Source organism: Cuculus canorus, chromosome 1 (assembly GCF_017976375.1).
Source record: "Cuculus canorus isolate bCucCan1 chromosome 1, bCucCan1.pri, whole genome shotgun sequence".
NCBI lineage: Eukaryota > Metazoa > Chordata > Aves > Cuculiformes > Cuculidae > Cuculus > Cuculus canorus.
This window is the reverse complement of record NC_071401.1, coordinates 21,846,940-21,991,118: the sequence shown is the minus strand read 5'-3', so window position 1 is coordinate 21,991,118 and position 144,179 is coordinate 21,846,940. Positions and strand designations below refer to the sequence as shown.

Sequence of the window (144,179 nt, the reverse complement as noted above, 5' to 3'; positions counted from 1 at the left end):
CCACCTAATATCACCAACCCTTTGCTTTCTTCTAGCCAGGGGGCACACAAATCAGGATAGTCACAGCAGGGCACAGGTATCAATTGCCTTATGTGTGTCTTGCATCGCTGCATCTCCAGGGATCCCTATGTTTCACATCATCTTGTGGTGTCCAAAGAGGTCCATTGTTTGCCATGGTCTGCAGGATTGCGCTCTTTGCTCGCCCATGGGATGGAGATAAATGAGCCTGTAGGTGTCCCAGTCCCACAGCTACAAAAAGAGCTGCGGAGACGTGGGAAAAGCAGATGTGACATGTTTGTTTTATGGACAGGACTTGAGGCTGTCCGGAGAGCAGTAAATTCACCAGCTCTGCCTTCACCTTTAGTGCCTGGGGATGTCAAATCTTGATCTCCCCACACCAACCTGAGCCCGTGTGCACACCAGCGTGGAATTTTCCATAGGGATTTCCCGGCAGGGATGACATCTCTGTTCCTGACTCTTCCTGGTGGCCTCTGTTATTTTGGACCTGCTCTGAGACGAAAAACAGTTCCCTCCTCTGTGCGGGCAGGGCCAGACGGCAGCCCAGGGACCCGAGCCCATTCCCCGGGCTCTCAGGGCACGAATCCGGCCGGGCCGTGCGGTGCAGCCCCGCGCGGACGCATCGGCTGCCGCTGCGCACCGGTGAGCGCGTCCCCGTCAGCCCGGGGGAGCACGGAGAGCGTCTCCCTGCCAAACAGAGCGGCGAGGGGAAGCAGGTAGTGCTTGGGCCCCCCGTGCTTAGCACCCCGGGGGCTGCGGGACCTGCCGGCTGCTTTCCCACCGGGGCTCCCTGCGCGTAAAAGCGGGCGCTCCGCTTCCTCGGCGGCAAAGCGATGGCGGAAGGCTGCGGGGCCGGAGCGGGGGTGCCGAGCCCGGTGGCGGTGCAGGCAGGAGCCCCGGCAGGACCGGCACCGGCGGCTTAGCGGGAGCTTAGACGCGTATTTGCATTCAAATACGGCGCCGTATGGATAGGTGTGCGCAAGTAGTGTACCAGCCTTGCGGATGGGAAAAGAGGTGCGATGGGAGGGGAAAGGTGTTCAGCTGAGGCAGGTTCCAGTCCGACTATAATCTTCCCTGGGAGAACCGAGAGAGCCCCCGGGACCAGGATAACCAGCACTTCCAGCTCGGCCAGGAGAAAAGAAGTGTCCCGGAGAGGGTGAGAGGGATAAGAGAGCGACAGTCGCCCGCGGACCCCGAGCGGCTGCCTGCCACGTGAAGGGAGGGAAATAAACCACCAAAGAGATTTTATTGTTATCATTATTATCATCGCCATCGTCGTTTCTCTGCACATAAATAAATAAATAAATATCTCCCTGGGAGGAGGGAACGGAACGATACAACCACAGCTGAGCGCCCGGCAGCGACCAACTCAAAACAAAACCGAGAACAATTTTGGAAAGAAAAAAACCAAAAACAAAACAACAAAGAAAAAAGTTATAACTCAGTCCCCAACCCTCCTCGTCCATCTGCTTCCGGGCACCGCCGGGTTACCGGAGGGAGCCTCGGGACAGCATCTCTCCAGGCTGCCCGCACCGCCCGCCGCCGCGCAGCATCCGCAGCGCGCGGGGAGGGCTGCGAGGAGCCTCCCGGGCCGGGGCTGCGCCTGCGGGGACACAAGTGACACAGCACTACTGGGGGACGCCTGGGGTCCTAGGGAGCGGTTTATTTACAACAGGGTGCACGGACCCACGGGCCGGGGGTCTAGGAAGAGAAAGTCCTTCGTAAATTATACAGATTATACAAAACAGTATAAAATCCTTCAGCTGCGTGTCCGCACTGGAGCAGGCAGGACTCCCCGTCCTGGTCTCGCCACAGTTCCTGGGGAGCCCCGGCGGGCTAGGGGGTGACTGCGAGACCTCTGTCGTCCTTCCCCGAAGAGGATGGAGACATGCGCAAGTCCTCGTCGTCTTCCGAGCACTTGGTGGTGGAAAGGGACGAGCATTTGCAGCTGTGGCCGCCCCCCCCGCCTCGATGGGAGCTCGTTTTGCCTTCTTTCTTGTGCTTGACCCGTCGGTTCTGGAACCAGATCTTCACCTGCTTCTCGGAGAGGTTCAGGTAGGTGGCGATCTCGATTCGCCGCAGCCGGGAGAGGTACATGTTGGAGGCGAACTCCCTCTCCAGCTCCAGGAGCTGCGTGCTGGTGAAGGCGGTGCGCATCCGCTTGCTGCTGGGCAACTGGCTGGACGTGCTGTCTGCGGAGCGGAGCGACCGTCAGGACCTGCCGCACCTGCAGCCACCCGCCCCGCAGCGCCCGCTCTGCGGAGCCGCAACCCTCCCTTCCCCTCGGGGGACGGTGAAACCCCCCGGAGCCCAGGTTCACGGCGTTCCGGGGCCGCCTTCCCCGGTTCCCACCACCTGTCTCGGCGGGCGGCAGGGCATCCCCTGGCACAGCGAGGTGCGGGAAGCCCCGTCCAGCCTGCGGTGCAGGGCAGGGACTCTCCGTGCACCGCGCCGTCGGCAGGGTCCTGCCTCCCCGCCCCGCGATCCCGATCACCTCCCCGCTAGCGTGCGCACCCCCCCCCCCGCCCGCCGCGGCCCCCCTTACCCACGGAGATGCAGTGGAACTGCCGGGGGTCGGGCAGCGGGTAGGCGCCCTGGTAGAGCGCCGGTGCGTGCCCCACGCTGACCGAGTGCTGCTGGCGGGCGAGGGGCGAGTGGCAGTACTGGGAGCCGAACGGGGGAAAGGAAGCCTTGATGAGGGGGATGGCGGGCGGCGGCGGGTGCAGCTGGGAGGCGGTGACACAGAGCGGGCAGACGCAGAGCAGCCCGGCTTTGCGAGCGTGGCAGGCGCCGGCCGGCAGCCCGGGCAGCGGGTGCGAGGGGTGCACGGCGTAAGGGAAGAGCGGCGGCGGCGGGCTGCCCTCCCCTTTCTTCTCGCCCGCCTCCCGCAGCACCAGCGAGTCCACCAGGAAGGAGCGAGGCATGGCCCCACGCAGCGCCCGCGCAGCGACCCGCGCAGCGCCCGCGCAGCAGCCGCGCAGCGCCGCTGGCCAGCCCGAGTGGTGCTGAACGGCGCCCGCCGCCCGCTTTAAATAGCGCCCGCGCCATGTGATGGCGGCGCCGGGGCGCTCAATAGGCTTTCTGTGCCTCTTCTCTTGGCATTCACGCCGCACGCTCCCTCATTATTTCCCTTGTTAACTAAATGAACTGCATAATGTACTCTATTCTTGTCGACCCCACCCACGCCGTAGCAGGCGGCCTCTCCCCTCCTCTCCCTTTGGCGGGGTTATTTTCTCATTCTCTCGCGATTTAATATTCTTTTCTTTCTCTTTATCGCTCTCCTGCGCTTTCAGCCCAGCTTTCAGCCCGCTCCCCCTTGTTTATTTTGCCGGCTGCAGCCGCGGTCCCCACCGGAGCCGGTTTCCCCTGCCAGCTCCTCGGTGCCTTTCCCACCTGTGGCACCAGGTCGCTCCCCAGACCCACCAGCCTCTCTCTCTCTGTCCCCTCGCCGCTTCCCTTCGTCCCCGTTACTGCGCTTTCGGCTGTCCCTAGCCCCGCGTCTTTGTTCCCAGTCCGGTTCTGGGACCTGCCGCTTATCTCTGCCGTCGGGGGAGACCCCCGGCGACCAGCGGGGACATCCGCATGAGTGCGGGCACGGAACGCGGCCACGGAGAGCCACAGCCCGTGTAGAAGCCCCGGCACGCAGGTGCTGCTCCCACGCGGAGGGAGGAGATGCGCTCGGCACCCCCCGCACCTCCTTATCCCTTCCCCCCCTGCCCCGTTTTAGAGGCAACGTCACCCCCTGATGCCCCCGGGGCTGCGGGGACCGACGGGGAAAAGGCTTATTTCTCCCGTACGGTGAAAATTAGCGTCGTCGCACCGATGGTTGTCCGGATTCCTTAGCGAGGGGATCTGCAAAACTTCCAGCGGGATCTAAAGCTAATTTCTGGGAGATCATCTGAGCCGAGGTGCAGCGGCGCTTCCCCGCGCAGCAGCTCCCGGCGCTGGGCTCCCTGCAGCTCCCTGATTTTGTAGGTGAAGAAGGAATGCTAACAAATAAGAAAAAAACCCGTGCATGGCGATAAATTTTCTTCCCCCATCTTCCTGTTTAATATACGTGAAAAAAGAGAAAACGCACGAGCCGACTCCTGTCGAAATGTGAGAAGATTTCTCCCTGCAGTAACCTGCCCGCTTCAAAAACAATTGATTTTTTTTTTTCAAATTAAGGGACGGAAAAGCTTTGGAAGCAGTGTTTTCCCGTGTCTCTGGCTTCTATATAGGTTGTTCTTGCCTGCAGCCGCATTGGTCCCTAAAATCTATGAGAGTTTTGCCGCGATACTGTTGATTCCCGAGCCCAGAAATAGATGTTTGTGCATAAATAAATGGTGAAAAATACAGAACGAACAAAACCCGAATGCTAGTAAAAAATCAGTCCCGCAGTGATTTAGAAAATATTTCTAAGTGTCCTTTCCCTGAAAGCGTTAATGGGGTTTGGATTTTTTGTTTGTTTGTTTTGTTTCGTTTTTAAGGAACTGTTAATTTGAAACATTTTCAGCCGGAGCTGGCGCCCGGGAAGGGGCAGCTCTCCCCGCTGAGAAGTGGCCAGCCAGCGAGGTGGGGGGGTGATTTAGCCTCAGTCCGAGGGATTCCTGCTGCCCAGGGGCTGAACCCCGGGGCTCCGAGCCGCAGGGAGGCAAAGGGTTAACAGCTCCTGAATGCACACCAAGCCCAAAGCTACTGGGAAAGAATATCCAAAAAAATAACCAGTTTTTTTTTTTTTTTCCAGCCGCTGGACCTTATTGAATGTCATTGAAGAAAGTTTTGAATGCCAGATAAAGAGAGGCGAATTAAAGTGTGTGACAGCAGAGGATAAGCAAACACAAAGAGAACTCTGTCACACTTTGGGCAAAATCCGTGGGCTTTTTACCAAGCCTCTTCGCTATGATTGAATTAAGTAATAGGAAAACATTTTCTTTCAGTTTAGAGCCATTAGACAAAAACTTCAAAGCGAATAACACTTTTTAATGTGCAGCCCAACAATGGAATCTGTTTTGTGCTGAAATGTTTAAATGGTTTGTTGTGCAACTGTGGGCTGAAATAACCCAGACTGCAGCAAAATAGCATCCTTCAGGCCGTTTTATGAGCGCCTGAAACTAGCACAGACCTTTAATCCCAGCGCTTTAAACTGGCCTCCCCTGTCTTTTTCCCCTTCCCCTCCCCTTTTCTTTTTAGAATAGTGGAAATTCTCCTGGTATATTTGCTATCTCGAAGCCACCGCCGCTAAACGAAAACGGCCCCGGAGCGGCGGCCGCCGGGGGGACGCGCTGCCGGCGGCTCGGGGGGATACGGGGGGACACGAGGACACGGGGGACCCCCTCCCTGGGGCTGCCGGTGCCCCCCCAGGACCAGCTTCTGCCGGGACAAGGTCCCCGGGGCCACCGGGAAGGTGGGCTCGGGAGGGAGAGCGGTGCCGGGTGGGAAATGCTAGCCCAGTCCCCTGCGCCGCTGTCACCCCCTCCCCGGAGAAGGAGGCGGGGAGAGGGGGGCAGGAGGGCGCTCATCAGCTGAGGGGACCCTCAGGAAAGGGGAGGTCGGGTGTCGTTGATGAGATGAAGGAGAGAGAGGGCAAAAGCACCGCCGAGCGTGCCTTAACCCCTGGGGGCTGGCGTTTTTGCCACCTCTGCCTGCGAGGGGAGAAGGTGTCGCACTGCCCCTGCATGAGGGCGGCTGTGTGGACACGGGCTGCAAAGAGGTCCCTCACCATTTTGAGGGACCAACCGCCGCCTTTTGTGTCGAGGCCCTCGATCTCGGGGTAGCTGCCGGTAATATCTGAGAGCGTGAGGAGACACACTATCAATCCCCAAAGAGAGCATAGAGAGGTGCATTAGTTCAGGGACTGGAGAGAGGTGAGGATGGGATCCTTTTGATGTGGGACAGAGTCACTATTCCAAGGACACCATGTCCATTGTAGCTCAGAAGGGCTCATGATTTGTAGGGGACAGTAATGTTCCTCAGCCTAGCTTGACAAATAATTTTCTAACGACAAATAACAAAACATAAATCAAAGCCGATACTGAACACCAAGCCACACACTGTGTGGTGGATTGTGCAAAGAATGTGCCTTTCTATGTTGGACAAAAACACCCAGGAGCAAGCTTGTAAGATACCTGGGCACTCCTTTGATGAAGTTACCCACAGAATGAATTTGAGTTTACTTGAGTTACCAGAAATATGTTTTTTTTAGAAAAATTACTGTTTTGTTAGCAAAATTTTTTTTTGTAGTTGCTGTAATTTCTTCATTGGCCTCTCTCATCATTGACCAGGACCAACTGCATGAACAGATATCCAAAGCTTGTTACTTCTGGATTCTGACTCAAACTGTACTTTGCACAAGCTGAACGTTTCCTCATGGGCTTTACTGCACACTGACACAACAGTGCCTGCATCACCAGCCTTTTTGTCAGTGTTCATTTCCGTAGCATCTCAGAGAAGGGGTAGAGCGAGCTCTGTTCTGCTGATGGACAACCAAAGTGAAGTGGTGAGGGTTGGTGCCTATCTGGGATCAGCAGAACACTATTCTTGTGGAGTTCTTGTGTGAAATTCAGTGTCTGAAAAATGCAGTGTTTGTTTTGCGCATTAACGTCAGTCAACTACTGGAAGTATTTTGCACTCTCAAAGCCAGGGCTCAGATAAAGGAAGCAGTCAGTGAGACAGTAAGAAGAACACAGGTATTGAGTATCTGCAGAAAAAAATACCACTTTCAGTCATTTGCTCTGTAATCTACTTTACACTGTCTGTGGATGCAGTCAGAGAAGCAGAAATAAAAAACAGCTAAACACAGACCACATCACGTTGGACCAGAAGCCCATCTACAAACATGACTGATCTGCAGCAATGGCTGTAGGGGAAATCTAAGGAAGTCTATGAGAAAAGGACAGGTGCATGGTGATTCTTCTTCGGTTTATACCTGTCCTCCAGTGAACCATAATGCAAGGGCTTCGAGAAGCATAGGTTATACGTTTGTGTTTAATTCTAGTTCTTCCAAAATGAAGACAAACCCACAGCTTTCTTTGTCATGAAACTGCCCTATGTTTTCCTTCAGCTCTTGTCTTATCTATCAGTTCTTTTCAAATTTATCATTCTATATATTTGGCAGCCATGGTCTTCACCATGCGACTCTGCTACATTTCCCTTGTGGTTCATCCATTTTTTTCTAGTTTCCATCACAAATTATCAAGGCAATATCTAATACATGCCAGTAAAACCTGTGTCACAGGAGGACCAAATCAAAGCTGCTTGTTTCCAGAACTTGTATTTTTTTCCTTTGATCACTTTCAACAGGAGATATCTAGGGTAGATACTTGCCATTTAGCTTTCCTTCAGGCCCATTGCTTGCTGACAGGGTGGGTCTGTAAGCGAACCCTATAATCACTTTCCAAAAAGACTGTTTGCTGCTCTGTTTCCCTTCTATGGTTTGACCTTTCACTCAGGCGAATGTGTCAAAGAAGTAGTTGGACAAAACCCAGGAAAAAGTACCAGGAAAAAGTAGAAACGTAAAATACACAACTTTAAAAATAGACACTTGCTTTTATAGAGAGGCCATATTTCAAACTGCTAGTGACTTTGTAAGACAAAAGAACACACAGGATGGAGAAGTCCCCAAGAGTAATGGAGATGAGGAGTTGCAAAAAGGAGCTGGATACGAGTTTTGCAAATGTGGTTAAATTATTAAATCATTAGAGATATGGTCCTTCAATGTTGGAATCCACCCTGTTTCTCAGGCGTTTTTTACTGTAATCTTCTCCTTTCTCCAAATTTCTCATCTTTTTGTATGGTGAGCCTCTTATAAACGGAAAGTTTTTGAGGTTGTCAGTCTGCTCTTTGAGAATATCCAAGGGGAAATTTTATCATCTTGTACAGTAAGCAACCATATCAAATCTGTTATTTCTATGATACATTTAAACAATTTGCCGCAGCCTGATGAACTTCTTTGCGTATTTTAATCATATTTGTGTGGCAAGTACTCAACAAGCCATATTGGTCTGTAAAATGTACTTGCAGTTCTGGGTACACTGGCTTCAGTGTTGGCTTCTCATCCACTTCCTGGCAGATTTGGAGGGTTCTGCAATGACTGTGGTTATTGCTGAATGAAACACCTGGTCAGGGCATTCTGAGGTGGAAAAGAGATAAATTAAAGAAAAAAATTAAATAAATATAAATAAATTATATTTAAATAAATAACATTTATCTCTTTTAAAATAAATAATAAATATTAGAATCAGTGTTAAATATATTTCTTCAACTTCTGCTATGAGAAGCTGCAGGGGAAGCTGGTAGGAAAAGACGGAATTTCCCTGAGTCATTTCAAAAAAAAACAGCAAGGAGCTGAAGATGTTGGAGTCATTTAAGGCACTCAAGATTAAACTCCTTGCCTGAAAAAAAATCTCAGGACTTTGCCTTCACAGACAGAGCATTTCCAACACACAGAAGACATTTCCTATAGAGTTCTGCAATGCTGCTATACAGCCACGTGCAGAAATACACCGTGAGTGTTGCCAAAGGAGGAATATGGCAAGTGGGGCAGGGTGTTTTTCTTTGGATCAATGACAGGTAGGTTAACCACGGTGAACGGCCAGTGCTGTGAGAAAAGAGGGAGGCTTGCTTGCCTGCAGCAGCTTTCTGACCATTGCCGATGGTGTAGAGACAGACCCTGGAAGTTGCAGATGAGAACTGTGTAGCTTAGTTCAGTCTTTGATGTTGGCAAATGCATATTCCCCAAGTGTTTATCACACATGAATGTGAAATGACTATCTTAGGTATCTATTCAGCTTGTGTAAAGCAGATCTCACCAAGATATGTTAATTCCTTTAATTTGCCAGTCTTGGCAGTAGACTGAGAAGAGGAACACTCTGAACTGATGATATAATTTTCTTCTTTTTATTACATTTTGAAGACTTAAAAAACTTTTGAATTCACAAGACTATTTAGAATGTATTAGGTTACATGTGTTAGAGCCTGCACATCTGGATAAGAACTTGTATATTGTATTATTAAACATATCAAATTGATATATCAAGGGTATAGGATGGGAGTGTGCAGCCATACACAACCATATCGTAGCAGTTTGATAATTTCCTGGATGGTGAGAACAGTAATTTGTTTACCTCCTTGTATTTCCTATATACAGAAATCTTACAGTATACAAAATAATATTTTGAGAGAGACAGAACAAGCATTAGTTAACAAAACCACCAATATGGATATCCAAGTCTGTGTATGACAAACATATGTGATAGCACTGCTTTTTTTTGTGTATTTCAAATGCAGGTAAAACCTGCGAACCTCATCCTTTCACTTCCTTGCTTTTGTAAGTATAATGATCTCACACATATAAAGTTTGTATTTGTCATTGTTATAGTCTGTCCTGGGCTAATAAAAGACCTAGGAATAGTCTTACTCAAAATGTGAACTTCACAAATCTGACTTGTGCTTCGCACTCTTTTGCTCTTAATTTTTCATCTTCCACATTTGGAGAGTGGTGTCAAAGACTCACCTGTCCTGTGTACCTGGTGTGCAGCTTCACAGTTGAGCTACTGTGGGGGATGTGCATGAACAAGAAGGCTCAAAGTTTCTCTTGAAAGAGCTCACTTCTTGGCTTTAGTCTGAGGCCCCAGTCCCTCCCATCATGAGCTAAGGTGGTTCCTTCCCTTGTGCTTCAGAGATACAATCCACAACATGATCCCAAGAAGAGCGCCTTATGTCTTAACCCAAAGCTGTGTGCTCTGATAGTTCTATGAAAGACTTTATACCAATAAAGCCTATGGCCTCATGCCAATGAAGTTCGATGGCAATACAGCATACCCCAAAATGCAAGTTGGAAATCATGGGCTTCTGGAATTCCACAGAGCTTGTCAGACCCTTGAACTTCAACTCTCACAGTTTGTATGAAATACTTACCTATGAAAGGACAAGTTTATGAAATGTTTAGCATTTCCTAAAGAACAGTTTATTTCTTTAATGTCTGAAGTACACCTATAGTAGCCAATGCCCTCTGGCATTGCATGGAGGATGAGATATACTAATTTCTTTCTGTATGTGAGGTGACGGATTTGTGACAGCCGTTCAAAATTTATTGGCAGCCATTCAAAATATTCTTTATTCCCCTGTAAGAAATGGAATAAACTTCATCAAACTATATTCTCCATATAGTGCTACTGTGGGTATGTAAACACCTCTTGGTGTGTTACCTTCCACTGTACCTATTACAGACATATAGGAAAATGTGCTGTTTCAAGAGGAGGAAGGCTACACAAGAACTGGCCATCCCTCGCTCCCTTTGTAATCTGTTGGGAAGAACAGGTTATTTCAGGGAGGGATTCATCTGGCTTAGTTAACAAGTCCTTAAAATGAAATAAATCCCATCAGGAATGCCTGCCTGGTGCTACAGAGAATTCCTAAATACTGAACCTGGAGGCACATGTCCAGGTGAAGCTCACTCATGCTGCCTCTCTACACTGCTCTCTCTCTGCTGTTGCCTTTTCTCATGGATGGAGGCTGCAGCTTTGGAGCATGGACTCCCCAGAAGCGATAGGATGCACAGCATGGCAGCCAGCAGCAGGCTGTGTGGAGCCCCTTTACTCCATGACTTCTCTGATTTTGACATCTATGTTTGAATTATTGCTCTGCCTTTGACAGCTCGTATGGGTAAGGTCAGAGCCCTTTGACTCCACTCCTGTCCTAGGGAATGGAAATTAATTAGAACCCTGTGGGTTAAAAAATGTGTCCTGGGAGATTAAAGTCATCCATTAGATTTCAGTCAGCTCTTTCTCCTTATTTTCTAACTTCTCCCTCCAGTTTTCCACCTTCACTCCTTCTTTGGTTGTTCTCCTTACTTTTCCTCCTCTTCTTCACAGTGTCTGTCACTTTCTCCATCACCATCTTCGCTTGCTGTCTTTGTTTTCTTGTTTTCAGCTAGATTACTATCTCAGTAAATGAAGCAATTCTTCTAATAGCTTTTCATCCAGAAGTATGATAGAAGAGGTCTGAGTCTCGATGAACGAAGTCTTCCAGTTATCCCTGCCAAAAAGATCAAACTAGGAGGGAGAACAAATAGGACGGATAGTATCTTCTCCACATTTATCACATTGCCCAGACACAAGGCTAAGGAAAAAAAAAAAAAAAGAATATGCCATAAAAGGACAGCATTTTTTCTGCTGCAGATTAGGAGACTCTACTGTCTTGGTCACCAGGACATAAAATTAAATAATAAATTAATCTCATTATAAAGACCAAGCTGGGGGAAAAATCAATGTTGCAATCAAGTAAGACGAGAAGAGAAATTTCAGAAATTTCTACAAATATCAAGAGACCAATTGTGCCCAGAGACAAATAAATACTTAGATTCAGTCTTCAGCACAAACCAAAAAAAAATCGGCAATTGCATAATCCATCCCTTTTTCTTCTTGAGAGATTTTAACCAAACTTTCACTTGTTCTTTTTTCCATGACCAAGCTTAGATCAAATATTGGAATAATTTCCTTCATCATTAAAAACAGCTGGAAATGGATTGGAAGTGGGGAACATGTCAGAACTCTCCAGACCCAGGCTGGGTTTTGGTGTGTTCATCAATCACTTAATGTACACACGACAGTGCCTAGGAGACCTTCTTTGCTAGGTATAAGAGTATCCTGGCCAGGTTGCTTAAGGAAAAGACAGGGGACTCTCTGCAGGCAGAACATTGTTATTATGGCAATGTCTGAAGGGTGAAACTGTGGCCAATACGTGTCTCCCAGCTGTTTTGTCATTAAAATAGCCACAGATTTGGTCTGACCAATCAGAGAAAGCAGGGTCACATAAAGGAGCTTAACCATCCCAGCAAATGCTTACCAGTATTGTCATCACATAGAGACCTCTCCCTCAGGCCACCTCTGGTCTTGGCAGAAGATATGAGGTGCAAAGGCCCCTCTGCAGGCTTTCTGCTACCCATGGAAACATAGAGAAGCAGCACTAAAGCTCCTAACTACATTTTTGGTTTTACCCTCTTTAACGGGTAAGCAAGAAAAATAGATTGTAGTGTGTCTGCTGTGAATTTGTCTCTCATTCTTCCTCTCTGTGTTTCATTTAATCAAATCTCTTCCTTTCCAGCATTGTAATCAACCTCTTGTCTGGAAAGATCCTCCTTCCTTCAGAAGGGATGGGAGGTTTTTTACCACTGATGGCCGCAAAGCTTGACCTATTTTGGAGACAAAGCAATGAAGAAAGGCTGCTGAGCCCCGTTTGCTCTGCTATTGTGGGTAAAGGAAGCACCTTGCTCTTAAAGCAAAGGGAGCAGCACTTCAGAGGAGACTGCGACCAGCCTGGACGCTTTTGTGCTTCTCTTTCTGGTACTGCAGTCATTTTTGTATCCATACCTCACAAGTTTTGGCCTTACCATGGTCCTCTTCATGAAGCTGCTGTGCCCCCTCTTCCCTTTGTCCAGGGTACTTGCCTGAGCTGCTCTGTTTTAGGGCACAACCTTTTTCATCAGCTGGTCCATCTGCACTTTGGCCAGTGGGCTATTTTAGGCCCAGGGAAGCTTGGCTTCTGTAATAAACAAGTAGTTCACAACCCTGAGCATTTCCACAGGGAGAGAGCAATCCTACAGCTCTCTTTTTTCAGACATTTTGAGGCAGTTATTTTTAGGCATCATTACAAATAATTTCACTTGCACATACCTTTTGTCTTTACTATGCTACCTCAATGTGAGAAGTTACTTCAACGTACAGGATTGGCAGAACTTCCATGAGGCACATCTGTTCAGCATCCCATTAGGTAGAGTTCACAGCATTTATCATTTTTCATACACAGGCACATATACAGAGGCAGACGGTGACTGCAAATATGTATCTCTCTAAGTGCGGCAAAGCTGTAGGGCTATTTTCTCACAGACTTTATGGCTTGGGCTCTGCTCACCAGATGTGTCAGTACTGGAGAGGACCTGCAGGTGGATCCAGCTGCAAATGCAGGTTGGTACTACTCTGGCCAGGGGACGTGGCCTCCTGGGACTCTGGAGCTGGTGTGTTGTCCCTGCCCCAGGGCCATCACATCTGCTCCTGCATAGCCCGGGGTGGCTGGGTTAACCACTTTTTTTTGCAAGATCATAGAAGCTGGGCTTTAAAAGTAAGTGGAAGTGTCTGACTGGTTTACCCTATGTTATTTAAGCAGCAAATTTAGCAGAGCACAGATGTGGTTCTTAGAGGAAATGAGAAAGGATTAGGAAGGAAAGGGAAATCATTATCACATAAGTGTAAGACTTCTGTTGTCTCGTGCCATGCTGTTGCATGGGAGTGTGTATCTGTGTGTTGGTTGTTTGCTCCTCTGGTGTGGTGGGTGACCCAGCAGAAACTTTTCTGGGGGATTTGACTGTTGAATTTTTGGAAGCCTGAGTTTTCAGTAAGGGTTTCTGGCCGTGGCCGGTGGGGAGGGCAATGTGCAGCACAGCAGGTCCATCCCAGGGGTCATCGTGGTCACTGTGCAGCAGAGGGGCCCCATCCCAGCCTGGGGTCCCTGGAGTGGAACAGCCCCATGGCCAGCCCTCCTCCCACCAGTCACCCTACTGTACAGCCAGCCAGGACTCTAAGGGCAGTAAAAGAGGCTCTCTGGGAGTCCCCACCACACATTCCCAAGCTGTTCCTGGAGGGATGAGCAGCCTTGGAGCCAAGGCTGGGGCCAGGGTCATTTGTTTATTCCCAGAAATTTTGTGAAGAAGAAGCAGCATGCGTGGTGTTCCCCTGGCCCCACGCTCGGCTGGAGGGTGCAGCACTCCCGTTCCCCCTCGGCCTCTCTTGATGACCTTTTCTCCGACACCATTTACTCTCACACAGGGGATGTTTGTGTGTGTCTATGAAAGGGGGCCTCCTGTTTGTCCTGAGTCATCGCCATGCAGCATGTGCCAAAATAAGCTGTAGCAGGGTGGGTATTGCTCCAGGACAACCTCCAAATTGTCAGACCTGTTTTTTTTTTTGCAGTGCTTGCTGGCTGCGTTCTGGCAGCTTGAGGTGCTGGACATAGCCAGGAGTCTTCAAGTTTGGTGTCTGTGGTGGTAATGCTCTACAAGTTCTGTGTTGCCTTATATTTCAGGAAGGCTTCTCTGCCTCTTCATAGAGTAACATGACTTAGATCAACTTTACTTTATCAAAATTTTACTTTATCAAAAGTAAAATCTCCCTTTGAAGAGAGGAGACCTTCTAAGTGAATTATAGTATTGGTTGCACATGATAGGGAAACAGAGCATGGAAGTACATGTGTATAATACCTGTCTATTCAGAACTGTACCAAGCTTGTCTGGAAACGAAGTGCTCCTTTGAGACAGGTGTTTGCAATCCAAATTACATGCCAATACTTTGCAAACATGACAGCTAATCCAACATAAAGCATGCTCAGAAGCAGACTGAATGCCTGGTGAAGGCTGCTAATACAGAGTCAAAGTCATAACAAATGTTTCCCTCTCTTTGAAAAAAACAAAGCCAAAGAAATACCAAAGATGCCAGTAAAACATTAACAAAAATTTCAGAACACAAAGACACAAACAAAGATACAACGCTTGAGGCTGAAAATCACTGTTGTGGCCCCATGAAGCATACCAGCATGCAGAATATGATTCAGCTGATTTGAAATTATCTCAGATTATTTGCCAGGGATGAACATAACACTTGAGTGCTTTTCAAAGACCAACTCATCCTGCCGACCCTTGGTCACTCCAGAAGCTATTCTCAGTGGGCTTTTTGCTTGGGAAGCATCACAGGTGCTGTCCCGCCTCTGTTGCAATTTGTCATTTAACACTCCTGGCTCCTTATATGTTAATAGGATTGTGAAATGAATCTTCTCCAGCCTGCATTTGCAACACTGATCCTTATGTACAGTGATCTGAATTTTCCCAGATTTTCATTTTCACTGATGCATGTTCAAGAAAAAAATTAGGTTCAGTGTTTCAGAAAGATGCTCAAATAGTAGCTGATATCTGTATCAGCTGACAAAGCTATTTCATCAGAAAAGTCAGCATGGAAATTTTGCTTGGGATTTTAAGAAGAGTTTCTTGTTTTCTGTATTTCTTTTACCTTCAGATCTTACTTTTCCTGGTTATATGGGTTGTTCAACATAGGTAATGCAAGCAAAGCCGCACAAATTGAACACCCTTCCCACATGGCCCTTCAGTGTCCCTTCCAGCTCTGCTCACAAGTAAGAAACAAGGGAAAGTTACCCTTGCTGCAACTCCCTTAAGAGGGAGGAAGCCAGTAAAGAAGTGAGCGTGGAAAAAGGAAGAGCTCTGCTACAGCAAAGCACGTGTGAAACTGGATGGGGAAGGGAAAATAAGGAAAGACAAACCCTAACTACCTTCCATCCCCTTGGTGCCCAGGTGAATCTGTGCTGCATAAGTCCTCACTAACCACCCACTACGCTGTGGGGTTATACACAGCTGTTGTCCCATCTGCCTCCTCTACATACACATTCCTCCCCAGTGCCAGCTGCTTTCTAGCAATTTCCTCAGCTCTGCATTTATAGAAAGTAATTTTTGGAGGGTAATGTGCATCTCTGCTGAAAAGAAACTCAGATTTGTGCTGAATATCATGAGGAACAGCATGGGGTACTCTAGTGGGGCACCTCTCTAGGTTTAAAAGCATAAAAAACACAGCTATCTATTCCTCAACTAACATGTACCAGGAGGCTAAAGTGTTGAGCATCCCAGTGCCAGTGAAACTTGGTCTAGGGTAGCACAGCATGGTGGGGTTCAGACACGTACCAGCAGCAACAGCGCTCTGCAGACTGTTGCTGTGCTGGTTTCACTCAGCCAAGCCACATATTGTCCTGCTTGGAATAAAGGGACATGGAATAAACCCCCTTCAGGAAACAGTGGTGTTGGGTGTGTGGGTTTGAGTTGATTTTTCTGCTGTTTCACTGTTGACTTGGGCATCTGGGAAGCCACATCTGAGGACAAGGCTGAGTCTGCACCTCCCTCCTGCACAGAGCTCACTCACTGAGTGAGTTGCTGGAGCAGTAAATGAAAAGGAAGTGAAAGTCACCTTCATAGTATTGCTGTCTGGATGGTGAGAAGCATGTGCATTTAATTTCACTCAAATTAAATGTGAAAATTGTTTCCCAGTCTTTACTTAAAGTTTCACCTCTCCTTATACAGGCAGAGCTTGGACACAGAAAAAGGCCAAAATAGCACCGGCAAATGAGTGCTTGTGAGAAGGGCTTGGGACAACCGAACATGTATGTGTGTGTATGTGCGTGCACGTGTGCACAGTTGTGTATGTTTACAGGTGTTTTGGCGCCATGACAATGCCAATTTACACTTTGTCCTGAAGTTGTGAAGTTATGAAAAACTGGTGGGAGACATAAATAAAGCCCTCAGTATAAATTTTTCTATTATTTAAGCCCCTGAACTACGTAAACAAAAAAATCACTGATAAAGTTATGACTTTTCTCAGAGCATTTGATTCTTTATGTGTGATTTCACCATAGTAGCAGCCCAGTGCACATTTTTGTCCAAAATGCATAGGTGTAATTTTGCAACATTTTGAAATGCAACCCACCTACATGTACACTGCCCTTTAGTTTGTCTTTTGATGTCTATCCTCTGGCTCTTCCTTAGGCACCTCAGGGCAGAAGCCGCCTTCTGACTGGGTGTTTGTACAGCACCAGGCTCCCCCAGGATCAGCCCCGAAAGCCTTCTTTTTCCACATGGGAGCCCAAGCTGGCAGTCACACTTCATCACAGCATTTGGCAGCTCTTCTCTCAGGTTCAGTGATCCAGGAGCATCTCAGATATCAAGTGCAAATCAAATTGGAGTCAATTTTACTTTTCTCCAGCCCAGAGGAAGGGAGGAGTTAGGTCCTTCCTGAAATGCCATTCAAAAAAAGTAATTTTTTTTCAAGGAAGCATCCTTCTTCTGTGCAGATTGGAGAGAAGGGTCCAAGAGTGCAAGGGTCCAGGGGTGCGTTATTTTGTGCACTTTCTCTTAATTCAGCATGCAAGCCCATACAGATAAGCTTTTAACACTGAATGCCTGTAGCAATATTTTAAATGCTAACACAAATAATTTCTTGGGAGCTTGTTCAGGGCTACTTATCTGGTATGTTATGATCTCACATCTTTTAATACACACTCACTTGGAAATAAACTTATGGTAGAGATCTAAAATGCAGCAAATTAGAAGGAAGTGAAAGCCACAGAAAGGTGTTCTGGTTAGCATTCAAAAAAGTTATAAAATAGTGAATGGTGAAGAGGATGGAGGACTCTAAAACATACAGAGTAACTCTTACCGTGGGATATTTATGGCAATGCAGCTCCACTCAACACAGCATCTTGCTAAAAGCACCATGGCATGAGAGCTGGAAGACTACAGTCCAAGCAAGACATTAGAAAATTAGTCTAAATTACTGTAGTTTCACCTCAATGATGGGGGTCTATATCCCAGTACCCCTCCAGACAGCATCAAAGCCAGTCTCTGCAGTGAAGCAGTCCTAGGTGGGGCAGTCCCCTGTAAATGTGATATTTATGGTGGAAAGATACTTGATATTGCAGTAAAACTGTTAGAGGACAAGAAAAACAACTGGAAGAAAAGGTAGGAACATCTAGTGTTTGCCAGCATAACAGTGAACATATCCTTGTTAATGCCAGAGACAGGACAGAAATGATTGGTGGCTAAATATTTTGTGTATCAACAAATATCTCATTAGTCTTCCCCTCAGGGCCATGAAGAGGAGAAGGAAAAAGCAACCTCACCGCCCCTCTGCAAAGGACAAGCAAAGACACTGTCTAAATGAGAATAGAAGGAATGGGTGAGCAATGCCATACCCAGAGGTGTCCCTATCTGCCTGCCTTAGCACAACATCTTCCCACTGAACCACCTGTGTGATGGGCTGAGGTCCCAAGTGGTGGCTTTCTCAACTCTTTAAATAAAAGAGAGCTTGAGAGTCTACCAATTCACTTCACAGCAACATTTTGCGAAGTCAGCAGGTGAACCTGTATAGGTTAAGGTCTTAGCCCATAAAGATTGAGTTCTAGCAAAATCAAGAGAGAAGTACTATGAATGAAAATGCAACATGGATGTCAAATACTATATATTTGTGAGGCTTCCCTCATGATTTTTCATCGCTTCAAGTTGGCAGTGTTAGACAGCTTCAAAATTAGAAAGGAAAACTGCCAAAGGTGTTTTCATGTCTTGAAATTTCTTTTTCAGCATAGCTTCACAGTATCACACCACCCAAAAAAACCCCACAACCTCCTCCAACCAACACAAACCTCCTTTTTCAGGCTGGTTGTTTCTTACCACAGTTCTCCATGTGCCCATCATCACTTTCAAATGAAAACTGTCACAGCTGTGAGTTGAACAGAGTGAGAAAAGAGCAACAGCCATTTTTTTCCAATAGGAAATTATGGATTATGTTTTCTTATAGAAAAAAACCCCAACCTATTCCCCACAGTTTCAACAAATGCTATTTTTACTATGTGAAATTTTGTAGTAAAAATGAGGTAATAATCAAAAGTAATTCTTCCTTAGTCATGGAAAAATACTTGCAGCAGATTGTCACAGAATGACTCAGGAGACAGTGGCACCTCTCTCATTAGAGTTAAAAACTAACCAAAGACACAGTGAACACTGAAACATGAGAAACATCAAATAAAAAAAATATCATTCATTTGATCTTCTATAAAAATGATGGATCTGGAAAATAACACCAGTTTTTCATAAAAATGTTGCTGCTCACAGTGCATATCCTGATACTTGTTTTTTTTTTTCGTTTTATCAGACAAACATATTGTACCTGCTCTGTGACTTCTCCTTTCTTCTGCTTCACATCAGCCTCTGGGCAGTCAGGTATGGTGGATGGCTCCTGGTGGTTATCCACCTCTCAGTAACCAAACAGGATCATTGCTGACAGACTAGGTCCTTGCAATGGGAAGGAGTGCTACATCTCTGCTTCCTTGCCTCAAATTAAACTTTATTTTTAAATATTAATACATCTTCAGCTTGCTGGTCAAATGTGCTTTGAAGTCAGTGGAAGAGCTGCTATTCCTTCCAATAGCTTTTGAATACCTATCACCTTGCAATGCTTTCCAGCATTGTTTTGTTGTCTACTCCTCAATGGATCTGTTTTATGCTGTTCCCTACATCAATATGAGGGATAAAGTTCAGATGTGTCTGATGCTCCTCCCCCTCATGGTTTATCTTTACAAAGCTTTATTTCTCATCTAACACTGGGGGCTGCGGGCCCTGAAACACAGTCCAGCCATCCTCCCTGTGCCCTGAAAGGGGCCAAAAGAAACAGCAGCAGCTGCTGTGCTCTTTAGGGGAACCACAGACAAGGGGAAGTCTCGTGTGACTAAACTCAAAGTAGAAGCTCACATCAGGCAATGCATCATGCTTAGGCTGTGTTTACGTTAGTGTTTTGTAAGGAGAAATAGCCTGATTTTGAAGCAACCCCCAACCATGTCCTCGTATCGCACTTGGGACTGGTTGGCAGAATGATCTGGTTGTGCACGAACCAGGCACCTTCTGGAGAAAAGAAAAGTGGGAAGCTCTGCCCAAGGAGCAAATTAAGTGGACTTCAACCCATAAATGTAGACATTAGGGTCCACACTACTTTCTGAACCCTTGAGAAGAAACAAAACAGAACACAGTGGAGGCATTTGATCCAAGGGACCAGTCCAAAGCTTGTTCAGAAGATAATCCTTTGTCTGAAAATGAATGTAGAAGAAGAGGTTGCAGAACTTGGCTTCAGGCTACACACCTGCTATTACTATCCTATCCTACTGCTGGGGTTGGTCCAGCCCTAGAAGGCAAAGGGCACCCACCTATGGGCACAAGTGTGTCCTCTCCCTAGCCAGGCCATCCAAAGTCACCATGCTGAATCTGTGAGCTTGCTTCCAAGTTACTGAGTGGATGGAAAGCTGAGCTACAACAGAAAAACAATACATCCAAAACCTAAATACTGTTTTTTCTATTCCTAATAAGGAGTTTTGACCGTTTTGCTGAAGAAATATAGTAACAAAGTTTTGGGGCCTTAACCGTGGCTTTCTCCTTCTGGGAAATCACAACCATGAGCGTGACTCACAACTTACACACCAGTCCTGGAGCAGAGGAAGCCACAATTAGTAGATGGCCTGTCCCCCTCTATCTGCACATCTGTGGCTATTGCTCAGAAGGCCACTTTTCTCACAATTCGCTTCCTAAAAACAAACATGGAACAGAGTATGCACTTGCTGCTGTTCGCCACGGCTTCTCCTAGCGGACATTTGACCAGCAAGCTGTGCATGATACAGTGCTTCTTCCAGCACAGGAGGCTAAATCCCAAAGAGAGAGTTATGAGGAGCCTGAGTCACGTTCACTGCCTATTCACCCGTGAGAGAGCAGTGCATCCAGAAGTAGGAAACCACCAATGAACAAGGATGTTAGAGCACAGAAACAACTGAAGTCCCATTTCCCCCCGTTAAGTCCAGTACAATACATCCACCTTACTATACAGACTTGGTAAAATCAATTATATTTTTATCTTTGATGACTTTAAGAGAAGGAGAAGGATCAGAATTCACTGATTTTACATTGGCTGACAGTTTACAGGTTTTGCTTGTTAGTTTTATTATTGGAATAGAATGAACAGCTTTGTGAGAAATAAGGACATAAGTGCCATGCAATTAATTAATGCGATTAATAAAAGGAAGGACACTCATCTTTCTATAGTGCAAAAAGAAATCCAGACACAAATGTATTCTTGAGCTTTTTTTTCTGTATGAAACTATCTCAAAGCTTCCTTTGTCCACTCTCTAGGTTGCTCATAGAAATGCCTTTCTCAAAAAGTGATTATTCATGGTTTCACAATGGACATGGAGGTCACAGTAGAATCAAAAAATTAAATTCTTCAATTTTTTCTTTTACCATTAACTTCAAATATGGAACAAAAAAAGTCTTTATTTCCATCAATAATAGATAAGGGTCAAGGGCTACACATTAAAATCCCCTCCATTAGGCACAGTCTATTGAATATCGAAGTTTGGTTTTCTCTTCTGGAGACTTGGTTGGGAACTAAATGTAAGAAGAAGTCACATTTCCTGGAAAAAAAAAAAAAAAAGCCTGAGGACAAAGGGACCTGCTGATGAGTGTTCACACGACTCTGGGCTGTGACAGCAATACGGACCAGGTTCTGTCTCCTAGCTCTAATGAGGCAGTGATGGATGATATCCCAGTGTGAAGGCTGAGCAGTGATAAACGAGGCAGCCACGCTGAGCACACTCAGGGTAGCGTGGTAGTTTTACAACACATCATAAAACAACACTGGCTGCTGCTTTGATGGACAAAACTCATGGAGACTGGAGAGGAAATACCATCTGTCTGTGATAAAGCATTGGGAAGGTCTGGCTGGTGACCAAACGCAAGTAAGAGCACCTTTGTTGGTGCTTCTGCTGGAAGAGCAAAGATGGCCATTTGGTAAAGACAGTTCATGCTCTTGCTCTGTGGATGGCTGTTGAGTGGCTGTGGGTAAAGAATGCTGACCAACATGGGACAGAAATCTTCTGAGGTATTTCAAGCCTTGGTCTCAGACACACAGGTATGGTGGCACATTTCGGACCTTGCTTCTGGACTTTGGAGAGACAGATGCCAACCTGGTTGGGATAAAATTCAGAAAGATTAACTGAGTCAGAGTTCATTTTTGCATTGGTCCTTTGAGTGTATTTTCCATGTTGAAGTTATGGCGCCTCAAGCCAGTGGCCAGCTGGCACAGCCCTGGTTACAGGGATTCACCTCTGCAACCTGCAGCTCTGCAAAAGCAAGTAGCGGTGGAGCTGGGTCTGACTGAGACTGGTGTGGGCAGTGGGAGGCAGGAGGGAAAAAAGCATTGAAGAGAATAGAAGTGAAATCAAAGTAACAGCCCTTTGCCAATCTCGATTCCATTGGTGAGGCTGTTGGCCACAAATGGCACAGAGGGACGTGCTAGGTAAGAGTCTCAGTGCAGTGAAAGCACCTCAGTGAGTGGGAGTTCAAGGCACTGAAGCACAGGCTCAGCAGAACAAGAACCACCTAGGTTTGTGGTGGAATATAGCACCAAGCACATAGAATCATAGAATAGAATGATAGAATCATAGAATAGTTTGGGTTGGAAGGGACCTTAAAGATCATCTAGTTCCAAACCCCCTGCCATGGGCAGGGACACCTCCCACTAGATCAGGCTGCTCAAGGCCCCATCCAACCTGGCCTTGAACACCTCCAGGGATGTGTCATCCACAACTTCCCTGGGCAACCTGTTCCAGTGTCTCACTACTCTCATGGTAAAGAAATTCTTCCTTATGTGTAGTCTAAATCTGCACGTCTCCAGTTTATACCCATTGCCCCTATCACTACAAGCCTCTCTAAACATTCCCTCCCCAGCTTTCCTGTAGGCCCTCTTCAGGTACTGGAATGTTGCTATAAGATCTCCTCAAAGCCTTCTCTTCTCCAGACTGAGCAGCCCCAACTCTCTCAGCCTGTCCTTGTATGGAAGGTGGTCCAGACCTCTGATCATCTTTGTAGTCCTCCTCTGGACCCATTCCAACAGTCGCATATCCTTCTCATGTTGAGGAGTCCAGAACTGGACACAGTATTCCAGGTGAGGTCTCACAAGAGAGGAATAGAGGAGCAGAATCCCCTCCCTTGCCCTGCTCGCCACGCTTCTTTTGATGCAGCCCAGGATACGGTTGGCCTTCTGGGCCGCAAGCACACATTGCCGGCTCATGTCGAGCTTCTCATCGACCAGCACCCCAGGTCCTTCTCTGCAGGGCTGCTCTCAATCACATCATCCCCCATCGTGTACTGAAAACAGGGATTGCCCCGACCCAGGTGTAGGACCTTGCACTTGGCCTTGTTGAACCTCATGAGGTGCTCAGAGGCCCACTTCTCCAGCCTGTCCAGGTCCTTCTGGATGGCATCCTTTCCTTCTGGTGTAGCAACTGCACCACTCAGCTTGGTGTCATCTGCAAACCTCCTGAGGGTGCACTCAATCTCACTGTCCGTATCATTGATGAAGATATTAAACAGCACCGGTCCAGATATGGACCCTTGAGGGACAGCACTTGTCACGGATCTCCATCTGTACTTTGAGCCATTGCCCACAAATCTTTGAATACCACCATCCAACCATTTTCTTATCCACCGTACTGTCCACCCATCAAATCCATATCTCTCCAGTTTAGAGAGAAGGATGTTGCGGGGGACCATGTCAAAGTTTTTACAGAAGCCTAGATAGATCACATCCATTGGTTTTCCCGTGTCCAGTGCTGTGGTCACCCCATCATAGAAAGCCACTAAGTTGGTCATACAGGATTTGCCCCTGGTGAAGCCATGCTGGCTGCCGTTAATCGCCTACTTGTCCTCCATGTGTTTTAGCATCGCTTCTAGGAGGATCTGTTTCATGATCTTCCCAGGCACAGATGTGAGGCTGACAGGTCGGTAGTTCCCAGGGTAATCTTTTTCTACCCTTTTTAAAAATCGGCACAATGTTACCCTTCTTCCAGTCACCAGGGACTTCTGATTGCCATGACTTTCCAAATATGGAGAATGGCTTGGCAACCACATCTGCCAGTTCCCTCAGGACTCTGGGATACACCTCATCATGTCCCCCGGACTTATATATGTTCAGGTGCCTCAGGTGGTCACAAACTGTATCCTCCTCTACTACTGGAGGGTGTTTACCCCCCTGGTCACCATCTTGCTGTCCCATGACCCAGGAGGAGTGAGGAGAGCGGTTATCAGCGAAGACCGAGGTGAAAAAGTTAAGTACCTCAGCCTTCTCCCTGTTTGTTGATACAAGATCACCATTTCCAGCCATCAGTGGGGGTACGTTCTCTTTAACCTTCCTCTTCTGATTGACATACCTGTAGAAACCCTTCTTGTTAGTCTTTATTTCCCTTGCAAAGTTCCACTCCAGCTGTGCCTTGACCTTCCTGACCTCATTGCTACACAACCGAGCAGCACCCCTATACACATCCCAGGTTAATCTCTGACATGCAGAGGGTGGAAAGGGGAAGCAGGAACCAGCAGTAGATACCTTTTGGAGGTGGCTCCAGCCATTCCTTGGAAGTACAGGAGCATTCCCCTCTGCATGGCTGTTACCTAAACATAGGGGTTACCAAACCTCCTTCACGGACCTCCAAAAACACCTGGCACGCTCATGGAATGTGTAAGGGTGGAAGCCATCACATCCAGCCTCAGCTGCTCAGAATGTTGGAGTCAAGTGGAAGTGAGTCAGCTGGGGTCCTGCAGTGGCTTGTGGAGGGGGGTAGACATCTCTACCTGGCAATTAATCCCCTGGGAGGGCAACCTTATTTCCCTAGGGCACCACCCTAAAACTCAACCACACGTGTTGTCTGTCAGAGTCACACTCCAGCTCTGAGTAATCACTACAACCACATTGCAGTTACATTACCCAAGGCTGCAAACTCTTCTGCACATGCCTAGTTTTCCTCATGTCAGCATGTGGTAACTTCCAGATGAAGTTTAGAACGTGCATCAGTCATTGCATTATCAATGACTAAATGAACGATCCCAAATTGCTAATGAAGATCCTATAAAAACGATTAAAATAAACAGGTTCATGCAGTATTAAGGTCATACGCTGAGCACTATAATGATCCTGAGCTGATTAGTTTTCATATTAACTTTATTTTTTTGTTAGTTTCGATACATGTGACAATCTGCATACACTGCTCAATCCAACAGATAGATCATACACCATTTTCAGATTCTGGTTGAATGGGTGGATCACAGAATATGCTAAATTTGGAGGAGGAGAGAAAAATCCTTATTTGTATATAATTTTTTTTGTTCACTTTATTTGATCCAGAATTGCCAATTCAGCAGCAGTTCTCAGAGGGAAGACTGAAGACAGAGAGCCTTTAAGACTGTTCCTTTTGCCCTCCAGGAAGTCAGAGCACCTTTAAAAAAGACTCATCGTCTATTCAATTGAGTGATTGAGTCAATTTACCTTATCAGATTAAATTTATCCTGTGTAATGGACTAGATCTATGACCTAGCGCTTCCCTGGAATATTGGCCTTTTTTTTTAATCTCTATCTTCCTTGATTCTGTAAATGTATGTATCATTGCGTCCAGGTCAAGCCTGAAAACAGCAAAAAAGTGAACAAGATCTTCACCAAAAGAAAAACAGAGACAAGAAGCAATGCAGCAGTGAATATCACATGAGGAATGAGAGCACCTGGGGTGTATTTCAATGCAGAATGTGTCTGGTTTATGACTGAGGCTGAAGCTAAGCTTTAAAATAGGGAGGATCAAAGTAAATGTCGAGTTTAGGAATGAGAGGAGTTTCTCTGCAGGCTCCACAGGCTGTATTAAGTACAACTGCAGTCACAGCAAAAGCCACAGGACACTGAGTTTGGGAGGATATACCTACACAGAGGTATCTGACCCTCCTGCCCAGTCCCACCCAGCCACCTACAGAAGTGTCATCCTATGAAATGTAGGCAAAGATTCAAAAGTCACACCCCAAAGGGGAAATACCACAATGATGGAATGTATCACAAAACCAACAAATTGGAAGTGTGCTGTCCTGTGCACGGTCTATTGTGCCTGCTAGCAGGGAGGTTGACCAGCAGCCATGTCTATCTGCTTGTCACCTCTCCTTTAAAGAACCACTGGTCCTACCTCTTGTCAACCCCGAAGTTTGTACTACCCTGCCCAAGAGTTCCTTGCACAACACACAGCTAAATTACAGCAAATTGGACATTTCTAAGTAAAATGCATTTTTCTGCCAGTGTTTGAATCAATGTTCTTATTCACTGTGAAGCTGTACCATGTGCATTGGAGAAGGGTCTGCAGATTTGCCCCAGACAAAGGGGTGTTATTATGCCTTTGCTCTTCCTACTAGCCATCACCTCATTTTTCCCCAGGCTCTTTTGGACATGCTCAGTAGCTGAATAACTCTTACCTACTGAACTTAATCCATCTCAGGGCCAGACAGGGCCATCCTGGGGTAGAAGTTCAAAGAGACTCAGTTATGTCTGTGGACTCGCTCTGTGATTGTATCCAAGCAGGACTAAGTGGAGAATAGATGGTGTAAGAGCTGGACAGGAGGGCACAGCTGTGAGAATTACTCTGAGCCAGTGATGCTGTGTAGGCAGGACTGAATGTATGGTAGAGATGAGAGGATTGTGAACTGGTACAAGGGATAGCCTGGACAGCTACAGATTCTGGATGAAAGAGTCCAGGACTTAGCCAGCAAGGCTGGACAAGAGGCTCCAGCAGAAACAGGCCAGTGTCAATGACTGACAAGGGTGCAGGCCTGAAAAGACACAAAATGGGTAAAAATGGCCAAAATATGAGGCAGGATGGTAAGGAGAAATGGGATGCGGAGGATGGTCAGCAGGGGTCAGACAAGGGCAGAAGAGCTGTAACACAACAGAAGGGAATTTTTGCTCCTTCACTGTGCCTAAGGCACACATAGAAGGGTAAAGCTGCCATGAACTCTGAGCATGGCTTGTCACCCTAGGCAGTCGTGTATGCACTGCAGAGCACTCTCTGGCAAAGCAAGGAAAAAGGAAGCACACTTCACACCCATGAAGTGCTAAACTGCAATCCATTGTAAACATTGCCCTGGCGCTGCTGAAGTTGGATGCAGAGGAATAAGAAAATTGGATACAGCCTTAGGCAGTGTATCTTTGGTTTGATGCAAACAAACATATTTGCATTGATCTGGACCTCAAAAACACACCAGGAGATAAAAACAATCCCCAAACTCAAGGACATTAGCCACTCTAATTCAAGACCGAGATGTAGGAAATGCCGTTGAGGCATTTATAGCAACAGCTTTGCAAGGCCATGCGACTTGAGAGTTACTGTTTTTGTCTATTGCCTGCACCACATTCTGCACCCATCCCGTGGTAGGTTTCTTGACCTGCTTCTGCTGCTCCTCTGTACAGCCCAGCAGTACAGAGGAGCACCAAGCTCCATCAAGCTGTGGGTTTTCCCAAGAATACTCAAGGACTGGCTTTGTAGTTTTCCTTTCTTTTTTCCTTGCATTTTGAGAACTTCTGTTTTGTGTTTCCTTTTGATCAGTGTCATAGAGTTGAAGTATATACCTGCAAACTCCCTTTTTGTATTCTGGGGAGTTTGTTCAGGTTTCCTGGCCAGACAGTGTCCTTGCTGGTTCAAGATGCTCTTTTAGGTTCAGAATGAGGGTTGACATCACTGCTGCATCTCATCTCCAAGATGAACAATACAGAGACTCCAGACTCTGGCGAATAACACATCCAGCTCCCAGAAATTATGCCTGCAATAACAAATCTGAGTTTGTCGTTTTCCTTTTGGGTGTGTTTTAGCCAATAGCAGCCACCTTTTCAAATTCTCCTCTACAAATAGGACACCATGCAAAAAGTTGCGGTTATTTCTTAGCCCAAGCTGAGAACATCATATTACTCAGTACTGTAGTAACTGGAATTTAGAAAAAGTAGAACTTGAGAGACACTCATGAGGTCTCCCAAACTTGGAATATTATCAAGGTCATTGCTTTTTGCTGCTGCTGTCACACCAGCCTGTCCCCTTTGCTGTGCAGAAAGTACCCCAGATGAGGTTCTTCTGCCCCTTTGCAGACTCCTTGCATAGGCTCTTTCCCTGACCCTCTCTGAGTCTTTTCCTTCTCTGCTCCTTTTCATTTGGTCCCTCCTTTCTGTTAGCTTGGACCCAAGGATTGTTGTTATAGTTGCTCTAGTTCTCACCTACAGGACAAGTCCAGCTCCGATCATCTTTCAACCTCTGAATGAAGCTTATTTTTTTCTACGCTTTTCTTTCTTTACTGTTTTTCTTGAGGTTTCTGGTCAATGGCAAGTTGAAAGTGTGCCCTGGCAGCTGAGGCCCAACTGTGTCCTGGGGTGCATCAACCATAGCATTGCTAGCCAGTCAGGGGAGGTGAATGTCCCTCTATACTCTGCACTCAAGGTGGGGTGCAGCCCCACCTTGAGTACTGTGTGCAGTTTTGGTGCCACAGTATAAGAAGGATATAAAACTACTGGAGAGTGTCCAGAGGAGGGACACAAAGTTGAAGTGTTTAGAGGGGAAGTCATATGAGGACTGGCTAAAGTCACTTGGTCTGTTGAGCCTGAAGAAGAAGAGACTGAAGGGAGACTTCATCACAGTTTACAGCTTCCTTGCAAGGGAAGGAGGAAGAGCAGGGGCTGATCTCTCCTCTCTGGTGACCAACGATAGGACCTGAAAGAACAGCAGGAGTGCCGAGGAGGTTAGGTTTGAATACTAGGAAAAGGTTCTTCACACAGAGGGTATGGAGCACTGGAACAGGCTCTCTAGGGAAGTAGTCATGGCATCAAGTGTGACAATGTTCAACAAGCATCGGATAACACCCTCAGACACACGGTATAAGTTTTGGGGTTGTCCTACGTGGGGATAGGAGTTGGACTAGATGATCCTTGTGGGTTCCTTCCAACTTGGGTCATTCTATGATTCTGTTATTCTGTGATTCTTTCTTTTTCCTGCTGTGCTCTAAAAAGTAGTATTTGGCTGTTGTTTCATAGAGAAATAATCTATCACATGAAAGAAAAACACAGTGATCATTTCTTCCACCTTTCCAAGAGAGACAACCCCCGAATTCCCGTATTCTGTCAAATGGATAACAGTAACAACTGAACCTGGATGAAAATTCCTAGTGACAACTTTCTATCATATAAAGAACTTTGTCAAAATCAAAATATATCCAAGGAAGATATCAAGCCTGAAAAATTTTCAGTTAGAAGAAGTTGCAGTCATTTGTCCTGACTTGATTATGGCGTGGTAATAATATTGTAAAATATTCCATTTTGATAAATTCAAAATATAATTGTTTGATATTTTTATTCCAGTACTGGTGTTATCACAGCGCATATATATTATCATTACCTAACATTTTATTAAAATATTTTAACTTTATTGAAATTAAATTAATTGTAAAATGAAAACACTTAGAATTACCAAAGAAAGTCTTCGAACTATTCTAAATCACACTATTTTTTTTAATTCATGTGTGCATTTGACAGGAAGCTTAAAGTGCTGGCTTGCATTTAGGTATAGTTCAATACAAAATGCCAACCAATAAGATGTATTCACAGCATTCTTCTTCCTTGCACCGGTGTTCTCAGGAGGGAGCACTTGGCTTCCTGCTGCTCTGAGTGTGTTCCCACATGTCATGGGACTCTTTATACAGGTAGCAGTTATCCTAACTCGTTATTTAAAATCACACCTCATAAGCTGCCGGTAACATCATAGATGGCTTTAAAGTTGATGTGGCTGATAACAAAACACATCAAGCACAAACCGTGCTAGAGCTACTGATGGGAAAATCACTGGTTTGTTTGCAGGAGATTTTAACTGCTATAAAACAATATCAGTTCAAATGAAAACCCAGAAGTAAATTAAGTTCACATTTGTGCAGAGCGGATAAAAAGTAGTTCTCTTCTCTTTTTCAATTTCTTTTTACTTCTGAAAAGCAGAATTTCATGAAACTAGACTAATAAAACACTGAAGAGTTTGAACTCTTCTACTTGTAACAGAACAGTGAGCACTGAAGACACTCACTACAGCTTAAGCTTTTTGGTATTGATTTAATGACAGTAATTCCTCGCTGACTTCAGTTAAAATGGGAAATGCATTTAAAACAAACAAGTATGTTCACAAGGTCTTTCCACTAGTTTGAATAAACCAGCTCAATGTTGTGATCTCAGGCAAGCCTTAGCCTTGTGCTGTCACTGATGAGGCTGAACTAATATATAGAAGGGAGATGTCTCCAAGAGCCAGCAAAGCTGAAACACCAGTGGTCAAAATACATCATCCTTCCACTACTCTGGTCTATGTTAGCCTTCTTGACTTCCATGGAGAAATTTTTATATTCAAACCCTTGTTTTTATGCCCCTGACATATTAAACAACATACTTCGGAGTGACGATATGTTTGAGTGGTTTTCATCTATTCTGCAAACACTTGTCTGTAAAAACAGGAAAGCCAAGCACTGACATGTTTGTTCAGTTGGTGTCTTTCACTTGGTGTGCAGTTGTAATAATTAACCAAACCAAACTATCAAAGGATATCATAAAAACCCTATGGAAATTAACAGAATATCTCAAACTTCAATAGGATTATGAGAATGATCCAAAATATTAATTTAATATTCATAATAGCTCATGAATCATGGTACTTTAAGGTACCATGAACTTTAAAAAATGAAATTTTCTGCTCAAGCATTATGTATCTTTTCTCTGATCAAGATAAAGTTTGTCCAAGTCTGTACATTCGAAGAAAAGTGGAACTCAGCTAGTGAGAGCCATGGGCAAATTGCAGTAGAATTTCTCCTTCATGGAATAACTGAACAGAGATCACCTTCAATATTCTCTGCTCCATCTTACTTTTTAATAGAGCAGACATTGTGTAATATTTTTCCTTTTATTCTCACAGTCTGTGATGCCAGTCTGTGTTATGCACTGACTTCTCCTTTTAGCCCTGCACAGGTATAAATCACTTTGATGAGAAGTTCACAGCTCTGAAACTGCTTCTGGCAACCTCATCCAAAAAGTTAGTCTCTGCAGACACCCCTACATGTGCTTACCTATATTTTCTTGGCACACTGAAACATGCTGTTTTCGATAACAAAACAAAACAAAACAAAACAAAAAAACCCCACATCCTTTCCTTCCAAATTAAATCTTAAAATATCTTCTAAAAGACTCGGCAATGGTTCACTGAAAACTCCCCTGTCCTCTCTTTCCAGTCCAGCTATCATGAGTAGGAACAGGGCTGTACCTTCAGAGCTGCATCGGTGTAAGGACTGGACCACCCTTGACTCTTGTTTGTAGTCTGGGAAATCCATAAGAGAGCAGTTAGCTTTTACTATGCACACCCTGCAGAGTAAGGTAGGGAAAGCATGAGCATTGGGCTTTTCCTTTCAAAATACTGTAGTAGCTGCTATTCGTTTCCATACCTTCTGGAAACAGTCTGTATACCTTGGTTTCCACCTGGCCTTCAATATTACAGGGAAAACATGTTGCCCACCAGACCAGGTCACCCTAGAACTTTAACAGCAGTATCTTATCTATGCAGCTGTTGTCATCCAGCTATGATGCCAGCCATGGTGCTCAAAAGAAAGGTGAAAAGATCATAATCATTATTATGCCCATTTCCACCAGGCTTTGGTTCCACAATATTTCCCTTTCTTTAATGTAGAGTTGTGACAAGACATGAAATAGTGGCCAGCTGTAAGGTGTATTTCTCTCCGTTGTCCAGCTGTGACTCTCAGAGCACTATAAATTGCTGAAGATGTTGCCTTCTTGAATCTCATATCCTTCTTCTTGCTGATGGATGTGAGGATAAGTATAATACCCCGTTGTCTGCAGTCCTGCATGATACAGGCACTCACTCGTTACTGTACTTTGTCTGGGTTGTCTCTTCACATGTGGCAGTTCAGTATACACACTGTCATCATCAGAATGAAACTTGTCTATAAGCTTAACATTTCAGACTACAAAGTTGTTGAAATGTTTGGGGTTTAAGTCTTTTTTAATGCAACTAAACTTGTGAATCTAACATTTTTGGAAAAAGCTCAGATTGTTAAGGAATCAGCAGGACACATCACCAAGCTACAATAGGTTCACTTTCATGTGGATGCTGTAGCAGGCAAGCCTTCATGGAAAAACTCTGAATGTGAATTTAGCTAGTTTTGGATAAAGACGCCTTTCAGCGTCAATAAACACCATGAATGCAGCCACGGTAGAGTTACAACTTAATGAGATGAGGGGAAGTGCACAGGGTCAGGCCTCATCTCCCAGCCTCTGTCATGCTAATCAGCTGGGCAGCCTGCAGCTGAAAAACTGCTGGAATTTTTATTTGCATTTCATTTAGTTGGAAGGAAATTGACCCAGATGGTCCACAAAGGCAATAGAGGGCTGGCAAGCAGTCTAGTGCTGCACACTTTTCCAAGGGGCTGCACTTGTCCGCCCGTCCCTCTTGGAGCCCAAAACATAAAAGATTAAAACAGCGTAAGGGAATTGATTTCATGATTTTTAGATAATTTCCCTAAGATTTCAGAAAGGACCTAAACCCCCTAATTTAATCAGCCAGGAGCTCAATAGTAATTAAAGGGAAGAAAAGCTGAGATAATGAAAGAGGTGGTGGGGATTTTTGCTGTTGCTGGTGGGAACCTTTCTTAATTAGAAAAAGTCTAAAATCTAAATGATGTTAATGACGACAAGCATGAACATTTGTTGCAAAGACTCAGTATCCTTGGTCAACTTGGATGATTGATTGCCAAATCTAATAAACTTTCTTAGAAAAAGCTAGAAGGACTTGCTGTGCATTTGTCCAAGTCCATTTTTTTCCATGCGTTTGCTCAAATGCACAATATTAGTTTCATAATTACTTGTTTGGACAAAGCTTAGATATTTGTGCAGGCAATGTGTGATTCCACACCATCTGCTCATGGTTTCACCTATTTTGCTTTGAAAGCTTAGTTAAAACTCTAATAAAAATACGGACACTTCAGACTCCACCTACTTTTGCATTGTAGTCTGAGAGATTAACATCTTAGAGCAAGTGCTGTAACCTCATGGAGGGCCAGGTGGTGGCATGTCTGCTTAACTGGAAAGTATAAAACATAACTGTAATGACATTGCATTAAGCAATTTCATAATGACAAACTTTCAACCGTAAGTTGCCATGATACCCCAGAAATGCATGGAGCTGGAGTAAATGGCTGAGGATCCCATATCTTCCAGTTACACCGGTGGAGGTGCTGTCGTTTACCTCCATCCTGCCCCGAAAGGGTGGAGCCAACCAGTCTTTTGTTTCTCCCAGTGCTACTCCAGTCAGGGTGAAGCTTCACGTCCTTGTGCAAGCTGTCTTTGTAGATGGTCATGTTGCCTCAAGCAGCATTGAGCTAGTCCATCTGGGCTGGATAGTTACTGAACATGTGCAAAGGAGTCTTCAAAGTGCAGATTCCTTGGGAATCAAACCCAGGAACTTCAATGACGTTGCTTCTGATTTCCACTTGTTTAAAAGTGGACTAACACCCTTCGACCACTGGGCCCACATGAGCTTTTGTTTTCATGACCAAAATGCTGTCTTTGGGGAAATGTGATAAAAAGAGCTGAGGGTAGCCACAAAATAACACAGTGGTGTGAGCACTCTGACAGCTCATGCTAGAACAGAAAGATCTGGAATTTTTCTGCTCTTTCTGGTTCTCTGAGGAGTTGCAGTTGGTTCAACTTGTGGCTGCTCAGTTGCTAAGTAACTGCATGAGTAAAACACCAAGGTGATCCAAGCATACCACCTGGTCCTTCCTACAGGCCAGAGACCTGGTCTTTGTCTTCGAAGGCATCAGTGACTCATCTATGGGTTATAACTAGACTGGGTTCCTTCTGATGATTATGACAGTCACACTTGAGCTTTGATTTTATAGGGCTTACATAAAGCACTTGTCCACAGTCCTCTGTACAAAGCAGATAGGGATAATTTACATTTCCAGCACAGTCACAAGTCTTAAACTGCTCTTAACGTCCCTGTTAGCAGCTCAGTAACTAAGAAAGGGTGGAAGGATAGGAGGTCATTAGCTCCATTTCTTGATCTGGCAGTGGCCTCTTTAGTAAACCAGGGCAATTTATAGAACAAATATTTATAAGAAAGCTGAAATTTATGCGGTTCTGAAGACCAAATACTCAAGATATAACACCTTAAAATCATACCTGAGAAGCATAAGACACCATTCATAGCCTCTGTCCACACTGAAGGTAGCTGAAAGACCTTCTGGCAATGACACTCACTTGGAAATAGCAGTGGGCTCAGCAATGGTGTAGAGTGAAGGACTTAGAAAGATCTGGACGGACATTCAACATTGCTTGGACAAACTTACATGTAGATATGGGTGTTTCTGTCTCCGTTGGAGTCTTGTTACTGCACATACAATCCAACTTTGCAATTGAATAGAGGTTTAGTGCTGGAACTGAGTGTGGCAGGTCCTGGTGCCGTGGAAGCACTTAAGCTACATTTTGTGTGGTGCATAAAATCCAAAAGTAAAATCAAAATTGCCTCCTCTTTGTATCGAGAAGGTAGAATGAAAAAATGTTAGGTAAACTTCTAGCTTCTTAGTTGCAGCTGTACCACCACTGACCCAGTGCTGTTCCATCTGGAGTGTGGGCGAGATGCTCACCACTAAGTTGCCCAGTTCATGTTTCAGTTTTGCATGAAATCACCTTGTTTTTGCCACCCTCTGCCTCAGGTAGCTGCGGCGCGTAGAATTGGACTGAATTCAAAGTACCATATACAAGGTCACTATCAGGCTGGGCCTTGTGAATCACAGAATCATAGAATAGTTTGTGTTGGAAGGGACCTTAAAGATCATCTAGTTCCAAATCCCCTGCCATGTGTAAGGACATCCCACTAGATCAGGCTGCCCAAGGCTTCATCCAACCTGGCCTTGAACACCTCCAGGGATGGGGCATCCACAGCTTTCCTGGGCAACCTGTTCCAATGCCTCACCACTCTCATTGTGAAGAAATTCCTCCTTATTTCTAGTCTAAATCTGCCCCTCTCCAGTTTATAACCATTGCCCCTGGTACTATCACTACAAGCTTTCATAAAAAGTCCCTCCCCAGCTTTCCTGTAGCCCCTTCAGGTACTGGAAGGCTGCTGTAAGGTCTTCTCAGAGCCTTCTCCAGGTTGAGCAGCCCCAGCTCTCTCAGCCTGTCCTTGTATGGAAGGTGGTCCAGCCCTCTGATCATCTTTGTAGTCCTCCTCTAGATCCATTCAAACACTTCCACATCTTTCTTCTGTTGAGGATTCCAGAACTGGACACTGTACTCTATGTAAGGTCTCACAAGAGCAGAGTAGATGAGCAGAATCCCCTTCCTCGCCCTGCTGGCCACACTTCTTTTGATGCAGCCCAGGATACGGTTGGCTTTCTGGGCTGCGAGCACACATTGCCAGCTCATGTCGAGCTTCTCATCAACCAGCACCCCCAAGTCCTTCTCTGCAGGGCTGCTCTCAATCACATCATCCCCCATCGTGTACTGAAAACGGGGATCACCCCACCTCAGGTGTAGGACCTTGCACTTGGCCTTGTTGAACCTCATGAGGTTCACACAGGCCCACTTCTCCAGCTTGTCCAGGTCCCTCTGGATGACATCCCATCCTTTGAGTGTGGCAAGTGCACCACTCAGCTTGGTATCATCTGCAAACTTGCTAAGGGTGCACTCGATCTCACTGTCCATATCATTGATGAAGATATTAAACAGCACCGGTCCCAGTATGAACCCCTGAGGGACACAATTGTGACAGATCTCCATCTGAACTTTGAGCCATTGACCACTAGTCTCTGAATGTGACCATTCAACCAATTCCTTATCCACCAAACCATCCACCCATCAAATCCGTATCTCTCCAATTTAGAGAGGGGCATGTTGTGGGGGACCATGTCAAAAGCTTTACGGAAGTCGAGATAGACCACATCCATTGGTTTTCCTGTGTCCACTGCTGGGGTTAGAAAAGAATCATAGAAAGCCACTAAGTTGGTCAGACGGGACTTGCCCCATCGTGAAGCCATGCTGGCTGCCTTTAGTCACCTCCCCATCCTACATGTGATTTAGCATAGCCTGCTTGTAAGACCTGAAGGATGCCCACAGCCACATCAGGGTAAATGAGCAACAGAGCTGTCTTTTTGGACCATCATGCTCATGAAGATGATGTTGAAGGAGTTTGGATGAGTTAAAATCTGAAAAAAAAAAAAAAGTAAAACACTTGTGAAAAACAGCAATTTCTTTAGAAATGATTCATTATGGTTAAAGACACTTCCTATTTTCTTGGCCCACTCTTCAGCAGCTATCACTAACAAGGGTTACCAGAGCACAAGCTGCTGCTGGAGGAAATGGAAAGTTCAAGGTATGAAGTGTAGCCCTCAGAAAAACAGTTAGGAATAAAACTAAAAGCTGTCGGATAAACTAAATCCACTTCAGGAATTAGTGAGTCCAGTTGTCTCTCTCTGCAGGACCAGGAGCATCCTTAACTTCCTAGATAGTTTGTTTCAAAGCATTTTAGTGTCCTTACCACATTTTTTTGAAGACTGCAAAAGCCAAAATTTATTGTTTATGCTGAAATCCTGAGAAGGTCTCAGGCAAAGCAGGAAACATTTATTCAAACATCTGGCAAGGACAACCGAACCTTGGCTAAATCTCCCTCCCTGCTCAGCACTGGTCGATGTTGAACTGGGGCTCAGCAGTAGAGTTGCGTATCTGGGAAGCTGCAGGCAAAACGGAGGGGGTGAGGAGAACAACAAAAAGTCCAGAAAGTGTGATATACACTGAAAGAACTAGGGTTGCTCTACTATGTTGCAGGGATTTCCTGATAAGATTTTTCATACATGCCAAGAGCTGCTTCAAAGATGGAGTGAAACGCTCTTCATGCTCGTATAGGGTAAGAAATTATGTACTTAGGTGCAGAAAGGAGATTCCAGTAAGACACTAGGAACATTCGCTAGTGGTATGGACAGTGGAGGAGCAGTTGAGCTAGAGAGATATGTGCTGCCCATCATAGGAAATCTCTAAGAAAAGCTTGGAGAAATGTCCATCTCACAGGTTAAGGGTGATCATATCTTCTTGAAATGGTCTGGACTAAAAAAAATACTGGAAAAATCTCTCCAAATTTATTCCAAGACTTTGTTTTTTTGTAACCTTTCAGACTGAATTTGCTTTGATGACCTCAGTGTTCTGGATACTGTTAGTTTGATTCTCCAAAGTCACATTACACCATGCATAAGGATGTCTGCACTGGTTCATCTCTCTAAAAACCAAAATAACACCAAATATAGTATGTGGATGCAACTCAGCTAAATATATGTAAATATATGTAAATTCTTGTGCTAAGTCTGAATTTTATAGAAGAAGTGTCATAGAACTGGTAGATCATAGGGAAATAAAGCCTAAAAGCTGAATGATTTTAACAGAAGAAAAACTGCTACAGAACCCCATAGATTAGTTTAAAATTCAACAGAAAGTTAATTCATTAGTGAAGCCATTCAAGCTTCACTAATAACAGACTGAGCCAGAAAATCTAGCAATTTAAAGTAAATCTTTAGTCATGAGCATAACTTGATGCATGTAATGCCAGCTGCGGAAACTGCCATTTCAAACCTTGCTCTGGTTGGCACAATGGGAACAAATAGCTCTCAGCTGCAGGTGAAGCCTACCAGACCTTTTTCCTCAATCTTTGTATAGTGTCAGTTCTTCTTAAAAAACAGCCATTAAATTATCGCCATTGTCTTGGGGAAATGGTGATTGATGCCTCTTCTTTTATGCTAACTCAGCTTGTCTCTCTGCTCTAAATGGCCTTGTCTTTGGTGTGGATGTTGGTAGTACATCATTAGTTTTTGGTATGCTTCATGCTGCTCACTCCCTTGCAGTTTGGCAAAGAAGTCTGTTAGATGACATGGCCACTCAGTGGGTTAATACAACTCTCCTGAACTCCTTAATACAAAAAGCCAAGTGCTCCCACCTGCTTTGGCTCAAGCAGGGTGCTTTGCAGGGAGCTCCTTCTCCTTGTGGATGTTAAGGTGACAAGGTAAAATAACGAGACTTTGCCGTTCTGTGGTATCTGTCAGGCTTCACGCCTGCTGCCATAGGCTGCCCAGGAGTGTGTGTGCAGGGAAGCAGGAGCTACAATAGCTCCCACAACAATGATAGAGACCAAACCAACCATTTCAGGTGCTTACGTTCGTGTTCAAGCACTGTTGCTCTGTCGTCACACTGAAAATGTGAGCTATTCCCCCATGTTTCAGTATACTGCAGAGGATGGATTTTTGTACACAGCTGATCGAGGTTCTTGAAAGTATAACCGTACGGCTTTGGAGAGGCACTGAAAAGGGAAGGGAAACCCAAAGCCTAGTCCTCAGCAGGAGAACGAGAAAACTATAAGGGTCTGTAAAGAGGTAAAACTCTGTTCTGCTAACAGTGGTACAAACCCAAAGAAAACCTAGAGTCACTGGCAACACAGTTATCCCTTTGAGCATGGCTCCTACGGTCCCATGTGCTGTTTGCTAGGCTGGGTGTCCTGGGAAGCACTGGGTGGTTTCCAAGGGTGATCCTCACGTTCACACCAGCAGAACAGAAGGGCAACTTCCTGTGGCCAAGAGCTACTTCTCTGTAGTATCACCATGCTTACACCTCTCTGGTCCCTCACATAGCACCACCCTTTAACTCAGTAGTCCTGTTCTCCCTCTTCCTTTCTTGCCCATTTTGGTTGCAAGTTCTTTGAGCAGGGAAAGTTTCCTGCCATGTGTTTGAGTTGGTGTAACATGTCTCTTGCAGCTACTGTGGTTTGCCAGTGCAAAATGTCCTTTAATTGCTTTATTTCTTAGCTTTCTCCCCCTTAAACATCCATATTTTGAATTAGCTATAATCGTCACAGCTTGCAGATTTCAAACTTCCAAGTAAAGGAAGTAAGTACTGAAATAAATTCACACATTAAAATCATTATCTTAAATGGATAAAAAAGCTTAGCCTATCAGCTGTGCATCCTACCTGGGGAGCGTGTGAGGCTTACCCACGCGTCTGGACTTCAGAGATGGGTGACCTGAGTTCAGGGGTTGTTATTTGGGCTCATATCCTTAAGCAGCCTCTGCCTTAGGAGGCAGCCTGTGTGTGCCCCAACCTCCGTTAACACCTGGCAGACTTTAAGTGGGCAAAAGCTCTCCCACTAAGACCCTTGTTTGAACAAAGGCTACTCAAGGACACTATTAGTGAGGTGACTGTGGTGTTCGCGGTATATCATAATCCTCTTTAATTAGTACATAATATGATTTATATTTAATTCATTTTTTGTATTCTTTTTAATATTCTTTTTAGAATGAAGATGAGGCTGAAAAGCTCGTGTCTCACATATATTGACTATTGGGTGCAGTTCGGGTCTCTGCATCTGAAGAAGGATGCAGTGAAGTTAGAAGGTATAGAAAAAGGTAATGAAAATGACTGTGGTGTTGAAGAGGCCACTTTATGTGGAGAGACTAAAAAGACTCCTCAGTTTAGAGGATTGAAGGCTGAAGGAGTAAGTACAAACTTCATACAACCATGAGAGTGATAGGTAAGGTGAACATGGAACCACTGTTCACCAAATCCCTTAACACAAGGACCAAAGAGCACTCAGGGTTTAAAACACGCACAGGACAGTACATGGCTCGCAGCAAACATCTGCAAATCACGTCCATGGGATGCTGAAAAAACAAATGGTATCAGAAGATTCCCAAGAAGACTAGACACGCTTTTGCAGAACAGGTCCATGATGTGGTACTCGGGAGCTTATGTGAGTACTTCCCAGTAACATCCCTCCACTTCTGGGGCTGGGAGCTCTCGCTGCAAAGGGACAACCATGGGCTGGCAGGAATGAGGAGCATGCCATGGACTGGGTGGTTTTCACATCTCTGAATGTGGCCCTAGAGATACTTTTATTCTGCTTTAGTGGCTTGGAACAATACCCCTTTAATAGAGACACTGTTTTAGAGTGACTCTGTTTACAACCAAGTCCAAACAGATTTTTGCAATTTTTTTCCCAAATACAAAATAATCAGTCTACTTTGGTGGCATTCAACTTCTTCATCATCTCATTCCTTTCCAGAGATGTGAAAGGAATATGGTTTTCTAGGATGTTCATGGACACAGAGCCTCTGGCAAATGTGCTCCACCATTAAGAGTCACAGTAGGAAAGGATCATCTGGTAGGTCTTCAAAGCTCCAGAAATTGCTCAATTGGACATCAGGAAAAAAGTGTCTCTAAGTTACCAGTTATGGCCCAGTAACAAAACATTTTAAAAAAAAATCATCTTAGGAATGCAGAAAGCAATAGACAAGGAATCAACAGACAGTCCAGGGATTGCCCAACTGCTGAGCAAATTGCTACAGGTGAATAATAAATAAGACAAAACCCAGTCCTTTTACAGGTAATTTTGCAAATGGGAAAATGCCAAGTCAACTAGACTTAGTTAAGAGTCCTGTTCTAGATTTTAGAATCCTGATTTTGTTCAAAATTTGGAATCATAGAAAATAATAGCTCAAAGGGCTGTTTTAGGCCTGGCTTATTTTTTTTCCTTTACTTTGCAATTGCTTCTTTTGAACAAACACTACACCCTTGGGAGATGTTAGATTGGCCTTCCTGGGAACTACAGAACTCATCCAAAAGCTAAAGAAAATTGTTTTCTGTTTTTCCAGTCAGCCTTTCTGTAAGGCGACATTCTGTCTTGACCGAACAAGATTTTCCATAGGTTGTTTCTGCTGCTTCCTTTCCTCTGCATCTTTGGAGTGGTGAGATCTGCAAGATCATAGTTATGTGAACCTAGAAATAGAAGTGGAACCTACTCTTTTTAGAGTCTCTTTTTAGAGACGTCTCTTTTTAGAGACGTACTGCTAGATGAAGAGGATTTCACCTGTTCCTGGACTTTCTTTTGGACATTTAAACTCATCAGTAAACCCCATGTAAGTTGTCACGTTTACTGAGTTCATTTGCTTGTGGATTAAAGCACTTAGTTTGCCCTGGTTATGTATCACCTTGGAGATGGATGCAGTCTGCTGGAAGCACCTGAGAGAGGGTTTTAACCGCTTCAAAGTTCCTGAAAGCATTTATTCTCCAAGGGGACCAAGAGCAGATAGCTGCATTCAGTGAGGAGGAGGAGATAGGATGGGGTCGTCAAACTTGCACTGAGCAGGAATACAGACAAAGCACCAACTCACCTCCCTCCCCTCCACTCATTCCTTCTGCCACAAGTCACTCTGTGTGCAGGCTGATGTGCAAGCTGGATGTGTGAGCCACTCCAGTTCGCTGGAGTGGAAATGACAGTGACTGGCTGAAAGGAGGAGGTATGCATCCAGAGTTTGGCATAACACTTGGATACATAAAGGGCTTTCTACAGGTGCCTATCTCAGTTTTCTGGAATTATCTGAGAGGCCTCCACAGTTGCTGGCACAAGGGCATGTGAGGCTCAGAGCTCCACTCCAGTTGTGGCGTTCAGACCTCCAGGCATGCTGGGGAGCACAGGGCCCTCATGGCCGGGAAGGAAAGTAGAGTTTAATGAGAAGATGGGACAGACTGCAGTGATCAGGCACAGAGACTGACCAGAAACTTCATTCCACACAAATAGGTCCTTTTATCCTCCTCCCCTCTGCTTTCCCCTCAATTGTTTCCCCAAAGCACCTCTCTGTCCCCACCATTAGACCTTCCCTTTGTTCTGCAACAAATTTGTAGGTGCCAACTACCCAGTCTGTAAGGTGAGCGGAGATCCCAGACCCTGGGGCTGATGCTGGCTGATGCCCTATCTGTGATAGACCCCGGGGCTGATGCCTTGTCTGTGACAGTCCTGGGAAGGGCAAGTTTTCTCTATTAGTTTATCTTCATTTTCTCCAACTGGGTTGTGGGGGTTTCCATCCTGCCATCACCGTTCTTCTGTGCTTCTTTGCATTGACAGAGATGAGCCTTCAGTCATACAACCTAAGATCTCTTAAGCAGCTGAATCTCACTCCTAATGACAGTCACGAAAATAAGTTTCTGTAAAGCTATACCAAATGCTTGGACCATGCATGATTGTTTTCATTGAAATTATAAGCTTGCAGATCTTCTCAAGGCAAGTTGTTGTTTTTTGAATATCTGTGTGACCTGTCTTGTGGCTAAAGTCTATTTTCATCTCTTTAATATATTTTTCTTCCATCTTTTTAATTTATTTTTCTTTCATTCCACTCTTCCTGGTGTAAATAGTCCATCAACCTCAGCCATAGGTCTGTGCAAGGCAAGGTGATCAGTCAGCTCCAGCCTTGCACAGGGGCATACTTGAGGCCAGCCAGTGGCCTTGATGTCTCCTCTTGTTCACAGTCTCACAGAGCAGGACCTGCCTCCTGGGTCAACCTGGACTGTCCTCGGTGGTTTGCAAGCAGCCTCTGACCTCCAGTCAGTCTCAGGGCAAAAGCTTATCTTTTAGTAAGAGATATTTTCCTCAGACCCACAACATTACGTGGCTCAGCCACATGCAGAAACACCTCTTCGTCCAAGACAGTACTGTTTACTAGAAAGCTTTTCAAAAGTCTGAGTTCTAGGTGAAAACTAAATTAAGAATGAAACTCTAAGTTTATTGTCTAAAGGCCCTGAGTTTTCTGCTCTTTTCCCAGAAAGACTAACCATAGTTCTGAAATTTAGTCTCCAAAGGCAGAAGAGGGTTTATTTCTTGACCCGTAAAAGCTGATTGCATCTTTTTCCTCGATAGTACAGTTGACCATGAAGAGCGTAAAGCAAGGCAGCAAACCTGACCCCTGCCTGTCCACAGGTTGTGATTTAAATAATATTTATCTCCCCCTGAACTTTGCTATGCCCTGTTGAACAGATGACTCGGAGCAAGAGAAAAATGGTCAGTGGAACTGTCTGCAAGCTTCAACTTTTTTGTCCTCATTTAAAAGAGGGAAAGTTCTGATGAATCCCCTTAATGCTCTTGAAAAAAATGGACAAAACTGCCACTCCAGCTATAGCCCACACTTCAAATGGCCGTGAGATGGCCTTTTCTGAATGTTACATAGTTCAAGGAGGCAGTGAAGTGCTCGGTGGAAGATTTTGTATGGGAACTTTAACTTCCCATTCCATTTGACTTTTGGTCTTTAAAATACAGGTCAAATCAATGAATTTAATGAAGGCCGTGGAACACAAAGGCTTTGCCTTGCATTTTGACCTAGATAAAGGAGAGTCAGTCCAGGTCAAAAGGCTTTAGCAGCACTTTAAGTGGTTAGTACACAAATGTGACAGAATGTTTAGACTTTCGGAGACTTGCAAGACCCAGTGACAAGCCGTTAAAAGTATTTGAAATAGCTGCTTGAATGAACTTTGATAAGGTACCGTTATTGTCTTGTATTGTCTCTTTCTTTTCATACCAAAACACCCCCAAAAGAACAAGAGTCAATGAATGTATAATGCAGCCCCACTTTTACTGGATTTGGGGCTTCTTTCGGCCCTTTGGACTTTTTTTTGTGAACTGTTTATGCCATTTTTATTCATTTCCCCACATTAAGCCTTTCTCAGACACTAGTGATTAATGTGACTTGTCAGTAGGAGCTTTTAAAGTGCAATGATACTTTCAGAAGCTATAACATGTCAATTGAAGCTAAGACTGAGAACAATTTAAGAGTAAATTTACTCTTACTGAATCTTATTCTGAGATGGAGCTACCTTACATGGCAGTACCTCCCACACCACGGATCCAGACACTTGAGGCAAAACTAGCACAGAGCAGCAGATGTGTACATTAAATTCTGGAGTCATATCTTTCCTCTCACTGGGATTAAATATTCCGATGAGACCATCAGCTGCTTAACATACATTCACATACTCCACACAGGCATCTAAATTAGCAGATTGAAACCAGTTTGTTCGCAAAGGCAAGTTTCTATTATCAACAATAAATATATTTTAATGGTGGAAAACGTACTGTCAGAAAGCACATGATTATAAGATTTGCCAGAAAGCAAATCTCCATTTAAATACATAATTATTCTCCATTACGAGAAAGCATTTGTCTGAGGAAAGCTGGTAAAAAGTGTAACAGTTCATCATGCAGGACCAAATTTGTTTAGAAAGACCCAAGTCCCAGTTTATTTGTGCAAGGCAGAAAGGTTCCATTTTGTTTTGCTTTTCAATTTTGTTGTAAAAATTCCACTTCTTGAAAGCTTTCCAGGCCAGAGATCAGGTTCCCCCTTTATAATGGGAGCTATTAATGCCTGAAATGGGCCGCTCTAAAGAACCACATGTCCGTTTCACATGGTTTGATAGCTCCAAGATTTTGCTCACTGTGCTTTTGGGACTTTTCTCAGTATTCTCTATAGTGAGATTTTAATTGTATTTTACTCTTTTGTCTGGTTTTTGTGTTCGAAAATTTTCCCTTATTCATTGACCAGCAACTTTCTGTCACCCATCTTTGACTTTTCTTCTTACATCTGCATTAAAGCTGTCATTTACTTCTGCTTTTTCCCCTCTCTCCATATTTGACAGCAAAAGCCTTCATCAGCTTTTATCCCTTTTTGTTCACATTATGACATAACCTGCGCAAAGTGGCACAGCTCCCCAATTCTTGTATATAAAATTTGCAACATTTTTTGAGACGGGTCAATGCCCATTTTTGGGATCCTTTTCTTTATCTGAGTACCGTGTTAAAACTTTTTGCAGATGTGAGCTATTCAGGAGCAGTCTGCGGCTGCATGCAGAGATGGGGAAAAGAAGAAAAGGCCTTCCTATTTTGTGATTGCCATAGTAACTCAAACATTGCCAGGGTGTTTGTTGGTTTGGTCGGGCACAGCCAGGGAATTTTATTTCCTGTGCAATCAAGCCCTCTACTGGAGATCGTGGCTTGTATGACATAGGGTTACAGAGAGGACAGTAGGCTTGTTAGGCCTGGGATTAAGCATTTCACTTTAAAATAATACCCATTTGTATCCATTTTGTTCAACATAGCAACAGCTGCTGGCACTGGGATGACAGGCTTGCCTTTTTAGCCAAAGTCTCGTATGACATTTATGAATGAGGCAGACTCCATTCATTTTTGCTTTGAATTCACACTGGTTATATTTGGCTGTTTGATTCTTTTTTTTCCAAGCGTGTGGTGATAGCCAACATTGTTCCTGCCATTATATTCACTGTTTATGACAGGAGAAAACCCAGCTTTATTTGGGATGTCAAATTATTTCTTCCAGTTAGGGGGAAACAGGTTAAAAAAGAAGGAGAAAGAAGCAAAGAAAGCATCTTACATCAGTATAGTGGAAGCTTTTCATTAGGCCAGTAGATAGAGAAATGAACTTTCAGGCATAGGAGCTTATCTTCAGACATGAAATAAGAGCCACAGCCTTCAGGTTGAGAAGGTTTCTACCTCTTTTCCAAATCAGAGGAAGTACCTGCTGCTCCAAGAACTTCCCATTTTTCCAGGCTGTGGCAGGCACCACCTCTCCCTGCAAGTAGTGCTTTCCGTGCACACCCCCAGGCCATCCCTTCGCCATGGCTGCTGCTACTCCAAAGCACCCCAGCTTTCGCCTGCCATTGGCTTACCCAAGCAGCAATGGCTCTGCTGACCTTGGCTCCTGGCCACCTTCTGAAATGGGTCCTTGCAGAGGACTGGAGACAGATGTCCTGATGCAGGCAGGAGCAGGAAAATAACAGATTATGGAGAAGCTCCTTCAATCTACAGATTTCAAAGAGAGTTCAATATTCTGCTACTTGAGGGTCATGCTTTCTGCTAACCTCAGGGCTGCAGTAAAAGGACTGACCCACCTGCACAATAGTGGCGAGGTTGAGAGACACACTTCATCCCTCTTTCCTTCACACCCCCTTAAAAAGAGCTTGTCTTATTGCTTTGCATTTTTAACCAGAAGCAAGTGAAAAAGTGAGGACCTCATAGACCCTGGCAGCAAGCTTTCTACTCAGAGGAAAAGGGGGAGCTCTGCAGCTGTGAGTCTTATGGCTTTTGGCCCTGGTGAGCCTTCAAGCTGGTGTTGGGTAAGCAGGAGACATTCTCAGTTTAGCCAGGCAGCAATTGCATTGCTGTCTGAGATAATGCAAAGGAGCAAAGCGAGCATAAATCACTCCCAGGGCTGCAGTATGCTCGCACAGCTCCAAGCACAGCACAGCATTAGCCCTGCTTTCCCATCCCCACCCTCCCACAGCCAGTCGCAATGCCAGGGCTACCCCAAAGTCTCTGAGGAACTTTGGGTATAGGCAAAAGTCCCATGTGTCTCTCTAACTCCTTTCACTACTTCCCTGCTCCTGTGGCAGGGCTTTGAGAGACTTGTAGACCTATCTTGATCTATCTTTCCAACCTAGGACTCCTCATTCACTACAGACTTCCAGCTCCATTTAAATACAAGCCGAATTACTTAAAATCTGGCACATTGGGAAGGCTGTAAGGCACATCTCCCTTCTATAAAGGCAGAGGTGAAATGTGGCTTTTCTGTGTCCTGAACTATCTCCTATTGCAGCCAGTCACTTTGATCTTTCTTCCTGACTCAAACTCATACTTAACGAGCTTCCCTGACCCAGGACAGCAGCACGAAACAGTTTGATGCAGCCTTCTGAAGGGTGTAGGTGACCTTCTGTAGTGTCTCATAGCTGCCCAAAGGAGAGGGAAGACGGGGCAGGAGGGAGGACAACACCAGCAACGCCAGCACAGCAAAGACCCAGAGGTTTGCCTGAAGGAAAGAAGATGCTTCCTGCAATATCAGATTATTAAGAGTTCCCTCCCTTCTGGTGCTGTCCATGATTTTGACTACTATGCCATAAAAGAGCTTTCAAGTCAGATAAGACCTGACAGCTTCCTTCAGCGCTGAAGACTGAGGGAACAAAGAGGACAACCTCCTGGGGTACCAGAGAGGCTACAGTCTGACTTAGACAAGTGAACTACTAGCAAAAGTGTGCACTCCACCTTGTAAACCTGCCTTTTGTATGAACAAGAACTTCCTCAACCCTTTTCCTTAGTACCATAGAACCATAGAGTGGTTTGGGTTGAAAGGGACACCAAAGATCATCTAGTTCCACCCCCCTGCTATCCTGTTGTCCTATCACTACATGCCCTCGTAAAAAGTTCCTCCCCAGCTCTTTTGTAGTCCTTTCAGGTACTGGAAGGTCGCTATAAGTTCTCCTCGAAACCTTCTCTTTTCCAGGCTGAACAACTCCAACTCTCTCAGCCTGTCCTTGTATGGGAGGTGCTCCAGCCCTCTTGGACTCATCTTCAGGGTTCAGTTCCTGGCTTACTAGTGAGACTGAGGAAAAACTGATGAAGACGGCAGTTACCTTTCAAAGACGGCAGTTTTGAAAATGCAGTAAAATTATTTGCTTGCATATAGAGACTGAAGCAATGATGTAAAACTCAAAACCATATTAATCAAATCTAGTGTTTCAAAGAGGGTTTTTTCCTGTAAGTGGTATGTTTTTAAGAAACTTGAAATTTGTTTTGGTTTGCTTCTCCATTCCAGAGCCAATTACAGCTGTGAGATTGGTGGGTTCCATACTCCACATGGATTCAGCCTCAACCAGGCTGGAGTACAACCACAGCCATGACTCATCTGAGCTGTTTGACCACAGAAATGCCTGGTGATGCCCATCAGCTCACAGTGTCTGTGGTTACTTACCCAGCCAAGCCTGGGAATGGCAGCACCTTGTGGCAGGGAGAGCTCACCAGCTTGCTACGTGGCCTTGCTCTTCTCCTCACAGGCACCACTAAGAACCAGAACAGGGATCCAGATCTCTCAGGCTACAATGGGAGTAAAGCCTGAACATGCACAAGACTCATTAACCCATAGAAGATCTTCCTCAAGGCCAGCTGTCCTCTGCACTGCCCCTCAGTTTGTGTACAGAGATGGCAAAGCTAATATAGGGACTTCCAAAGGGGTTACCCCACACAAGTTCATCTTCTGTACGTGCCACCTGCTGGGTGGCACTGCACAAAGCTGAGTTTGGGCTAAATTGCAGCAGCCCTGTATCCCTTGCCCGTTGCATGGGTTTGCTCACTCAAGACTCAATTCAGGCATATGAATGTAGAATCTAAACGCAACAGAGAATAAGCTTCAGATGTGAATCACATCCTCCTGCTCCATGCACGGGCAGCTGGCTTGGAGCAGGCATGGTCAGTCCTTCTCCTCTGGAACTGGAAGGGGCTGCAGTCCATGACCTACCTTCTTAGTACCCATGTACATACAAATCAATACCATAACCACTTGTACCTAAGAGAATAACGCACAATAAGGAAGAAGTGTCTGGAAATATCACCAAGATAACCAATTTGACCAAAGGCAGTCTCTATCCATCCTAAAATCCAAATTCTGCCCTGAGATAAATCCAGTCATATCAAAAATCTCGTATGCAACCCAGAGGAAGATTTTCCTTGTTAACGCAAACTTGTCTGCATCTTACATTCTTGTGACCTCTCTACTCTGCCAGTAAATCCATTTTCTCTTTCCATCTCCCCTTTCTCTTGCCCCAAACACACAATCACCCTGGGGTAGCCACCAATTAAAGCATAAATTTCGTCATGCTATCACCATGTTCTTTAAATATTTGCCTACTTCCACTACCAGGAATCTTCCTCTCCTCTCGTAGCAAGTAAAAAACTTTAGAGGGTTGGCATCCTTTTATGGTGTCCATTGTTTACACATAGTGAAATCAGTCCTATTGTTATCAATAGAAGTTGCACCTTTATAAAATCATCACAATATAAAAATGTAATGCTAGGATGCTTAGAGATACTCATAACTCATTGGAAATATTCAGAAGCTGTCTGGACGTGGTCCTGGGAATCCAGATCTTGCTGACCTTACTAGAGCAGGAAGGTTGACCAGGTGAGCGTCAGAGATGACTTCCAACTTCAACTCCTCTGTGACGCTAAGTTGAATGCTCACCTTTGTAATACTGTTAAAAACTCATTATGACACTGGTACACTGCTGTAAATAGTCTTCATAAAGTAAAGACAGCAAGAATCAGCAAAGGATATTAAACTTCAAGAATAAGAGAGACTTCAAAACAGCATAATTTCTAATTTTCATCAGCATGAATTCACAGTAAATCTTCTGGTATCTATGGATTTGCACAGATGTAAGAAGGAAATCCTGCCCAAGTCCCATATTCTGAAATAAGATTTTTTAAAGGTCAGTCAAATACAGCAATGCATGAGAACTTGTTGGTATAGAAGACTTCATTTGCCTGTCATGTCACTCCATGTCTACTTATGTTATTTACAGAAAAATATAACACTTTTTTCTCCATGTAGCACAATTTGTAAGTTTTACAAGCCCAAGGAATTAGTGATGTATCCAAATGTAGCTGTTTTCAACATGGTCTGGTTAGGTTTGATGGGATCATGATCTTTTCTGAGAGTGAGTCATGACTCACTGGGCAGCAATGGATACTGGGCCCTGGCCTTGCTCTTCTTACAGCATAGGAATTAGGATGGCAGTAGTATGCGTTAGCATTTAAGTTAGAATATTAAAATCCAGAGGGTGGTGACATCTGAAATTCCCAATTTTACTCTGGATTTTTATATAAACTCCTGAATTTACTCTCTCAAATAAACTCCCAAATAAACTTACTTACAAAACACCTCCATGCAGTTCCCAGAACTGAGTGACAGGGAAAACTTACTGAAATAGTGCACCACATGTTATCTACTTGTAGCAAGAGCACTGACGTGGCTCAGAGCTTGTCTTCAAGGTGTGAATGTCTAAAACGCTGGTGGAATCTCAGCCTTCTTCATGGCAGCTGTCGTATGAAGACTATTATGGAACACCTAAAACACACAGCTGTACAGGGAAAATCAGCTCTTTTAAGCTCAGAATTTGTGAGACAAAATAGCAGTAGACTACTATTTTGTGTCACAATTTTTGGCCTTAACAGAGATTAGAATGTACTTCCATAATTTTATCCTTTGCAGAAAAAAGGCTGCAGTGGGACTTAACTAATCCTCGTACAGTTCTTCACTGTGTTATTGCCTCACCGGGTACTTTGACAGGATATAAGAACAAGAAAAGCCAAATAAAACCTGCATCCAACTCCTCCTAGGCAAGGTACATGATGTACAGCTTTGTTGCCCCCGCTGATGAAGACAGATGCTCAGATCAGATGTCTAATTGCATGGGAGAGAAAAGAGCCTACGCTAGCCATGGCATGTCTGTAGCTGGCTCTGGCCTGGGAAGGGTTAAACGCTTTGTAGTGAGGTGGGACAAACTTCACTTAAACTCAATTCTGTGGCCAGCCCAATTGTTTTGACACCTGCACTATGTGAGGGATGGCATGGTCTCCTTTGTGGTGTATAATGGCACATCTTCATTATTGTTCTAATACTCTAAAAAAAAAAACAAACCACAAATCCCTAATCTTTCTGTGGTGCCAGTGACTGTAACAATGCTGGGACGTTTTATTTTCCTTCTTGCTCTCTCTTTCCCTTAACCCCCTATTGTTGCCATAGCCACGATGGTGCAGTACTGCTGGTTCGGGGAAGTTTCTGTACTGTACCGCCCTGAGCTTATTGTTTAAATCTTTATTATTCAACTGTTCTGAAGATTTACATTTTTAATGGCTCATTTATGTAATCCCATAAATAAAGTAGCAGAAAAGCATCCCACACAAATGAGTGAATTGGGGTTTGAAAAAAGCTGCTGAAGCAGGTCACTCAGGGTCTCAGCTGCGGGGCCTTGATTGGTATCAGCGATATAGCCACTGTGGCAATGGACTTAAGACCACCCAGTCAGCCCCAAAATGGTGCATTACCAAGGAATAGTGGAACGGACCTATAGTTCAATCTCCCCTATTTAGCAAGGAGCAGAGTTGTGCTGCAAAAACCATTTCAGTCTCAGACTCATTTACCTTATTGCTTTGACAGCTGCACCTCTCCTGCAGTAAAGTTTAGATGATTAGCTTTTCCTTCCTTGCAGCTGATGGCAATAGTTGGGTTTTTTTTTTCTTAACCAGTATATTCCTGGGGCTGATAAATTCCCTCTAAAGAGGCTGTGAATTCAAGCACCTGCCTGAAGAATTTGTTTTATAAACTGAGCGCTGAGATGGAGATATGTTCTAACAATTCACTTTTAAGCCTCTCCCCAGTGCTCCCCTTGCTGGCTCCCTCCCCACACAAATCCTTCATGAACTGTAAATCCTTTGAGCGGGGCAAGTGCATTTGGAGTCCTGATAATGAAAGATGGGGATGATATTTTGTTTCCAGTCAGTTCTCACCCATTAAAGTAAATTTTTAATTTCTATCCCAGAGAGCAGCTGGGCATCTCGGGGACTCTGTTTGAGGCATCTACTGCATCTCCCAAAGCATCCGGCTCTCGAGGGCAGGTATCGGTGCCCAGCTGTGTACCTCACACCCTTATGCTATTCTGATGAGTCCGGAGGAGAAACCCAACTAGCTCCAATTCTGTATCTTGCACACCACCTTTGGTTGGGGCCCCCCTGGCAGAGTTTTGGGTTCACCAGCCGGCATCACCCCAGAAGGCGCCCAGGCTCGCAGTGCCTGGGGTTGCCCTACTCCAGGGACAGCAGCCAGACAGATGTGAGCCAGCAGCCTGGAGGCAGCATGACCACTCCTGCCCCATTTTATTAGCAGAGATGTAATTGCAGAGAGTTGATTGTGGTGAACATGAACTCTCACAACCCGGGTATCCATGGGCTCTTGGGTCACGGCAGGACAGGGTAACCAGTGCAGAGAGACAAGCTGCTGCTGCCTGAGAAAAGGACGTAACACTGATTGCTCCTCATCTGCAGGAGCTTTCCTGGGGATCACAGATGGTACAGCACATTTGGAGAATGGTTTGCCTCCTCTAAAACAGGAGGTGAGTGCTCCTACAGCTGCAGAGGGGGAGCCTGGCAGCGGCATGAGCCAAAACCCTGCCATGGTGAGCACCTACCCTGGGGGGTGGCAGTGGCTCATCCCTGCCAGTTCCCACGTCCCAAATCATGCTGACAGGTACCAATGGGCACGAGCCTGTCCCCAGTGCAGGCCAGCCAGGCCAGGTCCCACCTTCCCCTGTCCCAGATCGCTGCAGGAATGCATGGCTTCTGAGGCAGCCGCATCCGTCCTTCCTTGCTCTTCCCAAGGCACCAGCCAAGGCACAGGCTGCCAGACAACAACCACACAGTCAGAGCTGAAACGATGTGACCCGTGCTCAGCACCCAAACCGTGACACACAGTCTGCCATCACTGAGATGCATCAATTCTGCCTTTTCCATGCGCAAGTATTTTAAGTGCAAAGAAACAACGCATTTTCCCCTAATTAGAAAAGCAAAGCAGCTCTTTACAGAAGTACGCCTGCGTGGAGTTCTGCTGGCAGATAAACCACAGCGGTCCACAGGCAAGGAGCAGCAGGACAATAGCCATTCCTCAGTTTACCTGCTGGATCTCGTTCTGCCTGGCTGCATGGAGCAGAGTCAAAGGAAGCTGCTCAGAGGCAGGGAGCAGACAGTGAAACAAAGGCAGGGAGAATACCAGCCGGCCCAAAGGAACAGTGGGGAAGCTGGTAATTGGGCCGTGTGTGTTTGGCTTTCGTCAGGCTAGCAGGTTTGTTTTTCCCAGGCTGGAGCCTAGGCTGAAAGAGACACAAAATTATTAAAGACCTCAACCTAGAAAGGAGAAAAAAGGAAAAAAGTTGGCAGCAGCGGCTGGATGTGAATCTCAAGTAATAAGAGCGCGGTGGGGGCTCTCTGCTCCTTCCCGAGGGTGGAGGTGCCTGGGGACTTATTTTCAGTAGGCAAAGAAATATGATGTTTAGGTAAAATTCATTCCTGTGGACATTTACTGCTAGTTTAACCCATTTCTTAGACAGCAGGGAGCCTAGTGGGCAGGATGCCTTAGGTCCTGCTATGGAAAGGTAAAGCTGTGCCTTCCCGGTCCCTTCCTTGCCGCAAGATGATCCCCACAGGGACCTTAGTTCACATAGGACCTGTTGGTGAGGCAGATCCAGAGCCACCCTCGGGAAAGGATTCTTCTGTGGGCTGATGTTCAGTCCTTTCACCAGGCAAAGGCTGCAAAGAGCTGAGTGTTTACCTGCAGGTCTATAGTGCTTCTTGCAGGCAGGATGTGTGCAGGAGCTCAGGGCACACCAAAAGCCAGGCCAGTGCAGCACCAAGCTTGAGCGGCTTCACCCTGCGCTGACTTAACACCCTGCTAATGCCAGGTGGACCTGGAACAGACGACCATGATTCCTTGTATGCATCTGCAAAGCACACTATAGATACAAAATTTTCAGCCATCTTAAATATAAGCCTGGTGATAGGAGGGAAAATAAATTTGCGATCCCTTTTCCTTTTGGTTTAAGGATTGGGCCTCAGAGTCCTGGTCTGCAAGAAAAAGTGATGTGAAATCCTGCTACAAGACAAGCAGTCATGAGGGCAAGGGGAAGTAGTACCCAAATCATGAGCTCCAAGGGAAAAATGGGCCGGGTAGGAGTTACTGGTAATCCCACACTACTCTCCTGGCTTCCCTCCCCCTTCAGCCTATATGTCAGTGGCTTGATGGAGACAGAGCTACGTGCTTCACTGATGCAAACCAGCCCAGCTCTGCTGACTGCTGTACAATTTCACTGACTCACACTGGATGAGGATTTACTTACTGATATGGAACCATCTTCTTTCCTATGCTTTCTCCCAGAGGTTTATTTAACCAAAACAGTTACTGGTGTTTGACATGAAGAGGGTCTTTGTGGTAGCCACGCTCCACACAGCACCCTGCCAGGGTCCTCTGGGAAGAAGGTGTAAGGCCAGACCATGGAATCTCTACTCACCTCTCTGAAACCAGGAGAGAAAGAAGGAGGTAACACTCAGAGTGAAACTCCTTTCTGGACAAAACACAGTCTGCCCTCCAAGGACTTTGCAAGTGATGTCTCTGCATGGAGGGGTTCAGAGAGGCACTAACCCCCAGCACTGCTGGGAAGAACATTTAGCAACTGAACCAGCAATGCCGTGAAATCCCAGCAACACCCCCTCTCCCCTGCTTTAGCAACACAGTGGATAAAGCTGAAGAGTGATGTTTTAATTTAGGGGTCTTTTGTGGGAAGAGTTGTCCAAGTTTAAACGTCCAGATTGATGCCAACTATTTTGCTTACCTTCCTTTTGGCTTTTGCTATTACTCAGTTGTCTGCTAATATGGTAGGAAGAGAAGATTGTATTGGAATATAATATACAGCATTAAGACAAAACAATAGTTCGCACAGAGCCTTGGTTTTCTTCATGTGCCAAATGTAATACTCCTTTCTTAATATTCTTGTTACTGCACTTAAACAATGGCTTATTATAAGAACTGTCTGTCATTGCTGTTGCTGATAGATTAGCTGCTTGCTGGCATCTTTCTTTCTCTGAGAAATTCTGCATGACAAGCTCCTGATACTGATCAGAAGGGAAATCCCTGGCAAACTTTCAACCCCCGTGGGACTTTTTAAAAGACACAGGCAATTCCTCTCCAAGAAAAGCTGGAGAATGCAGAAGACATGGAGTCTCAAGTAGAATGCCCACCCATGTTTCACAAAGTCAGACTTTGGTTGTTATTTACACAATTGATATTAACCTGCGTGTAATATTGCTCCTGTAGCACTTCCTGCAGTTTTCCCCTATTCCTTTCCACGTGTCTACAGACAGCCTGGACATGCCACGGGTTCCATGGTGAGCAGGCAGCCAGGGACATGCCTGGCTAGGTGTGAATGTGTGTGCTCTGATTGGTGTGGATAGGAGAATGGCAGAGAGCAGCAGGATTTCCCTTCTGATCAGTATCAAGAGTCAGCAGGTTCTCCGGGGTTGTGCTTTGTAGGAGTATGATAAAATCCTCAGTTACATGAGTTTTCTATTGTGCTATAAGACAGACTTTACTCATCCACACCATTAAAGATGACATTGCCTTCACTTTCTGTCAAAGCTTTGATTTTTACTTTTGTGACTGTAGTGTCATATCGTTCTAACACTCTGTGACCATGATGACACTGAAACAGGACAACACAAGCCTGTTTGTCAAGCTGTACTCCAGACTGTAACAGTCCTTCACAGGCAACACCAAATGCCTAAAGTTATTGACAATGAGGCTGTGATGTGATTTTCTCAAAGCATCCCTATGTTGGGTATTCCTTCATCTCAAATCCTCATTTATAGAGAAGAAAGTAAGCTCCAGTTCTGCCCTGCTCACTGTCAAAGCTGCGGTGGCCATAGCTTGTCCACATCCATGGTCAGGGCTCGTGGCAGTGGTGCCTACCAGGTCTGGAGGCCACAGGGAGATGCAAGACCTTGTCGAACATTGCCACACTGGGAAGCTGACAGCCATCTGCAGAGTAGCCAAGAGGATAGAAGGTGGGTAAGTGCTTTTGACCAAGAATAACCTATTCTTTACGGTACAGACATACTCAGAGCAATGAGAAAACCTGCATAAGATCCAACGAGGAAGCGGTAGATGGAAACTGAACTCTTCTCCAGAGACCTAAATTAACGCTACAGAGGATTATGTCCCCCCTCCAGAGAACTATGCCACTTCCCACAAAATGTTTGTGTAGTTAGCCCTATGTGATTGCAATATAAGACATAGGAGAACTACACAGAACTTGCACCATTCCTTAGCCTAAAGTACTTGGTTCAACATTCCAGTTGTAACGCAAGGCTCATAATTTTGGGTAGTAGTGAATACCATATGAACAGCAATTTTGTGTAAATATAGCATATTCTTCTTGTCTTCCCTTACAAACAAAAGTTTATTTTTGTTGCATATAGGTGGAGGTCTGATGTTGTGAGATTCAGTATAGACGCAGCCTTCTAGAAGATTTTATAAGGTGGAGGGGTAATGGCCTGAGAATTACTAAACACATAATTGGTAAATTTAGAGCCTAAGCAATACTGAACCGGTGTAAAATAAGTAAGAAAGGTACATCCACAGTGTTCATTTGAGACTTTGAGAGGCTGCTAAATATTTAGCAAAAAAAGTATCTGAGTTTTTTTCTGTTTTAAGACTATTGCGTCTAGAAATGAGGATCCAAATATATACAGTTTGCAAGTTTTTAAGGCTTTTTTTTTTTTTAATTTGAGCTATGCCTGCTTTAACATTTGCTCTTGACTACTTCCTATTTATAGCCACTAAAACAAAGAGTGTATATTAAAGCAGATGAGAGTTTCATTCATAGACAGCGAGCTACAACAGGGTTATTTGCAAGTGCAAAGATCACTCACATGAATAAAGATTTGGTGGATAAGAGACTCTACTGACAAAATGAATAAATTCCTTCTCCAAACACAATCCAAATATGTTTCCTTGCTACTTATCCAAGCAAGTTTACTTTTGTGTTGTTCCAGTTTAATTAGCTGAAAACACATAACTATTAATGAGAGCACCGATAGGGCTGGAGAGGAAACACACTTCTCAGTGAGCAACTTGAAGCCACAACACAAAACCCAGTTCTGTTTGTGCAGATAAAGCAACCCCCTCCTGCTACATTATTCCATTGATCTACAAACATTTACATCTCCTTTGTTAAGTAGTTTTCTGTAGAAATTTCATAATCACTAAGGAACCCCCTTACAACTGCACCTCCAGAAACTTCTGTGAAGTAAACTTGGATCAGTCTGAAAAACAGAGTCTGTTTTTTCCTAAGTTGCGGTATACATCAAATCTGTTGGCCTTTTCTTGGATGTTCATGATTCATTGTAAATAATTCAAACTGGATTTACAAAAAAAAGAGGCTATACAATGAATGTAAGAACTTCACGTTATTATACCCCCGATAGTCAAAACTAAGAATAGTATTTCATAAAGCCCAATCCTAAAATGTGTTCTCCTTCTCTTTTACAATGTTTTGTGATCCGCATTCAGTATCAGGTTGATGAAAATGAACTTTTTGGAAGATTTCTGTCCAACATAATAATAAAGTCTAACAAGTTCTTGCAGCTATGGCAAGAGAACACCCTCACCTGAATAAACACTGCTATCCCTACAATGTGCACTGAAATGAAACAAAGACAACATTAGGAGCTTACAGATAAACAAGAAACACCATAGAAGTATCATTGCAGCAACATTAATGGAAGGTGCATTCTCTTCCCATGTGAGCCACCGGGCTGCAAGGCACTACTAAAGAAAGCAGAGATCAAGATAACAGTTTATTTTGGTATCTATTTTTTTTTATTTTAAGGATGATGCACTTCTTACAACTAACAAGTCTTCTGAGTTACAGAAGTTAATAACACATTTTGAAAAGGCATGTTCAGCTTTTAAGTTCCAGGTTTCAAATCCTACCATTAAGATCCACTATAAATGTGAGAGTGGCACTGCACAATATGAGCAATTGCAGACACAATACAAGCCTGGCTTTTGGCACCCAATTTTTTATTAAAATTGATCAGTAGGTGAAGATTTGCCTTAAGAATGAGCAGCAGCTTTTGTTTCTATTATCTACACTTATGAAAGACAGCGCTAAAATAGGAAATCAACCAATGAAAGATTAATAATTCACATATATTTTGTTAAGTCAGAAAAAAAGTGGAATTAGATCTGAACCTACCACCACTGATGAAGAGAGGCTTTCTCCAGCTGTCTGGTTTACAACATGTCAGATCCTCCAGTTGAGACTTCTGGTATGGAAGTGCACTCCACCAACAACCCAGATTAATTTTGAAAGCATACTCTAATCACTTTCCCCACTTGAAAGCCTGGCTTAAATTAATGCAGAATCAGCAGCAGCACTTATCCTAAAGGAGCATTTGGAGGCCTGAGTGTGGAAAGCTCTCAGGACATCACATTATCACCACAAGCCAAACCAGCAAGAATTCAGGGGAATGTTAGATTCAAGGAGTATAGTCAGGACCCCAAATTTCAGGAAAGCAAACTTCCAGCTCTTCAAGGATTTAGTCAGTAGGATCCCTGGGACACGGTCCTTGGGGACAAAGGAGTAGAACAGAGCAGACATATATTTAAGGATGCTTTCCATAAAGCCCAAGAGCACACAGTCCCCAGGTCTTGGAAATCATGCAGGGAAGGGAAGAGACCAGCATGGCTGAGTAGAGACCTGCTGGTAAAAATGAAGACCAAGAAGGAACTGCATAGGCAGTGCAAGTAGGGACAGGGAACCTGGGAAAAACATAGGGATGCTGGCCGGTTGTGTAGGGATTCGGTCAGGAAGGCCAAGGTGCAGCTGGAGCTGAATTTGGCAACGGTAGTGAAGACTAACAAGAAGGGCTTCTACAGGTATGTCAGTCAGAAAAGGAGGGCAAAGAAAGTGTACCCCAACTGATGGATGAAAATGGTGACCTTGTATCAATAGACGAGGAGAAGGCTAAGGTATTCAATAACTTCTTTACCTCAGCCTTCACCAACCACTCTCCTCACCCCTTCTGGTTCAATGGACAACAAGATGGGGACCACGGTGGCATAGCCCCTCCTACTGTAAGGGAAGATCAGGTTTGTGACCACCTGAGGAACCTGAACATATAGAAGCCCATGGACAAGACACAACCCAGAATCCAGAGGGAATTGGCTGATGGGGTGGGCAAGCCACTCTCCATGATATTTGAAAAGTCATGGCAGTCATAAGTCCTCCATGGTGACCGGAAGAGGGGTAACATTGTGCCCATTTTTAAAAAGGGTAGAAAAGATGACCCTGGGAACTACCGACCTATCAGCCTCATCTCTGTGCCTTGGAAGAGCATGGAACAGATTCTCCTAGAAGCTATGCTAAAGCACATGGAGGATGGGGACATGACTACAGCCAGCCAGCATGGCTTCACGATGGGGCAAGTCCCGTCTGACCAACTTAGTCACTTTTTACGATGGGGTAACCACACTAGCACACATGGGAAAACCAGTGGATGTAATTTATCTGGACTTCTGTAAAGCCTTTGACACGGTTCCCCACAACATCCTTCTCTCTAAATTGGAGAGATATAGATTTAATGGTTTGGTGGATAAGAAATTGGTTGGATGGTCACATTCAGAGAGTAGTGGTCAATGACTCAAAGTTCAGATGGAGATCTGTGACAAGTGGTGTCCCTCAGGGGTCCGTACTGGGACCGGTGCTGTTTAATATCTTCATCAATGATATGGACAGTGAGATCAAGTGCACCCTCAGCAAGTTTGCAGATGACACCAAGCTGAGTGCTGCAGTTGCCACACTCAAAGGATGGGATGTCATCCAGAGGGACCTGGACAAGCTGGAGAAGTGGGCCTGTGTGAACCTCATGAGGTTCAACAAGGCCAAGTGCAAGGTCCTACACCTGGGCCAGGGCAACCCTCGGTTTCAATACAGGTTGTGGGATGATGTGATTGAGAGCTGCCCTGTAGAGAAGGACTTGGAGGTGCTGGTTGATGAGAAGTTCGACATGAGCTGGCAATGTGTGCTCGCAGCCCAGAAGGCCAACCGTGTCCTGGGCTGCATCAAAAGAAGCGTGGCGAGCAGGGTGAGGGAAGTGATTCTGCCCATCTACTCTGCTCTTGTAAGACCTCACATAGAGTACAGTGTCCAGTTCTGGAATCCTCAACAGAAGAAAGACGTGGAAGTGTTTGAATGGGTCTAGAGGAGGACTACAAAGATGATCAGAGGGCTGAACCACCTCTGATATGAGGACAGGCTGAGAGAGCTGGGGCTGCTCAGCCTGGAGAAGGCTCTGAGAAGACCTTACAGTGGCCTTCCAGTACCTGAAGGGGCTACAGGAAAGCTGGGGAGGGACTTTTTATGAAAGCTTGTAGTGATAGTACCAGGGGCAATGGGTAGAAACTGGAGAGGGGCAGATTTAGACTAGAAATAAGGAGGAATTTCTTCACAATGAGAGTGGTGAGGCACTGGCACAGGTTGCCCAGGGAAGTTGCGGCTGCCCCATCCCTGGAGGTGTTCAAGGCCGGGTTGGATGGGGACTTGGGCAGCCTGATCTAGTGGGATGTTCCTACCCATGGCATGGGGGTGGGAACTAGATGATCTTTAAGGTCCCTTCCAGCCCAAACCATTCTATGATTCTACTACCATTGCCCAGCGAAATAAGGACTTAAACCACAATCTGTTTATTTAAACCAAAGATAGTCCTACATTCTCCAAGGATACTACTTTTTCAGCGATTTTAAATTGTTTGAAATTTTCCAAAAGGCTGGGAATTCTGTTAGTGTTATGGTTCCTTCAGGGAAATAGAGAAACCATCCACAACTCTCCAGTGGAAATGTAAAAGTATCCCACTTTTTTGGATATGCTGACCCTGGCAGCCACAGGTGGCCTCCACATCAGTTTAACTATCTTTCCACAGCCCAGAAGAGTAATTCCCAGCTCATGCTTTAAAACTGAGCTACAGCATGTCTCCACTTTGGTCTCAGTATCTCCTAGCGAATGAGCTCTTCAGCGGACATGTACATACAGCACGATGAGGTACAGATAAACCTATAGGTGGCACTCTTGCCCTGACACAACACTGAAGGACCATGAAGCACTGGTCCGCCCTTCCCTTAAAGGAAGGAGGCCGAGTTCTGTTAGGAAACCCATTAAAATCATTAATTCCACAAAGCACTTTCAAGTGAACATCTTCGATTTTATTGTCGACACACTTAAAACCAGAAATCTATGGTCAAAACAATTATTTTTGAGAATAGTGAAATACAAAACATTTCACACAGAAGTTTGTTATTGTAACACTAACAGAAGTGAGATGTAGAATATGCCGATGTGCATTATACGTGCTCCAAGTCACAAGTTTAAGAACTGTACCACTACAGAATTGTCACATAGGCTTCGAAAGTGAGCATTTGACTGTTTTTAAGTAACACCTCTGCATTTCTAGAATTACATGTTAACTTCATAGCAGTGGACAGAGAACATGACAATTTTGTCTTCAAGGTTTATTTTGAAAGCACCATGACAACAGACTGTTCAAACTACTTCCTTACAAAGGGAAGTCCAAACAGAAACAATTATTGCAGTTATGGCTTTTTAGGGGTAATGTTTATTATCATCTATGATGGGTTTGTCAATACACAATAACAAGCAAAATCACTATTTCCAGGTAGTACCTCCTGGAAAGCAAAACCAGCATTGTCCATTTTTCTTTTTATACTAAAGAAAGTGAACTCTCATATTCTATACAGAATGTATGCACTTGGCCAGGTACTGACCAGCTTCTCCCTTCTTGTAGATTCTGTAGAACCAAACTAACCCAAACACACAAAACTTCTTTATTGGTCAGCAGCAAAGAAGTTCTGCCAACTGTACACAATAAATAGAATTCTGCTTAATTTAAATATCTTTCCAAAGGAGTGACACGACTAAACGAGTTGTATGGGACAGTGACACGGGTATCACGCTCCATCACCAATATGCTAAGCTTAGTCAGAAGGGGAGAGAGGAATGGAGCAAAAGGAAAGGAATGTCTGTTCTAAAGCAACTGATAGATCGATTCTGCACTTCACTTTTCTCTTAAAGGTCCCCCAAAAAGATTTTCTAAAGCTACCTCAAGGTTACTTCTCACACAAGAATTCAGTTCAAAATTCAATTTTGAACAGCATCTTTTCCTGAAAAACTGAGAGATCCCTGCAGTCCAACTCTTAATGACATTCTCAGCTTGTAACAACACATACTTGTCACTCTCCTCTCATCGCTTGCTTGATAGCTTTTGATGTTTATCCTTTGTTGGCTGGTTCCTGTTTCGGTGCCTTGGAGGAGAGTAGCTGACTCTCCTACGGGACTGAAAGCTGGGTGTATATGGGTGAATTCTGCGTTTCTTTGGTTTTTCTTCTTTCCTGCTGTTGTTTGGCTCAGCCTCCTTACCATCTTCCTTTTGGTCACGTTCTTGGTCTTGTTCTTTTTGAGACGGTAACGTGTTTTTGATGGTATTAATAAGAAATCTTTTATTTGTACCAGCAAGAGGACATTTCAACCTGTAAAGACATTTAAGAGTGATCAAAAGACAAGATAAAAACACCCTGAAAAAAGTCTGAGATTTTAACTTCAATAATTTTAAGACAGGTTTGTGCTATTGGTTTTCCTTGCATGCCACCTAGTGTAAACTCTCAGAACAGAAAGATATGCTCAAGGTTGCCTCTATTCTCCTTTTATCTTACACTTTGTAGGATGAAAATTGTTCTACTTAATACAGTGAAAATCCATGTAATTTTCACAGGGTAGCGTGTGCAGAGGATGACAATGTATTTTAAGGTTGACAGCGTTTAATGTAGTTATTCAGAATCAAATATTTAGTAGCATATTCTCAGTCAAAACCAGAATGATTTACAAGATCATAATCTACTAAAGTCAGCATTATTTAATGAACTCAGATATTCAGAAAGTAAAAGATACACTTGCATGAAGAACCCAAATGGCTGTAGCGAGAACACATACACACAAAGCACACCAATTTTAAGTTATATCTGGCAATCATTAAACAGGATGGGGTTTTTTTTCTTAAACAGAAAGGACACTTATCCAACTCTTTTCCACTGTTTCTGACTTTCTTCTTTCGCAGATTAACATTATTTGCACATAATTTATCAGCTACTTTCAGTAAAAAAGTACCATACACCTCATTTATCTTGTTAGTATCAGGTATCAGCTGTATTCTACTTATTGCCAATTTACAATCTCTTAAACAATGGAATGAGAAAAAACAAGTTTGGGTACATTGCTGCAATAAGCAGAAACAACTCTGAAAACTTTGTTTACAGAGGGAGCCACCATGGTGTTTGTCTTCACAATATTTTTGAATCTGCATACTAATGGAGAAGCTATGGGGTTCTCTCGAAAAGCAGAGCTGTTGGAGATCGCAGTGACACTTACTGAATCAGCTATGGAGTCAATGAATCCTAATACCACAACGTTAACATCATCCACTGTAATTGAATATTTTGTGCAAGTGTAGAAACTATATTCTACCCATTTAAAAGCCTTTGACACCTCTAAATAATCAGAGGAATCAGAACAAGAAGAAAATTGTAATGAAGATCACATCTGATTATTTAGCATACGTCATGACTTCTAACTGGACATGGCATTTACCACGACATTTTGCTTCAGGTCTGCTTACCAAGCATTACTGAAAATTGTCCTTTTCCTAAATCCTCAAAGAACTTACAAGAGTACTTTTAGATAAACAGTCACACTGTTTTACTTCTGCCAGATAATTCTTGACACATTCCTACAGCATAATTAGTTCTAAAATTTTCTAAACTTTCTGCATCTAAATCTACAAAGTTTGCTCAAATCCTGGTTAAAAAAATCCTTTAAAAATCTGGATCTGTATTTAGTATAGCTGTTTTGTAAATTAGGGAGATTGTATTTATCTATTTATTGTATGACTGAGTAAATATAAAAAGCTAACGTGCCAGTAGAATAGGGTTTCCACTTCAAGCCACATCAGCTCTTAACACGGTGCTGAACATGCCATGGCACAGGTTTAAATCCTCTGTATGTCTTATGCCAGCTTCAAACTGTTGTACCTCAACATTTCCTGCCAATGAGGGCAGCTTTCTCTTGACTGCATGGAGGCAAGAACCATTTCACACTTTTCTCCTTCCTCTTGTTTTTTGCTTAAGAGCTAATGCACTGATTAAGCACTAATATATATAGCACCAGAGTGAGACAGTCTGTCCTAAATAGACTCACCTTGTAAAAGTATTTATTTCCTTTTGGCACTACGAGTGCTGCCTGAGCTACACTAAGAACGAAAACCGATGAGAAATGCAGGGCTTCACAGTCAGCTAAGAGATGTCATTAGTTTACCATCGTACAGTGATAAGAACGAGCCACTGGGTTTTCATGGAGCAGAAGCAAGTCAAGTTAGTGAAGAGAAACATTAGTCCTTAGTTTTATTGACTTCAGGCTTCCAACAAAGCAAATTCTGCCTTTTAAGTCTTAAAGAAACAGAGATGTATGGCACACATTACACAGGTACACACACAAGCTCACAACGTTTACATGCTTCTATGGTGTATGTGGAACTGTGAAGACTAAAACTGAATTGTATTAATCCACTGATATCTTTCACAGCATTTCTAATGGTGAGAAAATTGTAGAATACTTCTACAAAAGACCTCCCTGAAAGCCTACAGCACACCAGAGGCTTGTCTGATCCTGCAACGCTCATTTCAGTGACAGCTTTGCCCTCAACTTAAGTTCTGAAGGGCTGGGAGGCAAGCAAAGCCTACGCAAGATGGAATGCAGTACTGCTGACTAGGGAACAGTGCCACAACAAAGCTTGTAAAAGCTTTTCTGTTTTTTAAAAAAATAACAAAAAACATGTTAAAAGAATAGTGACACTCCAAACTGAAGCATGCCTGAAGCAGGGCTGCAAGTGAGCCCAACTCGAGCACAAAATCTGCAATTCTAGAGCAGTCTAACCAACAAAAAAGACTCCAGTTCTGTAGCAATGTAGTTAGCCAGTAAGGGTACGCTTCCTACTTTGCATACTCCAATAAGCTAAAACAAGGTACTCTGACCCACAGAACCTCATCCCCCTCTGCAGACAAATCCTATACACCCCCAAATCTTTCTGCTGTGCAACAACAAAATATCAATACCACATTTTGAGCAAGAACAAAATATTAAATCCATTATTGCAAATACAGGTCAAATTGTAACCCTACTTTTGACATTTTAAATCAACTTCTGATCAACAACAGTCTGTCCTTCCAGCCAATAACTGTCATCAAGCATAGGGTAGTTGAGGTGTGCCATACAACTTCTTACTAGCAAAACACACTGACACAATTTCAGACACAGGAGTACAGCGCAACGTGCCACAGCCTTTTCTCTTGGACACAGGCTTGGCACAGTCAGCCCCAGCACTGAGCCAATCAGATCTTTCCAGGAACAAAATTTAATTAAATGTGAACTTACAAGTACATTTCTACCACTTTCAAACTGCCATGGAAAATAGAGCACTTAACAGAAGAGAGAATGAAAGCAAAAAAAAGGCAGCTAGAGGTTGTTTTGCCAAATCAACTAATCTAAGCTGTTATCCTTTCATAGGGGATCTCACAAAAGAGGATGTGTGGGAGGACACTGCAAGCCTTTACGTATGGTCTTGGCAGCTAGATACAGCTGGCAGGACTTTGGATGGGAACCTGTGCTCCAAGCACAGGATTTTAACATATTTACTTTGCAGCCTCTGTCTGTACCCTTTCTCCTCCTCTTCATATTCAAATGAAAGAGATGCAGTGGAATCACACTGCAGTGTTTCTGCACAGTCACACAACACGCATTCAAAGATAAGATGCAATACAGCATTTTGCAATTCCAGTGCCCTCAAACCCTTCAGCCTCATCTTCGTTATTTTGTATTCTACAGTACTTCCGAATAACAGATTTGATACTGAACAGAAAGCTATCTATCTATAGAAAATAAAGCAATTTTAGGATTCTTTACAAGAAATTTCTTTACAAGAAATAGGGCTAAAAATAATTTCATGCTTCCAACATTTATATTCTTCTTGCAATGTCATCTGCTCTTACAACGCACAGCTGAACAAACCATCCCAAAATATCTTGCTTTCCAGATCTTATTTTAGGTATTTTAGTAAGCAGAGAAGATTACATGCAGTTCAGCCCTAGTACACTCACTTGCTACCAACATCTTTGAAGCCCAGACCTACAGCTGAAGAAGAAAAAAAAAAGTAGCCTCTAGAACTTGTCCACACAGTAGCTTTTGTAGCATTTTAACTGCCTTTCTCAATTAAAGCAGAACAACCCCCTACTATGGGACTTAACTCCACTGATATAAGAAGCTTATGAATTATGTACATAGGACCAACAAAACCATCCTGGGAAAGCTGAGCTTTTAGCCTGGTTTCACCTAGATACACAATGGAAATACCAGTATCTTACAGCTTTATTCCAGCTGATGAATCAAGGACACATTTATCTAACTGTTTCAAATGTTCTTATACAATCTGTTCACAACTTCCCATCCTGGATGCAGCTGGCCCTTCAAGTGTTAACTTTCAGACAGCTGCTTGAATGTCTTTTCTGATCTCAGAAGTTCCAGCATCACATCAGCATTGCTGAGATGGAGACACAGATTCTGCTCTCTTCTGTTCAATATTTCTGAGATTAAGACACCTTCAGAAGAGGATCCTCCCTTCCCCTTCACTCACACATTTTCTTATTTGTGATTAGCTGACCAATGCTTGAAGCTGACATGCCATCAGCAGGATCTATAACACCTGGTATAAGGATGTAGGAGACCCTCAACAAGAATCACTATGGCCACAGAGTACATAAAAACGGGGAGCACTGCAGGAACTAGAAACACTGCAGTGCTGACAGCAAGCATCTTTGGGACGTCCAAAGGACAGGTGAATACTCAAGATACAATAATGTGAGATCTACAAATACAAATATCCAGTATTTCTTGGACTAATTTGCCATGGACCTAGACACTGCCAATCCAGGTGGTCCTGAGAGCACAGAGGCTAGTGAGCTAGGACTCTGAACCAAATAAGAGCTCATGCAGCCCAATAGCAATACCAACAGTTACTCCGTTTCCAGAGAGTCTCAGATACTATTTCCCTACACACTTAAGCTCTTGCCCAATATCACTGCCATCCTCCCTGTTCAGGACAAGCCTTTCTTCTAGTCAACTAATGACTACAGGTTGCAGCACCTACTCATGTCACCAAGAGCAAACTTGTAAGGCAATGTAAGGCTGGCAAAACATTCCCAAACTGGTAGGAACTATTAGCACTGCTGTCCTATATTTCAAGGCTGAATCTTTGTATCAAATACTGCAGGCTAAAGGATGACTGCTTGGTACATTTTTTTTCTATAATTCTCAGCTATGCTAGCTTGGATTCTTGCAATTTAAGCTCAAACAGCAGCTAGCTATCCATTGAACTCAAGGAGACAGCAAGAAGTTGGGTAGGGATGCTTAGGGAACTTCTTCAAACAGTGCACTTGAGCTATGGAGAACTAATCACGCTGGACAATAATGGAGAGGTGGCTTCAACCTGAAAACAGTCCCAGAACAGCAATCACAGGCTTACTGGCTAATATTCTGCTGTCATCAACACTCACCAGGAGACACTACTCCTTTGTAATGGTATACACAATACAGTTCCCCAGGAATGCCACTTCCCCACACAGCTCCCTTTAACTATTCTGGAGTCAAATGCCACTGACTTTAGAAATGTATTTCCCGGTACTCTACAGCTGCTGGAGAGCAACATAAACTGGAATCAGTGAAGTATGAGCAGTAACAGCCTCTGCTTCTCCTTACCCAAGGGCAGATGGCAGAACAAATCTTTCCTTCATAGGCCGAGTTGCTCCAACCATCCAGTGCTAATGCACGATTGATGGCCTTACACTAGATGTCTCCACGTTTTGTGCACCTCTTCCCCAGGCTGAGGAAATCCCAGAAGTCTTCATGAAACACACCTGTAAGCATTTTAAGTTTGGCAAGCAAAGAAGGTTTGGTGTTTTACCTATTAAGACTGTGCTTTTGGACACGCTGGTCATGATGTTGTTTCTTTGTTTCTACCAGTTATGCTTTCCTAGATTTGGTCTACTAATACACATTTTCATAAACTAAATTTCTGCTCATTTCATTTGGAATCCACAAAGCCCAGAGCAGCAGTTACTTTCCTCTCTGTAGTTTACAGTTGCAAGGTTATATGTCAGTCCTGGATCTAATCTCTGAAGCCCTTCAGGATTTACTGCAGCCTCAATTATACTGCATTTTGCTGGAGTGTGATACTCAACAGAACATAGTTAAGTTTCCTTCCAAATATCTTACAGGTTATCTCACCTCCCACATATAAATGCTACGCCTAGTTACTGGCTTGCTCAGGAGGACCAGAACTGAACCCACTGGGCATGAAAAATAATAAAGGGAAGAAAGCAGTGGCAGCTTCCAGCTGCTGTTCTGTCTCTTGCACTTGCAGAACTAGACACCAGAGACTTATTGGGAGTTGGCCTATGAGGGGCTTTATACCTTCCTTAGAGCCACCCACACCAGCTGTATGGCAGCAGATTTGTGACAAATGGGCTTACTACTGGTCATTCTAAGGATAAATTCAGAAGAAAGAATCCCAGGAGAAGCTTCATATACAAAACAATCATCTTTGAGTGCAGGATATTCTGAGTTACAGACTACCCTAAACTGGGATAGAACCTTGAGAAAGTACTGCTATTTTCTTGTACTTTTTTTCTTCCATTTCCTAGGCATTGGCTATTGGCCACTGATGGAGACACAGCACTGAAGAGACTGATCCTTTGTTTGAACCAGGATAACTATTCTCATGTTCCTCTGCAGTTGAAAGGATCCTTACTTCAACAGCCTCAGTTCAGGATATCACCATGCCAATCCCTACATCAATAGCCTTCCTCTGCCTGAATGACACCTTCTCAACAATCCTCTTCTCCTACGCTTTTATACAACCCTGGTCTAGCCAGACACTATTTTAGCTCTAGTGGAACCTGCAGCTGTTCTGAAGAACAGGTCACTTGTTGCTTTCCCCTCCTCTGGCAGGTCTGGTACACCAGGCTTTAGAAAGCTGCATGCTACCCTGAGCTGATCATCACAGCCAGCTTAGCAGGACCACTACTCTCTTACCAACAAGGACTAAGTTGCCGGAGCCAGGAGTAGAAGCCCATTCACCCTCCTGGCAGGTATTCCAGACTGCACAAGCGGCAGCAAAGCTGTACGGGGATGCTTGGTTATCTCCCAACAGAAAACCTTAGTCTCCACACCTGCAATTAACCTGCAAATTCACAGTACGTGGATGCATGCAACACCTCACAGTGCTAATTATCTGCATTGTTTTCCCTGGACATTCAGCAACATTGACAGGGTAAAAGCAAGGTATATCAGTAAAGCTATATCCACTCTAGGATATTAAACCAATTTAACTATTTTAACATAAAGGGTATAAATTGCATTCCTAGCTGGGTAAAATACCTATACTGGGTAAAATACACAAAAAATACCCCAAACTTATTTAGAAAATATAAAGGATTACATTTTTTTCAGCAGGACACTATTTTAAGCTCTTCAGAACTACTAAAACAAACACAGCCAAGACATCAGCTGAGAACTTCCTTAACAGTGCAGGTTTATCTTGTACTACTGTTGGCGGAGGAAACCAAACTTTATCTACAAATGATGTTTAAAGCAGTCAACTGGTGCACTGCTTGCATGAACATTCCTAGACCTGATAGCCTCTTATTGATGTCATACACATTATTTTAAGATGAAAGAATCTTCTCAGTATATTACTTCTTTAATTACAATTACATGCGTTACATTCCATGATAATCTACCTGTAAAAACTAAAATACTGCATTCAGGAATAATACTGTATTTCACTTAAGATTTAAATACTGTGATTCTTTTCCCAAAAATTCACTACTAATTGGCTAAACAAATTTTAGTTCTAGTTTCTCTTTTTAGTATTAAAAAATAATCCTTCCAAAAGCAGATTATACCTCGAGTTCATTTTTGGCTGCAATTTAAACAGGGTTTCTCTACTAGTAGATAATTTATTTTTTTAAGGGTATAGGTTTCTTTGTCAGGCTACAAATTCTTATAAATTAAACAGAATCTAACCCTGTAATACCCGGCCAGTATGTAAGTACATGCACACTGAAGCTACCCAGAATTTTAAAGACTCAAGAGGTTCCAGTCCAAACTTTGCAATTCTGTCTATTATAAGGAAACACTATGAAAGAAGCTAGTCCCAGTTTTCCAATTGCTTTGACTTTACCACGTTCAGTCAAGCAATTCCACGTAGGCAGAATTTACTTCGAATTCCTTCTTATCTGCACTCAAATTCTTGCCCAGAAAAATAAATACCTGGATGAAGACAAATCATTTAGACATGAAGCAAACTAAAAGGCAGAGATTTCTGTCACGCTTTAAATGTAAAATTTATTTTGAAATGGGTCATAGCATTCATTTCCTCTTGGCTCAACTTACCAACCCATAGCTCCCATTGTTTCAGCCCTGGTTCTCCCACGTTTTGCCTCTTTAAGTAGCTCTTCCACAGCCTTCCTAAATATGAGAAAAACAAAAAAGTTACCACTTGTGGAACACAAGAACTTGCCACTTTTTACACTTACATAAATACAGTAGAGAGCTTCTTCACTGTAATAAATTAGGCAATAAAGAGGCTACCAAAATCACCCTTTCTTAAGACAATTCAGATTCCTATGGCCCAAGATTAAAAGAAACATTTGGCATATCAAAAGCAGTTAAAGCTGTTGCAAATACACTGCAACATGAAGAGTACAATTAAAGTGTGCACAACTGGTATGCCACACTGAGAAGCACGGTCACTTCAACTTGGGAATGCTCTTTCCTGCTGTCACTTCACCGAAGTTCTTCCTGAAGTCTTTCAACCACAACAGACCTATTTCGAGCACAGTTAAATGACACCAGCAAAACAGCAAGCAGTCAAACGATAGTAAAATCACTGCAACTACCATCTGCCAAACTGCACTAGCTTTGTGTAACAGTGGAAACAAAGAGCTCATCTTTGACTGTTATCGACCACCACCAGCCAAAACGACTAATCTTTACATTATCAGCATCTTCTAGAACAAACTGGCCAGACTAACGCTAAAGCAATTAAATAACTATGATCATGTAAAAAGTCATTGGAGTGTAAATTATAATAATTATAGACAACTCCTGCAATGTCAGTATTTCAGTTCTCTTTGCGAATTAATCTCAATCTCAAATAAAACTTAAGTAACTGCTCTACAGGGCATGGTTGAGGTTAATGGGAAAACCAATGAACGGATAACGTGAGCCATTTATTATATAAATAGAAGGCATAAACTAACAATTCAGTTAGCTAACTGTAAGCAACTATACATGCCAACTGAAAGAAAGAAAAGGAAAGAAAAGGCAAAACAGAAAAGGAAAGCTAAGTACCTGGCTGCATTACCCAGCATACAAAACTAAGCATTCACAACACTGACATAGGTAAGCCTGAAGATGTGAGAAACTGAAGGTAGGAGGTGATAAAGAGAGTATTTGTTGTTTAGCTCTCACAGCTACGATGTGCCAGAATGGCTGCTGGCATTCGGACCAGGTGAGCAACACAATCATCATCTTGATAGTACAAGTGTGTGTGTGTGTGCAGACTGTGCAGAAAAGGTAACTGCCAACAGACTTCAACTCAAAGGAAGCCATGTCCCAACGTCCTGTTAGAGTATTATCAGTATAGCAGGATTTTGCTGCTTCGCCACACATTAAAAAAACCCCCGAGGATAAATTTCATTGTCAAGACAAAACTGAGACCTGATAAGTCAAGACTCATCACCTAAGAGCAGAGGCTTAGGTGAAGCAGAGGCTTAGGTCTAAGAAGAAAATCAAGCAATTTACAAGGCAGGTCTATGCAAAGATCTAACAAGTTAATACTGGGCTTTGAGCATCTGACAGAGTGGTTATTACCATTTAGGTTAAGTCTACATAGAAAGCACAAGAGGTCTTAGCTTTACACGCATACGCTGCATGTGCATAACACGGAATGAAAATAAAGTTGTACAGAATTTCCTTCAGAGAAAACGTTATGCAGTTACATAGAAGCCTACATCTGTCAGTCCAGATCTAACCTCCTTCAGTGTGTTGTGGTCTTAATATCATCCTCTAATGGCTCCCTTCGCACTCGTGATCATGGATTCATTCATTCATTACGATAGGCTGGTGACATTTTATAAACAGACACACTTTTTCTTCTGTCTGTATTGCTTTTAGGCATATTTTGGTTTTCCCTGGCAACAGAAAAGTAATTGGTGCTAAATCAGTACAAGTGTAATGCACACCAGGGTGTAGCTCCTCTTTCTACAGTTATTCTGCAGTTCTACTTGAATACATATTTCACATTTTATACTTACAACTAGCTATCATGGAACTACTTCCTCACTTGACAGTGATTTTCAGCCAGCAATACTTTGGCTAAATACTCCTAAATCACTCTCCAGAATCAGTCACAAGTCCTCAAACCACACATAGAATCATAGAATCACCAAGTTGGAAAGGACCCACTGGATCATCGAGTCTAACCACTCCTAACACTCCCTTAAACCATGCCCCTAAGCACTTCATCCACCCGTTCCTTAAACACCTTCAAGGAAGGCGACTCGACCACCTCCCTGGGCAGCCTGTTCCAGTGCCCAATGACTCTTTCTGTGAAGAATTTTTTTCTGATATCCAGCCTGAACCGTCCCTGGCGGAGCTTCAGGCCATTCCCCCTTGTCCTGTCCTCTGTCACTTGGGAGAAGAGGCCAGCTCCCTCCTCTCCACAACCTCCTTTCAGGTAGTTGTAGAGAGTAATAAGGTCTCCCCTCAGCCTCCTCTTCTCCAGGCTAAACAACCCCAGCTCTCTCAGCTGCTCCTCTTAAGACTTGTTCTCCAGCCCCCTCACCAGCATCGTTGCTCTTCTCCGGACACACTCCAGAGCCTCAACACCCTTCTTGTGGTGAGGGGCCCAGAACTGAACACAGTTGATCAATTTATATATATATATATATATATATATATATATATATATATATATATGTAAGATTCATTTGTTTGAAGAAGAAACCATTCCATCCAGCAAAAGCCAAGATCTGTGGCAGACAGACATGCAAACACTCACTGGTCACAACTTTTTCCTTTGCATTTGCATTTGAAGGACTTTTCAAAGGAAAATGTCCAAGACTTCCACAGAAGCAATAGAAGAGAATACACCAAAAACTATAATATTGCTTTCCTGTGCACTAGCCTATTAAAGGCACATTGGTTTAAGGTTCCTCACAGAAGTCTCCTTTTCTCTCATGTAAGATTATTAGTACAATCTGAGTAGCAGCTGGTCTTGTGGTACTTCAAATTCTTTTTTTAAGAATACATTAGACTGTGAGGACATATTGTGTATCCAGCCATATCACAGGCATTCATGGAAATTGAGTAAGTGCCGAGGTAAGCTGTCACCCCTTCAAACTTGCACTTAGATGACAAAAAGTGTCAGTAACCCCACCAGCTACTGCTGACTCCCCAGGCAGAAGCAACAGGGTGTGTGGGACAGCCACTCCCCAAGAACAAGAAAAAAACACAGGTAAGAAACACAGGCTCTACCATCAGAAGGCAGGACATGGGTCTCTGTGAAATTATGGCAAAATTTATCTGTACTCCAGACGCAGACTTCACTATCTGAACAGCCTGACCTAGTTTATAGTGGCGACAGCAGGAACACATGGCCTTTATAAAAGCTCATTCTGAACCTTCAAAACATCAGATAAACGTGAGGAAAGAAGAAAAAAAAAGTGCCTGACTTGTACTTACCACAGTTATCAAACTTAGTGATTCTGTTTTGAGAAACCTGACTAGGAGGTAGACTAAAAGCCTGTCATTATTATTGTAATATAAAATCTGTCGTCATTTGATACTTAAACAAAAGTATCTGAGCTACAAAGCACTAAAAACACATACACACATTCATATTTTAAACAGCTGCAGTTCAATCTTGGGGGAAACATCACAATACCTTAATATGGTGACACCAGTTCTATTAACTTTGGAATTATAAGCCATTAAGTGTTTGAGACTATTTTTTTTGCTCTGCTTATATCAAAGATCAGACTTGCTTGACATCCCTCTTAGTAGCCTTGTAAGTCAATACCTTCCTTTCTTATCAAACATTGTTTCCTAATATTGATCTTTCAACATCAGTCTTGTTCACTGCACCTTTACAAAGCCCTTTCGACTTGCACAGACAAATGAAAAAATACTCAGATCCTCTTTGAAATAATGCATTTCCACTCACTGAACTCTTATCCTTTACACACGTAAGCCAAATGCTTAAAAGCAATGCAAACAAGGTTTTTTCATTTGCTTTTAGAGGTCTCTTGGGATTCCACATTCCTTGCTCTCTTCGTTTTTACAGCTTGGTTACAATACAAACAGTCCTGTGTTTGCCAGCTTTGACTCCAACAGCAGGAACATGAGCAAAGAGAATGCAGCACACAACTTCCACATGAGAAACCCCCAAACACTGGGAGACTGATAGGAAGAAAAATTAGGGACGGGGCACATTTAAGAACACTGTCATCATTCTGGCTTCTCTTATTGCAAGCGCCACTTAAAGCTTGCTGTGGCAACCCTTTTTGAGCAATAAAGCCTGGCTGCAGAATTACAATAACACGAAGGTACACGCAACAATGTTTTTATATCGAAGAGTATGGTCCAAGACCTATTTACATTTCTGAGGGATTAGACTTTTTGCTCTGTATTCCAAGGTTACAGATAAAGCTCCCATTGCATAAATCCTAACAATGTGCATCACAAACACATGCGCATAAAGAATGGGAGAATGTTAAAGGCTCCAAAGTGAGGCAACACCAGAGATATTTTCTATTCCTCACCCAGTGAAATAGCTTCATCATTTTTTTCTGCAAGATCAAATAGATAAGATTGAAAAATGAGCTACTGGTAATAAATAGGTATGTCTGATACAGTTACAGCAATAAAAACATCATATCATTAGAGACCACCCAATGTGTTTAATTATAGACAGCTCTGTCAGGATAGCATACATCATGCTGGATCTGACAGAGGAGAGAGGTGAGGCAATTGCAGCCCCATGCCCAGGTCCAACTAGTAGCAAGGCTGAAAATTTAGTCCCAGCAGGCAGATGCACACATCACGTGTGTATACTGCTGGCCACATGGATCACAGACAGACACACAGAGCACTCACACCAACAGCTTCACCCCACTCCTCTTTCTGGTCAAGCATAGGAACCCTGAAGGCTTCAGTTCAAATCTGGCTGCTGGTATAGACAGTCACACAGCGCTGGCTGGGACCCTCCTGGCTCCCCAGTACCAAATCCCACTGTGGTCTTGCCCTTGGAGATGTAGAGACACACATTGGTTTTGTCCTTGAAGATCCCCTGACCCTGCAGCCTCTCCAGAAACTGAGCAGGACTCCATGCGGCCTCTGACAGCTCTTAGAGATACATGCTCACCTCCCACCTTACTCACGTGCTCACCAGCTGATCCAACTTGATCTTCACTAACTGCCTTGCACAACCACACTTGCTCCAGTGCTGCAGTGCAGATAAATAGGTCCCTAATCTCACTGCAGTGGCTGACACTTGGTTTTACATTCCTGGCTCCTTGCACCCAGACCTCAAGCCCAAGGTCACAGCCCAACTGCTGGCATCCAGACTCACACTTGTTTCAGTTGCTGGCACCAACGACACACAGTCACTCTGACCCATGGTTTGATTCTAGTTGCTAGCACTAAGACGTACACCCTCTTCCCTCAAATTAGTCCCTCACCCAAGAAAGAGGCAGAAAGAAATTTAACCGGAAGACAGGACAGACTGTGCTGATCCTGCATGGGGCATGGCCAGACAAGCGTATCAACAAGCAGCGTATTCGCACATGACCAGACCTTTTTATTCCCTTATTTCTCTATTTTCAAACTCTTGCTTCTCCCCAAAAATCACATGAACCTACCTCTTTCCCTGCCTTTGTGTCGTCCCCACCCCGAACACATAATAAGCCTTATGCAATCTCAAAATGCTCTTCTCCTGCATCCCACAATGTGCCCCACACCCCTATGCAGTAACACCCTTAAATCCCAAAGGTGCTCCTGCATTGACTCATTTTAATAGGTGTCATGCCTGGAGGCTGAGGCTGCCTCCTAGGACCAGCCCTGAGAGAGGCCCAGAGAAGGTGTTCATTCCTCAGAGTCTTCACTGTGGGTTCCCACCTGCCACTGTACCCTTGTGTTTGCAGTGGGCAGAGAGATGGACCTCTCATGGACTGGTGGCTCCTGGGATGGGCTTGGGAGAAGCCAGGGCTGGGCACTACTTTGGCTCCCCCAATCACCATGGTCTCCCTTTAGTCCTCTGTGGGTGTGTCTGGAAGCCTTTGGCACATAACCTAACAATCTCTGTCATTTCCACCCACGCCATCATCTCACTAAAGATCCCAATGAGAACTCTACTTAAAACGTATCTAATGGAATTGTTTCACAGCATGCAATCGGCTACAAAAGTACACAGACATGGAGCAGGATAGCAGCATTCATATTCAACATCTCCCAGAGACAGTGAAGGGACTTCTTTATTAAACACATATTTGCGAAAGACATTCACAGTTTGCAGTCTATACCGCTACCATTCAAGTTCAAAGGCCAGGCTGCTCAGCTGCTGCAATCTCCAAAATCTTGCTTAAAGCTGCCTCCTGAGGCACTCTAGACCCTGACAGCAAGCTGCAGGCCCAGGAACAAAACCAGCAGGCTTTTAAATCCATTTTCTCCAAGTAGTTTTATGCTGACTATACAACTTATTTTTAACCATGCATGGGTCTGGAAATAGAAGTGGTTGTTGATATTCTGATTACATCTGAATAATTAATATCAAGACCTTCAGTGAAGTTAAAAACTGAACATACTGCCTTCCTCAATAAATGAATAGTAATGAAGGCCAGTGCTATTTATAATTAACTCCTGTGAGTTGGTTTGTCCTATCTGCTCACACTTGCTTAGAAAACGGATGAAAAGGAATGCCAAGAAAAACACCTGAGCCAGAACATTAAGAGAAAGAATGAAAAAAAGGCACAAATATGCCACAAACTTCCTAATGTTTGTTCAAAGACAAAGACACTCCACATCAGGCATGTGAACGCTCTCATTCCTTATTGATCAGTTTTTGTACTCCTATTTAAATATTCTATTTTTCAGTCCCATGAGTGCTATTTGCAGCACATTTCTGTACTGATATTCTCATCAGCTTGAGTAGTGAACACATAATTTCAAACACCGATTTCAGCTTGCAGACTACTTCTCTTTTTTGCCATGAATATGGGAAAGAACAACATACTGAATCCCGATACTTCAATTAAAAACAGTAGTAAGGACTATCAATTAATTTCTCCAAGGCACAAAGCTTGCAAGTTAAAAAGTGTAGTTGGGATGACTGTGCAGAAAAAATATTAGACTTGATTCTCAACTTAACGATATGCCTCTTCTTACAGAACCATAGCTTCCCTTGTGATTCAGCACAGTGTCTCCTTGGGAAACAATTCCAAGTAAGCGATGCTCCAAATAAGCTTGGTTGGCACACATCTAATAAGGTACGGTATCTAAAGTTGTGAAATATTTATGGCTGTTGAGAGACAGAACAGATTAACTGACATCATTTACCTGGACTTCTGTATAGCATTTGACATTGCCCTGTACAACATTCTTGTCTCTAAATTGGAGACACACATTTGACAGACGGACCGTCCAAGGGATAAGGAATTGGCTGTATGGTTGCACTCAAAGAGCTGTGGTCAATGGCTCAATGTCCAAGTGGAGACCGGCAACGAGTGACATTCTGCAGGGGTTGGTATTGGGACCGATGTCATTTAAAATCTTTGTTGGAGACATGGACAATGGGATCAAGGGCACCCTCAACAAGTTTTCTGACACCACCAAATTGTGTGGTGTAGTCAACATGCTGGAGGGAAGGGATGGCATACAGAAGGACCTCGACAGGCCTGAGAGGTGGGCCCATGCAAATCTCATGAAATTCAACAAGGCCAAGTACAAGGTCCTGCATCTGGGTAGGGGCAATCCCAAGCACAAATAAAGGCTGGGTGGAGAATGGATTGAGGGTAACCCTGAAGAGAAGGACTTGGGGATGTTGGTTAATAAGAAGCTTGACATGAGCCAGCACTGTATCCTGGGCTGCATCAAAAGAAGCATGGCCATCAGGTCAAGGGAAGCGATTTGCCCCCTCTACTCTACTCTCATGAGACCTCATCTGGAGTCCTGTGTCCGGCTCCAGAGTCCTCTGCACAGGAAAGGGCATGGATCTGTTAGAACAAGTCCAGAGGAGAGCCACAAAGACTATCAGAGGGCTGGAGCACCTCCCACGCGAGGATGGGCTGAGAGAGTTGGGGTTGTTCAGCCTAGAGAAGAGAAGGCTCCAAAGAGACCTTATATATAAAAGGAGGCCTTTACAGGAAAGCTGGAGAGAGTCTCTTTATGGGGGACTGCAGCGATGGGACAAGAGGTAACTGTTTTAAGGTGGAAAAGGGAGATTTAGATTACATATTAGGAAGAATTTTTTTACTGTGAGAGTGGTGAGGCACTGGAATAGGTTGCCCAGAGAAGTCATGGATGCCCCATCCCTGGAGGTGCTCAAGCCCAGGCTGGATGAGGCTTTGAGCAACCTGATCCAGTGGGAGGTAACCCTGCCAATGGCAGGGAGGTTGGAACTGGATGATTTTTAAGGTCCCTTCAAACCCAAACCATTCTATGGTTACAGAAGGATTTGGACACACAGTATAATAAAGTAACTCCCTTTATATTCCCAGAGAAAAGACATATTTTCTGTACTTTCAAACACGCAGAATCACCATGAATTTAGGAATGATAACAACAATTTAGGAAGTATGAGAGGAAGAAAATATTTTTAGACAGGGATGAAAATGGTGACCTCTGTAATATTCCAAAGAATAGGTACAAACTATTCTTTATAGTTTGTACCTATTTTTTGTACCTATATATTCTTTATAGGTACAAACTATACTTTACCAAAACAAACTAGGTAAAGCACATATATGTGCTTGCAGGAGAAACACTAAGCAGTTCCTAGTAGCTGATTCATAACTTTCTTTTTCTACTCACTCTTGGCTCATATATTCACAATACTATCAATTATGTATTAACAAAATTTGCCATAGATTTTTCTTAGAAGCTTTTAAAGTTTTAAAATTCAGAGTACACAATGGTCTCTAACTTGTGAGTTACTATTCAGCTTTGATAGCAACTATCGCTTCCTATTAAAGTGATAAAAACATCAAATGCAAGGTCAAGCAAGAGCCAGACACAGTAAAACTGAAAAATAATAGCAGGAGAATGTAGTAGTAAGGACAATATAGAACAAGCAAGACAAAGAGGCCTCTCCTTAGATAATAACAATAAAAAATAGGACAACTGACTTGTCTTAACAGATTACTGTTTGGGATGCTGGGACACAAAATTCACTTCAGACCTTGAAAAAAACATGCACAAAACCAGTTACACTCATTTTTCCCCACGGTAAATTAAATAAAAACTACACATACAAAAACCTTAAGTTGTTATTTAAGACTTCTGCATTGCAAGACAAGCCTGAATTCAAGAGACAGGCTACTGAAAATACTCCAAATAAACACATTTTAAAAAAAACCCTAAAAATCCACCTAAAATAGTTAGCACTGGTGCTACAGAACAGAAATGCCATTATTTGCATGATAAAGCCATATTATAAAGAGCCTAAAAATTATAAACTCTAACTATCATTGCTGTACTACTCTCAGGAGAGGATGATCAACGCATCATTGAACATGAAACTAAGGAGTAATGTCTGTAAACTAAAGGATAAAGCATGGCTGGTATTAGACTCTTGAAGATGGTAAGGAGAAGTAAGGTGAATCCTCAGGTCCCAACAAAATGCAAAGCAGAAAGCGATTTTATTTTTTGACATAATAATTGCCAAGCATTTTGTGTTATTCTGTATAAGGAATAGGGCAATTTTAACAATTAGCCCACTGGCACGTCTCCAGCACTGAACTGAAATTTGCAAGAACAGGAGTTTAATATAATTTTTCTTTTAATTTCCCCAGGCACATCTCATCACCGAATTATAACCCGTGAGAGACGAGCCACCTCATGCTTTTCCATCCCACTTCTAAACCGTACCAGTGCACAGCACAGCAAGAGCTAATACTTTTTTTTTTCTCACAAGAATAGATTTTCCCGTTCCACGGGCAGAATTTGTCTATTTCCCACCACCGTTCCCCCATCGAGGGCTTCGCCCCGCACACCCCAGAGACCCCGCACCCCTCATCCCACCCCGCACCCGCCGGGAGCCGGCACAGGCAGCCCCACAGCGCACCCCACACACCCCGGCACAGGAGGCCCCGGAGCCCGCTCCGCAAACCCCGGGGTGTCCGCATCCCTCCCCGCAGACACCAGCACAAGCAGCCCCGCACCCCCCCCCGCACATGCCAGGGACCCTGCGCCCCACATCCCACCCCACACATCTCGGGGTCCGCAGGCCCTGCAGACACCAGCACAAGCGGCCTCACATCCCACCTCGCAAGCCCCGAGGGCCTGCGCTCCCGCATCCCGCCCCGCAATCCCCAAAGACCCCGCACCTCGCCTCGCACTCCCCAGCACAAGAGGCCCAGTACACTTCGGGGTCCGGGATACCCACACCCTACCCCACGTTCCGCACTCCGCTCCGCACCCCCCGGCACAAGCGGCCCCGCACCCCACACCGCAATCCCCGGGGGCCGGCGCTCCCGCATCCTGCCCCACAAGTCCCAGCGACCCCCGCCCCGCATCTCGCTCCGCACCCCCCGTGGCCTGGCACAGCCAGCCCCGCCCCCCACACCCCAGAGGGCCGGCGCTCCCGCCACCCGCCCCTCACATTTCTCCCCGCACACCCCGGCACAAGAGGCCCCGCACACCCTGGGGCCCGGCACGAGACGGCCCCACAGCGCCCTCCGCACGCCCCGGCACAAGAGGCCTCGCACCGCGCCCCGGGTCCCCGCATACTGCCCCGCACCCCGCGGACCGCAGGCCTCACACTCCGCCCCACAGACCTCGGCACCCCCATCCCCCGGTCCCCTTGACAGCGCCCCAGGGCCCCCGCGGCCGGCCGGCCGGCCAGCCCGCACCTCTCCAGCTCCGGGTCCTCCTCCATGCCGCCGCCGCCGCCTCAAGTCGTCGGCCGTGAGGACCCCGGTGGGGCGGGGCCGGGGCGGGGCGAACAGAGTCCCCGCCCGCCGCTCCCGCGGCTCCCCCTCAGGGTTCCGGGGTGCCGCGGGAGGCAGGAGCCGCTCTCCTCGTCCTCCGACAGGCGAGCGGCGGGGACAGCCCCGCCCGGCCGCGCTCCCATAGGCTGCGCCGCGGGGTGGCGGAGCCGCCGTCACTGGGGCCGCGCCGCGGGGCAGCGGCACCGCCCGCCGAGCGCTGCGGGGCTGCTCTGCTCTGCTCCGGGCGCGGCGGCGGCGGAGAGCGCGGAGACGGCGGTGAGTGACGCCCCCGCCCCGCGTCCCCGGGACGGGCGGCGGCCGCGCCCCCCTCCGCTGCGGGGACAGCGAGTGTGGGCGAGGTGCGGGGCTGGGCGAGGGGAGCCCGCCCGGGAGCTAAGCCGTGGGGTCCCCCTGTTCGAGAGCCGAGGTGTGGGGCTGCGGGCAGGGACCCGCCTTTGAGAGTCCCGGTGGGGTGTGGGGCTCCCCGCCCCACAGCCGAGGTGCGGGGTTGCTAGAGGGGTTCCTGGAGCCCTGGTGAGGTGCGGGGATGGTGGCAGGGTCCCCCCGCTCGGGAACCGAGGTGCGCGTCCGTGGGCAGGGTCCTTTCTCCTCGCAGCCGAGGTGCAGGGTGCCTCTCTTCGTGAACCGAGGTGCGGGGCCGCAGGCAGAGGTCCCCCTATTCGTGAACCGAGGTGCGGGGCCGCTGGCAGAGGTCGCCCTATTCGTGAACCGAGGTGTGGGGCCGCTGGCAGGGATTCCCCCCTCGGCAGCCGAGGTGCGGGGTCGCTAGCGAGGTCCCCGGAGCCCTGGCGAAGTGCGGGGCCAATGGCTGGTCCCTCCGCTCGGGATCCGAGGTGTGGGTCCCCCCGAGGTGCGGAGCCAGGAGCGGGGTCCCCCCTCCCCGCAGCCCACGTGGGATCGGCGCATCCCAGGCCCCGCACGGAGGCAGCGAGGATCCCCTCCCCGAGACGGAGGGGAGCCGGGGGACCCCTGGCTCGGCATCGCGGGGGTTTTGGGGTCCCTGGCTCCAGTGGTGCCGCTCGCGTGTGGCTGCGGGGAAGGCGCTGCTGCCCGAGAGGGGGTGGAATGGCTGAGTGGGTGCGGGGGAGGCAGAAGAACAGCTGCGAGCGAACCCCTGCTGCAGGAGCTGGTTTCAGGTTATGTGTTTTACAGCTGCGCCAGAGGAACTCGGAGCTGTATGTGAAATGTCCCCGAAGCCGATGGATTTGGCAGCTATTTCAGAGTGTTAACTCGAGTTCTCGCCGCTCTGACCCTGGCTCGCCACTTTTTCACCTATTTCTTAGCTCTGCACATGGAAAATGTGATTTAAAAACTTAAACATCATGTGTTTTTTAAACTTTAACAAGGCATACTTCAAAATTATCGTTGCTTTTGACAGAATATTAGTACTCGGTCAACTATTGAGAAAGCAGTTGCTGGAGCTGTGGTAGTGTCAAATCTGACAGTCCCTTGTGACTTTCCTTACCATGTTCCTAATGCATAGTGCTGATTTGTTTACTTCCGTATAAATCCACTATTAAGTACTTCTGAGCTTCCTTTAATTCCTTTTTTAATTACGTGATATTGTAGGTTTGGTTTTGTCTCTGTGTGCAAAGTACAAACTGTCTGTTAGGGATTAGCTTTGGGGTGCGTTTGATAGTCTGGAAATAAATTTGGAATCGTAAATGCATTTGAGCTTCTGTTCAAAAGAGAAACTGTTCTGAGAATGGCTCCCATTAAATAAACACTTCAAATTACTGGTTTGTTTTCATTCCTCTACCCCAGTTCCTTTTGGCTTCGTGATGCTTTATTCTAAGCTGCAATCCAGCAGCAGATCAAGGAGGCTTAGGAGGAAACATCAGATGGTTTTGGTTAGTGTCCTTACCACTTGGAAAATAAACATGTTGGTACCATATGCTGCCCTGACTTTATCAGTGTACTTGCTAGAACTGTAAGACTTAATAGGGTCCTTTATAATTTACCTTTTTATTTTTAAATGATCAACTCACTGAGGGAGGAATGCTCTTTCCTGAACAAAATGCAGTATGAAATGATTAACTCCAAAATCAGCAGGCTGTAAAGAACACCATTGTGCCCATTTACGCTTTTTTTTTAAATAAAAAAGTATGTAATGTTATGTTTTAAAGTGCTTGTGTTTTTACGATTCTAAAATCTATAGATGTTAGGGGGAAAAAAGAAAGCATAATTTTACAGTGAGTTTTCAGTACTGAGTTTCTAACTTTACTGACCATTAACTCTGCCTAGTGACTTCGGCAAGAAATAGCCCAGGGCCTTGGACTCAGGTCAGAGATTTACAAACACAATGTGATTTCCCTACTCAGGACTCAAATATTCTATTTAAAAGAAATAAAAAAATATAAAAATTGAGCTACGTTGTAGGAATGAAACTTTGCAAGAGGATTATAAGATGGTTATTGGGTGGAAAAGTACTGTTCTCTTCAGACAGTTAGGTTGGGTTAAAAATAAGCTTGCTAAAACCTGTCATGTGTAACTACAAAAATGTTTGCTTTGACATTGCAGTCTTTGGCATTTGTTTGGAGTCTGCTCACATGGAAGCACTGATGACCTTGGTGAAACTTAGTTTTTTTGTAAGGCTTTAGCTGCACCAAACAGCTTGTCAGTCCTGATCTTGGTCTATATTTATGTGCCTGTATCACTAAAACCCACCAGAAGTTTGTTAGGTTCTAGTCCTGATTTAACCTCAGTTGGCAGCTAAGCACCATGCAGCCGCTTGCTTATCCTTCCTGGTGGGATGGGGGAGAGAATTGTGAGAGTAAAAGTGAGGAAAACTCGTGGGTTGAGATAAAGACAATTCAGTAGGTAAGGCAAAGGCTGTGTGCGTAAGCAAAGCAAAACAAGGAATTCATTCACTACTTCCTGTCAGCAGGCAGGTATTCAGCCATCTCCAGGAAAGCAGGGCTCTATCACGTGTAATGGTTACTTGGGAAGACAAACATCATCACTCTGAATATGTGCGTGTGTCCCCTTCCTCCTCCTTTCCCCAGATTATATACTGAGCACAATGCCAGATGGCCTTGGATATCTCTTTGGTCCACTGGGTTTGCTTTTCTCCCTGTATTCCCTCCTAACTTCATGTGTACTCCCAGCCCACTTGCTGGTGGGGTGGTGTGAAAAGCAGAAAAGGCCTTGACTATGTAAGAAATGCTCAGCAGTAATGAAAACATCCCCGTGTTATCAACACTGTTCTCAGCACAAATACAAAACATAGTCCTGGTAGCTGCTGTGAAGAAAATTAACTCTCTGAGTCAAACGCAGCACAAACTGTCCACTTGAAAGTACTTCAGAATATCCCCCTCTTCCCCATTCTTCTGTGCTCTTGAAAAATATCTTACTATAGTTGAAAGCAGCTGCGAAGAAGTGATACTAACAATATCAAAGTAACATGTAAGGATATGATGTATACTAGACATTGGATTAATATAAATTGATGTAATAGATCAGCAAGATGCTGCTTGGTTAAAGGGCTGTTAGACGTTAAGAGCTGCAACTGATAAGAAAACAGCATTTATTTAGTGTTAAAAGGCTCCCTGGTGTAAGAGACAACAGAGGAAACTGGTTGCCCTGTTTGATACAACAGCGGCTTGTCTCTGATATTTGAAAATTCTTGGTTGATTTGATTTGCAGAAGCAATTTTAATGTGACACCATTGAATTGCATGCTGCTTAATTGCTTTATTAGGTCAATGGAGTTTGTTGTTTAGAAATTGTAGTGCCCTTCAAAGATGAAAGTTCTTTTAAATATCAGTATTAAATTATGTAATTGTTGGGTCATGGAGTTTATGGAGCAATAAAAAATAATAGTATTGTGGTGTGTGCTTTTTCGGCTTTTTGGCCCCAGTTCTGTAGATGTTTGCGCTTACATATGTTTAAACACCCAAGTTGTTTTTTTTTTTTTTAATTAGTCAGTCTGTTTGTAGGCTTAATGTTAAGCCTGCATGTAAATGTTTTCAGGGTCAGGGTTTATGTTTGCAAAGTTCATGGGATAAACCTGTCATGTGTTTCCGTACTGACTGTTTTGTATTCCGCATGAGATAATATAGGTAGCTGACGTCTGCTATTGGCACGTAGAGGCGCTCCCACCCTGCTGCTGCATTACAGGGGTAGCAGTGCTCTACCTGAGCTGACTTCATCCTTGCAATGTGCTTTGCCACAACCACAGGCGTCTCTTATTTCTAAAGTATTTTCGGTGGTATAAATTTGCTTAGATGCCAATCCTTTATGTTGTCATAGATGCTTATTTCAATTGATGTTATTTTTACAAGTAATTTGAGGGCTGGAAGAAGAGGGGAGTCTCTTGCCGAGTCTCTCACACTGAGCTGTGGACTAGATGGTGAAAAGAAAAGCATAAGTATGCAGTTGTCTCATATAAAATCAGGTAACTTGTGAACATGCAAGAGTTTAAATTGTTTTGCATTTCTGCCATTTTCCCACTCAACTAGTGGGAACTTTTTTTATTTAAAGAAATGCAAGCTTGGGGTGACGTAGCTCACTATTTGCAGCCTCACTTTTGTTTTAATTAAGCAAGTTGTGGTGTTTTTCTGGGTTTGTGGTATTTCATTAAGAATGTCTAGAATTTTCTTGCTGTCATCACTGCAAAGCAGACCAAATTGGATAAGAAAGTAATTATGAGGTTATAAAGGTGTCAGCTCAGTATTTTACAGAAGTTAATTTTTACTCAGGCAGAGTTAGTTTACTTTGGGATGGAGTGACAGATATTGCATTTTGCCTGTCTGTTTTTCCTTCATTCCACAGAGAAGACTGTTTTTATACTTCATTGCAGAGATTTGTCATGCTTAACCACTGTTTTATGGAGTGCATAGAATTTTTATGAAGAACGCTTGTTTGTAGAGCAAAATGCAATTTGATGAAGGAGTATATGCAATGTACGAACCGATCTGTTTTTTAAATGTTGTAAATGATAGTAACAGGCAGTTCGAGATCATGAAGAAGAAGGAACTATGACTTATTTGTCTTGCTCTATCAAAATGTTTCTAGCAACAGAGCAGAACTGTCAGTGGTGCGTGTTAAAGGAGAACACGAATGTGTATGGGCAAAGGGAGGAACCCAATAGCTGTAGAAAGGCAAAGTGGGGTTTCTGGATCAGGTTGCCTGGAGTGGTGTAGTGCTGTCAAATATTGTTCAGCACAGTGGGGAAAAATAAGCTGCAAGCTGCCCTGCTTACTTCTGCATTGGTATGTTCTTTGCAGTGGGAGTGATGTTGAAGCGTGCTATAGGCTGTTCTCCCTACTCCAACCCCTGGGATAGCTCTGCCACTGCATGTTCCTGTGCTCATCTCCGAAGGAGTCACACAAACCCAGTGGAAGCTGTCAGGATGCCTGCGTTGTGCATCGGCAGGAGCTGGCTGGTTAGAAAACAACTGTGAATAAACATAGTTTATTACTGGGTTCAAGTCAGTGCTCCTACACATTGACACTTCTATCAACTCTTGAAGTTGTACTCATCATGTTTATTTTTTTTCCTTTACATGTAATTTTTACTTGAATCTGAGCTCTCCTCCACAGGCAACGCTTTCTTAATGCAGCATCGAAATTTTGGCCCTGAAAGGCCAAAGAATACTAGTAACAGAATTTTAAGCTCTTACCTTGCTGCGGCTTTCTTTTTTCTTCAGATTGATGCTAATCCTCCTTTCTGAGTTCATACATAGGAAAAATAAAGCTAGTGCAGCAGAGGTTTTTGGCACAGCAGAAGCAAATGGAAATTCAGGTTAAACTAACAGATGAAGGAAAAGCATCGCTGACTTGTGTAATGAAACCAGTTCATGGAAAACGTTTTTCAGTGGATGCTATATTGTGCTCCGATAAACTATCGTGTTCTGCCACAGGAATGTTGTGTTTGCTTTGAAAGCACCAACCCATGGGGTTTTTTTGTGACATAAAGCAATGTTTCAGAATCTAGGCATGTTGTGATTTCTTGGCTACCAAATTTTGGTTAGCATTCCTGAACAAATCTTCATTTACAAAAATAGCTTGGCTAATGTCAGCAAGCGTTCTTTGTTGATGCATTTTACTTTGTCATAACATGAATGCACTTTTTTCTCTGTAGCTTGTGTTAGTCCTGAGATGTAAGAGGCTCTATGAGCAATGTATTTTTTTGGGAGTAGAATACAGCTGTACTGAGAGGTTCTGCGGATGTAGTGATGTCATCCAAATCATTCCCCTAATTGGCACTGCTACCTGCAATACCACCAAAACAACAGTGATGTTGTTTCTTGTTGAGAAAAAACATACCCCCCACAAGGCTCTTGAACTAACCACATTTTTACTTCAACACAGTTAGTTTTTCCACTATCTTTAGTAACAGTATGTGCAGAACAGTGCCCTCTGAGTCCATCTTATGGCTGGGTTTCCTTGGTGTAGAAGAGAGTGACTTTCCCATCCAAGGAACACAATTTGAAGAGTAGCATTAACAGTTCTAATACATGCGTCAGCCTTCATCTGCCCATCATCTGGATGATGGGTAGCCTACATCTAGAGCAAATCACATTTCAGGGAGGACACTGGCGCTGTTAATATCTGTACGTGCCACATGGACAGTGCACTGAGTATCTGCAATAAATTAGGTACTTACACGTGGACCATATGAAGCTACTTCTACATGTTTGGAGTTTATAGAAAAGAAAAGAATCAGCAACAGCTATTGCCACTGTGTGCAGAGGATTCCTCATTGTTACATCAGAGTTAATGCATTTATTTGCCAATAGTCCACCCTTCATGCATTTTTGCTTCTTTTTATTAGATCCACTTCCCTTCCCCGTATCATCATTGTCTCCCATTGTACATTTTTAATCAAATTGTTCAAAATCACTCTGTAACCAGACTGAAATAACTGCAAGTGAAAGTTGATTGATACATTACAAGACCACATAGGTTCTGATTTGTTGTATAAAATTTCTGGTCGTGTTCAAAGACATTGCTATAAACCCCATTCTTATCATACAGGTGTAATTGTAGCTTTGGTACAGTACGTGTGCACCGTAGCTGTCATCCAAATCCCTGCTGCTCTGTGAGGCTGCTCCAACTGTTCATTGAAGTAAACCTTTTTTTTAACTTTTCAAAAACCTTCTTTCGTGGTGCTTCTTCTGGAGCAGGTTCATGAAGATTTCCTTCTGTTTGGCCTCTTCTTCCTGTCTTTATGTCTTGTTTGGTCTAGAGACGTTTTCTCAGCCATTTATTGTTACTGACAGAAGCTAATGAAGGCTCACCCAGTGAATTAGTAAAATAATTCTGTGTCTTTGCAAGTTCTTGCATTTATGTTAATTAAAAATTAGTACAAGTCAATTTCTGGACTGTTTTTACAAGTAGTTCATTACTAAGCTGTCATTACTGCTTCTAATGATGATTGAATCTTTAAAAATCACAGCGTTTCCTGCCTTATACTAAACCAGTATAAAATACCATTTGTTTAGTATTGAATGTCTTCAGAATATAGGTTAGCTTTTTAACTATTTTAATTCCTTTTAAATGCTGAAGTTAAAGCTAATCTCACCCAGGTTGTATTTGGCTAAAAATACAGATATGTTTGTGTACGTGTGGATCTGTCATGCATTTCATCTGAATATCTTAAAAAGGTATGTAAGTTAGATTTTTACATACACATTATAAAGCTTTGTAAGAATTCAGCGACAACCACCAGATGTATTTTTCAAATCACCAATGAAAAAAGGTGTCTTTCTACTTTTCTGGCAAAATAACCACTCTTCATTGCTGTTATCTGGGAAGCAGCTCAGCACTTGCACTTTCATATTCGGTAGCTTCTGATACGTATCTGTCTATGGTTGGAAGTGACACGAGCTGAATTAGGCTTCATTGCATGTACAGCAGCAAACAACACCTGCTGTGGTGTATTTGTACAGTGCAGGCATGATCCTGCATAAATACTTGCAGGTTTAGTTGTGGGGAGGTTTTTTCCCCACTTTGAAATCCATTCTGACTGATAACTGCTGACTTATCTATTGACTGTGGCTCTCCTGCTTTCTGCAGGCAAAATAACTTTCCAGTGAAGCAAAAGTGAAGGTGATTCAGTGGTGGTAAAAAGAGAATCAGCAGCACAGTTTGTCTGTGCACTTGACCTGAGCCGTCTTGCCATGTAAGCAGAAAAAGAGAATCTATGGGAAAATTAACACTAAAGTGAGTTGTAATGCAGAATTTTGGGTTACCAGAGTGTGAAATGAAACTGTTACAGTTCTTTCTCCTGCAGTAAGGGTTGTGCGCCATCGACTAGAGAATGCTGTAGAAGTGTAATCCTTTCCCAAGTCGTATTTTGAAAAGTTTGGAAAGCTGAGAAGCCAGGAAATGTTCATAACCAAGAGCCGTGCCGTTATGAAGTGGGAGATACTTGATGAAGAAATTTTGTGTACAGCTTGACGTGTTACCCCCTATGAATGATCAGAACCATACAGATTTCACAACAGGGATCATTTGTCTTTAGGTACGTCTCGAGTTCAGTGGAGGCAAATTAATTCTCACAGTAATGTCAGCATTGTGCTGTGTGGTTTATTTTGACCTCAAAGTACCAAAGAGGAAAGAGTTCTGTTTTAGCCACAATTACTGACTTTGAGGAGAAAGAGGATGGTTTGTTCTATGCCATTGGCATAGGTGAGGCCGCGTATACGTGAAAACCTGCTGAGCAGGTTAAGTTGAAGGGACTTGGCTGCAAGGCACCCACTCGTGTTAGAAGCAGTTGTTATCCTATATATGCTATTTTTGAGGTGAGGTATCACATGTTGAGTCCTGTATAGCCCTCCCTACTGCCTGACCATACAATTTAATCTGCAGTGGTGACACTGTGGGGTCCTTTGTGGGTGTGAGAGTCCTTCTGCCTACTTCTGCTTACAGGAGGTCACTGAGTTCACTACACCTGTGACGATTTGGGTACAGCAAGGTATGCCACGTAGGATTTCTTTGCTAGGGATGAATTGCTGGTGGTACAAATCTAGTTAGCATTCTACTTGTCCGTTAACTTACTTTACTTATATGTGTATAGATAAAATTAATTTCTATATATAAGTAAATAAAGCCATATAAAAAGGATAAAAACAAACCCTCTACTTACTGCTTTCTTTCAACATTTTTTTTTGCTCTCCTTTCTTTCTTTTTAGATCTTAGCTTTGAAAACCTTCCAAATTTAGCTCTAATATTAAGCATTTTTTATGGAATAATTAAGTTGAATTACAGAGAGTGACGATGTTACAGAAATCCAATGCAATGTGTTTTTACCAACTTAATTACTGTTCAAGTCTGTAGTTTTTGCTTTTACTTCTTGGTTATGGAGTAATTTTATTCTTCCAGTGCTGTCAGTAGTTATAGCAGTGAGGAGTTTGAATGATGTGTTGTTTAAATAGATCTGTATAAATATTATTGATTGCCACCATTGATTATAGACAATGTCATGAACAATTTATGCATTTTATTGGAGGGATTTTCACATAAATCCCCACAACAAGAATTTGGAAAACAGTAAATAAAAGATGGAAAATTAATAACATTTTTAAGATAGAGTGAGTTATGTTTTTAATTTTCCAGCTGATGAATGCATGCGTATAAAAAGACATCAGATTGCTTTTGCTATCAGAATATATTTACTGCAGAGCTTAAGTTCTGTCCTTATTAAATTATAAATTTTATTTAGTTTTCTGACTTGAAATCAGCCTGCTTCTCAAATTTGAGATGAAATGGAAGCAATAGTAACAATTGTTTAATTAAATAATTAATCACACATTAAAACTGTATTTAAATATATTTAAATATTTATTTATAAAATTGTATTTAAATAGATACATAAAACTCTTAAGTGGAAAAAATGCTCTGCTTTAACATGAATTGAAGAGGATTAGAATTTAATAAAGTGAATTACTGTTTTCTATTTGAGGGGCAAAATGTTTTCCCCCAAGGTTTTGTGTTTACAACTGCGATCTATCTTCCCAGATGTTCTCAAATGCATTCTGCATTGTTTTAAAACAACTCTAATCTTTAATATGATTATCTGTAAACTTCCTTTATTTATTGAGGGATTTTTTTCAGATTATTGAATCATTTTTATATACAAATCCTCCTTTTCTTGCTGCGTACCTTAAGTCTCCATTGTGTGCTCAAGGCAATGCCCCAAACAAAACCAACTGACATCAATTATTGTTGATTATTTTCTGCACACTGGGAAGTGAAATCGAGTCTCTGGTCTCAATTCATGGTGCATTTCCAACATAAGGTAATTAGAGCAGGTGCAGGAGACACTGGAGCACGTGCATTGATTTGCAGCATAAGCATAGACAAGTTACTTGAGAGCACAGGGGACTGAGAAAAAATGGTTAGAGTGGAAGTTCTTAGTTGCTTTTAAAAAACTTGGTCACTATCTTTTCCTGGTACACATGCACCAAAATGAGAGGGGCTCTTTTCTCTTGTCGTGGCAATGATATTCCATGGTGCTGGGCGTGGGATAGCACTTAGTAGGAGGGAATAGCCCCTCAGTCCCACTCCTCCATCCCACCTATGTGTGACCTGATCTGATTTGCTCTGACTCCATCAGACTTCACAAGCTAAAATTATGCTCTGTATTTCTTACGCACCAATAACTTTCATTCAATGGGGTTTTAATGTGAAATCAAGCAACCTAAAGTTGTAAATGTGCTTATGCATCCCTCATGCTACTCCCTTTTGTGGCCGTCCCTTGTGCGAGGCTGGGCTGCTGGGGAAAAAGGCTTCTGGACAGAAACCAACAAGTGAGTTACAACACAGGTTCAAGAGAGGTGGGGAAAGCTGAAAGGCAATGGGTAAGCTAAAAAGTGGCATTTCTTAATTTTATAAGTTAGCTTGCAAACCATCATGTTTTAACATTGCAACATGTAATTTTTGACATTGTCTTTTTAAATAGTTGGAACAGTTGCAGCAACTACATCATTAGTAAAATCCCTACTGCTTGTGAGGTTTAGAAAAACCTGGCAATACTGCTTGAGCTGTAAAAAAACTTAGGCAAAAACTTCATTATCCTCTAGAGGAAAAGTAGTCTGCTGTTTTTCCTGGAGGATAAAATGATCAGCGTGGCTTTGGGTCCCGCCAGGTTTTCCGCGGCTGTTGGTTCTTTCCAATGCTGCCAGCCTCGTGGGTTTTCCTTGTTTTTTGCCTGTTTTCCCTACAAAGTGTTCAATTTTGGGTATTGTTTTGGGAAACTGTATTCAGGCTTGCTGAAGAACAGACAAAAGAAGGGAAATCCAAATTTTTTCAAATCTCAGCGTGGAATTTCTTGGGACAGAGCAAACCATGCAGACACACAAGGATTTTTCATGTCTGAGGTTGTCAGAATCTGTTGTAGAAAAGAAGGTCAGATGTGAATACAGTAGCCTGATGTTTCTCCATAAGGATCACCCATCCATCTGCTGGGTGCAGGAGTTCAAACACCAAAAGTAGTAGGGGGAAGTAAGAAGTAAGCGAAAGAGGATGCATCTTTGAAGGACGAATCAGTGCAGTTAGAGCTTCTCTTGCTGGCAAAAGCCTGAGTAAGCAGGTGGGGCTGGCAGCAAGCCCTGAAGGTTAATGTAGTCGGTCACCAAGCCGAAGGGGGAGGTGAAGCCCTCCCTTCTGCCAGGATTCTCAAGAAAAGCTTTCTGAGAAGGCTTCTCATTTCACTGTGGGTACTGGGAGAAAGAAATGGCTAGGACTGAGACAATGCAAGGCTAAATAAAATAACCAATGTATGTAGTATGTCAGTGGCATTTAGAACAGCATTGGTTTCTTTGGTGAGCTCTGAGCAGCAGCAGGGCTGGTGTTTCATTTCTTCTGCCACTCAGCTGCCCCAACAAGCTTAGAGGCTGCCAGCTGCCCTCCCAGCCACCCAAGCTGCCCACTGCACTAGCTGAGGTTTTATGGTGCCTCTGAGGCTATTCCTGGATGTCAGGTCTATATTGAAGAAATAGTGCCCTATTTTTTTAGCACTAATGCGAGAGAGGTCTAGCTGAGCACAGAGACAGAGATAACTGTTAATTTTCCAGGCTGTTGCTGTCTTACTCTCAGCTGTCCCTAGGCATCCTCACCGTTTTATGTTTCCTCTCTAATGGCATGACCAAGGATGTCATAATATCCAAAATCAAATGTACCAGAAAATATAATAAATTAGAATCAGACTAGCAGAGTGATTGAAGAATAAACTGAATTTTAAACAACACAAAATTGCGTTATGAACTGATTGCTATGCACAAAATGCAGCAGAGGAGTGCGACTTCATGTAGATTTACTACTAATGGCAGCATTTCCAAGATTGCTACTGGTAATAAAGAAATGAAAACGATTTGAACTTTTGAGTTAGCACCACAACATAATATTGCAGTGAAGGAGAAGTACCATGCAGGGTAATTCTGGAGGAAAAATTTTCTCTGTGCCTTATTTATTTATTTAAGAGGTTTACATGTAGTTAACAGTTCTGGAGTTTATAAAGCAACAAACTGAATGCAGGCTTTGGCATGAAAAGAACTAAATTTGTCCTCAATTCCTAATGTAATTCTTTTGTAAGAATTTACTAGGGAGATGTAGCAGTAGAGTGGATTCCTCTCAATTCAGAAAATTGAGTTTAGGGGTATTTGGTGTCATTAAGGAACTTTAAGGTTCTTCGCCAGGTCAGTTTTGCGGCAGAGTTTTCTTCTTATCCTGTTTGAATAGTTTTCTTGTATTTTTTAATTCATTAAAAACAGGTGAAGCACAAACTTAAGACACTGTAAAAATAACCCTCTAGCTGAGATGCTAGTAGAGATGTTGTAAGAAATTCTGGATTTGTAAGCTGGAAGTTACCTTGGCTGAGCCCTGGAAGCTGAGCATCTGTGTTCTCCTGCTGTGTTGAAACCTGAAATGAGACAGTGCTAGTGCAGGCTGCTCTGAAGGCAAAGCCAACAGTCAGCAGCAGGTATTTGCTAAAAGATAACAAATATCACTTGAGCTGCTAGGTTGAAGAATCTGAGTGGACTATGTGAAAGCAGGTCCTGTGTAGAGGCATCGGTCTTCAGGTAGTTGAGCTGCTGATGTGCAGAGAAACCTGAAAAACACTTCCGACCATACTTTTTTATTTATCCTGATATTGAGAAGGCAAAGAGGGTTTTGCAGGGATGAGATTTTTGGCGGCAGTGATTTAAAGTCAAGGCAAGACTCTGCCACTCCAAAAATTGCATTCTGTGGTGAAATACCAGTGGATGGAAGGCAGTGCAGTGGTAGAAATCAAACGTAAGCCTTTTTTGGTGGCAGGCAAGGCACAAAGGCAAAAAAGCAGTATTGCTGCACTGAAAGAACCTAATTTTGTAGCAATAAGCATTATTTAAATGAGTACTTCTGAGTTTAAAGGTTGAAGTTGTATTTAAACATGAAATGGAACTGTTTATTTTCATTATAAAATGTAAATAAGGTTCTCTACCAGGAATGATAATGAAACACATTTGTTTTTTAAACTAATTTGATAAAACAGTGAAAAGAGGTAGCTCTTGTGAGTTAAATACTTGAATATATACAGTAAACTTTAGCATTATTAAACTAATTTGAAGTGCTGTAAATCCCTTGGTTTAGATTTCTTCACTGTGCCGTGACCTAGTAGAAACAGAAATTAATCTAGAAGATTCAAGCAATAGACTACTTACTTCCCCGTGCAATATTTAAAATAATCTATTTTTCTGTATGTGTTTTGATCACTTAATAATTTACCTCCTCCTATCCATCCTGCGTCTCCATAGGAGTGGTCTCAGAGCTCACTGGGAGGCAGGAGGGAGGACTTCCAGCTGTTGCCTGCCCCTCCAGGCTGCCTGGGAAGGGCTGGTTTCATAAACAAGCTGCAGACCATAATAGCTCTAAAACATGGGAGAATGGTGTTATAAAGGAAAAAATAATCTACCTGTCAGTTAGTACGGGGAAAATAGGCAGCATTTAACCCATTTAAAAAGAGTCAAATTTGAGCAGTACAGGAATTCCTGCAGGCAGGTTTTGAGGAAGATGATCTCCAAGATTGATATATCTGCTCTTCTCCAATGGCAAGTTCTGCTGTTTTGTGGGAAAAAAAATTCACTCAAGTGAGAAAAACAGTCTTCTGTCGTACTGTGGTCTCCCTCTTTCTCTTTCCCTGTCCCACATTCCAGGTGACTTTTGATGAGTTACAGAAACATCACTTACCTTTGAGAACTTCCCCAGTGGGACCTGACACTTGTAGCAAATATTTGTATGATTAAGCCTTTCTCTAGCTGTGTGCTAGCTTCTTTTCTATTGCTTGTTAGCTAGTTAACCCAGCACGTGAAATGCGTGAGCTACGAATGTGCTCTTACTGCAGGTAAGACCACTTCAGAAACTTTTAAGTGCAATTATTAGGACTATATATCATGGGTAAGTGGAGTTCTTTTAAGAAGTCATGCAGCATCATTTTCTTTCAAAATATATTAGCAGCATGGAAGAAATGGAGCATTTCTGATAAAGTTTATTGCAGTAGTAAATGTTATAAATGAGTCAGCAATATTGAGTGGTCCAGATCATTTTGGGAGCTGCAGACGGTTGAATGATGTCTCACAGTTTAAGAAGTATATTCTCTATAACATTTAGAAGCAGAAAATCTAAACTGTTTACAGGATGAATGCATCCTGGAATCATGAAACTCATCATGATTAACCGTTTGAAAACAGCTCTGTGTTCAGTCCCATGGTAAGACGCCTAAGAGTACTTCAAGGAAGGATATGTAAGGGAGTATTAACAAGAAACCCAAAGGTGCTCTTGCTGGAGTATGGTGCACAGGAGGTACCTGGGACCTGCTGGTTTCTGATGTAAATGCTCTTAAAGAGTTAACACATGGAAGCTGGAAAGACTTTAAAAAAAAATTTACAAAAATAATTAGAGGCTGCTTTCTGGTATTTGTTCAAAAAGCCTTCTTTCCCTGTCTAATTGGTAAATAAACCTCAGGGTATAAAAGCAATGGGAGGTTTTATAATTTTAAAGAGATGTTTATGTATCTGGTGGCATCACTGACGGACATCTAATATAGTTAGGTAGGCCTGGTAATGATTTGCTGTGGACTGAGTAAATATCAGAAACACTTAAGGATTTAAGAAACCCTCAGGAACAATAAACATGACTGGTTAATACCAGTAAGTAAAGATTTCACTGTTGGATGCAAAATTGCAGAAATTTGTATTAAATATGTGCAAGCAAAATAATTGTTTCAGCTGGATACATTGTATAGTGATGCTGTTGGGATCAGCACCTAACGGTACAATTTCTGGTAGGAATGCTTTTCCTGTAGTAGATGGGTGCAGAGCCGATGCCCCATTAAGTCATTGAAGTCATCCCAGGGCTGCTGATAGGGGGGCAGGTGGGAGCAGAGATCCTGACCCCAATGTACAAGGCAGCCGCAGCCATCCTTGCATGTCACAGCTGCTGTGCTGTCTGACTGCTGAGGTTCATTTTATGGTATTTTTTTGAGCCCTGTAAAGAAAGTCTTCTAGTCTGGTAATCAGCTTTCTAGTGGAGACTGCTGTGCTTGAAGAATCTCTTCAGTCTGTTACTGGAAATTATGTGCGCCCCAAAGCAGGTGTAAGTGAATGTTCCTAGTGTGTCCATTAGATAGGAAGATGGACAGCTCACAAATTCAGATGTTGCTCTGCTTCGTGTTCAGTCAAATAGATGCTGATGGTAGTAATGTAGCAGTACAAAGACACTTAAAGTTTTGTGAATGCAAGGAGCAATGTTAATTTGATTTAGCTTTATCCCTGAAAAGTCGAATTGAAAAAAGGAGGAAGAGCCTCTCACGGATTTTGTTACATTGTTTTTCTACCTTGGTTAAAGCTGCTTCTCTTCAGCTGTAATGAAGGATGTAGCACCTGCAACGAAGATTTTCCCAGGTGAAGGAAGAGAGTGAAAAACTGCAAAAAGAGTTTACAAGATTGTCAACAGAAATATTTCACGGGGCTTATAAAGGATCCCTTAGTATGAAAGTTGGAAAGGTACAGATAATAAACTAAGTCCCTACATGAGCGATAGTTTGTTTGAAGTGGCATACCAATAAAATTGTCTTTTTTCCTCCCAGCTCTTCTGCGTTTTTGAAGAGGGCATGGAAGAAGCCCATCAAAAGAATTAATAAAGGTTAAGGCCTTTGTGGTTGTCAGTGACCTTGAGGTTCTTGGGCAAAGGCATCAAATAAGTGGAGTATACAGTGACTATATTACGGGCAGTATGTTGTTCTGTCACACCTTACAAAGTTAAAAATGTCATAAGTTCAAAATGTGTTACCTTATATTTATGCACAACATAAACCAGTACGATTGCTCAGCTAAATAAACAGGACATTTTCAATTATAAGGTGCCATTACCTTTGTGTGTTCTTGTCATTTATGAAATCAGCAGGTGGTTAATTAAACTGCTCCTTTGGACTCTTCTGAAGGCTGTGTATTAATTATATTTTAGTGGTGGTGTGCACATTTCTCAACTTTTTAATGAGGGTAAAAGTTGTTTCCTTCTTCCTTTGGAAATATGTACTGTTGAGATTAGCATAATATGGGGTTTTGTGGTGGGTTTTTGTTTCTTTACAATAAAATCTCACTGTTCAGCTGAAATCATATGACACACTTAGTTGAAATAAAATCTTAAAATTTTAATTTTCCTACTGCAAAGCACAGCAAAAAATGCAGAGTCTGAATGCTAAACCCCATGCTGATGGAGAGAATAGGTTCATCACTCAGGAGGAGAACACGCTGCCTTCAGCCATTCAAGGCTTTTGAAGATATAGCTCCTGAAGATAGTCTGGGGGCTCAAATGCAGTGTTTTATTTCAGCCTGTTGACTAAGAGAGCAGGTCCTGTCTGTCCTCCTCCTCTTTCATTGGTAGTGAGAGCAGTGCTGATGCTTGGGAGTCCAGAGGGAACCTTGTGGTGGTAGGGCTGGGCTGAGAAGCAACTTTTCTGTGTCAGGGCAAGGGCTCTGCTTTTACCCCCTTCCTTTGCTGTGTGGCATTTCACCGCACTATTTCACAGTACAGCTGAGATCTCTGTGTTAGAAATCTTGGTATGTTAGCAAATGCTATTTCCAGTCATGACGTTCTTTTATTTTAATTAATGACCGTTGAATGCTAAAGGAAGCCCATTTAGGTGTGTTGACAGAGGAATGTTGTAGCTCGGTTTGGCTTATACTGGTTGTCCAGATGAAGTGCAGTATTACAGGCAAATGCTCAAAGCCAAAGAAAACGCCCCTAGCCTAGCATAAATATCATTGACTTTTTCATTTTAGTGCTGTTGGAAATGTCTCTAGCAGAGGTCAAAAGTTTCCATAGCGTCCTGTAGGTCTTTGAAATACCATCAGATGTTTTATCTCATAGGAAGCAGCAAAAAGGGCCTCACTTCTCATCAGACAAATTACTTAACTGGTTTGGTGTCCTTAACAGGGGTGATGTCTCATCTAGGCCATGCAGCTCTCCAATAAACAAAAAGGACATCAGTCCTCTTCATTATGCTGTTTATCCAAGCCCATTTGGTTAACACCATGCCATGCCAAGAATAGTCAAGAAAAACAGGTTTGGTACTTTTTCAGATGGGTAATCTACTTTACAATCATGTTTTCTTAAGTGCAGAGTGCTATAAAGACTACCCTGAAGTCTTCTGAAGCATCCACTGAGACCTCAGACTGAACTCTTTGCTGCTGGATCGTATTTGTCTACTGCTGATTTATGGTGTTGGTTTTAGGTTTAGGATTTTTTTTCATCCACTTCATGGAACTAAGTAAATGAAGGGAGAGGATGTTGTCTTGAGGGATATGGTGGTTGTCACATGTAGCTGGTTCTAGACTCTCCCGCATGTCATTTGTATTATGTCCAGTATAGTGGGAAAATAATATTTAAGTATTCAGTTTGAAAATGGAATTATTGAAATCCAATATACTGGATTTTATAGAACCTTCGTGGAAGACAGTAGTTTGTGAGTCTGCAAATATGCATTATATATCTAGTATTAAAAAACCTAGGAAGTTAGTTAGTTTGAAAGACAAACAGAATATTCTTTTTTTTTAAAAGCAGAATTTTTTTAAATAAAGGAAAGAAAAATAACATTATATAATCTAATTTGTTGTTTTTCTTCCAAACATCGTGTAGCTTTACGTAATATTCATGGCACATAGAGAGGGTGACAGAGACTTGTAATGTACTGTGTATGTTGTAAAGTCACTGTATACGTGGAGTTATTTTAAGTATTCCTCTGTGTGTGATACCTGTACATGCTTGCTGGGTGTGCTAGATATAGTAGCACTGTTTCATTATGCATTCACGAGAAATTGCTGGCAACATTTTAGCCTGCGGTTAATTTTAGTGTTGGGTTTGAACAGGATTTGAAAAGGACACAGTGTAAGAGAGTGCCTGCAGATCTTGTACGCTAGCTTCTGCTCCGGTTAGTATTTACTGAGCCACAGCTATTAGGGCTTCACTCGTATTCATGCGACATTAGGTGATTAGATGAATTCACTACTTCAAGTAAATCAAACCCTGAGAGATGTTTACTGGTTATAGGAGGGGCTGGTCCTGTTTTAATTACCCACCCATGAATTAATTTGTGTATACCAATATGCCAACAGCCTTTTTCCTTGAAGTTCCCTTGTTGTCATGTGATACTCCCTCCTCCAGGAGAACAGCAGTAGGTTCTTTCCTTGATGTTGGGCAGGTATGCTGTACTCCCTCCTCGCCTCCACTGGGATGGAAGGGTAAGAAATGTAAACTAAAAACGTGATGAAAGGAAGGGGCTGTTGTGCTCTATGTTGCAGGTTTTGTAACTGATGCTTGGTGCCGGCTGCCACGGAATCATACCTGGGTGTTTCCAGAGCTCTGCTTGGCATTTCAAGATGCTGTTCTTCAGAGCCTGGGCACTGAGTGCTTAATTTCAGATTAGACCCTGTGACGAGAATTACAAACAAGAAATGAAGGGATTGCTTTCGACTTGGCTTGTTTCAGATGTATAGGCTATTCTAATTGAAAGTGTAAAGTGAGTCTCTCTTGAGTTAGCTGGTTTGTGCTTTTTATTTGATTTTTTTTTTCATTTCTTTTTCTGAGGGTTTTTCCTGAATTATGTGATTTGCTGATATCTTTTATTTAGCAGATTGATGCTTTCCAAAATATTGTGGTCAGGAAACTAAATTTGACTTGCATGAATAAAAAAGCTCTTTCTGGTGATTTGCATGTATATAGATGAATTTTTGGGGATTTAAAAAATTTAGCATTGCTCCACTGTAAAATTCAAGTTTAAAAACACATTTAATGAATTGGGTGAGATTCTGACATCTGTGTAGTCAGAAGGTGAAAAAGGAGAAGTGAAATAAAATGAAAAATTCATGCTGAAATAAGCAGAGGTCAGTGAATGTTCTGACTGAAATTAAACCAATGTCCTCCTTTCTCATGGCTATTTGTATTATTTATAAATGCATGAGATGTGTATCGAGAGGGTGGCTGGGAAATAAGCTCTTAAATGCGAAACCTCTTTGGTCTCCTAGGATACGTATGTAGTAATAGTTGTACAGTTATCCATAAGGTTTTCTAATAGGCATCCTAGAAACCCTGGTTAACTTCCAGGTGGTATTTATAACTACCTTGAAAAAAGGCTTCTCATTTTGTTGAGCATTCTGCAGTGCATGCAAACTTTAAATAGCACATATCCTCTGGTTAAGACTTCTTTAAAAACAAAAAGGATTATATACTTCTAAAAAACAGAACAAGAAACAGATCATTGATGTTTTTGTTCCTTCTTGGTACTAAATCTGCTTTCAGGACTTCTTTGTAGAAAAATAAAAGATAAGAGCTCTAGTATGTAGGTATTTTGAGGTAACTGTACTTCGTGTTTACAGGTGGAAATGTTTGTCCCAGAATAATAATTCCTATTCCATTGCTTTTCCCGAATTTGAGGAGGGGGAGTGGGGAGAGAAAAGAATAGGAGAGCAACTGAGGTTTCAGGTTTGGTTGTTAGGAAGTTTTTTTTTAGTTGAACATTTGAAATTGTTAGTGAGTTTTATTGGTTTTGTTTGTGTATTTTCTTACCCTATGCATGCTGTGTACCAATGTTTACAATAATTATTTGGGACGAAGTTTTATAGCTATGCTTTGACTCCAAGTTTGCAGCTAAATGGGAATCTCCCAGCCAAAGCATCCCCTCAGTTGCATTCATATGTCTGAAGGGAGTCAGGAGGGCAGTGGAGAACGTGGTCTCCAGCCAGCTGGAGCTTGCAGACGAGCTGTTCTCCAAACCTAGCATCCAAAAAAAAAAAAAAAAAATCCATCTTCTGTTGCATATGAGAAAGGCACAGTGATTTATTGCCACTTACTTAGGAAAAAAAAAAAAAAAAGACTAATTGTAAACCCTGTTAGCTTTAATTTTATTCCATTTTATTCCATTTACTAGTAGGCATTGACTGAAGCTAGAGGAACACAACATGTTTCCAAGACAAAATAAGTATCAGTTCAGAGTTTAATCTCATTGAAATTCTCATGTTCAGTTAAACCGGTCTGAATGGATAAGTAGTAAAGCCAAGTTCGTATATTTCCCATTCTGAAGTTCATAAAGGGAAATGTATGCAAACTGCTCCATTTAGCCCAAGCATGTTATATTATTTCAGTAGCTTTCTAGTGTAGCTTCTCAGTTCTCTGAAGGGTTTTACCATTTCCATCTTAAAATTGTCCAGCTAGGGTGGCCTTTTCAAAGCTATTTCCTTTTCCCTATGTTTTGTTTTTTTTTCCACAATCACTCAATATGTGGAAGCAGACTAGTTGCCTGGGATTTTATTTTTTGTTTCTCTGTTCTCATCCCATATGACTGACAGTGTTGTTTGTCTTTGTGTGCTGCTTTTAAAGTAAGTTGTCTCCTTTGAATTAAAATCTTACGATGCTCTTGACTGCACTCCTGATTTTCAGATTGTATAAAGGACAAGGTGAAGGCTTTTAATTAGTCTGTTTGCCCACCTCTTGGCTCATTAAATTTGAATTATTAGCTTTTTAAATCTCAAAGCCAGTTAAACTCAAAGCTGGTTTGTTTTGGTTTTGGTTTTTTTTGTTTGGTTTGGTTTTTTTTCAATATTAAACAGTTCTTTATAGAAATGCAAAATGTTATTTTTGCGACCCAGATATCTGTGTCTAGCTGGAAACTAATAACCATAGAGTGGACTAATTTTTTGTGTTGATTTCCTCGTACTTCTGTATATTACAAGCTTGATGCAGAAGGGACCCTTCTCAGGATAGTGTGCACTCATTTTCTAGGTATCCCTTAGCTCTTCAGCAGCTCTGCCAGGTGAAGATGCCTAGTGGCTTAGTCTCTGTGGCCCACTAGATCCTGCTCCCGTGAGCCACTGGGCTACTCTGAACTTGATAGAAAGTTTGAATAATTCCTTGCACCATTTGGATTTTATGAGCTGAAAGTTTGCAGGTGAACTTCTGACCAATTCTTTCAATCACAGAATCATAGAGAATGGTTTGGGCTGGAAGGGACCTTCATCATTCAATTCTAACCTGCCTGCCATGAATCCCCATTGTTGTTGATAGAAGCAGAAAAGCTTGGAAGTACGTTATTTGCAAATACACCATTGCATGCTAGTGCCATTACATTAAGTTACCCTGGCCTTATTAACACAGCTGTTACCGCTGCTGCTTCTTTAGGAAGGACAGGCAAGTATCTAATGCAGCACTGGACCTTGTGAGCATTTCTGCGATCTTATTGTTTTAGTGCACAGTACCTCTCCCTTTTTTAATGAGAAAGAGTCCCATGAGAATGTGAATCTTTGTCTCAGAAACAGCATAATCTTTCGGGTTTGTTTGCACAGCTCCCTGTGCAGCAGGAACATTATCTGTGGTGGTTTCTGTCTCTTGGCAATTATTAAAAAAAAGGTTTATAAAGTTAAAAAGTGTTTAATTTAAGAATCTGGCGTAAAACATGTGAAAGTGTTTAGCATGGGTTAGGAGTAAAAAAAAAAGTATGGAAATAAATGAGACTGTGAATTTTTTGCCTCTGTGAACGTAACCTAACTTGTTGAGAAGTGCTTAGTTTGGGAAAGTGAACATTGTGGTTAGGGAGTGCGAAGAAGATGGGCACTCCTGAGGCTGAATTGTCTGCCTCTTAAAGACGTTTTTCCAAAAGCAATGCTAATGAAGTAATATCCTTCAAAGCAAGACTGGTAGTTTAAGAGCTAGCTCTTAAGGGTTGAATGCATGGAATAAATGAGGAAGTGAAAATTGTATCATCCTCCACAGAATCTCAAATGCAAAACTTCAGCATGCTGAGAAGTGATTGGACAGGGAGGAGGAGGAGGAGGTTGGCTCCTTCCCAGTGTAGCATGCTTCTGTCAGCCTCTGTTGCTGGAGCCATTTTGACCACAGATACAGAAAAGTGATGCCTGAAGTTAGGAAGCTGAGCGTCCTACCTGGTGGGGCTCTTTAGTGCATTGCTCCTTTCCCACTCTCTTCCCAAAATGTGGTGAACCTGCGTTCCCTCCTGACGTGAGTACATGTCTTCTGTATGTTTGGAAAATTCATAATTAAGTAACTGAGAACTGAAATGCATTTTTCTTCCATAATTCTAGGCCTTCAATTTTTTAACAGCATCTGTTTGTTAGACAGGTATAACAGCTGGAGCACTGATGCCTTCCCACTCCACCAAACTTCTCCTGACCCTTCCACCTATTTGCTTGTAGGACAAGTAGCCTACTCTGAGCGCTTAACCCTCTTGTGCTTTTATTGAACGATTTTATTCTAGTTTATTTATTTATAGTTATATAAATAGATATGTTAGATATAATTTCTGCATATGGCTACTGGTTTAGTGTTTTGCATAGGTGCGACCACTTACTTGGTTTTACGGTCATTTTTTTTGTTTGATTTTATTTTAATTTGTTCTACTGAGTTAGAAGGTAATGATTTTCATTTGTCTGCCTTTATTAAGGCGTCTTATTTTTTTAAACAAAGAGAACGAGACAACCAAGGAAGACAGCCAGAAATGCTGTAGCAGCAGTTCAGCGCTCACTCCTCCACATTACTCATTCTGCAAGGGAGAAGATTGCTGCTTAATATTTAGCTCCTGTCACTCATTTGAGAATACATACCAGGACCTGTTGGCCTACTGTGTGCTGCTCTGCATCTTTGCTAACATTTGCACTTGAATCTTAAAGGACTGTTTTTCAACAGTGCTTTCAACTACTGAAGTATTTCATTTCTAAGAACACTAAGAGTGGTCCAACGAGGACACTGCAGCTGCCAAACTTTGCACCTCAGGCAGATAAATAACTTCACTCTAAAGGCCTCCCTATCTAAGAGGTGCTGAAATTCTGTTTTTTTTTAACTATATCTATCTGTATATATGTGTGTGTATGTGTGTATGTATATATTTAAGATGCAGTCAGCCAAGCTAATAGAGAAAGTGATTGAAATCAACAGCTGGCAAACCTGCTTAACAAGGAGAGAAATGTCTTAGGAAAAATATTTGGTTTTTTTTTTCCCATTCAACAAATGTTTTCTCCAGTCTTTCTTGGTGGCTGTGGAGTGTAGAACATCTGGTTTTAGTCCTAATATAGGAATCTTATACAGTGCTTTCTTTGCTCCCGTTTCTTGTCTCAGTTAAATTTCTATAACCAGACTTGACTTTACATAGTCAACTCAATGTCCATTTCCCTCTCTGAATCCTGTCTGGAGGCCCTGATCACGTGCTAGTCTGCTCTGTATGTAAAGACCTTTTTACATATAAAACATTTAAATGTTTGTTATTTAAGATGATATTTGTTTATGTAAGAATCCAACTTCTAGATCCAACATCTTCTTGTTATGTAAACTGATGATGGATGGAGCCATTTATTTTCAGCATCAGTGCACAGAGTGTGTCTGAGGTACAGTACACGTACATATAGTGAGCATAAGCAGATCTGAATGTGAAGACACTTGTGGGTTTTTTTTGGCGAGTGTCCTACAAAACAATGCGAGAGTGTTCTGTATAAATGTACAAGTATGAGCATGAGGACAGGTCGTGTTCTGCCTTTTGTGCAGACTTAAAGCTGGGCCAGGCAGCTGGTTCTGAGAAGAACCTTTCTGTGCAGATCAGGAGGGTCTCCATGGAAATTAGGGGGAAACTGCTATGTACAGCTGCAAAGAGAAATGTTCTCAGCAGAATTAGCAGGGAGAGGTGCAGTCACCATCTTAAGGCATTAAAAATCAAAGAACTTGCCTTTATTGTGGAGTTAATTCAAGTGGCATCTAGTGGATAGCATCCCAACATCATTCCCACGCACAGGTAGTGGCTGCTCAGGTATGATGCTTTCAGCACAAGTCTCCTGCTTGCCAAGCAGTGGATGGAGCCAGCACAGCTTTCCCTGCTCCCTGGTTGCGCTGGGATGCAGACCAAGTGGGGTGATTCTGCAGGAGAACTAGTCACTCTGCATGTAGTACCCCTGCTCTCGAGCAAGTCATGACTCCTGGCTGAGTTGACCTGCTCGTAGGTAGCTTGTGTTAAACACTGTTTTAACTGTGGGCTTAAGAAGGCTTTTACTTTCTCCCTTTTTCAAGATGTAGTGATAATTGTTTTCTTTCATCAGGGAGAAAATAAGCAGTCTCTTTAGGCTGGGCAGACCGGTTTAGGGGATTGCCTTAGCTCTTCGAGTGGTGCTTCTCAGCTGCCAAGATGCTGTCTGGCAGGTTGAGGCTGGAGGGTGAAGCCACAAGACCTTCTGTCTAGACCATCCTCTGCGCTCTTTTTTTCTATACTTTCAGGTTTATTCCTCTGGACATAGGTCATCGTGGGTTTCTTGCGGCTGATGGGCACTCGCTCCTGCAGAGGACTGCCTGCTTTCCCACAGAGCAAGGACAACATATGGCTTACCATTTATCTGAGCTGTCTCTAAAGTGTGTCTCTTGGCTCTGTCTCACACAGATCTAAGAAGTCCTTGTTTTGAGAGAGGTTGCTCTCTTTCGTTAGGTCAGTAGAGATAGCTTTTTCTTTTTCTTGATGTGGCTGAGTTAAAGAACTGCTTAGTAACAATGTCATTTACCTTTCACAGTAGCTTTCCACCATCACTTGAGTTGTGGATAATGGGGGAAACCAGCTGTAACACGTTGCACAAGGTGGCATACAACTGATGGAAGAGATGGGGCTGGTGTTTTTCCATGAAAATAGCTAGTCCTGAGATTTAAGGACCCAGAAAGTTCTTTTATCCTTCTTTCCACCACCACCCTCCCCCTCAGCTTCCTTCTATCATCAGAGCTGTTTTTTGATTAATCCAAGTGGTGTTTCCCTGAATTTTCTCCACGCGCACCCATAGGGATGGGAGCTGTTATACAGAAGAGGAGAAAGAGGAAACATAGCTCACTGTTTCCTTCTTTATTTTCTTCCCTTCAACTCCTTAAAATTTGAATTGATCAAATCAGATTGTCTCTGTGCACACCCCAGAACCAGCTACATTTAATCTAGTTAAGTGTTTTCTGTTCATCCACAGAGGTCCCTGTTTCAGGGCAAAGTGCACAGGGGAGGGCTTTCCAGAAGGTTTAACATCTTGATGGACAGCTTTCTGCTGCCTTCATCTCTCCAAACAGAAAGGGTAGCACATATGGCAAGGGCTGTTGGACAGATTGCACTGCAGAAAATAACCATGGTGGATAAGCAAATGTTATACTTTCTCTTGCCTTTCTCCTCTGCTCCATCAGTGAGAAGACAGCTTCGCTAATTGTCCGCTTGCCATGGATGCTTGACTGGTGGGGTACTTTTTATTACTCACACTGAATGTAAAAGCCCACGTATTACAACAGCGGTAGTGAGATATTGCTTTCATAGAATCATAGAATCACCAGTTTTGTTATGCTTTTTGTACTAGGAAGGAAATTTCTGTTTGACTCTACCAGCAGGTAAGTGTGGGTTATTTTAATTCTAATTTGATTTTGCTTCCTTGTATTTTTTTATTGTTTTCACTTCCGTGACATCCCAGAAGGGGTTTAGGACCTCGAAGGAGGTTTCATGCAGATATTTTTATACGCTCAGTCCTAAAAGTTGCAAACATGCTTAGTTGTTGGGAGACCTTGCAGCATCTTGAGCCTCCAGCTGCTTGTCGCAACGTTTGGCGATTCCTGTGGTGGAGTGGTTTTTGTCACCAAGCAGTTTTAGCCCACAGAAGCAGACTCTTGACTTTCCACTTATCAGAAAATTGAATGTACCCACAGAAAATGGACCTTCTTGCAAATTCTAGAGGTGGCTGCTGCATCTCTTGTGAAAGAGAAGAGCATATACCGGTAGGCGAAACTTTGGGTAAAGTGGGCAGCAGTGGCTGCTGTGCCTGTGGAGGAGGGGGTGTAAATTCAAGTCCTTACTCCTCTGGGGTTTCAGGCTTTGTGAAGACCAGAAGAGCAGCCCAGCCTCCTGAAATGGGTTACTCTCATTTAGCCTGGCTTGTGTTTCACTTCTTCCTTTCTCAGCACTCTTCTTTTTCAACAGGACTATGAGAAGTTTAATCTGTAGATGTGTAGAAGTGTCTTCTTTAACAAGTCATGCTCTTGTCCCCTTTTATTCTTTTCTGAGATGATGTATTGAATGTAGCTCTGTATTTGCTATAACGAATATTTCATTACAGAGACCTCTATAGGGTCACAATCCTCATTTTCCCTGTCTCATTTGAGACCGATTTGACTAAAGTAAAGCTATTTTAATCTCCTCGTCCTAAAATAGAAGCCATTCCATTTGTGCCATAGAAAATGGCTGCAGGATGATCTTTACATGTTTGAGCAAAACCTTCTGGCCACTCGTTTAATGTTCAAGCACCATGTCCTTTTCTTTCCTCCTATAATCCCCTGGTATCAAGTATCCCTGAGTTCGAGGTGCAGGTTTGGGGAGGCAGGCATCACCCATCCTCTCTTCTGAGGTTAGATGGTCTTGTGCTTCCGCTTGGTTTCCCCTTTCTTTCCATCTCTTCTTCCCCTGGTGTGATGGTTGCTTGAACTCCCTAAGCCTCCACCGGGAGCTGTGGGGCAGAGAGGGCAGTGCAAGCACATCGCTGTATAGTGGGTGTCCTGAACGTCACGGTGGTAATTAAAGCCCATAGTCCCCCATTGCCATGGAAACACTGCACTCCACAAATACTGAACACAACTTAGAGTCCTATTAATTTTCCCAGATGCTCCTTATTCGCCAGATTTAAGCAGGGTTTCATTTCACAGCCTGGAAAAATGCCATACTCCAGAAATACCCAGCAAGGGGAACACACGTGCATGTCTTTTTAAGGATGTTGCATGTAAAACTCCACACCCCCGAAGTGGGGAAGGAAAACCACCGCCTGGGACCCATTGCCTTTGCAGCAATGATGCCATGCCAGCATCTGGTGTAGGGCTAACACCTAACATGTGGGCATTGCTTTGATGGAATAAAAAGACAAGCACAGAGGAGAAAAATTGAGCTGTGGGGAGAAGGTTTTACTGCAAGTCCAGCATTGCCTGATTGTGGTTCAGTGGAACAAAGTCACCATTCAGGCACAATTTTATTTAGTTTGAATTTAAAAATTCCAGTCATTCTGCTGAAAGACTTAAAAAAACATGGAAAAGGTTTGCTTATTGGTAGAAAAATAGGTGTATTGGATAATTGGCATGTGGTGACAGCGTGGCTGCAGCATTAGCAGAAATCTGTCCCAGTCTAATTGCTGTGCTCTGACCATCTCTTGTAGGTTTTTTCCTGACTTTGAGCTGACAGATGTCATTTTTAGACAACGCTTTCAGTCATTTGTGTTTTCAAAAGAGGAGGAGTTGAACAGGATTACTGTCTCATAAACTTGGACTAGAGTTGAATTGGGGTTTGGTGTTTGAAGGTGGTGCAGCTCTCAGATATCGGTATAATTAACATGGATATTGTAAAGTCAATACAAGTTGCTAGTTCTGCTTCACTTGCTTGCTATATGGCTTTAATATTAAAGCAGAGATTGTATCTAATGAGCAAGGTCACGCTTATTGGAAGCTGTGGAATAACACTTCTCCCCTCTAGTGCTGTGCACCAGCTATTTATTCTCATCATGTTTTTTATTAAAGTTTCTGCTGTATTTTAGTCTTCTACTTAAGCTAGGATCTGCTTTGAAAACACTTATGAATCATCAGCCTGATGCTGTAATTCCTATGAAGGATACTGGACTGGGAATTAAGAACCAATGTTTGATCAGTTATGATGTGGTTTTAAGCAATGAGTGTACCTCTTGTCTAGCTCCCCTCTCCTGGGGCTGATGTTGATCTGAACCAGTCCTGGCTGCTCAGAGATCCTCTTCACAGCCCTGGCATTTGAACAAGGCAGGGGAATTTGGGTGTCCGAGATCCTTCCTAGCTAGCCTCGGCACTCAGGCGCCGTGGGAAACGGACTTCAGAAATCCTGTAGCACCTTAGCATTAAGCTGACCTTTCCTGAAATCCAGAGTGATTACCGTGCTGTTGTCCAGTTATTGATTGATATTATGCTTTGTGTTGCCTTTAAAGTGCAAATCTGGGTGGGTAGTAAAGGACTACCTGAGATCCAGATCATACGAAACCTTCAACGGAGCTGTTATAACTTCTGTACATACCCTCCCTTTCTCCACTTCAGAGGAATAAATACTGAGGTATTGCTGTGCTGCCAGGAGGCAGTAAAATTTTGAGCCTTCTGGGATAAGACAAAGCAGCAAGCACCCGATGGCCTTGAGAGGAAATACAGGTGGACATTTTCTCACCTGCAGTTGGTTTAAACTACACAGTATGTATTAGGTATTAATTCGGTGGTTAGATACATCTTAGTAAGAAGATGTTCATTCTGGAGTGGAGTCACAGAACTGAGATCTGCATCCCAGCGGTTTTGGGATACAGAGACACCAGAGTCCAGCAAAGGAACAGGGATGGTCATTCATCAAAGGCAGTTCTTTTGACATTTGCATTTGATTGAGGAAATTGCATAAGGTAGTAAACAAAATGGGAAATTGTGATCTATTAAAGATTGTTTTTAGAGACATTAGTTGGTAAGATGGGTGGTTTCCTTACTGCTTTGCTTCTAGGTATAGTCAGATTATTTTGTAAAAGTTTGAACAGTCAGTTAACGGGCTTTAAACCTCCAGGATTTTAATAAGAGAATTTGGAAATAAATTACTTAAATCTCTGAGAGCATTCATTGCAAAATACATATTTCCATTAACCTCAAACCAAAACTAGTGTTAATTATTTGTGATTTATGAAAAAAAAAAAGACAACCATAGTAAAAAGGCGAAGTTACTGCTACAATTGCAATTTGCTTATAGTTTGCGCTTTTTTTTTTTTAATAGTGCCCTTTCAGACAGAAAGAATAAACATAGTGAAATCAGATGTGGATATAAAGCCTGACATCTTATCCTTTTGTAAAAATGTGTCAAGCTTCTCCAAAGAATGTTAGTTAAATCAATAAGTCAGAACTCGAGGAGGCCTACGGGCAAGGCTGTCTTTTTCAGTCTAAAATTGCTCTCCTGCACACTCCACTTAAACAAATAAAATAAAAATTTGCACAGTTGGATGTCCAGTCTTGCCCAGTTCCCAAGTGAATTGTGATTTAAAACGGAAAGCAGGGCACCACCTGCACTGTTCGGCTGTTGTAATGAAGTCCCAGGAGAATTATTTCCTAGGGAATTACATGACTAGAATAACAGGCCTGGCCGGCTCTTTTTACCCTCTTTATATTTTTTATAATTCCAACTATTTTTCCTGTTTGCAACTTTCATGAGCTGACGTTGTCCTGTGGAGCTGGTGATCTGCAATGAGAAGAGATACAGCAAATAATATAAGGGATGCATAAAGAGGGTTGAAGTTGGGTGTTATAAATGGCAGTGCTCCCGTATTGTGGATTTCAGGGGTTTAATGCTTTACATCAGTGAAATTTATAGATTCTGCCTACTGTCCCAGTTGTTGCTCAGCCACAAATATTTTGTTTGTGGACACTGTAAATGAGTTACTATTTTGCACTGGGAATAGCCTGTAAAATGTCATGGAATTGATAATTAAGTAGCCAGTTGTGGTATGTAATCAATACAAGTCACCGCGACCGATTCCTCAGTCATGGAAGCAGTGAATTGTTTGATTTTTTTCTTTTTTTTTTTTTTTGGTTTTTTTGAATCTTCATGTTGCAATTCATTATCTTATTTCTCCTGCAGCTCAGCTGCCGGGGAGGTGGTGGAAGGGTGGTCACATGAACTGCATAAAAGGTGGTGGGGTTAGTTTATATGGTATTTATTGATGGTTTTAAGCATACGAGGCACTGGGAAGTGGCCAGAGGTAGTGTCAGCCGTCGGCAGAAGCAGCCTGTCCCTGGCCTGAAGAGGCATCTCTGCAGCAAAGCACAGCCAAAGGCACTTGCTCCCACACCGGCAGCGTTAGAAGCACTGGGATGGTACAGTCATAGGAACAGATCTATCTGCTCACCTCCTTCAGGTGTGGGCAGTAGCGAGTGACTCCTGTGTTTCACCGAGGACAAATTCTAGCGGTTTCATTAAATAGAGCTTGCCTCTGGATATACCTTTCCTAAGAAAGGAGGCTTGTCATGATAATTTAAAATATGACAGTGAAAATCTCATCTCAATAACTTTTCTTATTTTACTTTTTCTTCAAAATTTATAGTAAGCTATTTTTAAAAAAGTTTTTAACACACAAAAGGATTTAATTACAACCTTCTGAAAGAGAGGTGCATGAGTCTTTTACCATAGCAAGTATATGGCCCAAGTACCTCACGGGAATAGTTGCCTGGTGCTTCGTAGCAGACTGCCAGGTGAGTCATGTGGACTTCAAAGAGCAGCAATGCTAGAAGCCTTCAAGAAGGCAAATTCGGGATGTTCACTGTCAGAGGTCCGTAACTGGAGCTCCGTAAGTGCAGTGCACAGAATGGTCCCTGGGCTTTTCTGTACCCTGGCTGATTTTGACTTGCTTCTTTCTTGGCACTTGGGTTACTTGGAGGAGGAGGAGGGAGAGACCTGGCCCAGGTCGTAGTCAGTAGTAGGGATGGGTCTAGCAATTGGGCAATGCACTCTTAAAATGGCTTTCTCTGCCCATTCTGCATGTCCCTTTCCTCTGCTCTGTCTGTCAGTGCTGCTGTACCCCCAAGTACAATAAAACATATACTGCATGTTCCTCTTCTGGTGTCTTGGGAGGCAAAATAATTTGGTAACATTGAAAATCAATGCAATGTTTTTCTAGAATATTTATCTGGTTTATTTTGTGTTACGTAAAGGATGGCCATTAGACAGGTCTCATCCCTTCTGCGTTGATCCAGTGGCATGAATGCAGAGCAAGCACACTGTGGTTTGAGCACAAGGGCCCTGCACGCGGCTCTCCTTATCTGCTCTCCAATCTTTGAACTCTTACGTAATACATTTAAGACTGTATTTTTGAGTAATCTCTTTTGGGGTCTCATTTTGCAGTCTTAGTCTCCAGTAACAGAGAACTGCTCTGCTCTTCCCTTGTGAAATCCTTTCCAGAAGGTGCACATTATCTACTACGAGGCAGGGCAATGATGAGCATCAATTTCCACAGCAGAATAGAAGCCTGGATTACAAATTACTATTTAATCCTTTTTGCGTCAAAGAATATAATAATCCTTGTAAAATGTGCTCTAAGTCTTGTGCTTGGCTTTGTGAGGTTAAGGTGCAACCACCAAAATGGGGTTTCTCTCAAAAAGTAAGATATGGTGAAATGCGTGTGTTTGATATAAATTTCAGAATGTATTTATGGCTACATTTCAGCAGCTAAAAATAAAGACGATGGGCTGGTACCTAGACTAGCAGCTTTCATTTCTCCGTATGCTTGCTAGAATACAGCGAGCGTCTGTCATGAGTAGTGTTTGCTGAATAGCAATAAAGAATTCAGGCACAAAGTAAGCATTGCTCAAATTTTATCCTCCTCCCCCATGAGAACATTTATCAAAACTAACAAATTAGGAGGTCCCTTCAGAATGTGAAAACATTTGGTTTATTTTCTAAATCATCCTGTTATGAGTGTCGAACAATGTGGTTTTGTAAGGAAGAGGAGAGAAGGGTAAATAAGGTTGGGAGGGGTAAGGATTTAGTGTTTGAGATTGCAGACCGGTGGTTGCGCGGTTTCCTGAGTAGGTAGCTATTTTAAGAGGGGCAAAATTTAATAACTTCTAAAGTTTAGGAAATAAATCCCACAATGACAGACCTGGAGTTCTTCGACTGACATGACTATTGTCACATCAAGTATGCTGTAATTTTGTTAGATAAAAAGCAAAACAGGTTGGTTGTTTGGAACCAATAACTTCATATGATTAGTTTATTTCATATTTTTATTACTGGCCTCTGTTCTAAATCAAATGTGACAGATTGGATAGAATCAGCCTGTGTTACTGTGTAGCAACCCACAGAGAAAACCTGAAGGTTTTGTGGTGACGTATATGCAATATTACTAATGGAAAGAACAGGGTAAGCGGTTTGTTGCAGTTATTTTTAATGCAATGTCTTTAGACCTGTTATGTGTAATATTCTACAGTAATAGTCAAATTCAACAGAGAGTGTAGGACCAGATTAAAATAAATCTCATATTAAAGAACACATTTAATTACTTGGTCATATAACCATTGTTCTGCAATAGGGTATTTTTATGCTAGATGCTAATCATGCTTCTAGAGCGACATTGCATAATGCGGTGTCCTTGCTGTCACAAACTGGTCATCTTGCAGGTGAAAACTGTGCAGTGCAGCAGCTGTTACGAAGCCATAAAGCATTTATGTTGTAAAACAAATTATACTTGGAGATTTTTTTGTCACTCTCTTCTATGACAAATTTACCGAAAACAGAAATATTCTCTTAAACCATCTAGCTCATTTGCTTTGGTAAACACAGAAGAATTCAAAAGTTCTGTCAAGTACTTGCGTAATTATTTCTTTAATTAATTTTTTAATTATATTTTAAATTTTTTTATTTATTACAGAAAATGACACACATCTGAAAAGCTTAAGTCACACTGGACAAAATTGCTTACCTGTGAGCTTTACGTGAGCAACTCCATCCTATGAGGTCGAGGTGGAGGAGGATCCATCAACCTTCCTAGCTGTACAATGGGGACTGCAGGTGACAACATGGCTTCGGTAGAGCAGAATGCCTCCCTGAACCCTCTGTGCTTTGAGTGTGGCCAGCAGCACTGGACAAGGGAGAATCACCTCTACAACTACCAAAACGAAGTTGATGATGACTTGGTCTGCCACATTTGCCTTCAGCCTTTGTTGCAGCCATTGGACACTCCGTGCGGACACACTTTCTGCTACAAGTGCCTAAGGAACTTTCTGCAGGAGAAGGATTTCTGCCCACTGGATCGAAAAAGACTCCATTTTAAGCTCTGCAAAAAATCCAGCATTCTTGTTCATAAACTGTTAGACAAGCTATTTGTTTTGTGCCCCTTCTCTTCCGTGTGCCAGGAAGTCATGCAGCGGTGTGACCTGGCGGCACATCTCAAAAACAGGTGAGCAGTGCAGGTGCTTGTGTTGCATGTTCTTTACACACTTGATGGGCCAGTTCGTATAGCAGTATAAATTGGGAGTCAGGAGCCGGGAGGGGATTGGTGGTGGGTATTAAATTTACAGTAGAGCACCATAGGGGATGATCAGTCTGTAACTGTACAGCTAGAGCCCTGGATCCTGTTTTGGACATTGCACATCAAGAGTAGCAAGGAGCATTAGAAGAGAGTTGTAGGAAGGACAACACGAATCATTAGAGGTCTCAAAAATATGATGTACCAGAAAATGTTAAAGAAAAGGGCGGTTATTTATGGTAGGGAAAAAAAACACTGAGCAAAAGGAAAAATAAGAGATATGCAAACTACATCTGCCGAGAGGAAGGAAATAGTGCAATAAGAACAAAGGAGATTTAGTTCCAACTTCAGGAAGGAAAAGCTTTAGAGTAGTCCAGCACTGGCATAGAGTGCTTTGGGGTGGCTGTGTATTCCCCACTTTCTGAAGTGCATATGAACATGTTTCACCAGCCTTTATCAGCAACAGTTACAGCAGAACTGATTCTGCTTTGAGGTGGGCAGATGGACAGGGTATCTCTCAAGACTCCTACAAGATCTATTTTTCTCTGATTTTTTGAAAACAATCTGTTTACTGAACAGGTTGACGGTATGTTTTGTGAATATGCTGTAGTTTGTTTCTAGGATTTTTTGTTTCTTTGTTTTAATTGCTTTTTAGAACATTTCCAACTCCCTGTTCATTTGTTAGAAACTCATTTCACTCCAGTGGAAATTTTGGTGCAGCTGTCATGAGTGATTCTGTGTCAGACAGATACATTCCGTACACCTAAATGTTTAGGACCCTATTTTGAATTGTTAATAATTTTATAATTGTTCTGCTTTCTGCCATCTTACCCTAAATATTTAAATGTTGCAAGGAGGCCATGATAGAAATAAGACTATCAGATTCAGATAGAATGATGCTTCATGTTGCACAGACTAGTGTGCTTTGTTTTTCCAGCAAAGGATTTGCCTCCATACTGTGTATGCACTAACCTGCCATGTAAAGATGTTTCATTCTTCCGTGTAAAGCAATGCTATTTTTCTAATGGAAAAATGTTAAACTTGTTTTGAGAGTTACATTTGACTTCTTCTGTTTTCTCTGTAGATTGAAGAATATTTACAGTAATTAGGAGATAGGATTTTTTAAATCATTAGCTGTTTTATTATATGAGTCATGAACAAAAGACTGGACATAACATTTATGTTAAAGCCAAAATATGGTGGAATTAATGAGTCAGGGAAAAAAGGTTATTCTGCACTTTTATACCGACTAACTTTAAACTATCTAGAGATTTAAGAAATAATAAGAAGAGTACAGCGAAGACTTACATAGGGACAAAAATTATATATTCAGAGGTAATCCATCTGACTTCAAAGGTTCCGCTTCAAGTTAATTGCATCTGATACCAGAAAATACCTCCTGTGTAAACTGAATCCTATCTGAAAAGCTATGTTCATTTTGCAGGGAGAGGTTTCATAAAATTTTATGGCTGTCCTTGCAAAAAAAGCATCAGACCCAGAAGAATAAGCATTGTGCATGCATTGTGCATACCCATTGTACAGAGACAAAAGGCACTAGAGAAATACAATTCAATACATGAGTGTTTCTGTCAGCAGTGTTTGTAAAAACGAGCCTATTGTCTAGTGACTCTTCACAGAAATGGTGTGAGTCCTAATGCTTCTGGTCTCCTCAGTCACTGGCTAAGATGAGATCCTTTCATTTCTATGATTTCATCACAGGCTTTGTTTTGAACAGCTTTGTTTTCTTTCAATTTGATGCTCTCTTTTTTTTTTTTGTTATTTTTTAAACCAGCCTGCTTTAACTTCTGCAGTTGCCCATTTCATGCGAGTGTTTCATGGTTGGGTAATCTTACCTCTACCGACTCTTTGGGCAAAGAGCCCTCCACATTCGGATTGAAAACGCCAGGCCCAGAGGGAAGAACGGTGGTGGCTGTGGTGGGATGGGGAGGGAGATTTACTTTCCTGCCACCTTCCTGAAAAGAAGGGTGATATTAGCTGTGTGCCTGCCTTCAGTCTGGTCCAGCAACACTGGTGGCTGCGGAGATGGAAAGGTTTATTTGAGTGGTGCATGGATCTGCCCCATGAACTTCTTTCCAAGTCTCAGTCTTTGTCCATGTGGAAACTTTTGGAAACAAGCTTTGGGTGAAGAGTTATGTTCTGGAGGGCATTGCTTGGGAGTCAGGTGTGGTGTAGGGGTGTGCACAAGCAGGTGCTCTGCAAAGACGTGGAGGAGAGCAGCTACTGCCCACATTGGAAAGAGCTAGTTCACACGCGTATTTCCAGTGTGCTCTTTTCCTTCACATCCTGAAGGCTTCCGGGGATTCAGAGCATGAAAAGGGGACCTTGAGCATGCAGAACGTGCAGCAACCCTACAGATTGTGGTGAGGCTGGAGGTGCCTGGGTTTTCTTGGCCATTGTACCCACGGCATGAGTGTGCGTTTTTGGTGCCCATGTCAAGTAGTTACTAATGAGTAGCCTCTCTCTCATTTTTCCCTCCTTTTTTATTTCTCCAAACTGTTTACATGTTAGCTTGGGCTCTTGCTTGTTTCTGATCTCTTTGATTACTTGGGGGTCGTGAGGCTGCCTACTGTTTATTCAATTTATAATCCCAATGTCAAACTGATTTGATTTTTAAAAAAGGCAAAATGCTAGCAAGACTCCTGCTACGTATTTGGTTCAGCTTCTGATTTCCCCCTGTTATTTCCTTGACTTTTTCAGTCTGTTTGCCTTGGTTGGCATCTCTTTGTGCGATAGTAGGACTGTTTACAACAAGGCCATGTAATTTATTGGTGCCCAGAACACTAGGTATGCACACTTTAGGTATATATGAAATATTCATTTGCTTAAGGCACAAGGTTATTATGAAATCTGAGTGAGCTGAGTCACTAGCTTTTCCTGTCTGTCGACTTGAAGAAAGCTTTTGGTTGCAGAAGGCTGCTAATCTTCAATTCCTTCTGTTGTCTTGGGATGCCGATATGCATTTTGAGTATTTGTTGATTTACAATTTTCAATTAAGTTTATTTGCAAACATCTGAACACCTGTAAATTATCATTGCTGACATAAACGATGGCAGCAACTGCATAGTTTGAATTTGATTTTATATGGGTGAGAGAATCCAGTAAAATTCTGCTACTGATAATTAAAGGTAGGAAAGAAATATGAAATTAAGTATTACTGTAATTTTCAGCATAGATTACTGTAAACCAGTCTCAGCAAACCCTTACATGAGCTAGTTAGTATTTATGAGAAATGCAATATGGTTGGTTAGTTTTTGATGTCTAAAAACAATCACACTCAGGTTTTCCAGTGTTGTTATAATCAGTCTGTTTGAACAGGTATCCAGCGGGCACCTTGGTGTATAAGGTTGCTGCAAAGTGTTCCAGCAATGTGAGAGGCAACAGACGCAAACTTGATTATTTCATGGTCATTAATTGCACACCACGATACCTTGTTGCAGGAGGAAAATATTCTTGATATATCAGTCTTTCAGATTCATCACATTTACTTGTGAACTGTCGTTTTCAAAGTGAAACACAATGTGCATAATCTGATTTAAAGGGAAAAATATATGAATAATGCTGAGTTGTACTGTTTTTCCCAGTCACTTGGTATAGAAAATACGTTAATGTTTAGTAAAGTAAGTGAAAATTCCAGTTCTAAATATCAAGGGTAAATTTATCAGAAGAATCATAGAATAGTTAGGGTTGGAAGGGACCTTAAAGATCATCCAGTTCCAATCCCCCTGCCATGGGCAGGGACATCCCACTAGATCCGGCTGCCCAAGGCCCCATTCAAACTGGCCTTGAACACCTCCAGGGCTGGGGCAGCCACAGCTTCCCTGGGCAGCCTGTGCCAGTGCCTCACCACCCTCATGGTGAAGAAATTCTTCCTAATGTCTAGTCTAAATCTGCCCCTCTCAGGTTTATACCTGTTCTCCCTGGTCCTACCCCCACAAGCCTTTACGAATAGTCCCTCTCCAGCTTTCCTGTAGCCCCTTCAGGTACTGGAAGGTCACTATAAGATCTCCTCGGACCCTTCTCTTCTCCAGACTGAACAACCCCAACTCTCTCAGCCTGTCCTTGTATGGGAGGTTCTCGAGCCCTCTGATCATCTTTGTGGCCCTTCTCTGCACCCATTCCAGCAGCTCCATAGTCTTCTTCTGTTGAGGATTCCAGAACTGGACACAGTACTCTAGATGAGGTCTCACAAGAGAGGAACAGAGCGGCAGAATCCCCTCCATTGACCTGCTGGCCACACTTATTTTGATGCAGCCCAGGACACAGTTGGCCTTCTGGTCTGCCAGCGCACATTGCCGGCTCATGTCGAGCTTCTCATCAACCAGCACCCCAAAGTCCTTCTCTGCAGGGCTGCTCTCAATCACATCATCCCCCGTTGTGTACTGAAAACAGGGATTGCCCTGACCCAGGTACAGGGCCTTGTACCTGGCCTTGTTGAACCTCATGAGGTTCACACAGGCCCACTTCTCCCGTCTGTCCAGGTCCCTCTGGATGACATCCCATCCTTCCAATGTGGCAACTACACCACTCAGCTTGGTGTCATCTCCAGACTTGCTGAGGGTGCACTCAATCTCACTGTCTGTAACACTGAAGGAAATCCAATGGTAAATTATTGAGCTTGTCCGTGTATGATTTTTATTCAGTTAATTCTTACAGATTATTCAGATCTGAACGGACTCCATTGTACAAAATCATACTTTGATATTTGTACATATTTTCAGTAAGAGGGTAGTGTTTATATATTACTTTTGATTTGGGCTTCAGTTTTCCCCTCCTGTATACAACCATGGTATTTCAAGTTATCATTTTCGATGAAGACATTTTTCCAAACGTTTTAATGTTTTAAGGTAAACATTCAAGCAAATTTTATGTCAAGTTTGAACTTTGTGCAGGATTGTATTTTCTGGAATTTGAGACATTATTGATCCAGTCACTGTGTGTTGGTCAGATGCTTAATATATGGATTTAGAGTAACAAGATCCATGGGAAAATTAATTATATAATTATAGAATTTTATTATTCAGAATCTAGGCAATGCCGAGTACTGTGGTGTTTATGATATTGCTGCTGAGTCCTGTTCTTCGCACCTACTCCCCTGTTAGCTGCAGGCACTGTCCCTACCCTGCTCTTTGTAGCACTAGGAAAACTGGAGAGGATCTGCAGGATTTAACCCTGTTTTGGCAGATCTTGTCTTTGCCTGAGTAGCAGATAGGCAGCAGGTTTGGACTTTCTCCATGCCTTATGGACTCTTTCCATTGCTGAAGGATCTTCCTGTGGTGGTTCTTCTCTCCAAAGCCACACAGCTCCTTGTAGCCTCCTCAGATCATTGGTTGTGAGAGGGAAGTGTGCAAGAAAAGCCCTTTCCCGTTTTTAAATTTTTCCTGAGTCTTCTCTGATTCCCAAGTCTGGGTAACTCCTAGTGTCTCATTTTCTTTTTTTCTCCTTTGTTTTTTTTTTTTTCTGGCAAAAGAAAAAACAAGACACAAACATTTAATTTTCCAAAGCAGCACCATGTTTTACTCTGAATTGCAGCTGTAAATCTTGCCAGACTTGCTGTTTAAGGTCACTTTGCTGGCAACATTTTATAAGCAGTAGCAAAGATATTTTGGTTCCTTCTCTGCAATCTTCGCTTAAATTCAGCTCCTGCTTGGAAAATGATTTAGTGCAACTGTTTTGAGGCTGTTTGGTGTGTTTGCTTTTATCGACCCTCTAGACTTGGCAGAAGCTGATGACGTAGGTTACAATAAAATCTTTCTTTTCTGTAGTCAGTGAGCAAATGTGGTTTTTGAGCCCCTACTGTTATTCCACAGAATACACTGTAAACTGCATCTTAATTTTGTATGAAAACCCTTTTTATCTGCAGAGAGGGAGTGCTGCTAGTGTTCCAAAAAGTCAGCTTTTAAATGAGAAGGCCAGCAGACTTGGCTAAATGAAAAAAAACCAAGAAAGAAAACTTTTCTTCTCTTTCAGGTATGGATTAAGGTGGTGCTGACAGTAGGAGAGAGTTGATAAATATGAGCAGAAGCTGACTTTACCCCCCCCAGAATAACAGCCCTTCGAGTTTCCCAACAAATAACATTACTCAGTTGCTGTAGCTGGTGGTCTCAGTATCTCTACTCTTAGACATTTTGATTCATGAAAGAAATTAGATAGTTCCTGGAAATTCTAAAAGACATGCCTGCCTTTCTTCTTGCTCCTAGCCAAAATGTTCTGGCTTTGTAAGTAGATATGAAATGCTGTTCCTGTAAGACACATTTCAGTCTCATTTCAGCTCTTATTTATACAATGTTGTATGAGAATGGATTCATATACCTATGAAAACAGTCTTCAATGCTTGTTTTGATCCCCAAATGCCCATATAACTTTTTACAAGCTTTAGTCTGAAATGCTCTTTATCCCAGATATTTGGCAAAAACAGTGTTAGTAAAAGTGTGCACCTTTAGGGATTTATTGGCCCTTGTTAACTGTTACAACTGCTACAACTGTGGTATGGTTTTGCTGTTTGTGAATAATATATTCCTACTGCCAATAAAACTCTTTTTATATTGCAAGTGGAAATGAAAAGTCTCCTTATAGGTGTGTTTGTATACCAGTACTGGGCTTTCCTGCTTGGTAGGCTGCATAGTGTATTTAAAGGAACTGGCATCCCATGAATTAATGTCTCCACCAGACAACTACTTTCCAGGCAATGTAGTTGCACTATACCAGGCTCGAAGTTGTAGTTTGTTACTGGGGAAGAATTTGGGGAAGAATCTGGGGTTTTTTTTTTTCCTCTTTTGTCATGTAGAATGCTGCACAAAATCTGAGCTGAGTAGGTGCATTCAGAAAGTTGTTCACGTTTCTTGATATTAGTCTTTGAAATGATAATTAAATATCATTGGCAAAAATAAACCTGAAATCTATTTATATTTTGTGCAATGATTTTCATCAGCTGCCAGGTAGTGAAGGGGGAATGTGCTCTGTGAGATAGGTTGAGGGAGACCTGGCTGTGATTTGAAGGCTCTGACAGAAATAGAACACTTCCGGGGGTGGTTTTTGATCTCTTCTGGTTTGATACAGTTTAAAACCTCAAAATTTCGAAGGTGTGATCTGCCATCTAGACTATGTAGATGGGATTCACAGGCCTGTGAGTTGGCTGAATAAGAGTCGACAGCGTAATAATTTGGTGGAAGATACCTAAGAAAGTGTCTGGTTCACAGAAGTAGTCCAATACTGCTGGACTCTGCTGTGCAAGCTCAGCGGGATTGAAGTGTCAGTTTTGAGTTACTCATTCACCTTTGCTGAAAAAGGGTATCGTTGTCAACATTCTTCAGAGATGAATAATTTTGTTAATATTTCTTCAAAATCCCTCATGCCAGTCCCCTTCACGGAATGTCAGAGCAGAACTTTTTTTATTCTCAAACCATCCTGGTTTAACAAGTTAGGACATTGTTATAATTTTGCTGGCTTTTGCTTTGTTAACACATTTGTTCTCCTGTTGCAAAAATAAAGCATTTTTTCTTTTGTTATAGCACTCTGTCACGTTCCCAAGCAGGGATTCCTTTCAAGAGTACAGCTCCTTTTTTCTGACTCTGGATCTTTAGGTGGTCAGCAGCCTCAGAAGCAGGAACTTTAAGAAGGACATCAAATACTGTAAGAAGTGAAATATCAGATGCTGGCAAAACTGTCACACAGGCAGATGTAAGATTGATGTCCACATTCAATTATCTACACGTAAATGTAAGACCATTCAATAAACAAAGGCTTTCCATGAATCTGCAATATTGCAGCCCTTCTTTGACATAAACTATTGTAAGATTTTAAAAGAAAAGCAAAAAACTTCATTGCATTAAGAATAACAGGAACTCAAAAAATGAGTTTACACTGAAAAGTACAAAATGCTGATGGAGCATTGTTGCATGAGGGAAAGCGAAAAATTGCACCTCCTGTGTGAAGTCAGGAAGAAAAAAAGGGGGAGACAGGAGGAGGATGAAACACCATCTACTGATTGAAGAGATGATGAGCAGAGCTGTTACTTTTGCTAAACTCTTCATACAAACTTCTAAACAAGCATAATTTTTTTCAATATTTTAACACTTAGATCACAATACAGGTAAAAAGTTCACCTCTCTCAAATGAGAGAGAAGTGGGAGATCATCCTCCCCCAAGTGATGCTAGGAATATATGATGCTTCCTTCTTTTGGCTTACAAAGGTGAAAAGAGATTGCTTCAGTGGGTCTCCAAATGTGTCTTTGAATGGGGCTTCTCTTCTGTGGAATTTTATGCCAGTCCTGTTTAATCTTTTTAGCAAGGTTGTCTTCCAGAAACTGGAATGTACATAGCAGAGTAAGTCCACATTCAGAAGGTGTTACAGCATGTTTAATTCATGGCCAAAAAACTATGTACTAGAAATTCTGAGAAGGAAACAGTATTGTTTTGAGGTTTTGTCTACTAAAACTTATTTTGGACTTAAAATCTGATGTGTTCATTATATTTTTATGATTAGTTCAAAACTGTGGCTTTGAAGAAGACTGATTTAATTGATGGAGTACTCAGGTATTTTGTGCTCCGGATGCTGCTGCAGGCTTGAAGATTGATGTATACATTGTCTTCACAGGTGTCCTGGGGCTTCTAATAGAAGGGTTGCTCTGGAGAGAAGGAAAACGAGCAAGTTGCAAGCAGAAGCAGAAGGCGAGAGCGGTCCTGGTGGGACAGAGCAGCCTAGCAGTTTATCTCCAGATGCAGATCAGGGAATAGTGCCAGCCGAGCAGAGCTTCACCTCGCCCGCCCTTCCCACATGGACAGACGAGCCTAGCATCGACAATCCGTCTTTTGAGGAGAACACAGTAGCAGACAGTATGTCATCACTTATCTTCTCAAGTCTCTTTTATCAGATGTGGAAACATTTGTGGTATCAGAGCTTGTCTCTTGCCAACCACGAATACCCATCTTCATTTTCTGCTCTTCTTTGATTCCTGTAAAAAAATTAGTGGGTTTCAGTTAGGTGTAAGTAAGGTCACAGTTAGGAAGGAAATATCTTGGAGCGTGCACCGGATGCTCTTGGATCATGGTGCTCTTTCATCACATATCATGTCAAGGTGCAGTGGTTCATTTTAATTCAAGTGTAGCACTGGCCTCAAAGTGAGTTGGAAGGAGCGTATTTTCTTAAACATTACAAAAGTTGTTTCTAAGATGAGATTTCTTTTCCCCTCTTCTCCCTCTCCCCCTGCCTGGATCAGCAGCCTTCCCACACCAGAGTGCTGTCCTACTTGAGCGAAAAGGCAGCTGAGTAGCTCCTGCATCCATCTGCGTCGAATGAGCAGTAATGTCTCTAGCATCTGGGATTTTAGGGAGGAAATGCTGAGCCTTGCCACAGAGGAAGGTGGTCCTGTCCCCTTCCTTCTCCTGTGTATTTGCCATCCTTTAGCATTTCCCTTTTTGCTCTTTAGTTGTCTCTGTGTATGCTTCTGAAACGGGCTCCTTCTGTTGACCCCGTAACTCAAATAACAGCTCCTGGTGCAGTTGTGAGACCAGCTGACTAAGAGGCATGACCAAGTCATGCACCGTGGGCAGGCCCCAAAACACATTGTTGGTATCATCATCAAACATGAATACACAAGTCATCAATTTGGAAATGAAATCTATGAAATTTATTAGAAAAAATAATAGAATGTCTTTTCCAATACAAATAACCCATTTCAGGAAGCATGGATGCTACTAAGTCATTAGAGAGCTCTTTCTAACAAGCTGGGTGTTCCAAGAAGTAGTGGAAGTAATCCAGCGGCATTTGTTTAGTTTATTGTTAAACTGTTGTTGTGTGGCCTGTTTACAGTGTTCTGTAGTGATTTGGTTTATTGAAAGTGAATGAGTTATAAAGGATACTAATAATCTTTCTTTTTATAAAATAATTGGCAGCAAATCAACAACCGCCTACCTTGCCTGAAGGAGAGATCACTACTATTGAAATTCATCGGTCCAATCCTTATATCGAATTAGGAATTAGCATAGTGGGTGGCAATGAAACGCCTTTGATCAACATTGTCATTCAAGAGGTTTATCGAGATGGGATCATTGCCAGAGATGGAAGACTTCTTGCTGGAGACCAAATACTTCAAGTATGGAACCTAATTACGTATTCTGTCTGCTTGCTTTCCATTCATTCCTTGCAGAACTACTTGTTAAATGAGATGGGAGATTTTCCTTGTTAGACTCTGTTGTGTAAATGTTTACTTTGCAACTATCAGTTGGAAGGTAAATTAATGTTTAGAGCAGAACCTGTTGTTCTAGCACTTTTGACTATGATGTTTTGTGTTATTTGTCAGACTGGTCCCTAAATTTGTTCTTCCTCCTTAGCATCTCTTATCAATGTTTAAAATATAAGCCTATGTGTCTGTTTTTAAATTTTACAGGACTTGGTCTTCATTTCAACTTTATGCGTGCTTTACGAAGAAACTCAAGGTTACTTCGGGCTAACAAGTTGACATAATTTGTCCAAGCAATTTGTGGGTTGTGAGGTTGACTTCATCTGAGCTGTTATTTTAATCTGACCAGACTATTACCTTCCAACAGCCTAGGCAGTTGACCCCTATCTTTCAGTATGTGTAGAAGAGTCAGTGAAATTCTTCACTGGAATGGTTTGAAGCAAGGTGCTCTAAATACTTCTGAAAAGAGTAAACAAACAGAATTTAAGTTGGTTATGACTAAATGTGTATTTTTGTTACAGTTTTAAGTAATTAGCCACAGGCAGTTTAAAAAGATCAAGTTATATTAATTTTGGAGGTAAAAATGGTGGAGTTATTAAAAAAAAAGACAGTCCTCCAGTTCTTTCTGTTTTTAATCACTCCATCTGAAACAAATCTGTTATGATAATTTCAAAATGACTTCAGTAATAATGTTTGCTTTTGATCTGATAGCTGAAGATCAGTCCAAAAGTAGTATCAGCCTTTGTTGTTTCACTTTTTCGAAAGCAAGCCAGTAGAAGTAGCTTGAATAATGTAGTTCCCTTTGGAATGAAATTAGTTTGCACTTGAGAAAATAAAGCCTGTTTTGAGAAATGTGCCTTTTTCCTCTCTTGGAGTCTTAGCATAGTGGCTGGTCAAGAAAGCAATTTAAGAGATTTCCAAAATATTTCCATTTCAAGAAGCAGTTGCAGACACTGAATGAATGCTGCCTGATTTATTTCAATACTCAGGGGCTTTCCTTAGTTTCCAGAAGAGGGACCTTGATCTCCAGTGAAGCTTTGGAAATTCTTGCTGGTTGGGCAGGTGTCAAATACAGTTTCTAAAGCCGTAAGTGGCAAGAAATTGGTGATAAATGAGATTCATAAGCTGGAATGAGTCCTCCCTATCAATGTGCTTGCGCTGGGGCTATCAGATGCTAGAGGTTGTCCATCAGAGGCCTCCTGTCACACCAAGGGAGAGGTAGAAGAGTTAAAAGCCAAACTTTTTGGAAGGTAGCACATATTGCTTTGAATTTACCTGTGCAGATGCTGAGCTGCTTTATTAAAATGACTAGACTCGGTCTCAGACAGCTGCAATTAAGTCTGGAGATAGGTGCAGCTCAGTGTGCACACTTCAGGCAGATAGTTCTGAAAATGTCTTCAAAGGCTTTTATGAGCAGTAAAGGACTAAAAGAAAGCCGTAAAAGACTCTGAGGTGAAACTCAGCATTTTCTTGCCCAGTCAAACAAGAAGTATTACCCTTTCAAGAAGTGAGGGAACAGCATTTAGTAATGGCTACATAAAAGTGCATGTTGTCTGCAAGGTATAGATAGATGCCTAGCATTTTCAAAGTGCTCTACAAATTGTCCCTGTTTGTGCTGCACTGTGACTGTAATTCATGTAAAATATGTCCTAATGAGAATCTCTTTCCTCAAGAAATGCTAAGGCTGTTTTATTCTGAAATTGTAAACTGCCTTGTAGAAAGAAGAATTACATTCTACTGCATATATTCTTCCGTGCCCTTTGAATGCCTCCATATTTTATGTATTTACTTTTGCTAGCGACAGCTAAAAAATAAAACTAGATTTAATTTAAGGACTGTGACAGATGAGGCCTAGTGGGTTTTACTGTTGGCAGCTCTAAATGTTACTTCTCCTAGCTATGCCCCTTTTCCCTCTGGCCAAGGCTACAGCCTGTCTTGGGGCAGTAACAGTCCAGGACATGGGCATGGTTTGGTGTCTGAGCTTGCAGTGCCCCTGGAGGCAGTGGCTTTGGGCTGGGCATCAGATTGGAGGATGGAGGTGGTTTAGGGAGAGCTACTTCTCACTTCACTGCTGGAACAGCAGCTTCTTGCAGGGGTCAGGTACCAGTGGGTATGGCTACTGTTTTGCCGTGCTGAAACCACTGTAGCCGAATTGTTTGGCATTGACCTCTCAGAGTCCCTCAATTCAGATCTGTGATGTAAACACGGCAGCTGTTGTACATAGTTTTCTCAATTCTTTCTCTTCTTAATTTTTTTTTTAACTATTATTATTACTAGTAGATGGTGGGAAGCTCCACGTTCATATTTTTACTTCCTTTTGTTCCAGTGGGGAGCATTAAAAGGCTTAGGTAAGGCAGGTCAGTATAGTCCATTTGGTGGTAGTTTCTGTCTGCTGAAATTATGGTACAGGGGTTCCTCCATTAGGACACAATTGTACATGCTAAGGATGGGGTTTCAGTGTTAACTTTGAACCCCTTCTTACAGAACAAGGCAAATGCAACTTTTTTTTTTCTGTTTTTTTGTGGTGCTCCTATTTTCTGCCAAATCTCATTGCACTGTTAGGTTTATTTTTAACTGTATAGTGCAAGAAATGATTGAAGAATACTAATCTTTGTATCAGTGAGACACATAACAGACACAGTTCTTGTTCATAGGGAGGGAAAGGTTAATCTGTTTTTCATTTATAACTGAATTTTGAGTGATAAGGGTTGTAAGTCTGAGAATTCATTGCTGTGTGGAATGTCTCCTAGGGTCATGCTAAGACTTGAAAACTAGTACCAGAACTACCTGTTCTTCCGTCTGATGATTGAATTTCATTATTCTGGATTTCAAGGGTTTTTTAAATTTTTCAGAACGCAGAAGTACTGCGTATTGTGAGGCATAAGCTTTCCTCAGAGATTTGGGTGTATTCTTACAACTATTATTTTATAGTTTTAAGTGATGCTGAGCTTGGCACTGGAAGCACAGGCAAAATTTCATGTCCTGGAGAGCAAACAATGTAAAGATCTAAAGAAGACAAGTGTAGGAGACCAGGAGAACACAATCACCAGACTGTGATGACAGAGGGTGTTCACTGTTGAAGAGATGTTGTCACCTGCACCAGGGCAGGTTTAGACTGGATATTAAGACAAATATCTTCACAAAAAGTTTTTGGGCACTGGCGGAGGCTGCCCAGGGAAGTGGTTGAGTCATCATCCCTGGAGGTATTTAAAAGACATGTATATGTGGTGCTTAGGGACATGGGTTAGTGGTGGTTTGACAGTGTCAGGTTTATGATTGGACTTGATGAACTTAAGGGTCTTTTCCAACCGAAATGCTATTATGAATCCATAAATGGGTTTGTAGATTGAGCAGCCAAAGTGAGTTTGCAGGAAAGGATGGAAGGATGAGAGAGAAAGCCTGGTGGGGTCAGATACATAGACTGCTCCAAGGCTGGCTTTGCAGTGAGTTCTGGATTTAGTTTGGAAAGGATTTTATTTCCTTAACCAGGAAAAATTAAACATGTGAAAATACCTTTCTGCTAGTTTTTTATTGTTGTTGTTTTGCAGGTCAATAGCTTTGACATAAGCAACGTGTCTCACAACCATGCTCGGGCTGTGCTTTCCCAGCCTTGCTCAGTGCTGCACCTCACCGTGCTGAGAGAGAGGCGGTTCGGCAGCCGCACACACAACCATGTGGACGCCACCAGCTCCTCGCGGGAAGACAGCTTTCAGGTGACGCTGCATAAACGTGACTCTAGCGAGCAGCTTGGCATTAAACTTGTACGCAGAACAGATGAGCCAGGAGTTTTTATTCTTGACCTTTTGGAAGGAGGGTTGGCTGCTCAAGACGGCAGGCTCTGCAGCAATGACCGCGTGCTTGCAATCAACGGACATGACTTGAAGCATGGGACACCTGAGCTTGCTGCTCAGGTTATACAGGTAATTCATATTTCCTTCCTGAGTCCTTAGCTCAGCTTTACTTCTTGGTCAGAGCCTGGAGAAGAGCCTATGCCAGGCGGAACAGCTTGTGTAACACCTAACTACAGTGATGCAGTTTACTGTGATTTATGTTTTAGGAATAGTACTGCAAAACAGGGTCTTTGGCACCTAGCAGATGAACTTGACCTCCTCAAAAGTGAAAAGCACATCAGTCTCCCTTGTCATAGAGCCTGAAGGAAGAGGACTGCTCATGTGTGCAAGAAGAGTACCATGTAAACTACTGCAGAGCAGGAAAACAAATGAAGATTGTTATTATAGTTACGTGTATGCTGTAGTTTTAATCTCTCAGTAAGCTCTATGAAAGTGGACTTTATTTTGTATTGAAGTCCATCTATGAATGGAATTGGGGTTAAAACAGTAAAGCTATATGTCAGGCGTTGTAGAGGCAACAGGTAGCAGCTGGGAAGAGAAAGTATTCTTCCATGTGTCCCGTGCAGTAAAACCTGTTTTCTGAGTGTTTATTACAGATGACTGGCTCTGCTCTGGACATAAATATTACCCAAAGCTTGATGCGATCTGACATATGACCTTTCCTGTTCCCACAGGACCTCCAGGCCTTTCTCCCAGTTTGTAAGGAAACAGCTGCAGCAAATTGCTTGTTTCCCGCTGACTGGACGTTGGTGAAAATTGCTGTGTTTTTAGGAAGGTTGGAATAGAACCATAGTAGGTTCTTGCAATCTAGTGCAGTCATCTCTGCTTAACCTACCACTGCATAGGGAGCTGTGATACAAATGAGTAGTAAAGGTTTGTTTCAGGTATCGTTTTAAGGGCTTCCATGGCAGTTAAAGGAAAATAACAATGATCTTGGGACTTTCAATTTCTCAAGTTTTGGATACAGTGAAGTCAGAATTTTACACTCGGTAATTTTTACCTATTGAGTTCTATTTTTGCAGCAATGGGAAGAGTTGATGTTTCATTTAACATCTGGTATCAGAGTCTCCTAATATTCCCCAAACTCCAGAATCGGATGGTCTGCTCATATATACCATCTCTCTAGAAAGTCTTTTGGAAAATACCAGAGGTATTCAGAGTTTTTGACAAAAAATTGCAGACCCTGGAGCCATCACATGGGCATTTCTTTCTTTTATTGCTGTGTATTGCAGAAGTTTGTAGAGGCTGCAAATGGAATTGGGTGATTTTCGATGTTTGAAGCCGAGTATCAGAAAGTGAGAAACGTCCATTTTGCAAAGGATTTCCAGCTGATACAGATCTAACACCAGGAGAGAATCAGGAGTGTTAATATCCCCTCTGTTCTGGAGGGAATTGCAGCAAGAAACAAGTGAGGGACTGTGCAGTCCAAGCAGTTTGTGGCACCCCCAGGATCTGGAAAACAAGTTCTGCTGTTGTCTTGTTTCATATTTCATTTCATCTTTTCCTCCCACTCTGCTAATAATCAATAGTCCATCAACGTAATTTCTTTGTTCTATATTTTTGATAGGCTAGTGGGGAGAGAGTGAATCTGATCATCTCTAGACCCCTGAAATCACAGACGGTCAGTATTATCCGAGACACCGGGACTCACAACAGCAACACACATCAACACCAGTCCCAGCAGCTGTTTCACAGCAGGCCAAACTCACATAAGGTTGGTGTTTCTCTTTCTAAAACGTATAAAGACAGTTTTAGTCTTATGAGAGTCTAAGTACGCAGCAAGGCAAGATTGGAAGAAGGGTTTGTATCTTCTTTTTTACATGCTTTTTTTATTTTTTTTCTTTTTAAATTGACTTCTAAGTACAGAAGTCCTGCATCATGTCTGAAGTGGGAATGAAAGAGATGCAACAGCTTTTCAGTAATTTTTTTGGATTTGCTGACTGCGGTGAAAGGAGTGAGTTATCTGAGCTCATACAGCTGTATTTGTTAGATCCTGTCCAAGACAGTGGCTCATGTTTTACTGGTGCATGGGAGAAGAGTTGTCATTTGAGAGCATTACTTTTTGTTGCCACTGTGCTAGCTGCAACCACCATCCAGCATATAAAGAGCATGTGTCTTCTCCTCCATGAGCCGTGCTGGCTGCAAGACTGCTGAGTTCTGCAGGGTCAAACACAGAGAGAAAGGCAGAATGAGGAGGCTTTCATGAAGTTACTGTGAGGTTACATGGAAGACCTGCAGAAATGTAGCCTGTGCTTGAGATGTTCTTGTAGTCAGAAAAATTGTTGAGAAGTTGATTTTGTGAAATAGGTGTCAACCTAGCCACCTTTCCTCCTGTGCACTCTGTTGGCATCACCGTTTAACACCATACTTCTGTTGGGATGATTTACATGTGTTGATAGTATTGTCTTTTAAAATAGTCTGGCTAGTTTCAGAAAAGAAGCTGTGAGGCTCTAGGAAGCTTGTTTTCCTCCTAAGGGTTGAAAGTGAGGCTTCTGAATACAGGTAGTGGCTGTTAGTACTGGCCACAAAGCTAGGCATGATGATTAAAACTCATGTATATCAGGAGCTTGAGGTCTGTTTAGATATATAGGGATATTCATCTATACCTGCCAGTGTGGGTTGTGTTCATATTGCAGTTCCAAAGCTGATCTGTTGGCTGAGCCGATTTCACTCATTTATCAATACCACCCGTGGGCTCTTTCAAAGTGGGAAGTCCTGTGTAACCGCAAGTGTATGTTTCCAGTGTTTCATGCCATTTATCTTTGCCTTTATCTCATTAACCTACAGTTGATTTAGAAGTCCTGTGGCTTAAAAAATGTTTATATAGTTGCATGGCACCAGCCAGTTAGCTATAAAGCCTGAAGACTGTAAAAGGAGTTTTCTTTATAAGGTATGGTATGTATATGTGTGTGTATAGATATACACATATCTATATACATATATATACACACATGTGATAAGCATTAGAGTGAGTCAGAAGGAGCATGAGGCATTGGAAGGTGAAGAAAGCAGTGTTACTGTTTTCCAGGAGAAGGCAGGGGAATAACCAAATGTTTCTAGTCCCAGGTTATTACTTATGTTGTTTGGGATTCCTTGCAAATATTCTGCTGATATAAGATACCACTACACGTATATGTACAATGGTTTGAATGTATCACTAAATATCCTGAAGAGGAAGAGCTTCAGCAAATAAAATGTACTTTGATTCAGATTTAGATCATTTTGATGGGGGACAACTAGATAGAGGCTAAACTTTATAATTCAGGTGTTGGGAATGAAATACAGGTTCTCTTCTTGCTCAAGTTTGGATCTTTGTTGTAATCATTAGGGAGTCTGCACAAGGCACCCATTACCAGCCTACAGCATTGATTGGCCTTAGTTACTTTGTGCTCTGGGAGACTCTACATACCAGCTGTGAAAGAAAACATGATGTATAAGGGCTTTAAATGGTCCTGTTGGTTAGCATGAAAACACGTGTTTTCATTTCTTAGGAGCTTCTTTGTAGTTCTGAGTCATAGCCTGACAAATGAGGTAATACTGATATTCACTAACATTTGTTTCTGGTTTGTGTCCACTCTTTTGACCATATGGTTTTGTAGTGCAGTCATCAAATTTAGCCTATTCTAATGCAAAATGCTAAGAAAAACTGGAGTGAGATTTTCAAGGCAGGCATTTATAAACTTTTGATCTATATTTAATTGTCTACGAGTGGCTGTTTGTTTGTTTGTTTCTGACCTGGAGGAAATCCAGCCAAAGCTGATTTGCACTACTTAGTCCTTTTAAACTATTCTGTTCCAATGCCAAAGTGGGGCTTTAAATGTATTTAGTTGTGTTTTGTTCTGAGGGGTTTTTTTTGTTTTACCAATGTTATTTATCGTTGTTGAACAGGATCTCTCCCAGTGTGTTACATGCCAAGAAAAGCACATTACTGTGAAAAAAGAGCCACATGAATCTCTAGGAATGACAGTGGCAGGAGGCAGAGGCAGCAAAAGTGGCGAACTGCCCATCTTCGTGACAAGTGTACAGCCTCATGGGTGTTTGGCGAGAGACGGCAGGATTAAACGAGGTGGGGCTTGACTTTCCTGGTGGCATGGGTGGACTCTGATTGCTGTTTGACAAGTACATTCTCTGGAGTCAGGTGGTGTCAAAAAGCCTTTTCACAGATGTAGGGAAACACAGATGGATGTGTTTCTTCATGTTTCAGTAAGGGAAATACAGTATTTGGTATTGCACTTCCACCTTTTCTAGGAAAGGGATGTTTAGAGAATGATAACAGGGGAAAGAGATAAGACCAGGAAATGTCTCGTTAAATTCTTTAAAGCTGACAGTAATCCTCTGAGCTGAGGGCCTGGTGCGATGCTTTGTACTGTAGTGCGCACATCCTGGTTTTGTGTTTAATGTGGTGGGCTGGGCCCCAGCTCTGTCCGAGGAATCTCCACTCCGCAGTGTAGTATCTGAACAGCAGAGGTGCTCTGAGGACAGGCCACAGCTCACCTGTGCTAAATTTACCCCAAAGCTACATCAGTGTTGACCCTGGTTTCTGAATGCTTTCTTACCCTCTGGGAAGGCTTGGGTTTGCTAGTCTTCAGGGGTGCGACAACACCCATCCGTGTTCCTCAGCTTTGCAGAAGGGAGCTAGGAGTTGGAGGTTAGACTTGGTGTAGGTGAAGGCAGTGCTACCTGGTTGATAGCAAAGCATTTGATGGTTAAAACATACTGTGCTGTATGTGAGACAAAGAGTCCCTATGAGATCTCTGTGATTCAGAGTTCACTGAATTATGGATCATTTTAGGGAAGAAATTTAGGAAAAGACACTTTGCAGACTGCAAATTTTAAAGGAGCGTGGGAGCATCTTTATGTGCTTCTGAGAGAGGGAGATTTACACCAACGTACCAACGGGTATGCTTTCTTTTTCTGTACTACTATGAAAAACACACTTGATGGAAGAATCACAATTGCCCTTTCCTTGTGTAACATTAAAGTAACCAGAGCAGCAACAAAAGTGATTTTAAGTTAAGCTGTACCTCAGCTTTAACTTTCCCTGGGAGCAAAAAGCTTTGAAAAAATGAGTCTTGTTCTGAATGTGACCCAAATGTCTGCACTTTTGCTTTGTTTTTTTATGGCTTTGATTGTTAGGTGAGACATTTTATGAAAGACGAGACTGTCACTGCTTGAACATTAAATAACATACTTGTTTTCATCCTGAGGCTTTTTAAAAATACTCTGAAATAAAATAAAATAAAAATTTTGGCATATGTTTTGGTAGCTTCAAGTCTTTCCAGATTATCTTTGTAGACATTCTCTTTCTTTCTTCTAATGGACCGGTTTTTGTAGAATAGAAAAAGCAGAAAACGTAGATCACCCACTGGAGCCTCACTTATCTAACCAGACTTGGTTACTTTGTGGTGCCTGTGTTGTTCCTTCCATCATTCTTCCTTCCGTTTTTAAGTTAGGATGGACCTAAGATTCACCACTGTAAATGGTAACCTAGTGGCATCTGCACTAGCAGCTGCAGCCGAGATGGTGAGGTATTTAGGTAATTTCTGTCTCAGATTTTCAAGGTCACGTACCATGGAAGCTGCAGCATTTGATATGTTATCTGGAAATAAATGATACTGATCCAGCTTAATAGTTCAATACATAAATGTTTCAAACTGTAAGTATAAGGCTTCAGAGCCATTCACGTTCCCAGACTATTAGTTCTGATTGTCACAGCTCAAAAAAATACAGTATTAAGTAAAACCCTGCTGAGAGAGGTGCTGTCGGTACGATTGACTGTGACAGACTGCTGTGTTCTCACTTGCGCCCTTCAACAGGTGATGTGCTGCTGAATATCAATGGCATCGATTTGACTAACCTAAGTCACAGCGAGGCGGTGGCCATGCTGAAAGCTAGTGCTGCCTCTTCAGTAGTTGCCCTAAAAGCCCTGGAAGTCCAGATTGTAGAAGAACAGCCCCAGGCTAATGAAGAACAATTGAGTACCATCAGTGAAAATGAATATGATGCGAGCTGGTCACCATCATGGGTCATGTGGCTGGGACTTCCAAGGTATGGAATTTATTGATAAAGTAATTAGTTACCTGTGTTAAGCTAAGACTGAGAGAGATACAAAAGCAGAGACCTTATTCATTGCAGTACATTTGCCCTTATTTCTGCCTGACCAACCATCTCAACTATATTCACTTGGCAGTGTGCTTAGGAGGAGGTCTGTGACCAGAAGCAATGTTTCCTTAGGAAAAGGGAAAATTAAATAGACATGGGTTATCTCTTCACAAACCGTGGTAACTACCCACATCGATTCTTCTCACTAAACACAAGTTGTCTTTTCTATCTTAACTTCCAGTAGAATATCTAAAACCAGAGAGGTTATTAAAAATAGCACAAAGTATTTACCCACTTGTCTTTTTGTGAATCTGCTACCTAAATTTACAAGGCCAAATGTATACCTTTAGAATCAGACTTGCCGTTCTCATAAACTGTTGACATGGGTCTCTTGCACACATACAAGCCTGTAGTTACATTTCCTCATGTGTTTCTTTCAAGAGCCCACTACCGTCTCTGCCAAACACAAGAACTCTCCAAGATTTGCGGCGAGCTCAATCCTCTTGACTAATCTGCAGTCTGCTGGATGTCACTGTGTGTGACATTTTTACTCTTCTGTTTTTCACTCTCTCGTGGCTATAGCTATAAGCTCATTCTTGCATTGTTTGCTATCAGCAGAGTGTTATTAACCGCAGTCAGGGCATGCAGGTTAATTCGTCTTCCTGTGATAGAGTTACTGGGCTCAGGTCTGTAGTTTAAGCCTAAAATCACAAGAATGAGGCATATTGGTAGCAGAATTGTAGCTGAAGATAACAGAACTATGTGTTGACCTTCCAAAGATTTCGGCCTTTTTAATTTAATTTTCTGAGCTTTACTGTCAGTTAATAACTTTTTCATTCGAGTACTAATGAGTTACCTAATCTCAATAAACAGCTCTCACTTTTGGTAAATGAGAGCTCCTTTCCATGCTCCAGCAGTGGTTTCTTGCTTATTTACCACAGATGCCCGCGTGTGGCTCCTGAAGTTACACTGTGTGCTGTGCTGCTCTTCTTTAAAGTGTTGTGCATCAGTAAAGAACCTCACATCTTTTTTACCCAAAAGTTAATTTCTGTGTTGTGGGTTTTTCTTTAAATTACAGTGATTGACAACTTCATTGGCAAAAAATAATTTTTATTGGGGGAGATAACGTATCAGTACAGTTAGTAAAGCATGATCTGGATTATTTACATTTGTGTAATCGTATGGTTCATCATTTATATTTTCACTACTGATGATTCATCAGTTTAGAGGTAGAAAAGATGATGCATGGATTTTCAGCTCCTTACTTAAAGTAGAAAAAGCTAAACTGGCTGGAGGTGTAAGAAAAATGCACTGCATGTTTGACTTGCAAACTTAAACACATTGGATATCCATTTTCCACCCACATTCTTGCCACCTGTGAAATCCATAAAATGGCATTCCATTACTGTCAGTTTACAGAGTTTACTGTGTTTAAGTTGTTATTTTAGCACTGCCTTATTTCTTTTAAAACACTTCTCTGTCTCAAGATTGTGGGGTTTTTTTTTGGTAATCAGTTTGCGTATTGCAAAATTACCCTGGGAACAGAACTTTAATCACCATCCCTCCCCTTCTCTTCCATGCTTAGCACAGTGGTAATGAGGAGACAGCAGGTGCTGTGCCTACTATAAAAGTATCTATATGTGGTACACACAGCTTTTTCTCTTGCTATCCTGTGCTTCCATTCCACAGCTGCCTACATAGCTGCCATGACGTAGTGCTGCGGCGGAGCAATTTAGGGAGCTGGGGTTTCAGCATTGTTGGTGGATACGAGGAGAACCACACGAACCAACCTTTCTTCATTAAAACGATTGTTCTTGGAACTCCTGCCTACTTTGATGGAAGATTAAAGTAAGCTAAAATAACAGAAATAATAACAATAATAGAAATCAACACTTTAAAATAGTTATATGCTGCTGCAACTAATTGCTTAATGAAATACGCTATAGCACCTTGTGGAGAACTGGCTAGTTCAGAACATTTTTTTCTTCCTGGAGAACAGGTAAAAAAATAGAACTTACTTCTGTAAAGTGGAGGAAACTGCATTATCCTTTCATATAGCCTTCTGAAGGCACTGCTGGAAGCTCTAGTATTGAAGATGGGTGCTGCTGCTTTAATGCAAAGGCAAGAAAATAGATGATCTTTAAGGTCCCTTCCAATCCGAACTATTCTATGATTCTAGATGAAAAAGATTTCTGAGAAGATCATTAAGGAACTGAGTTCCCCATGCCAGTGCCCTGACAGTCATTAGTTGGCAGGAAAGACATGATAAATGAGGCAAGTTCAGTGGAGGCCCCTGAGATTGTGGGAGCTGGAGCACTTGTCGAGAAGGAAAGGGCTTCAGGGGCAGCTAACAGCCCCTTGCAATACCTACAAGGAGATTATCCAGGAGACAGAGCCTGGACTTTTCACAGTAGTGCAAGAGAGAGAACAAGAGATGATGAGCACAAGTTGAACAAAAGAAGTTGAGACTGGTCATAAGGAAAAACTATTTCTCTGTGAGGATGGTCAGGCGGTGGCCCATGTTGCATAGTCTCTGCCCTTGTAGGTTTCTGAGACCCAGCTGAATAAAAGCCTGAGAGACCTGGTCAGATCTCACAGCTGACCTTGCTTTGAGCAGAAGGTGGGACTAGAGACCTCCTGAGATCCCTTGTGACCTTAAAGATTATATGATTTTACTTACACGTGCAACCCTGAGGTCTAGCATCATATTTGCATTTTAGCCTCATGTAGGATTAGTTCAGAACTAAGACTTAAAATTGCTATTAAAGATTCTCTTGTTCATAAACTGATTTTTTGGGAAGCTGGCAGTAAGGAATATGCAACTAGATGTTTTATGGCATTATTTTTACATATAGATTTACTTACAAAATAACTTAAGAAAAAATGTACTTATGCCTAGAGGCTTGACAGTAATTGATTTTTCAGTTCAATGACTAAATAAATAAATGAAAAAGTAGCTTGGCTGAACACAAAATTACTTTTTTTGGCCAACTATGAAGCAGTTTGGATTAAATGAAAGATTTCTATTCAACCCAAAGTAAATAATTTCAGATTGGAGATTTAATAACTAGAAGTCAAATGGAAATTCAAGCATCATTCCTAAGAAGAGGGAAAGAGTGGTTGTGGTTACGCTTACCCCTTGTAAGAAGAAATGGAAAAGATGCTCTTGTGTAACATTGTTCAGTAAACTGTAGCATTGTGGTTTGGCTGATGGGGTACCTTGTTTCATGCAGAGAAGGACTTTTGAATGCACATTTGACTGGTGTTGGTCACACTCCCTTTTCTTCTCTGCCCTGCCCTAGTGGAGGGCACCAGGATAGCTCAGAAAAGCATCTTTTTGCCATCCATTTTGATGCCTCCAATAACTGGGAGGATCCATTTCAGGAAAAGTCCCGTTTCATCTCTAGAGTTGTGTTCCACTGTTCTGAGGAATGCAAAACCCTCACTCAAATCACAAAGAAGAGATGCTTGGAGATGGTGCATGCTCAAAGAACTTGGGTGCTTTTTTGAAGTTTCTCTTGAACTTGTAAAAGATGGAACTTAACCCTTTGAGGTCAGTTTTCTCAATGCCAGCAAACAGCACCTTCCCAAATTTCTACAAATGCAGAGGTGCTACAGCTTCTCCATTGAACCATCTGCTGAGGGAGATATCAAGCCTGATGGTTACATCTGACAAAATTCATTCTCGGTTGTAACCAGAAGTATCTTTACTTACACCTCCAATGGTAAAGGCATGTTTGGTGTTACTGTGTTGTAATCTGCACAAACAGAAATGCTTCTATCATGCACATGCTCTCTCATTATCTTCTCTTGGCTCCATTAGATCTTGCCAACTCTCTGCTCACATTTCCCTACAGGTCAGCTCTTAATGCAGAATTATTTTTGTATTAGAATTGAAATCCAGTCATTTGAGAATTACCCAGATAAGTTTCAGTAGTAAAGCAGACTTAAATTTGAACCCTTTGGGTTCTTTTAGCTGCATTTCCAACCTGATGGAAACCTATCACCCCACAGGCAAAACGCTGCTTGTCGGTGTGTACTAGTGCAGAGCAGTAGTCATCATTTGGTGTTTTTTTTCTTGTGTTTTTAGGTGTGGCGACATGATTATTGCTGTAAATGGACTGTCAACAGTTGGAATGAGCCATTCTGCACTTGTTCCCATGTTGAAGGAGCAGAGGAGCAAAGTGACTTTAACAGTGATTTGCTGGCCTGGAAGCCTCATATAGATTTGTGAATCACTTTGGTTCGAGCACCTTCTGTTTCTAGATAGCTGGCACAAAAATCTCCTCTCTCTTTTTTCCCTTATTGATACAGCTGGTTAGAAGCAGGGCCAAAACTGCTGTATTTTCTTTGTTTTATGGACCTCTCAGTCTCACTCTTATATGTCTTTCCATCCTGAAATAGCCATTTCTGTTTGCTTTATCTATTGCTGATGCAAATGCAAATAGACTTGAGCTCAGAGAGAGAGAGACTCCCACTCCCATATGGCTGTCATTGAGCTTTCCCCACCAGGCTTTTTTGAGTCAGCAGAAGGACTTATTGGTTCTTTGGGGTTTTCTGCACAGTCCTCGAGTTATATGTGGTATATAAACGTAATAGCCATGTGCCCGTTCTTCCCTGCCAAAAGAATATGTGGCAGTACCACAATGACGCATCTATCTGCTGCTGTGAATCAGAATCCAAAGGTATGTCTGTTTATTTCATAAGCCACGCCACGTTTAATTCAGTATTTCAGACTGATATAAGAAATTCATGTTACTCCTCAAAATTACTTGGCCCCCCCAAATTTTTCTTGCAAGGCATCGCTGTTCATAGAAAAGTAGGACAAAAGCCTGATATTACTGGAATTTTTATAAAGTGCAATAATTGGACTCTTTGTTAGGAAACTTTAATATATTACAGAGTTTGTATCCTATAATGACAAGAAATATGGAAGTAATTACTGTTGCAATGCTGGCAAGAATACATGTGCCCAAGGTCGCCTTTGAGTGAATGGCTCGCAGTATTAGACTTTACTTTAGGAATGAATGTTTTGCTATGTCAGAGAATTTTGATGAACATTTTTATGAAGATCATTTTTACCGTTTCTATTGTACCTGTCAGCTCTCTTTATTCATGTGTGGAAACAATACTTTGACTTGTACTTTCTAAATGAGAGAATTATTTCCAGGAAAAAAAAAGCAGACTATTGAGAAACCATACCTTATGGTTTACAGGTGGGCAGGCTAGAAGGAAGGCTTTTTGAATTCAAGTCCAACTGCAAAGGAAGCTGCAAAGTTCACTCTTATTCTGTCACCTCCTGATAAACCTGCAAATGCCTTGATATCAAATGCTGAAACGATCTCTTTTGCATTTCAGGATATTTTTTTTTTTCCTTTAGAGAGCACCTGCTGTTAAGTTGTCAGTAAGAGTAATACTATTTATCTTGGATTGTATTTTGTATTTTTAAAAACCAACCTGTAACTTCTAGACTTTGCCTTTCCATGGTATTTGCGGGCTAAGCATCCATTTGTTTAAGAAAAGAGAGGTGGAGCGCAGAAAGAAATGTGCTGACCTGGAGCAAACCCTGTGAGTTGTCCATGTTCTGCATATTTGAAAAAAAGAGCTTAATTTATAAATGAGGTTCCCAACCTGAACTGATTTTATGAATGACCTCTGTATTGTATTATTAATTACCAGAGAATGTATTTGAGAATCACATCATATTTCAATTGTGAAGCATGAGCTTTATTTTGAAACTTAGCCAGTATAATATCAGGTCATATTATCGCATGTCATTAGTTCCAGTAGCTTTGTTTTCAAAAGAAATAAAGTTACTCTTTTGGAAAAAAAAAAAAAAAAAAAAGCGCATATGAATCAAGTGGTTTTATTCCTCTCTGTAATGTATGCTATCCATTTAATTTCATGATATTAAAATACAAATGAATGTCCTCTGCAGTATATTACTGTACTGAGAATCTTTGTTTCTGAAGCAAATACCAAACTACTTTGATACTCTAACTGATCTGAGAACAGGTTTCCTCCCGTCCCTAGATGCTGTTTAACTGTATACTTTGCTCTTAATGCAGATTTTTTTTTGTAAAGTACATAATAATGTAGACTTTAGGGAAGATTTTGACATATGTATTAGTTTTAACTTTTTTTATTTAAAAGTTACACTTTTCATTCAAAACCCTGCGAAAAAAACCCAGATTTTTAGATTTTTTTTTTCTTTTATATGTGTATGTAGCAATAGCATGGGTTAGCTTAAACAGTGTGGTTTTGTTTCCGTGTGCTGTAGCTTTTTATCAGAATGTCTGTCAATTAAACCTTTCTGGATTAATTCCCTTCCTGAATAATTTCTCCCCATTCTCTTGTAGCTGCATAGTTGGGTTTGGTTTTCTGTGCCTTCAGTTTTAAATTGTTTCAAGATTTATTTTTTTTTTCCAGATATTGCTATCTAATTGTATGGTATTAATGAAGGATGAATGAAAATAAAAGTTCATTCTACTCATTGTCATAATTCAAGGTATTGTCTCACTCTTTGCAAATGATATGGGTAGCTCGATGCAGACTCAGTTTAAAGTTTTTTTTCTTTTTTCTACTGTGATTTATCATAAATTACAGTCAGTTAATGTTCCCAAAGAGTCTGAGGGTACGCTCATCCAGCCAGGGCAACATACCAGCTGTTTAACCAGTAATTCCAGCTCTGAGAAGTATTTCTAAAGAGGTGGTAAGATCTATGCCTTACGGTACTTAGCTGCAAGCAGGATTTCCTCTTTCCCCCTCAACACCAGCTGGTACCCATCAGCTGGAGGATGCTTTTACAACATAGATTTGATGCAGGGAGACAGTCTTGCTGGAAACATCAGTTTTACAGCCGAAACTTGAGCCTGCTGGTAATGAATTTCTGTCTTCGTCTCCTGCGGTCTCCTTAGACGTCTGCAAAGCTGGAATGGGTCTAAAAACAATTTATTAATGATCTGCAGTAAAGTTGCCCAGAACCTGGATTCTTATTCCTTGCAGTGGTTAGCAGGTTATGGATAGATGGGTTCCTTTAAAACAAAACCATGCCTATGTACAGAAACACAGACTAAACCAGACATGTCTGTCAGTAGGTTATCAGCTCCTTCTTGTAAGGTAAGAGCCAGACCATCAGAAGTTTGATTTAAAGACAGATTAATCAATTTATTGTTACATCTGAAGGTGTACAGAACTGTTCTATGAGGTAGTGGACCTAGTCATCTGTGTGCTGGAGCTTCGTTGGAGGGAGCACCTTCCTCAGGCAACCCCATGGATGTCCAGCAAAAAATGTAAAATAGTTTATTCTACTTTACAACATGCCAGTGGATTGAAGTCTGGAGATACTTCATTTGCTGCTCTAAACTTCCTATTTAGAGTCAGGAACCAACTGAGGGGAAAATTCAACATAAAAAAGAATTAAGAATTCTTCTATTTGCAAATTCCCTAGTAGATTTGGGGCAGGTATAATGAAAATCTAAGCCTGGTTCTCAGATATAATGTGACACATAATATTGGGAGCTTCTTGTAGTTAAAAAACTTCGCCATTTATTCCTGATGTAATTTTAATTGATCATGAAGATTTGTTAACAAACTAACATATGAGATCCTGATGAGTTAAAAGAAGAAATTTGCCAGACAAGGAAGCAGCAGTGACAGAGTTAGGACCACAAATACCTGATGCTACACGGCCCAAGACGATGTTGTAACACTAAGGAAGGTGAATAAACATCCTCATTCCAGTTGTCTCTGGCAACTTCTGGCAAGCTTACCTGAAAAGTGGATGTCCCCCAGCACATAGAAAAAGGAGAGACAGAAAATCATTTGGAGTGACTTTATCACATCTGTCATCTATCCAGCTAGTGAAGAACAGTTCTTAGATTATTTGTAGTCCAGAGGATGGAGAAGACTTTAAACTTTATGCTTCTAGGATAGCTAAAATAACGTTATATAGGTAAGAAAGATTAATTCTAGCTAAATGTTGATGTTGTCCTTGTTTGTTGCCACATCACATGGTCAGGTCCCCTGAATATTAAGAGTGCAATGTGGATGCCATGTCCATGTCAGTGATGCTTTGCAGTGGATATGATGGGGGTGAGCTCCCTTCTGTAGAGTGATGCAGAAGACTTTAGACAACTGGGAAATCAAATTGGCCCAAGAGTTCAGTCAAAGGTGCACGGCCTGCTCAGCATCAGCCATGGTATTCACTGCAGCTGAAGATGTTTTAGAAGGAGGAGGAATGTGTTTGGTTTTGGGGGTTGTTTTTGTTATTAAACTATGCTGGTAAAGGCTGGCTGAACGAAACTGTGGGTTGCCAGCATGGCCAAACAGAAACAGCACACTCCTCAGTAGGAATAGCCAAGTTTGTTTTGCCAAAGGAGGAATAAGAGCCAACTACTCCCGTCACAGGAGGAGGAGGAGGAATTGAGCAAGAGATGGAAAGGCAGAGCCTCTTCTGCAACTCTTAGGAGCAAATATCACATCCAGGATGGGCTGCCCCTCTTCACCCTCTTTCCCAAGTAGTAGTAGCTACCTCAAACACCTCAACTCACCTCCTGGTGCTTTCCTACCCTGACTTAACCTCAGCAACCAGCTGTGGACACCATGGCTCAAGTTTGGAGAGAAGAGGTAGTGACACTGAGGCTGCTTTGCATCCCACAACAGCCTGTTGTGATGGTGAATACCAGCTTTGGCTACGCTGGAGTCGGTGGTCGTGGTCTTGGTGGTGACTCAGTCTCGGCCATCTTGCAGGGAGGTGGTCTGCAGAACAACCATCCCCCACCTCTTAAGATGCAGCTGCAAGAGTTCATGTAAACACATTAGGAGCACTCTCTAACTCTGGTCTCAGATTTAGGCTTGCCTAATACTACAGATCCATAGCACACAGGAGAACCTCTGCTGCGTAGGGAATTCATCCAGCAGCTCTGCTTTACCCCTGAAACATAGTGTATAGTGGTGTGAAACCACCACTATTTCAGCAGCTATGTTTGGTCTTATACAGCTCTTCTGCTGTGCCAGTGCCAGTGATTGTTAGAGGAACAGTTTAAGGGGAGGAGGTAAGTTTTACTAAAACAGAGCTCCTTCTTCATGCTTATACCCATTCATGGACTAATTGCGTTCTCTGCAGCACATTTTCTGTACTGCGCTTTCAGGTTTGTGATAAATTGTGGTGTATGAGCACTAAATGGCAATGGAAATTAGCGGTGGATACGTCCTGTTGCATTAACTAGTTTACCACTAGGCTGGACAAGATATATCGTGTAAGGGAGATGGTATCATAAGCAGTGAGAGAATTTAATTACAATGATGAATTTAATTCTGTGATGGGGTTTAGATGTAGCCATGACATTAGCTACTTGTTGTGGCTTCATTGCTTAGCAACCCCGGCACCAGGCAGCAAGATCCAAAATGTCTTTTTTTCTGCCCCCAAAGCAGGCAGTTATTGAACCTTAACCAGCCTCAGGGTAAGTCTGGACATCGGACTGGTTCCACAAGCCCTTTCTCAGTGAGCAGCTCTGTTAAAGCCAAATGAGACGGGTTTGCAATTTGTACCCAGATTTGTATGGTAATGAATGAAGTGTGCAATTAAGGGACAGTTTGCTATTTCTTCCAATCTCGGACAAATCAAAGTGCTGGTGGCTTTGCTCCCAGGTTTTGCTATAAAGCAATTGCGGAAAGCTACTGAAGAGAAGCATTTTAATCAGATTAGAATAGATAAAGTGTATAACCCCTTGGTTATACAATTGAGCTTTCTAATCATATTAGACTTTAATACCAGCATTGGTGCCATATTAGAACAATAATTGCAAAAAGCTATGAGTATAAAATATTACAGGTCCTTAAACATATTACAAAATATCATCCATTAAAGTTAAAAAATGTTATGTTTGAGGAAATGTGACAGCTGAAAAGAAAAAAACGAAGAACAGCGGAGGCAAGGATTGACCTTTTGTTTCTTACTTTTTTTAGTAATTAAACTGCTTCCCACTTCTGCCATCGCTACGACCTACCTTAGTCCTCATCCACTGAGGTGCTAAGTGTGCTTAGCTCTTTTTGCAGTCAATGTAAGGGTCCCTCATTGCAGGATGCAGCAAGAGGTGGCTCTCTTTACCAGTGAAGCAGCTCTGCAAGAAACAGCTTCAGCTCTGTCACACCTCAGCCATTGCAACCACTGCTCAGGGTCCACCAGTGCTTAAAGCAGGAGAGGACCGGAGGCAAGAGCTGAAAGAAGGGATCTGTTAATGCATGTCAAACGCCTGACTTAAGTGGGTCTGTCTTTTG

General features: G+C 42.7%; 3 protein-coding genes across 5 annotated transcripts; 1 reads left to right on the top strand and 2 right to left on the bottom strand.

The window, feature by feature from the left end:
- Nucleotides 1-1,681: 1,681 nt before the first annotated feature.
- Nucleotides 1,682-2,942, bottom strand: GSX1 (GS homeobox 1). Its single transcript, XM_054051362.1, has 2 exons — nt 2,564-2,942; nt 1,682-2,210 (listed from the first exon to the last, which is right to left on the bottom strand). Exons 1-2 carry the CDS (start codon nt 2,940-2,942, stop codon nt 1,855-1,857), a joined length of 735 nt encoding a protein of 244 aa, XP_053907337.1. The 3' UTR covers nt 1,682-1,854.
- A 57,060-nt stretch (nt 2,943-60,002) lies between these two features.
- Nucleotides 60,003-80,232, bottom strand: LOC104064164 (uncharacterized). Its single transcript, XM_054059334.1, has 3 exons — nt 80,126-80,232; nt 69,390-69,464; nt 60,003-61,363 (listed from the first exon to the last, which is right to left on the bottom strand). The coding sequence occupies exons 1-3, from the start codon at nt 80,149-80,151 to the stop codon at nt 61,078-61,080; spliced, it is 387 nt and encodes a 128-aa protein (XP_053915309.1). The 5' UTR covers nt 80,152-80,232; the 3' UTR covers nt 60,003-61,077.
- A 53-nt stretch (nt 80,233-80,285) lies between these two features.
- On the top strand, nt 80,286-140,356 carry LNX2 (ligand of numb-protein X 2). Of its 3 annotated transcripts, none has more exons than XM_054059315.1 (10): nt 80,286-80,479; nt 113,150-113,677; nt 122,361-122,599; nt 123,659-123,858; nt 127,494-127,865; nt 129,364-129,510; nt 131,685-131,862; nt 133,613-133,844; nt 135,588-135,746; nt 137,989-140,356. In XM_054059315.1, exons 2-10 carry the CDS (start codon nt 113,277-113,279, stop codon nt 138,122-138,124), a joined length of 2,064 nt encoding a protein of 687 aa, XP_053915290.1. In that variant the 5' UTR covers nt 80,286-80,479; nt 113,150-113,276; the 3' UTR covers nt 138,125-140,356. The 3 variants fall into 3 exon arrangements, with proteins under 3 accessions (XP_053915290.1, XP_053915293.1, XP_053915300.1); XM_054059318.1 differs by lacking the exon at nt 80,286-80,479 and adding an exon at nt 102,592-102,716; XM_054059325.1 differs by lacking the exon at nt 80,286-80,479 and adding an exon at nt 105,976-106,100.
- The last annotated feature ends 3,823 nt before the right edge of the window (nt 140,357-144,179 follow it).

Bases quoted from the DNA above. Each gene is read 5' to 3' on its own strand.
- LNX2 (XM_054059315.1), top strand. From the start codon at position 113,277: ATGGGGACTGCAGGTGACAACATGGCTTCGGTAGAGCAGAATGCCTCC. The intron at 113,678-122,360 runs GTGAGCAGTGCA...TTGTCTTCACAG, and splicing joins GCGGCACATCTCAAAAACAG to GTGTCCTGGGGCTTCTAATA. The intron at 122,600-123,658 runs GTATGTCATCAC...AATAATTGGCAG, and splicing joins GGAGAACACAGTAGCAGACA to CAAATCAACAACCGCCTACC.
- LOC104064164 (XM_054059334.1), bottom strand. From the start codon at position 80,151: ATGGAGGAGGACCCGGAGCTGGAGAG. The intron at 69,465-80,125 runs GTGCGGGCTGGC...TCTCATATTTAG, and splicing joins GAGGACCCGGAGCTGGAGAG to GAAGGCTGTGGAAGAGCTAC. The intron at 61,364-69,389 runs GTAAGTTGAGCC...ATGTCTTTACAG, and splicing joins ACAATGGGAGCTATGGGTTG to GTTGAAATGTCCTCTTGCTG.
- GSX1 (XM_054051362.1), bottom strand. From the start codon at position 2,942: ATGCCTCGCTCCTTCCTGGTGGACTCGCTGGTGCTGCGGGAGGCGGGC. The intron at 2,211-2,563 runs GTAAGGGGGGCC...TCCGCTCCGCAG, and splicing joins GTTCCACTGCATCTCCGTGG to ACAGCACGTCCAGCCAGTTG.